Source organism: Lemur catta, chromosome 1 (genome assembly GCF_020740605.2).
Source record: "Lemur catta isolate mLemCat1 chromosome 1, mLemCat1.pri, whole genome shotgun sequence".
NCBI classification, from domain to species: Eukaryota; Metazoa; Chordata; class Mammalia; order Primates; family Lemuridae; genus Lemur; species Lemur catta.
The window spans coordinates 184,486,851-184,631,029 of record NC_059128.1 but is presented as its reverse complement, the minus strand read 5'-3'; the positions used below and the strand labels follow the sequence as shown (position 1 = coordinate 184,631,029).

Here is a 144,179-nt window from a genome sequence, read left to right as displayed (position 1 = left end):
ATTAATTTATAATGTGAATAAAAAAATATTTTTAACAATTAACATGGATAATGCCAAGGTTTTATAAAATGCTTTTTGAAAATTGAAGTCCAGTGGGAATCTTAATTATTTTAACTCCATAAGGGGATTCTAAAATATTTGAGGGAGGGAACTGCCTATTTTTAATAATCTCCCTCACTTTATAAAGTGCTTTGTACTCTATCAACATTTGTTTTGTGATTTTTGAGATTGACTGACAATCTTCAGACTTTTAAATTTTTGCAATATCAAGCAGAGCGAATGGAAAAATTGAAAGAGTTCTCTATAATACATATGAATTTTTTCCTGTTTCTTTCTTTTTATTTTTTTTAATGAGACTATTGAGTCCGATAAAAATCAGTACACTAGATATTGTATCATTTTATTAAGCTAGTCGGAGATATATAAGGGGAACAAGAAAGAAACCTTGAAGTATAAGGGAGACAGATATGAAGACAAGGCCACCAGAAGCTGTAGCAAAAGACCTGAGACTGATAATTGGTAGCATCCAGGACATTTGGGGGCTGTGCAATTTCCAAGGCCATGGAAGACCTCCTTGGAGAGTGAAAGGAGCTAGATTTCTACTATTGGACCTAGAAAGGGGAGGGAAAGGTTATTTGGCTGGCCCCCACCAATAGCATCTCAAAAATAAACTCACCAGCCTTGTCATTGTCACCTGCCTGAGAAGGGAATCCAGAATGACATCTTAAGGTTGTGGAACAAACTGAAATGAATGTACAGAAGATAGTTAGGATCTACAAAATCATTGCTGGCTTTAATTTCGCCAAGTGTCCAGATCCCTTGTCCTATTTCTCCCTTTCAGGAATAGAGACTGCCATGTTCAAAGGGCAGTTTTCCTGGGACCACCTCAGTTCTGATGTGAGACCACAGCAGTGTCTCTGAGTACTCCCATCCACTGTTCTCTTTTCCTGTGCTTGGGCTTCAAGCCTTCATCCAGAGGATGTGAGAATATAAGCAAAGAAAGGTGGAATGATAAAAGAAAGCTTCAATTTGGGTGGGAAAAGACACAGCAGTAGAGATTATTAACAAAGATGGCAGAGCCTCTCCAGATAAACCTGAAGACTTTAATATGGATTGAATTCTTTCCCTTATCTGTGAAGACATCTCTGCTTTTAATGTGTTTTTTTGCTGCTTTCAGTTTATCATCAGCATCAGCATCACCATTATCTTATAATGGCACATAATTGATAAAATGCTTTCATCTGTATTACTCCATTTAATCCTTATGAGAACCCTATGTAAAAGTTACTATTATCTTTTTACAGAGGATAAAAAAAAACAGAAATTACATGATTTTCTCAGCTGGTGGCTGAAAAGCAAATCAATTCATATATTCTGACTGTTGTTCATCTATTTGGTCTTAGAATTGACATGCACTATCATGCCATTTGTTCTAAATGACAAAACCTTGAGACACTTTATTCACATTAAAGCATATCCCAAATTATCTGAACCTTCCTTTTGGCACATTGGCAGTCTACTTCTCAACACTTATAAAACTCAGAAGTCTAAGTAGAATAGAAAGAATTCTGACAGTTGTTGTTTGGGTTAAGGATACGATTTCAATTTATTTGCACTTTCCTAAAGTGGCAGACTTGGCAATATTCTACTCTGAAGTCTTTCTTGATATATTTTCCACAAATATGAAGTTTCCCCAATGCTTCAGCTTTAGTAGCAAAAGAGAAAAAATGTTATTTTAGGTGCAGAAGAAAAGATTATGAAGGTTATGGGCAAAAAATGTATTGTCATGGTTCTCCAAAGCTTATATAGGTCCAGTAAACATTTCCAGTTCCCAGACCCCATGTTGGCTCTCATCAAAGAACTCCAAGCCCTGTTTTTAGTTCAGAAAGACCTCCATTACTCTGATAACACCCTGGGTGTCAGATTCTAAAAACACAGAGTTGTCAAGTGTCAACATTTTGTGAAGAGGGGTCAAATTAGCATTTCCTCCTGAGAATTTGAGCCAGCTTTTCCTTTTACTGGTTCTGGCCATCAAAGACAGCAGGGCCGTTTGTTATTTCTTAGACCTGGATAAGAAAAACTGAGCTCTATTGCTCTCAGGGGATGGTTACTACTTGATAGCAAAAGTGAAAAAGAGAAATGAAACTTTCCAACTTTGGCAAAATTTTTTTCTCCCTCTACATTGGCTCATTCGGTAAAATATAACAAAACTTAGAAGGTTGTTGTCTCAGGCCATTAGGGCTGCTAAAACAACATATCTCACACTGAGTAATTTACGAACAGCATGAATCTTGCTCACAGTTCTTAAGGCTGGGAAGTCCAGGAGCAAGGTGCCAGCAGATTCAGTGTCTCGTGAGGGCTTGCTCTCTGCTTCAAAGATGGTGGCTTGTTGCTGTGTCCTCCCATGGCCAAAGGGGTGAACAAGCTTGCTCAAGCCTCTTTTTCATAAGTTAACTAAGCCTATTCATGAGGGTTGAGCTCTCCTGACCCAATCACCTCCCAAAGTCTTCATTTCTTAATACCACCACATCAGAGTTTAGGCTTTAGCATGTGAAATTTAGGGAGACACAAACATTCAGAGCATAGCAGTTATATAAAAAGGGCTTAGTGAAATTATATCAATGTGAGACTCACTGAAACATATTTTACAGTATTTCATGCTTTTGATTCAAATATTTATTGAGGACCTATTCTACATAAGGCACTGTGGGAGGTAAAATGATGACTTTTCAATCACATTGCTCTGGTAAGCCTTTCCTACCTCAAGACCATGTAAGGTGATCATTCTACATGCTTCAGTGGTAGCCAGCATTTACCTTAATCACAGCAGTCACTGAAAAAATATTTACTGAAGGCCTTCTAAGTGGCAGATGATATGCTAAGTCTTGAGATACAACATCTTCCCTGCTGAGCTGTGAACAACCTGAAGACTGAGATTTAAACAGAAATGCATGAATTGAAATAACATTGGTTAGGTCTCCTGAACGAAAGGGCAACATATAGGCTTAGAGAAAGATGGGAACTAGGAGTCCAGGTGGCATTAAATGGTGCACAGTTTTTTTCATCTTAAAATTAAATACCTCTAAAGGTTTAAGGTCTTTGCATCTTCACTCAAGATTCAAAGTCCTTCAAGGGAAAATACAATTAGCCTAGCCTGAGTCATGGGCCCACCACTTGGTTAGAAGCACCCAGATGGACGACCTCACGAAGCTTGTACACATACCAGTGGAGTGGAAATTCACTTACTGGGATGAGCATGTGACCAAATCAAAGAAGAGCAGATACAGATGACTAAAATCCAACAAATATGCATTACGCATGGCAACACTACATAAAAACCTGTGATATCTAAGTTCTGGAATTTAAAAGGGAAATCCATACTTTATGTTTTCTCCAGAAATATTAACTTCCTTCTGGTACCTGACTCCTCTCATTTGCCTCTGGCCTTCCTTCACAAGGAATCTGGAGGTAAGTGCCCACAAATCTACTGCTGGTATATTGTACGAAACAAGGTAGACTAAGAATGGGTAAGTCACAGAATTCTTAAAACAACTATTAACACTTGTGGCTTTGTAGTTATCTAAAGGCTCATTGGCATTTTATCTGGGCAATATTAGGTATTTTTTCCACCTATAAACTTTTTATTTGTCCTTGTAATTTAGAAAAGTGAATTCCTTCACCTGAGAGTTCTCATATCTTCAGGCACTATGAGAGCCACTTTACCTAACATCTTTAAACCTCAATTTTTCCACCTATAAAACAGGAGCTAGGTGCAATCATTGTTAGTGCTCTTTCTTGGTCTAAATATTTATGATATTCAGGCATAGACAGCTTTGCTTTTCATTCAGAAACTTTAACTTTCACTCATCTTGGCCCAGGGAAAAAAATTGAAAACAGGTCAAGTCTGACTCTGGTGCTTGCTTTTTCCTCCTCTGTTGGGTTTTTCTCTTGTTTCTTTATGCCCATTTTCACATTTCCCTGAACTAAATAGTGTAAAAAGGGAAATAGAAGACTTTCAAGGATGGTAACTCCTAAGAATAAAGACATTGTGTCCTGACTCCCACCTTTATGGAAGTTGCTCAACTCACCATAAATGTACCACATTTTCCAGGGTGTGGGGTGGGCTCTGGCTTTCAATTCTGAGACATAGCCTCCCGAATATGGGCCAGTGAATCTGATGATGTCAAGATCTGTGGAGCCTGCTCCTTCTCAGTTCTGAGGATTCAGTCATTGATTCCTCAGCAAGGAGGGGGATTCTAGAACTGTTCACATCATGTAGTGCAAACCACATTTGATTATGTGATGCATCAGGAATTCATTTGAACCCATAGAAAAATCAAGATTCCACACATGGGGGGCAGAGGGAGAACTAAAAACAAATTAAGAAAGAAAAAGATTACACACAGTATAACACTCATTTTTTTATGATTCATGGAATTTTTTCCTTGTAAATTTAAATATAAGTGATTTGTAAAAATTCCTAAATGAGTCTGGTTGCTCCTAAATATTTTCTATTCCTTGTGTTTCTATCTTGAGAAAAACTGGGAAACCCCAGCTCCTTTATCCTTAGAATGCCCTCTCAGGTCCTATTTCTCACTTACTCTCCCCTTACATGAGCAACTGATTTGGTTTCTCCACCTAATATCAAAAGCCTCATATCTAGAGTAAGAATTATTTTTCCAAATGAGCTCTGGAAGTCTCTGGAAATAGAATTTCTACAGACTGGTATTTTATATTTATGATAGTTGATAACATATTATGAATGTGACAGAATCTCTAGCTTCAGAGAATTTTTAAAAATTGCTTGTTTAGGAGCAGTGTGAAGAAGAGGAAGCGAGAACGATCCCCGGACCGACCAAAGCCCACGCGCTGCTGCATCCCCGTGTCCAGCGCCTACGTCCCACCGTGGCCACCATGCCCAAGAGAAAGGCTGAAGGGGATGCTAAAGGAGATAAAGCCAAGGCAAAGGACGAACCACAGAGAAGATCCGCGAGGTTGTCTGCTAAACCTGCTCCCTGCAAAGAAGGGAGAGAAGGTACCCAAAGGGAAAAAGGGAAAAGCTGACGCTGGCAAGGAGGGGAATAACCCTGCAGAAAACGGAGATGCCAAAACAGACCAGGCACAGAAAGCTGAAGGTGCTGGAGATGCCAAGTGAAGTGTGTGCATTTTTGATAACTGTGTACTTCTGGTGACTGTACAGTTTGAAATACTATTTTTTATCAAGTTTTATAAAAATGCAGAATTTTGTTTTACTTTTTTTTTTTTTTAAGCTATGTTGTTAGCACACAGAACACTTCATTGTTGCTTTTGGGGGGAAGGGGGCATATGTCACTAATAGAATGTCTCCAAAGCTAGATCCATATGGGGAAAACACCTTTCCCTTCTAGTTTTGAGAGACTCCCTCTTGGCTCTCAGGAGGAGGGATTCCCTGACGTTGACACACAGCCACCTTGGCACAAATGCCTTGTGGTATGGAAAAACTAATTTGTTTTTATCTCCTATTCTCCCTCTCTGCCTTCAGCATAGTCTTAACTTCCTTAAACCCAGACACCTCTTGGGGCCTGACCTCCAATAATTGCTTACCAGTATGTTGGGTAATCTGGACTTTCCAGTGGCACCACTGAGCTGGTGCCCCTCAAAAGAGCAGCAGTTCCATTTGTAGATTGTGGATCTTCAGATAAATTCTGTCATTTTCATTTCATTTCCGGAAAGTCAGGGTCGGCTTGTGAAAAGTTGTTAAACAACATGCTAAATGTGAAATGTCAACCCTCACTCTAAACTTTCCCTGTTCAGAGCATCAAATGAAGACTTCATTGGATTTTATAGTGGCTTTCTGATTTTGGTAGACCATTGAAGAAGGAAGTTTGAAAGTTGTTGTATACTGTTAGCGATTGTCTGCCCATGTCCTGCCTGAAATACCATGATTGTTTATGAAAAGTATCTTTAATAAAGCTGGATACAGTTTGAAAAAAAAAATTGCTTGTTTAAATACCCTGGCCCCAACATGTGTATTAAACTGCCTTTGGAAATGGTGTCAAATTCTAACTCATTTAGGAAGAACAAAACAATCCCATCTTCATAATCATAAATATTGATGAGCCAGACTTGGGAGAAATAATAATAATAATGATAATTATTGAGAACCTATGTCTTGTCTTTACTTAATTTTTTAGAGTAATTTTAGGTTCACAGCAAAATTAAAGGGAAGGCACAGAGATTCCCCATGCCCCATTCCCAATACACATACATAGCTTCCTCTATTATCAATATCTGCCACTGGAGTAGTACATTTGCTGCACTTGATGAACCTACACTGACACATCATAATCACTCAATGGTTTACTTTGGGGTTTGCTTTTGTTGCACATTCTATGAGTTTAGGCAAATGTATGATGGCATGTGCCCACCAGTATGGTACCATATGCAATATTTTCACTGCCCTAAAAAAAATCCTCTATGTTCTGCATATTTATCCCTCCCTCCCTGCATCCCCTGGTAACCACTGATCTTTTACAGTCTCCATAGTTCTGTCTTTTGGAGAAGGTCATGTTGGAATCATGTAGCATGTAGATTTTTCAGATTGGCATCTTTCACTTAATATGCATTTGTTTCCTCCATATCTTTTCATGGCTTGATAGCTCATTTCTTTTTAGCACTGAATAATATTCCAATGTCTGATTGTGCCACAGTTTATTTATCCATTCACCTACTAAAGAACATTTTTGTTGCTTCCAACTTTTGGTAATTATAAATAAAGCTGCTATAAACATCCATGTGCAGATTTTTTTGTAGACATAACTTTTCAGCTCCTTTTGGGTAAATGCCATGGAATGCAATCACTAGATCATATGGTAAGAACATGTTCCGTTTCATAGAAACTGCCAAAACCTCTTCCACAGTGGCTGTACCATTTTGTATTCCTACCAGCAATGAATGTCTTTTGCTTGGAATCTTTGCCAGAATTTGGTGTTGTCAGTATTCCAGATTTTGGCATTCTAATATGTGTGGAATGGTATCTCATTATTATCACTTGACATATGATGCAGAACATTTTTTCATATGTTTATTTGCTATCTATATATCTTCTTGGTGAGGTGTCTGTTCAAGTCTTTGGGCCAGTTTTTAACCAGGTTATGTGTTTTCTTATTGTTGAGTTACAAGAGTTCTTTGTATATTTTGGGTAACAGTTCTTTATCAGATGTGTCTTTTTAAAATATTTTCTCCCAGTTTGTGTCTCCTGGCATTGTCTTTCACAGAGCAAGAGTTTTTAATTTTAATAAAGTTCAGCTTATCAATTATTTCTTTCATGGATGATGCTTTTGCTGTTGTATCTAAAAAGTCATTGCTATATCTAAGGCGATCCAGGTTTTCTTCTGTGTTATCTCCTAGCAGTTTTATGGTTTTGCATTTTACATTTAAGTCTATGATTTAATTTTTAGTTAATTTTTGTGAAGCATATAAGATCTGTGTCTACATCCATTGTTTTGTATGTGGATGTCCAGTTCTTGTAACACTATTTGTTGAAAAGACAATCTTTCCTCCATTGAATTGCCTTTGCATCTTTGTCAAAGAGCAGTTGACTATATTTGTGTGAGTCTATTTCTGGGTCTCTATCTGTTCTATTTATCTATTTTTCTATTCTTTCACCAATATTATGCTGTCTTAACTACTGTAGCTTTATAGTAAGACTTGAAGTCAGGCAGTGTCAGTCATTTTTTTTTTTTTTTTGAGACAGAGTCTCGCTGTGTTGCCTGGGCTAGAATGAGTGCTGTAGCGTTAGCCTAGCTCACAGCAACCTCAAACTCCTGGGCTTAAGCGATCCTACTGCCTCAGCCTCCTGAGTAGCTGGGACTACAGGCATGCGCCACCATGCCCGGCTAATTTTTTTTATATATATATTTTAGTTGGCCAGATAATTTCTTTCTATTTTTAGTAGAGACGGAGTCTCACTCTTGCTGAGGCTGGTCTCGAACTCCTGACCTCGAGCAATCCACCAGCCTCGGCCTCCCAGAGTGCTAGGATTACAGGTGTGAGCCACTGCGCCTGGCCCTGTGTCAGTCATTTTAACTTTGTTCTTTTCCTTCAATATTATGTTGGCTATTCTGGGTCCTTTGCCTGTCCCCATAAACTTTATAATCAGTTTGCCAATATATACAAAGTAACTTGCTTGGATTTTTATTGTGATTTCGTTGAATCTATAGGTCAAGCTGGAAAGAACTGACATCGTGACACTATTGAGATTTCCTAACCATGAACATGAAATATATCTCCATTTATTTAGGTCTTATTTGATAGCTTTCATTAGAATTTTGTAGTTTCTTTCATATAAATCTTATATATATCTTATAAGATTTATATTTAAATAATCTTTTGTGGGGTGCTAATGTAAATTTTACTGTGTTTTTAATTTCAAATTCCCCTTGTTCATTGCTGGTATATGGAAAAACCATTGACTTTTGTATATTATGTTTGTATTATGAAAGCTTGTTATAATTGCTTATTAATTCTAGAGTGTTTTTAATCAATCCTTTGGGATGATCATGTTATCTTCAAACAAATACAGTTTTATTTCTTCCTTCCCAACCTGCATACTTTTTTTTCCCTTTTTCGGTCTTATTGCACTACCTAGTACTTCCAGCATGAGGCTGAAAAGTGATGAGGGGGGACATATGTGCCTTGTTCCTAAACTTATTGGGAAAGCTTCAAGTTTATCACTATTAAGTATCATGTTAGCTGTAGGATTTTTGTGTATATTTTCTCTCTGCTTGAGGAAGTTCCTCCCCATTCCTAGTTCACTAAGATTATTTTTAAATTATAAATTGGTGTTGGAATTTGTCAAATTTTTTTCTGCATTTATTGATATAATCATGTGACTTTTCTGGTTTAGCTTGCTGATGTGACAGATTGCATGAATTGATTTTCAAATGTTGAACCAGCCTTGTGTACTTGGGATAAATCCTGCTAAGTGGCAGTGTATAATTCCTTTTATACATTGTTGCATACAGTTTGCTAACATTTATTGAAAATTTTTGCATCTATGTTCATGAAAGATATTGGTCTGTAGTTTTCATTTCTTGTAATGTCTTTGTCTGGTTTTAGTAACAAGATAATACTGGCCTCATAGAATAAATTAGGAAGTATTCCTTGTGCTTCTATCCTCTAAAAGAAATTGTAGAGACTTGGCACAATTCCTTCCTAAGTGTTTGGTAGAATTCACCAGGAAAACCTATTTGGGCCTGATGCTTTCTGTTTTGGAAACTTATAAATTATTGATTGGATTTTCTTAATATAGGCCTATTGAGATTGTATATTTCTTCTTGTATGAAGTTTGACAAATTGTAACTTTAAAATAATTGATCCATTTCATCTAAGTTATTAAATTTTTGTGTGTAGCATTGCTCATATTATTCCTTTATTATTCTTTTAATGTCGATAGGATCTATAGTGATGTCCCCTCTTTCTTTTCTGATATTAGCAGTTTGTGTTTTCTCTCTTTTTTCTTAGTTTTCCTGGCTAGGGGCTTATTGATTTTATTGATCTTTTCAAAGAACCAGCTTTTGATTTTTTTGATTTTTTATATTGATGTGCTGTTTTCAATTTCATTGATTTCTGCTCTAATTCTTTTTAGTTTATTTTTCCTCCTGCTTACTTTGGATTTAGTTTGTTTTTCTTCTTTTTTAGTTTTCTAAGGTAGACACTAGATCATTCATTTTAAATCTTTTTTCATTCTAATACATGCATTTTAATACTATAAATTTCCCTGCAAGCTCTGCTTTCACTGCATCCCACAAATTTTGATAAATTGTGCTTTTATTTTCATGTAGTGCAAAATATTTTAAAATTTTTTTGAGATTTTTTTTTTCTTTGACTCACACGTTATTTAGAATCATGTTGGTTGATCTCCAGGCATTGTAATATTTTCCAGTTATCTTTCTGTTATTGATTTCTAGTTTAATTATATTCTGGTCTGAGAGCAAACATTGTATGATTTATATTCTTTTAAATTTGTTAAGATGTGTTTTATGGCCTAGAATGTGCTCTATATATGAATGTTTCATATGAGCTTGAGAAGAATTTGTAATCAGCTGTTGCTGGATGATTTAATCCATAGATGCCAATTATATCCAGTTAGTTGATGGCGGTGCTGAATTCAACTATGTCCTTACTGATTTTCTGCCTGCTAATAGGTCCATTTCTTTTTTGTTGTTGTTATACTCATGGTTATGGTTTATTATAATAAGAGAATATAGAATATTAATAAAATCAGCAAACAGAAAAGATGCATGGACAAAGTCAGGAAGAAAACAGAAGCAATTTTCCATATGACACAGCCCAGTAGATTCACAGGGGATACATTTATTCCCCCAGCAATGATGGTGACAAGATGTGTGAAGTGTTGCCAATCCAGGAAGCTCACCTGAACCTTGGTGTCCAAGTTTTTGTTGATGTAGATGTATAGCTAATAGGTCCATTTCTGATGGAGAGGTGTTGAACTCTCCAGCTATAATGGATTCATCTATTTTTCCTTTGCACTCTGTTTTTAGGTGCATATACATTAATGACTGTTATGTCTTTTTAGAATTGATTCCTTGATAATTATATGATGCCTTCCTTTATCCCTGATGACTTTCCTTACTTTGAAATTTTCTTTGTCTAAAATTAATATAGCTACTTCATTTTCTTTTAACTAGTGTTAACATGGCATATTTTTCTATTTATTTACTTCTAATCTATATGTGCCTTTATGTTTAAAGCAGGGTTCTTGTAGACAATTTATAGTTGGTGTTGTTTTTTGGTCCACTCAGAGAATCTCTGTCTTTTAATTGATGCATTTAAATAATTGATGTTCAAAATGATTATTGATGGTTAGATTAGCATCTACTATATTTGTTACTATATTTTCTTTGTTGTCCCTGTCCTTTTTTTCTATTTTTGACTTCCACTCTTCTCCTGCTTTTTCTGGTTTTATATGAGTATTTTATAGATCTATTTTCTTTCCCTTCTTAGCATATTTGTTATTTTTATTTTTGACTTTTTAAAAATTATTTCCCTAGAGTTTGCAATAAACATTTACAACTGATTCAAGTCCACTTTTAAATAACACAAATACCACTTCCCAGGTAGTGTAACTTACAATAACAAAATAAATCTAATGCCCTCTTCCCATCCCTTTATCATTGCTGTCATTCATTTCACTCATATATATACATGCATAAGCATATTTAATCAAAAACATTGTTGCCATTGTTATTTTCAACAAATTGTTATCTGTTAGATCAATTACATATAAGAAAAGTAAAAGCTGTTTGTTTTTCTTTTACTTTCACTTATCCTCTCTTTGTTGTTCTTATTTCCTTCATATAGATCCATGTCTGACCTTCTCTCTGATGAAGTCATTTTCTTCTTTCTAATGAACTTCTTTTAAAACTCTTACAAGGCAATTATACCAGCACAAACTCTCTCAGTTTTTGTTTGCCCAAGAAAGTCTTTATTCCTCCTTCATCTTTGAAGGATAATTTCACAGGGAACAAAATTCTAGATTAGTGGGGTTTTTTTCCGCAACACTTGGCCTTGTTAAGAAGAAGTGCTCTGGTGTGTTTCAAACTGGTTCCTTTTCCTTTCCCCTGTGGGAAGGATGAGAAGAGTTTCCCCCATTATTTACTGTGGGAACCTGATCGATTTCCTGGACGTAAATCTCCCAGTATTGTGAGGGCCTCCCTCTGACTGGGTTCTCCTAGAGTTTTTTACTCTCAGAGTTATCCACAATAAACCTCCAGCAATTTGTCAATTACAGTCATGTTTTCCAGCTGACACGTGTTCCCAAAAGGCTTTCAGAGAGTGTGTGTGTGTGTGTGTGTGCGTGCGCGCGCTCTGGTAACCGTGCGTCTCTATGCACTCATCTCTCCAATCTTGAGGTGAGTCCTTCCCTCTATTTCAGATCCAAGGAAAGTTGCTGATTTTTCAGTCTGTTCAGTTTTTTACTTGTTAAGACAGAGCCACCACTTCCAAGAGCCTTACATGTGGAATCAGAAACCAGAAGTCAGACTATACTCTTTTTGAAAAACTTTTTATATGAAAATAATTCAAAACTTTAAAAAGTGGAAAAAATAAAAACAGTAAAAGGAATACTAGTGTATCCTTTTACCCAGATTTTCCTGTTGTTACCATTTTACCCCGTTTGCTTTGTTATTTATCATTTGCTTTCTCACCATATAATTACTCTTTATCCAGGTTCCTTACCTGCTTGCTGTTTCTAATCTTCACTCCAACTTTACTCAAATTTTATCCATAGTTTAGATATAAAGGAGCTAAAGCTTTAAGAGAGGAAGTGGATATCTGTTATTTTTTGCCTCTTGTTCTCCTTGTGTTTTCTAATTTCGTTTGAAGAACCCTTACTCTCCACGCATGTAGTTCAGATGGATGGAGCCTCTGCTGGCTCTAGGGGTGGACTCATGACCCAAATAAAGGCAATGCATCCTCTTTGTTATAGTGATTGGTTCAGAGATGGGCACATGACCCAACTGAGATGAATCAGAACCAATCAGCATAGCCTCAGGACATTCTTATGGAAAATTGGAAATGCAGTCCTCTTTCTCTTGGATTTCTTAAACTGTGGAATACAAGTTTGGAGTTGTTAGAACTCTTTGTTTTTGGTACCACAAAGAAACATATCATGAGATTGGGAATAAAACTAATAGCTAGAAAAAGAGGGCTGAAAGAGTCATAGATTCTAGAATCACTATTTGCAAGATAATGACTCAGTCATGAGAGTCCCAAATTTCCCTTTTTGCTCAAACCAGGTTGATTTGGGATTCTGTCATTTGCCATTGAAAATATTCTGACTAATCAAGAAGCTATGCCCTGCTCCAAGTTTCCAAGGCTGTTAAGTGTCAGGGGCTGGGATCTGAAGTTCTCTCTTAGGCCAAATTCTGCCCTCTTCCAAGTATAGAACATGCCTCTTAATTGTACTGAGTGCTGGAAAGCAAAAAAGATAGAATTGCACACATGCAACTTTTTAAGAAGCATATTTCAGTAAACCAGTTAGATTTTTAACATTTCTGTCCTACATATTTTTCAGAACACCATATTCAGTACTGTGTCAAATACAGAAGGAAGTAGAAATCAGAATAACTCCCTGTGTAATGCTTATGAATTAATAGAAGATTCATTTAATAAAAAACAGAAAAAAGCCACATTGAGAAGTTTGATCACTTTGAATTAAATAAATGGATGAACATTTCAGTCTGAAATAAAAAGTAAAGGACCACATTAGACTAAAATCATTACCCATTGCTGGTGTTTCCAACGTTCTCCATATAGTCACTGGCCTCAGATCCTGTAGGTATATAAAACACTACAGTCATCTTCAGTTCTCTCTTTCTTTCTCCCAACAGAAAGTCTCAAAACAAGCCCTGATTATTCTGATTTTAGAACATTATTTTGTTTTTTATACTGTCATGGACCTGGGCATTTTTATGTTGAGCCAGGACTGCTGCAACAATATATTCACTACATTTCTTATTTCAGGCAGAAGGACTTTGTTGCCAAAGCATGTACTAAACCAGTGTTTTTCAAACTACAGTCCTTAGTAGGTCATGGCCATTCTTTCTTTTTAAATGGAGTAGAGTGGCATGGTAGAATGAAAAGAATAGAATAGAGCAGGATAGAATAGAACAGGAGTGCCTTTTATGTTGTAAGAGTAGTTATTGCAGGACAACAATTTCCTTTTATATAGATAAAAATATGGGTATTTATATAAGAATAGGTATAGATACTGATATAAATCTAGGTATATGATATGAATGTGTGTGAGTGTGTGCCTATATGTACTGGGTTACCATCTAAAGTATATTTCATATTGTGGGTTATGAAAAAAAAAGTTCAAAACTAATGAACTAGACAGAGCAGTAATCAGCAATCAAAGAGAATATATTAGCAAAGTATCTAGCTTGTGCAAACATTCCTGTAGAAATCATCATTATAAAATACAAATTTGACCTTGCACTATCCTTGCCGTGAAAATTACAGTGAATACAACCTTCTGTAAGTTCTAAGCTCTTTCCAATGTGCTTCAAAGTTGGCCACCCAATGATGCTTCCCATGAAATAGTTTTTAACTATCGTTGCTCTCTGAGCATTGCTCCCTCATCTTATCTCTGCCAAGTGACAGCACTACCTCCCTTAAGAATTTTGTTCAAAACATACCTCCTTCACAAAACCCTGAGAAAATTTGTCCCAGTGGACAGCTAGATTATACATTATTTGATTAAAATACTTTCAACTTCTTACTTAAATAGCACATGCTTATTATAGAAAGTTTGACAAATACAGAGAAAAGAAAGAAGAATGAAGAAAGAAAGAAAAGGAAAATAATTTGTACTAATCTATTGTAGAAGTCGCCATTGTTACTAACATTTTGAGTAGGGAGAAATCACCTCTAGAAGGCCACAGAAAACTTTTATTTGAGATGCTTAAGACGAATCACAATAATTACCCCCAATTTTTCCTGGTGAAGACTTAAATTAAATATAATCAATATGGGGCATAAAACTTTGATAATTAGAAAATTAATAATTATCACTCCTGAATTTTAAATATGAGACAGGGATTTATCCAAAAGATTACTTGTGATTAAAAGATATTTATAAGAGCTGATGTCATTTACTAGTTTCATTAATAGTCTGTGCCAGTTTCCCCTTGATTCCAAAAGCCAGTTTTCAGAGTGTCACAATAATGTTTTGGGTTGATGAAAATATGATATACACAGTGGTGAAACCTAATGAGGAAAGATTGAAAAATCTGTGGAAACAAAACATGTGGGAAGTGTTAAACTAAGTCCTTGGGAGAAAAACAGGAATGGATCTGTAACCCTAGTTCAAGTTTCTACAGTCTTTTTCCTTGTATCTCTGCCAAGCATCTTTCTAAATAAATTAATAATAAAGCTTGTAATAATAACAAATGTTTTGCTGAAATACTGATATATTTTTATTCCTCTAGTCGAACACCATTGAAAATAAATCGGAGTTTATGCATATTAAATTTCATGGTTTATGATCTCATCCCTATGTCTTGTCCCCTCATTTCTAGGCCAGACTTGGATTTCCCATTAACATCAAATGGAGTTTTGCCCTGAGGCAGGGAACTGAAGGGTTGTAGTAAAAGAATGAGGTTTTGCCCCACTGGGAACCACTAAAGGAAAAGGAAGTTAGCTTTCCTTAAAGAAAGCAAAAAAGTCTGTCTAGAAGTTGGAATGAAAAATAGAACTTTTCCAAATGTCTTTGCTGTTTGAGGTAGAAACCAAGGCTATGTTGAAGCTAGCAGTTTAACTTTATTCACTTGCCTTTCAGAACACAGTATCATCTGTAAGCAGTAGCATCCTGTGGTCTCTGTGGTCTTTTCTGAAATGTCTTTTCTTATCATGGGTCATAAAAACTTGTGATAGGAATTTAACAAAACACTCAGTGTTTAAGAAATTAAGATTCCATCTTGCGCTTTCCTAAGGGGAAAAAGAGAAAAAAAGTTACTGTGAATTTCAACAACTATGATCCTAAGAGAACTATAAAATGACCAAAGAAATGGAAAGAAAACAAATTTATATCCCCCTAAGAAAGTTCTGCAAAAGATAAGGCAGAGCCAGCTTTTGGTTGAATTTCTACCAAAATTAATGAAAGCCTGTAATAAAGGCAAAAAAGAATCAATCATCTTAGATGGCCACAAAGGTTAATAGCTTGTACTCAGGTGCCCACCTTGTTTTCTATGGGCTTTGCATGAGATACACTCCATTTCTTCTCAGGCAAGTCAATCTCCCTGGAAGTCCCTGCCCAGCCAGTCACTTCCCAGGGAAAAGATGGAAGTCAGCATCTGTTGAACCCTTACTATTAAATTGAGCCATTTGAAATTGCTGGTAATAAGTACTAGGCACATTAAATATGTGATTGCTTTAATCTCTGCAATTCTGCTTTGAAGTAGGCACTGCTATCCACGTAAAGCTGATGAGAAAGGCCAGGGAGGTAATGTTATTTGCCTAGAATAGGGACACTTGTCTTGTCAGTGTTGGAGTTGGGGTCCCAACAAGATCAGACTCTAAAGCCAATGATGAGTTAGTTTATCAGGAAGCAAAAAGTTACAAAGGCATTCCTGAAATGTTTTCTTGAAGGCCAAAATTAAATGTGATTCACTAGAGGTAATAAGGTAAAGAAGGGGATCTACTTGCCTTGGGAAGAAAAAGGGGAGAAATGGGAAGAAGCTAAATGTAGAAGATCAAAATAAAAATTAGTAACTGGAGTGAAAGACAGAGTTAATTACCTATAAGCCATATACCTGGGACAAAATGAAAGCCACAATTTGCCTCTCAATAAATAGCAAGATGTGGAACTTAAATGTAATGGTAGTTAAAACACACAAGGAAATTTACAAACTCAAGAGATCACAGACAGTTGAGTTTTAAAAGTCTTGGAACTCTTTATTTTAAAAATATAAAACAGAGTTAGAACCCTTTAATAATGTCTAACAAATCAGACCCAAACTATGATTCTAAGACAATATTTTTTTTTGTCAGCTGTACGAAATGAATGCTTGACATGAGTTTTCTGAGTTCATCATCCAGGTCACACTTTTTGCAGCACCAAAGGTTTGTTCTGCTCTCTAAAAGACTTTGAGGAATTCATTTAGTCAGTTGGTTTATTATGGGTAGTTTGTTCACTTGAAATTTAGACCAAATATGCTGAAAAAAGAAGTTTATCTGTCTTGAGTGAGCCTAGTATGTATGTGTAATCAGTGTTGAACTTTTCTAAGAAACACTCACGGAAAGCCAAACTTTCACTATACCTCTGCATAATTGATCTAGGCCACTTAGTTGAGTAAAATGTGTTCAGTTAGTCACTTAAGATGTGATATGTTCTGCTTAGAACAATCTAGAAGTGAGGCTAGCCATGATCCCTGTATCATTCAGTGGGCTCTGAATGTACAGTGACAAACAATTTTTTAAAATCTATTATTTTTTCATTTTTAATGGTTCAATCTTTTTATTTTTAAAAATTGTTTTTTAAAAATCTGTACTAGTGATGTAATATATTCAGCTGGGCTTTAAATGAAATAATGATTATAAAAGTACCTATAAAAATATCAAAAACTAAATATCAACCTCTTAAATGTTGATTAAAATAAGATTAAACAATTCAAAATGCCACAAGTGAAAAATTGCTACGAAAATACAGTTAACACTCAAATATTTTGTACATTGTGGTTTCGTTTTTTTTTTTTGCATCATCTATGTTCATTTTTTAAACTCCTTTTCCATCCATTGTCTGACTTTTTAATCGACTGACAGTTCCCTGAGAAAGGTCCCAGAGGCTTGGTCCAATGAATAGCCTGGCTGGGAAAGAAGCTTTGAAGCTGAAGTCAACCTTAGATAAATTATAGAAATGAACAGAGCTGGCTGGGATTAGTGTCCCTTGCCTCAGAGCAAAATATAAGGGGGCACCAAAAAACTCAGTAATTAAAGTAATATTATAATGCAATATTCTTAAAAATCAAAATTAATGCAAAAAAATTCATGATGAACAAAATAAGAAGAATTTAAATAAGACAGGATGTTGCTTGTTTGCTTGACCATCACCCTGCATTATTGTGCAACAGAAACAGTTGTTTCCAATCAGCCCACAGTTCCCAGCCAGGGCAACGCTCTTGGCCTCTGCCGGGAGGGTCTATGAAGGTTGACAATGGTGTGTAGACAGTGTTTTAATTGCACAGCTTTTATTAATTTTTCCACTTGGTTCAAAATATGAGAGAATATTTTGTTAAATGTATATAGATTCACACATTTTTTTTTTTCCTTTTGCCTCAGGCTCCAGCATGATTTCACCCAGCACTGATGATGGAGTTCAATAAGTGGGTCCCAAGCAGCTGATTATTCAGAATTCATCAGCATTTGCTTTTGGGTTTCAAGATGAGTGTGTTTCATATTCTGGGAATTTGCTTCGCACAAAGCTAGAAGTTATTTCATGGGGATCTAAAGGAATTAAAACATGTTCTAATTTTCCTATCAACATTTTGGAATGCCAAGGTCAATCTGAGCACGCTGCTAAGCAAAAAGATGCATGTCTAATTGCTATTGTAAAACCTGAAGGCAGATTAATTGCCCGATACATGTTAGCTCTCTGATCTCTCAAATTCTCACAGGTGGGGGAAAAAAAAAACCTTGTGGTTTTAGTCGTTAAATAGAAAGTAACAGTAATGAAGAATAGTAATAACTCAAATTTACAAAAAACATTTTAAAGGCCTTAATTTATTATCCTCGTTAACCTCAAAAATTATTATTTTTTCTAGTTTTCTATATTTCCTTTCAAAACTATAAAGATTTTGCTCCCATCTCTCAAAGCCAAAATTAAGTATAGTTGAGAATCCATTTCCCAGCCTCTTTCCCCTACAAACAAAAACTAAAAGCTGTAGTATCTAGATTTCTTCGAGATTCTGCCTTATCTTGATGTGTGGAACTCCTTGAAGGCAGGTTCAGTGTCTTGAACATCATATATATATATATTTTATATATTATTTATTTCTGGGGGTACAAAAGTTCAGGTTATATATATTGCCCATGTCCCGCCCATCCCCCCGAGTCAGAGCTTCAAGCGTGTCTATTTCCCAGACAGTGCGCATCGCACTCATCAGGCAGGTATACCCCCATCCCCTCCCCATATATTTTTAATAAATGCATATTGAATTAAGTGTTATGAATTTGAATTGTAGCAACAGCCTGACTACCAATTTTTATTTCAGTTTCATCCAAGTATTAAGGGATGGTGGCTTTCATATGTTTGGCTAATTTCAGGCTGGAGCAACACAATGCGTCACGTGGGGATGATCACAAGTACCTAGAGAGAGCCAAATCCCCGGCAAACTCAGCCTGCACCTTGCTGTGTGGGATCCAAGGAAAAGTTCAAAAGGTAACCTTGTTGTCTGCTTAGATGGGTTCAGAGTAGCCTGATTCCCTCTCCTACATCTTGTACAGATCTTTTTTCTGCAATTTAAGGTCAAAATTAGAGAAAAATGGAAACTTGCATATTACAGAGAAACTCAAAAATGGAAGGTAACAACAACTTGTAATGTAGTTTCTATGAGAGGAAGTTTAGAGAGCAATATTCTGTTCAGGTGGCTTGAAGATCTCCTGTAAGTGAATTCGAGTTTTTAGTGTTTCCCCCTTTTCCCTCAGTTTGTCAAATTTGCCTATCTATTAAAAAAAAAAAACATGATCTAAGAAAATTATAAAAATGGTGGAAATTTTAGATCTCATATCAGGCTGGTAGACAGGGGAGATTTCTGGTATTCAAGGCATACTAGACGAGCAACAATTTCAAGTGTGTGTAGCCTTAGAAACAAGTCAAGGAAATAATATGTGGATCAGGTAATATAGAATGTTTTCATACAATGCATCCACCTTTTGGTTTTACAGGCAGCCTAAAGAAAGGTGACTAAAGGAAATTGTTGAGAATACACAATGATTATTATTTTTACACAAACTCCCGAAGTATGCAGCTACCCTCTGGGGAAACAAAAGCCGGCTGGCTATATGTTGCTGCTTAAAAATGGAATGTTATGTGCATAGTAAATGTTCAGTACTTTTGAAGTTCGATTTTGATATTGACTGTACTTATATGCAAATCTCTTAAACACCATGTTATGTGGTTTTGAGCTTTGCTCAGTAGGGAAGTGTGTATGCATTTTTCCAGATCAAAATAAATTACTTCTTTTCTTTTTATTATATGGTCATTAAGAATCCAACAGATTTAAAATGTATTAATTAATTTATTAGGTATAAAATAAATAATAAATTTCTTACTGTTGTTTCCTAAGGGACTCAAATCCTGAAATGAAATACTATTCTGTCCGCTCACCAAATAAATAAATAAATAAATAAATAAATAAAATAACTGCAAACCTTATAAAACAGTGTTAGTTATACAGAACAAATGTTTGGTCATGTATTATTGATTGTACAGAGGTAATCTTGAAATATATAGCTATCTTAGAGTGTCCTAAAACATAAAGTTATTAAAGGAAATATTTTTGATGCCTTCAGCACAGAACAATTTGACCTGGATTTTGAAAGCCATGGAGCCTAGTTTAAAAGTGATATATGGTGATGTAGCTGATATTACTGCTGCTGTAAAGGGGAAAAGAATTTCAGTAGCATTTTTTACTTGAAACATAATGGTTGAAATGGAGGGAGGGTCTGTGCAAGCAACTATAATGGCTAAGGATCATTCACATTTTCTTTCAGTCTAGAGCTGTCTGGCACAATAATAAGGCAAAAATTGTAATGCAAAGCATTGGAAAATAAAACCTTCCAGAACTTTCAGATCCTTTCAGTTTATCCATAATAGAGATGTCCACATTGTTAATCCAGTAGAAGAGATATGATAGAGCTTCCCCAGGCCAGTGCATATAACGGCAGGCTTTCCCATGTCATTAAAGTACACTATCTGGGTGATGGACACACTTACAATTTTGACTCAAGCAGTACAAAAGCAATCCATGTAACCAAGAAACTTGTACCCCCATAATATTCTGATATAAAAAAATAAAATAAAAAAATAAAGCCTACCACCACCCTAAAAGAATAAAATAAAAAATAAACACACACACTAAAATGAGTCTCTGTGAAAAAACTGACATTTAGCTTGGTATTCAGCCAGATGTTGAGAAGTTGTCAATTCCCCAGATTAATTTGAGTCATGTTAAAAATACTTTGGTATGTGTGGTTGGTTAACTGCAGGTGTTTGGCTCCGAAAGTTGAGAACGCACAAACATGCAGTTAGAACATTATGGTTATGTGACTAGTTCACAATGATTTGAATGGAAGCTAAGAGAAAACATGGTTTATTACCAATTAATTTATTTCCTTTTTGGAAGTGTCTCTCTGATGTCAAACATCTGGGTGAAAAATACAAAGCGTTAGAGAATCCTTTGCAAAATGTTTCTCTTTGTCCATCTAATCATTCATATATTCAATAAATGTTTATTGAGTGCTTATAATATTAATATAATAGATATGGCCTTACCACCAAGGAGCTTAGGGCTTGCAAGGGAAGAAAGTTATGCACATACTACTATTATAGAAGTTAGAAGGAATTAGAGAGCGCCACAAAAGGGGTGTAAATAAACTCTCATGCCTAAGCAGATTACCTACATATAGTTGGGAGATACAGGGATGCCTTCTAGATAAGATGGCATTCAGTTAAGCTTTAAAGTGAATGTTTTCATTCTAGCTGGAGTTTAGGCTATGCAACAGAGATGCTTTGGCTTGCAAAATGCAGAAAACAATTAAAACTTAAATGAGGATACTGGGGAGAGAGGAGGGCACACTCCATTAGAGCATGACGGTTCACATTCAAATCATATGATTGGAATATGGCATTAATAGGAACAGATTTGGTAAGATTGGGAAGGGAAGAAGAGTGGGATGCTTGACCCAGAATGGGAGAAGAGATTGCCTCATAAAGCTGGTATCCATTAAACGATAGTCTGAGATATAAGGCTGTAAAGGTAGATGGAGCTATAAATGTAAATGAGGGATTAATAGTAAACAGGAAAAAAATGAGGCAGAAAGAAGGAAGTTATTGTAGTAGTAAAGGCAAGGGATGGTAATAATGGCTTGGCTTATGATCGTGAGAATGAAGTTGGAGGAGGGGGTATGTATTTTAGATCTGCCAATTGTAGAATCAGTGCCATTTGGCATTCCATTTGAATGTGAGTATTGATGATTTTCATGGTGCCATAAACAAAATTAGCATGCACATGTGAAAGAGCATGTGTTTGAGGGATGAGAATATATTTGATTTGCTGCATATTGAGCTTGAAGTGTACATAGGCTATCCAAGTGGAAACGTGGAGCACGTTTTGGGGTATTAGTGCAGGGGAGATGTGAGGATGGAGCCATAGATCTGGGAGTTCTATTGTCAAGAGAATATATATTGAGAGAGAAGAGAAGGAAGAGATGGTCAAAATGTTTGATGATTTAGGCACCAGGACATTTGGAAAAAATATGGATATTTTATGCTTTTAAACTACCTGAAAAACTATTTGAAATTTTTGCTTTTCATCTACATGGTTTAGTAGCATGGAGACATTTATATTTAACTTTTTGTGATTTTTAATTTGTTATTATGTGTGAGAAGTTGTGGCTTATTTCTAACATATGAGCTTGGTGTCAGGGCCTAGATACCATTATCACATCCCCTCTCAATCTTTTTTTTTTCAGTCTGAAAAGTCTGAACAATCAAACAGGATTTTTCTAAATGGCCTCCTCAATTATGGACATAAGTCATTCAGTTGTCTGTGTTTTGGTCATATCCAAGCATATTTTGATATTTTGTATCTTGGTTTTCAGGCATACTCATTAAAACCCTACCTGACTTCTTTATTGCAAATTTTTGCAAGCTGCTCTGAAAATTCCTTTTTGATGAACATTAATTAATATTCATTATAGTAAATATTTGAGAAAGTATTTTTGTATCACTTGTATTGGTTAGCACTTAGAATAAAGGATATTTTCAAATCCAAAGTCAGAAAAATGTTCGAACTCATGCAAATTTTCACATAAGCCTATACTTTCCTTTGTTGTGCTTTAATGTCATTCATAAAGTTGTAGTAAATAGTCTTATTATGTAATCTCATTCGTGACTATATATTTTTATGTGCTTAAAAGCAGAAAGCAGGGTGCCACATATATAATGGGAATTTAATAAATGCTAGTTCAAGTTAAGTCTAAAGTGGGCTAAAAAGGAGGTTGGCACCATTTACACCTTAAAGATGTTAAGTCTTGTCTAGCTCTGCAAATGGCGTAGCAGACCTCCACTGAGGAATGGGCTGATGGAATCACTAATAATTCCCATGGTTAGAAACAGTATTTTTAAATGATAGCTCCTTTATATGTGGAAATATGTCTATGCAAGTGAGAAAAAATCCACTTAAAACAATAAATGATTTCACAGTTGTGTTGAAAGGCCTGGAAAAAATACTAAAGAGATTCACTTAAAGACTTTTTAAGATAGTTTAATAATGAACACATTTTATAGATGGCAAGAAAAAAGGAAATATAATGTACCTGAGTGTATTTTATTTCCTAGAATGTGTAATTAAAAAAAGCTACAAGAGTTGTGTTTTGGGGAGAGTATCTCTGAGTGGCTAAGAAAGTCATTCAGTCTGGGAACTGGGAGGTAGACTAAAGTTTGTGTGCAGTGAATCCTTCTAGTCCTGGGGACCCCTGAAGTTTATTTGGGAAAATCTAGACCCTTTCATGACAAAAATGATCAAAAGGTAAAGCTACTTTATTTATGCAGAGTAGAGCTAAAGTTGGCCTTTTGAGAATTCACTACCCTTTCAGTTTAATATGTTTCTTTAACAAGACAACTGTAATTTTGTACTTGTCATCAGTGGCTTGAAAAAAATGTAAAAAGACCTCAATGCTACAGTGTTTGTTTTCTGAATTACCTGTCCCCAGATTAATCTCCCAATATGAAGGCATTTTCACAAAACACAAAGGAGTGTAAGCATTTCAGAGGCTTACTTAGTTAACAATATATAACAACAAGTAAGTTTCACAGAAATTTGCACAATATTTTTAAAAAAATTTATAACTCCAATCTCTTTGCCTCCATCTCATGCAGCTCATGGCCTTCTTTTCTGTGTATTTGTCTGAATAATTATTTTAAGGGCAGCTGCTTACATAGTCTCAAGGAATGAATGAACATGTTTTATGAATAAATTGTTCCGTTTCCCTATCGATAAATCCTGAAAACAAATCATAATCTACTTTCAAAAACAACCACTTTTGGGTACATGTTTTAATTTTTTTCTTGAAGCATCTTACTTTTAAAAATTCAGAGAACTAACTCAATGTTTAGGAAATGTTTTCCCTCTAATTTAAAACAAAGAAGCTGAAAGAGTGCTTATTTTAAGGGAAATTTAATTATATATTTTTGGATTACCTAATTCCTTATTCACACACATGTTGTTTTGTAAAACCTCAAAGGAACTCTTTGAGCTTTTTGTCTTAAGAATAGGAAATTCTATGTTGCCAAGTATAATGGAGTGTATGTGCCAAGGGTTTCAAGTTTTACTTACAATTAAATTACAACTCATATTTGAGGAAACTTGGCAAAAATCTGGCAACATGTCATCGTTAGAAAACAAAAGTAGTTTATGAAAGATAGATTCTTGGTACCTAACAAAATGATAAAAAAGATGATAGAGTAACTGCAGATGGAGATCAGGTTTCTTTATGACTGACCACTAAGACATCATGGATCTCTGAAAACAAATTGCAAATTGGAAGAAATTATTTTTTAAATGTAACATTTCATCACAACTATACAATAATAACCATAATAACTTACATTTCTTAAGTGTTTATGGAGTGGCAGGTAATTTGATAGGGGCTTTGCAAACTTTTTGTAATTTAATCCTTGCAGCAGGAGGAGATAAATACCATTGTTATATTTACTTCACTGAAAAGAAACTGAGTAAGAGAGATATTAGGTAACTTCTCCTCTTTATGCCGCTGGAAAGAGGTGAGTCTGGGATTTGAACCCAAGGGTTTAATGTCAGAGCCAGGCTCTCACCCAGTTATTATGATGCATTCCCACTAAAATACAAGTATGTGTTTTCTAAGGCAAAATTGTGAATTTTAATGATCAATTTAACCTCTCTCTTGTGAAAACTCTTTTTGGTATCCCTCTAATTCAGTGTGGAGTGCTTAGTAGACAGATAAGTTATGGACATTTTCTTAATTCTGTTTTAGTATCTTTATAACTGTGATTCTTAGTCTTTTCTGGTACTAGGCTGTTTTGGCAACTAAACAAGAGGAAAACATACTCTTTCTATGAAAAGGCACATACACGTAAAGCGTTATTTAGAATTTCAGGAAATTTGCAGATTCCATGTAACTTAAAGGTTAAATCTTTCCCTTCCACTTCCCCTCCCCTGTAGCATCACCTTCCTAGAAAATTAAATTTTTTTAATTACTTGGATGAAGAATTCTCCATTACCCTATCACATACTTCACCTATTTACTGGATGTGTTAGTTATTTGATAAGTAAAGCTGTAGTGCATAAGCACACTACAGAAAAGTGCATTCTTGCTCTTTTCTAGATATGAAGAAAACTCATTGACATAAGCTGGTGTTCATTGTAGAGGAAAGATGTTTAAATTGAACTCAGTGCTCTCATATACCACCTGAAAAGTTGACCTAAATTTAAATGATATACTAGAAATTTTGCTATATAAATGTCTGAGTCCTAGTAACTATGAGTACTAAAACTCCAGATTGGATTAAAGACATTACTTGAAGGAGTTTAAAGTTACCTTGTGTCATTCATTCCGTGCTTAGTCTACTCCTGTCTCTGTGAGTTTTAGATTCATACTGTCTAGGCTGGGGTGCCAAATCCCAGAATTGATGATCTCTCAACTTGACAAGATATTGGCAATTTTCCTTCCTCCTTAAATGAGATTTAACTCCCAAAGGTTATAGCACTTGGATCATATTAATAGTTATAAGCCTGACTTCTATACAGAGAATCATGACCTTTCTAAATCTCCATCATTGTGTGGTCCTATGCTCCTTTATGGTATCTCAGGAACCCGGCCTTGTTCCTCATTTTTCTCACTATATGCTAGGAAGATTACCTGCACCAAATAGAATGCTCATTTTCTTTGTTCCACACCTTCTACTTTTGGTCCCTCATATTTGGACGATCTCTAGCTGTTACTGAATGCGTTCTCCCTGTGACTTGGTAGTGGTGAACTGCCAGATATTCCCCAATGAGAGTTTTGGGTGGGGGGTGGGCATTACCTTTATCTTCATGTTTCTCTCATTCTTGCATGTCTCTTTCATTCTTTCATGTCACTCTGTGACTCAGTTTCTCCATCTACAAAATTAGGATAATAGTAATACCCCATAGTGTTATTAGTGGGGACTAAATGAGCTAATGCTTGTGCAAAACCAAGAACAGTGTCTGGCACTATGTAAATATTGGTAATAGTTGTTATTAACATTATTGGTAGATTTTTACTGTCCTGGCTTGAGCTCAGGCATTTCAAGAAATGTGCCAGAAATACAGTTATTTGCTGACAACTCCCCACAACCTAACGTTGACAGAATAGCTGTATTCAACAAATAACTGAAAATGTCACAAAGATAAACCCTGAGTTTAGTGTAAAGTGTGCCTAGAAATGTGTCCTTGGTCAGTGGAGTGAATGGCATTTCCTCATCTACCATGGCTGAAGCATGGGTCCCATTGCCAACTGAGCTCCCACCCTTTTAACTGACATTTACTCTTTGTTCTCCTGTTCTCTGCTGAAGGAGAGTACATTCTTTGCACTATTTCATCTTATTTCTTCTCTGAAATTCCCATGGACAACCACAGTGCCCCACTTGTTTGGATTGGTTTAATCATTTTCCGGGGATATTATGGTTATGCTATGCTATTCTTGCCCCATTTATGATGGTTCCTGACATTTCCTATTGGTTCTATGTTGATTCAGCTGAGTAGATTTATTTAGTATTTACACTGTGCCAGGCACTGAGGTTAAAAGATGAATATGATGCTGTACTTGACATTGAGGAGCATTTAGTTCCAGGGAGGAGACAGACCCCAAAGTAGGGCATCTTCCTATGTTATGGTGAGCCTGAGTTCATAGGGATAACGACACCCATCCATCTCACCACTCTCCCTCTGGTCTCCCATGTCTCATTACAGCACACACAAACCATCACACAAAAACTTTGTACTCCTGACTCACAGTCTGTAGGAGTTATACTCTGAGTTTTTTCTGGTACTGGTAATGGGTTGTACTGAATCATTTATTTACACTTTCTTGGCCAGTTCATTTTGGCATAAGACATGTATTTACTGATGGAGAAAAACACATGTGGTTTGTGAGTGAATGTGGTATAACATTTTTCCTTTGGAAAGAGAAGCAAGAGAGACCTCATTTAAGTTTTCCTAGCTAGATAGTTACCTTGATGTTCTTAAATGGGTCCAAAGTAGTATATTCTTCATTATTTCTTGTTTGTGTGTATACATGTGTGCATATGCATGCTGTGAAGGATGGGAAGGATGTGGTAATATCTACACAATATGAAATAGTACTTGCAGCAAAGAAAAACAAGTAGTACATTACTCATTTGGACCCTTTTATATGTTTATTACCACTTCTATATGTTTGGACTAAGCATCTATGCCATCAATAATTCTTAATCTTTGCCTATAAAGTAATTTCTTATCCCATGCATTTTTTGTCAATCTGACCTAGGTTCAGTCAACATTTAATATAGTGTAGTAACTACTTTCACTTTATTGATTTTACATTGTTCGTTGACTTCCAAAATCACTTTTATTTCCTCATAATTATTATGTCTGCAATTCTCGTTATTTCCACAAGGAGAGTTAGGGTTAGGGTTAAGATTAGAGTTGCATCTACCTTCTCTGACCAAGGCCAGTTATACTCTGGTAGAGTGTTGTCCTCTTCAGATGGGAAGGGTGGCACTTCGGGGCAGTGAGGGGTACCTGATTATGACTCTGTGGGATCAGAGATTAGAAATGCCCACATTTGAATAACATAATGTTAACATAAGAGCACATGATGCAATTTCTTACACAATGGTTTAGCCAAAATCTAACTCTGTTAGTTTTCCTCCAACTTCTCTGCTGCTTTTTTTATGGTTTTGTTGTCTTTGATCCCTCTGCTGGCGTCTCCAACATCTCAGTGTTCCCCAAGATTTTGTCCTCAGTCCTCTTTGATTTATCTTTTTCCTATACACATTCCTCTGGTCATCTCATTCACTGCCATGACTTTTTTAAAAAAATTATATTGAGGTACAATATACATATATAATTTACCATCTTTACCATTTTTAAGTGTACAGATCAATGTTAATAAATACATTTATATTTTTTGCCCTTTCTCTACCCACCTGCTTCCTAGTCTCTGGTAACCATCAGTCTACTCTATTTTCATGAGATCTGATTTTTGTAGTTCCCACATATGAGAACATGTGATATTTGTATTTCTGTGCTTGGCTTATTTCATTCAACATAATGGCCTCCAGTTCCATTCATGTTGCTACAAATGACAGGATTTCCATTCTTTTTTATGGCTGGATATTATTCCATTGTGTATACGTACCACATTTTCTTTATCCATTAGTCCATTGATGGGCACTTAGGTTGATTCCATATTTTGGCTATTGTGAATAGTGCTGAAATGAACACTGCAGATACATTTTTGATATATTGATTTCCTCTCTTTTGGATATATATAAAGTAGTGCAATGCTGAATCATATGGAAGTTCTATTTTTAGTTTCATGAGGAACCTCCATACTTTTCTTCATAGTGGCTGTACTAATTTACATTCCCATAAACAGTGAATGAAGTTCCACTTTCTCCACCTCCATGCCTGCATGTTATTGCCTGTCTTTTTGGTACAAGCCATTTTGACTGGAGTAAGATGATATCACATTGTGGTTTTGATTTGCATTTCTTTAACTAGTAGATGTTGAGCATTTTTTTTGTATGTCTTATGGCCATTTGTACATCTTCTTTTGAGAAATTTCTGTGCAGATATTTTGTCCAGTTTTAATCAGATTTTTTTTTATATTGAGTTGTTTGAGCTCCTTAATATTCAGGTTATTAGTCCCTTGTGAGATGTATGGTTTGCAAATATTTTTTCCCATTCTATGGGTTGTCTGTTCATTTTGTTGATTGTTCCCTTTGCTGTGAGGAAGTTTTTTAGTTTGATGTAATCCCAATTGTCTATTTTTTTCCTTCAGTTGCCTATAATTTTAAGGTCTTACATAAGAAATCTTTACCCAGACCAATGTCCTGGGGTGTTTTCCCAATGTTTTCTTCTAGTAGTTTGGTAGTTTCTGGTCTTAGATTCAAGTCTTTAATGCATTTTCACTTGATTTTTGTGTATGGTGAGACATAAGGGTTTCATTCTTCTGCATATAGTTATCCAGTTTTCCCGGCACCATTTATTAAAAAGATTGTCCTTGCCCCATTGTAAATTCTTGGCACCTTTGTCAAACATGAGTTGGTTGTAAACACATAGATTTATATTTGAGTTCTCTATTCTGTTCCATTGGTCAATGTGTCTGTCTTAATGCCAATATCATGCTGTTTTGATTACTATACCTTTGTAATAAATGTTGAAGTCAGATAACATGATGCTTCCAGCTTTGTTCCTTTTGCTCATGATTGCTTTTGCTATTCAGAGTCTTTTGTTGTTCCATAAAAATTTCAGAATTTTTTTCTCCATTTCTGTGAAGAATGTCATTGATATTTTGATAGGGATTGCATTGAATCTATAAATTCAATTGGTTAATATTGTCAAGAATGTTCATTCTTCGAATCCAGGAGCATGGAATATCTTTTTATTTTTTGTGTTCTCTTCTATGTATTTCATCAAAGTTTTATAGCTTTCTTCATATAGATCTTTCACTTCTTTGGTTATATTAATCCCTAGGTATTGTATATATTTTAGTAGCTGTTATAAATGGGATTGCTTAATTCCTTTTTCAGATTATTTACTGTTGGCATATATTTAATATAAATGCTATTATTTTTTCTGTGTTGATTTTATATCCTGAAACTTTACTGAATACATTTATCAGTTTTAACAGTTTTTTTTTAAAGGTTTTTCTAGGTAGAAGATCATGTTATCTGTGAACAGGGCTAATTTGACTTCTTCCTTTCCAATTTGGATGCCCTTTAATTTTTTCTGTTGTGTAATTGCACTGGCCAGGACTTCCAGTATCATGTTTAATAATTATGGTGAAAGTGAGCATTCTTGTCTTGTTCCAGTCTTTAGAGGAATGGCCTTTAGTTTTCCCCATTCACTGTGATGATAACCACTGCTCTGTCATAGATGGCCTTTATTATTTTGAGGTATGTTCCTTCTATACCCATTTTGATGAGGGTTTTTTTATCATAAAGGGATGTTAAATTTTATCAAATGTTTTTCTGGCATCTATTGGAATAATCACATGATTTTTGCTCTTGAGTCTGTCAATGTGGTGTGTTTATCAATTTGCATATGTTGAACTTGATCATGATGAATGATCTTATTAATACATTATTGCATTTAGTTTGCCAGTATTTTGTTGAGGATTTTTGCATCTATGTTCATCAGTGATATTGGCCTACAGTTTTTCTTTTTTGTTGTGTCCTTTTCTGGTGTTGGTATCAGGGTAATGCTGGCCTCATAAAATGAGTGGAAGTATTCCTTCCTCTTCAATTTTTTGCAGAGTTTGAATAGGATTGGCATTCATTCATCTTTAAATGTTTGGTAGAATTCAGCAGTGAAGTCATCATTTCCTGACTTTTTAATACAGCTTCAATCTCATTACTTTTTATTGGTTCAGTGAGATTTTTTTACTTCTTCACAGTTCAATCTTGGTAGTTTGGTTGTATGTGTCCAGGAATTTATCCATTTCTCCTAGATTTTATTCCTTTTTCCAAGTTGTTGGCATAGAGTTCATAATAGTTGCTAATGATTCTTTGTATTTCTGTATTCTCAGTTCTTATGTTCTTTTTTTAATTTCAGATTTTATTTATTTGAATCTTCTTTCTTTTTTTCTCAGTCTAGATAAAGGTTTGTCAATTTTGTTTATCTTTTCAAAAAACCAACCTTTCATTTCATTAATCTGTACATTTTTTGTCTCAATTTCATTTATTTCTGCTCTGATCATTATCAATTTCCTTTTACTAATTTTGGATTTGGTTTGTTCTTGCTTTTCTAGTTCTTTGAGATGTAACATTAGGTTGTCAGTTTGTAGTCTTTTTACTTTTTTGATATAATTTTGCTATAAATTTCCCTCTTCTTACTGCTTTTAATGTTTCCCATAGATTTTGGTATGTTGTATTTCCATTTTCATTTGTTTCAATGAATTTTTTAATTTCCTTCTTAATTTCTTCATTGACCCATTGGTGTTGTTAAGGAACGTGTTAATTTCCCTGTGTCTGTGTATTTTCCAAGGTTCCTCTTATTATTGATTTATAGTTTTATTCCATTGTGGTTGGAGAAGATATTATACTTGATATGATTTCTATTTTTTGAATTTGTATAGATTTGCTTTGTGGCATATGGTCTACTCCAGAAAACGTTCCATGTCCTGAAAAAAGAATGTATATTCTGCAGCAGTGGAGTGCCATGTTCTATAAATGTCATTTAGGCCTATTAGATCTAGTGTGAAGTTTAACTTTGCTATTTATTTGTTAATTTTCTGTCTGGATGATATGTCTGTTACTGAGAGTGGGGTGTTAAAGTCCCCTACTGTTATTGCAGTACAGTCTATCTCTCCCTTTAGGTCTGTTAATGTTTGATTTATACATTTGGAAGCTCCAGATTGGGTACATAGGTATTAATAATTGTTATATCCACTTGCTGAATTGACCCCTTTATCATTACATACTGGCCTTCCTTGTCTTTTTTTATAGTCTTTGATTTGTATCTATTTTATTGTATGTAAGAATAGCTCTTTTTTTGGTTTCCAACTGCATAGATTATATTTTTCTATCCCTTCACTTTCAGTCTATGTATGTGTTTATAGGTGAAGTGGGCTTTTTGAAGGCAGCATATGGTTAGGTCTTGTTTCTTTATCCATTCAGTCACTCTACACCTCCTACTTGGAGAATTGAGACTATTTACATTCAGTGTTATTATAGGTAGGTAAGGACTTACTATTGCCATTCTGTTGCTTGTTTTCTGGTTGTTTTGAGACTCCTCTTTTGTTTCTTCCTTTCTTATTATCTTCCTTTGTAGTTAAGTAAACATCCCTTAACTAAAACCTTCCTGTACCTGGATATTTATATGTTTCTTAAATTTTAATTTGTTGCTTTTTACTTTTAGTGAATTTATTATAGGGTTTTGCACTGTGGTTACCATGAGGCTTACAAAAAACATTTTATAGGTATAACAACTTATTTAACAGAGATGACAATTTACCTTAGAGCACAAATAAAATAATAGAAACAAAGGCAAAAAAACACAAAAAATTTTGCTTTTTAACTTCATCCCTCTAACCTCCATATTTTGACTCTTAGTTGTCTCAATTTACATGTTTTTAAATTACCTATCACTTAGCAGGTTGCTGTAGCTACTATTGTTTTTGATACATTTGTCTATTGGGCTTTATACTACAGTTATGAGTGGATTGCACACCACAAATACAATAATAGAGTATTCTGGATTTGTCCATGGATTTAATTATACCAAGGAATTTTATACCTTGAGAAGTGTTCTATTGCACATTAGTGATTTTTCTTTCAGATGGAAAAAGTCCCTTTAGTATTTTTCGGAAGACAAGTCAGATGATGATGAATTCTCTCAGCTTTTGTTTGTCTGTGAAAGACTGTATCTCTTCTTCAAATTTTAATGATAATTTTGCTGGATTTTGGGTTGTAGTTTTTTTCTTTGAGCACTTTGAAAATGTCATTCCACTTCTTCCTGGCCTATAGGGTTTCCATTGAGAAGCCTGTTGCCAGATAAATTGGTGCTCCTTTATATGTTATTTGCTTCTTATCTCGTGCTGCTCTTAGGATGTTTTCTTTATCCTTGACCTTGAGAGTGTGAATATGAAAGGCCTTGGTGTAGTCTTATTTGGGTTGAATCTGTTTGTTGTTCTAAGACCTTCCTCTACCTGGATATTTATATCTTTCTCAAGTTTTGCAAAGTTTTCTGTTGTTATTATTTTTTAAAATTTTTTTATTTTTTGGAGACAGGGTCTCACTCTGTTGCTAGGTCTAGAGTGCTGTGGTGACACCATAGTTCACTGCAAACTTAAACTTGTGGGCTCAAAGTATCCTCCTGTCTCAGAATCCCAAGTAACTGGGACTACAGGCATGTGCTACCATGGCTGGCTAATTTTTCTATTTTTCGTAAAGACAGGGATCTTTCTATGTTGCTCAGGCTGGTCTCAAACTCCTGGCTTAAACTGATCCTCCCACCCTAGCCTCACAAAGTGCTAGGATTACAGGCATGAGCCACCATACTTGGCCTCTTATTATTTATTTGAATAAGCTTTCTATCCCTTGCTGTTGCTTAGGTCCCTCTTGCACACCAATAATTCTTAGATTTGGTCTTTTGAGGTAATTTTCTACATCTTGTAGGCAGTCTTCATTCCTTTTCATTGTTTTCTTTTTTTTTCCCACTAACTGTGTATTTTTAAACAGCTGGTCTTCAATCTCACTGATTCTTTCCTTTGCTTGTTTCATTCTGCTGTTGAGAGCCCCTACAGAGTTTTTCAGTTCATTAAATATATTTCTCTGTTCTAAGATATATGTGTTTTTTTTTTATTATTGCAATCTCTTTGTCCAATTTATCTGATAAATGTCTGAATTTCTTTTCTGTGTTATCTTAGAGATCACCAAGTTTCCTTAAAACTGCTATTTTGAACTCCTGATCAGAGAGTTCACAAATCTTTATTTCATTAGGGTCAGTCATGGGATTTTTGCTTTGTCCTTTTGGAGACATCATGGTTCCCTATTTGCTGATGTCTCTTGTGACTATATGTCTATGTCTTTGCATTGAAGCACCAGTTATTTACTGCAGTTTTCTCTGTCCAGCTCGTTTTAGTAATTATTGAAAATATTTGCTTAGTGAATCTTCACTGCTAGGTTGTTCTATGTGGTGCCTTGGGCCAAAGTTCACCTCAGCTCTAGTAAATGGTCAAAGCACTGTCTGCCCCAAATGGGGGAGGTCTCAAAGGGATTATTCTGGCAGTGTGGCAAGGCTGGCTAGGGGTTCATGCCCAGGGGACCTGGGGAATGTACCTCTTATAGCTACTCTTATTTGGTGTCTCCATTGGCCAAGTTTCAGATCAGAGTTTCTGGGCTGGGGCAGTAGTCCTGCCTCCCCCATTTATTGCTGCCTGTCCCATGGGAAATTTCTCCTTTCAGGCAATCATGCTATCTATGTGTTAAGGTAAGGACAAGTCTTCTGCCAGGGAACCCGAGAAGTTGGGGAATTTGGTTCACCACCTCAGTTTCACTCTTCCCAGTGTAGAAACTGTGAGTTTGGGGGGATATTTTCCCCACAGCTGGTGCCTGGAAAAATGGGGGCAAGGGGCATGATGGATGTGGAAGTCTAGATCTTCTACCATCTGCTTGGAGTTTTTCTACTTCTCTGTGGCACTGGGAACTCTCTCATCCTCATACTTGAGTTCTGGATTATTGCTGGTAAAAATTTCATTTGTTTTTAGTTTTTGGTGGAAGGGAGAGAAGCCAGCTGCTTCTACGCCAGCATTTTGAAACTATAACTTTCATAAGGTTCTCTAAGCTTTGTTTGTCTCTATCCGCTTTATCTGTCCTGACTTTTAAGTAACACGTATAAGACATTGGAACCTTATTTGTATCTCCAGTCTGAATCTTTTTGACTTTATCAAAAATCACCAGTATTTCCCATTGGTGCCACAATCCTTACCTATTTTAACAGAAACCCATCACTTGTTCCTCCTCCTTACTTCTTTCGTGATGCAACATCATTTCTCTAGAGAGAAACTAAAGTCATACTTGATGCTCTCTCCCTTTTGCCATCCACATGGAGTCCTATCATTCAAGTTCTCAACAAAACCCCACTCATAACTCTACTACCCTGACGCTACCTTTATTGAAGCCCTTATCATTTCTCACCTGCAGAATTGAAAGGCCCTCTCAACTGTCCTCATCTTTAATCACTTTCTTCTACAGTCCAACATCCATATTACCACCAGTGCCATCCCTCAAAAACACACATCCTTCACTATAACCCACTCCCACTGCCCAGGGGATAAAGTTCAAATTCTTCAGCAGGACCTACAGAGTCTTCCACAATCTGGCCCAGCAAGCAGCCTGATCTCCTGGCTTAGGTCCCCTCACAATGCTCCTAACAGGTCCTTTGTCTCAGGCTCTTCCCCTGACTTCTTCTTGTGCTTGCCTTTTCACTCTTTTGCATTTTGCTCATGCTGTTTATTCTGTGTGGAATGTCCTTCCTCCTCCCACTTCTCTCCCTAGAAAACTCCTCTTCATCTTTCAAGGCCCATGCCAGATCTTTCCTGCTTGAGATGCCTTCTCCATCTTTCCCATGCAATGTGGCTGCTTCCTGTACTCTACTTTCACTACACTTTTTACTTAAACCTTGGATAAGTAAAACGTTCATCACTCAGTGCCATAGTAATTTATTTCTGCATGTATTTTTAACTCACAAAACTTTGAGCTCCTTTTGGATAGGAAACTCCAAGTTGTCCAGCATTCTCCTATTACTCAAAACAGTGCCTGGCATATACAAGGTTCTTTTAACTGTGACCAAATGAATAAACTTTATAGGAATATATAAAGAAATATCAAGAAGAATACTATGTGGATCTTTTCTCATACCCATATTCAACTGTATCAATCACCGATTAATCAATCTTCGGACTCCCCATGCTACTTTAATACTGATCTTTGTCTTTCTTTCATGCATTGGTTTTTACCATTGCAAAGCATTCGAACCTGATGTGTTTATAGGTTTTTGGTGGTTTGTTATCTTAATATTTTAAGCACTTCTGAGTTTAATAGGCTTTCTTTCTCTAAACCAGACTCATCAGTGAGACAGTGTTGAGTGTTTTCTCAGTGCTCTCACCTCTGAAGTACATTACCTGTTAAATTGTTACCCAACCCATTTTAGAGGCAGAAGTTACTCTAACTTTCTTAACTAAGGAATAACTTTGAATCAAATTTACCGGACTTAGGGATTGCCACACCTTCATTTTTTGTGTTCAACATGCATAAACAAAGATCAGGACACCTAATCTTTCTCAAACCCTCCTAAGCAGTTATGATCCTCTTTTTACAGCCATAATAAGATTTTCCTTGCAATTTTTGTTTGTCCATCTACTAATTACTCTCTGTGATGGAAGCTTCATGTATAGTGAAGGGGCTTCATATATTCAGTTCTGTTACTATTTTTTAAGCTAGACTTCATCAGATACCTGTTTTCTGTTCACAAAGCATTGCCATTTTCTCCGGAACTTAATGTGAGGGGAAAATCCTTTCCAAACAAAAATGTAAAGCAACTTTGTTTTTTACATATACCGATAAAGAATGTAGTCCCAAAAGATACTTCCTTTTGTGATAAATCAATCTCTAATTCATGAATTTTAAGAATTATTCCTTCTCGCTGTGGACATGGGTTGGTAAAGGAGGGAGTTGGTGGGTATGAGAGGGTGTACACTAATTACAGCAGAGAGGGTACTAGAAGGTATATAGCAAAAATCCTTTTAATAATAATTTATATTTCAATGTCTTTCTCCTCTTTCCCATCCTATTTTCTTATTATTGTAATAGTTTCTACTGTTACTGCTAATGCATTAATGTGCCTTTGACAAATCATCTTTTACAAGGGAAAGTAAAAGCTGTGACATACAAACAACTTCAAGTTAATAATAATAAGCTAATATTTATTGAACACATTCCAGCATCAGGCCTTCTATTAAGCACTTCACATGGATTATCTCATTTTGTTCATGATTTATAATCAAAATAGAAACACTAAATGAAATACTTAAAGTAGAAGTACTATATCTATAAAACAGAAACACTGAATAACTTCCTTTGTCTTTATATAAGCACAACCCTCAGTCTGCATTTAATCTTCCATTATCACAAATTAATCTCTCTTTTCTTGCTTTCATTTTATTCAAAGAACATTAAAAATATTTAGTATTTCCAGGATATCATCCATAACCAGGCATTTTTAATGTATGAGGGTGCCATATACACTTAAGAGAATTGTAAAAAGTTGTGGAAAAATAGACTCGGAGAAACAAGGTCTAAATTATCCCTTCTACTTCACCATTTTAAACTTGTAAAACAGACAGTATTCAAGTTGTACTTTGCTGTTTTCAGTCAGCTAATGATTATTAATTTTTTAGTAGTAAACTATAGCAATGAAGAAACAGAAAGATGAAAAAAGGTCTTCTCTGAAAAAAATTGAGAATTTGAAGTGAGTTTACATTCTGAGGCAAAGTGATCTGTTACCCCTAGAGATTCAATACCCTACAGGAAGTCATAAAACTACTGTGCACAACAAGTGAGACTGGACCTTGTGTCTTCTGTCTTCTGTACAACTCTCTCTTGACCACAGAGAATAACCTTTTCTAGAATGTCTCCCTTTTACTTTGACTTCCTTTTGTCATTGGTTTTATTTTTCTTGGTAAGAACATATCTTTTATTATTTTTTTCTTCTATTTTAAATTTGTTTTGCTGTTTTTTCTATACCTTCTTGCATTTTGCCTTCTTTTCTTGGTTTACAAATGGTTTTATTCCCCCTGAAGAATTTCTTGACTCTCATTATTTAGATTTTTTAAAATCATCTCTTATTTTTTCTATTTTCACTCAGAGAGTCTGAAAAGGGTTTAGAAATGTTAAGATGCTGAATGTCAATTGTCCAAATCAAATCAGCTAAAATAACAACAACCAGAAGCCAACAATGAAGAAAAATTGCTGTTTAGCCAAGTATGCTCATCTTCGGTTTGAATTTGCTGTTTTTTTTAGTGTTACAGCTGCTGCAGCTGAATCCTGTATGTTGAAACTTGGATGGTTTTCATTTTGGAAGATAGTTGTACATCTGACGGTAAAATAATTATTCCAACAGAAATGCCTTTTAAAAGTATGTATTTATAAAAGAAAGTGAATATGATTCTATTGGTCTTTTATTGCTTTTAATTAACAATTTAGCCAGTGAATTACCATACAGTCTTATAGTTATTCTCTGGCTCTTCTATGTTGGTTTTCTTTTTTCCAACTAGAGCATAATAGGGCACTATGACGCTCAGTTTATATGCTAATTTCAATTTTTAAATGCACTAATATTGCATATACACTTTTTTGGGGGGGAGGGGAAGGACATGCATCTACTCAGATATATTCTATGTCATCTGAATCACTTGGCAGGATCAAGTTCAAGTAAGAAGGCATAGAATGACCCGAATGCCCTTTTCAGTAAAGAGGTATAAAGTATTTTCATACACAAGAGCTGAGCAATGACAAGCTTCCCTTTATCTTTTTCTTATATCCTCATGGTGATCTCCTTGGACTTACACCTGTGACCTATATACATGAGGCCTGAGACTGCAACACGGAAAGTCAAACACAGGGGAAGGATAAAGCAGGACTTGGGAGAGGCCTTTGAGGAAAGAGGCACTTTAATGTCTTAGAATCCACCACTACCACTATTCATTTGCAGTGGTTTGTTCAAACTATCTTAGGAAAAAAAAAACTAAAAAAATTGAGGCATTTAAAATCATTTCAGCTGTGTATGCATGTGCATTTGGTCCTGTTTTTTGGTCCAAAGAGGATTAAAGAAACCAAGAAAATGTTCACTTATCCTATCCAAATTTTCCATTTTGTAACAAAGTGTCATTTCTGATCACTATCTAGTTAAATATGTGCACAGATCACATAATTGTTTTCTGTGTTGGTCTGAACAGCAATTCCCCAAGTTGCTGGAAGGAATTATGACCAGAACACAACATCCATGATAAATTAGCCCTGGACCCCAACAGGCTCAGTGTTGGAAAAAGTCCAGGCAGTGGGTTTAGTGAAAATGAGGAAATAGCTTTAAAAGAAATGTCATGTATTCACCTTTTCATTGTAGTCCTTTTAATGGTGATTTTTATGAGGATTTTATGTGTTCTCCTATCCACCTGCCTTTAATAATGCCTTCTCCCCTCTTTTTTTTTTTTTTTTTTTTTTTGAGACAGAGTCTCACTCTGTTGCCCAGGCTAGAGTGCCGTGGCATCAGCCTACCTCACAGCAACCTCAACCTCCTGGGCTCAAGCAATCCTCCTCCCTCAGCCTCCCGAGTAGCTGGGACTATAGGCATGCACCATCATGCCCGGCTAATATTTTCTATATATTTTCAGTTGTCCAGCTAATTTCTTTCTATTTTTAGTAGAGACGGAGGTCTCACTCTTGCTCAGGCTGGTCTCAACTCCTGAGCTCAAACAGTCCACCCGCCTTGGCCTCCCAGAGTTTTAGGATTACAACGTGAGCCACAGCCTTCTTGCCTCTTAATTGTGCATTCAAATCCCCAGTACAACTGAGTCAAAGAATGAGTATTGAAGCATCTAAAGAACTTCTCTTAGAAAATAAAATTTTAAAAGATAAAGTAAATAGAGAATAATACATAGCAATTCAAGGAAACTTTCCCAACTACGCCAGTGCACATAGCTTCACCCTTCTCTGTTCTCTGTGACATTTTAATCTTCCTCATCTATATTAGTCCTGATTGTCTGTGCTATCGTATTTGTTCCAGTTCAAAACAGAATAGCATATAATTAAATAAGGGAATGTTCATGGCTATGCTTTGTGTGGTGTATTTAAAATTTATTTCATATTTTACTACTGGTTCTCAATTTATGTTATAATTACTTTAAAATTTCTTTCTCTTATCTAACACTGTGCTAAACAAGAGGAAGATCTGTGTTATTGACTCAATAATCAATCATTAATTATAATTTTTGAAAATTATAATGCATTGCAGAACATATTGTACTCAAGGCTAATATTCATCAAAGATGAATTCATTAAAGCTGGATACAGGTTCCAAGGGAAGCATTCAATTTTAAAGGCAAGAATTCAGTTTCCCTTATCCCTCAATTCAAGTTCCCCCCCACTTTGAATAAATTAGTTAGATTTTTTCATTTAAAAATGATGGTTACTTCCGTATTGTTGCACACATTCTAGAGGTCATGAAAGACCTTAATGAAAATAAAGCAATTTAAAAAATTGAATCTAGTGACTATCAATAATCCCTGAACACTAATCTTCTAAAAGACAGAGATACTCATATTATCTTTGAATTGCTCTCAACACCTAGCATAACTATCTTATAAGATATATTGAATAAAAGAATAAAGGTCTGATAGTGCATTTATGGCCAGCAGACCTTGGCTGTAAGTATTGCTACCAATGAAGAACTAACAGCATGAAAGATACCTAGTCATCACATGAGAAACAGCATGAGAATGCTTTTAAATTTAGAAGTCAGACTTGTGGGCTAATCACTGAGCATAAATTTGTCCATAATAAAAGAACACTTCCTGTGAAAATGACTTTTTAGCATTCATTCCATGATGGAGGTTTTATATTACACAATACTTGAGGTTTATTCTGATAGGTATATCTAATTGGGAATTTCACCTTATGGACATGTTATCTTAATAATGGAAGTGTGCCTAAATGGACTGGGGAAGATAAAGCACATACAAAGTGGAGCATGAAGAAACATCAGTGACAGCAGGAAAGACCTATAATTCAAATAAAGGATTTCTTGATATCAAACTAAAAAAAACTATTATGCAACAGTCCATCAGCTTCCTTTCTATCTCCTTTGCTGAATCGTTCTCCTCTTCCCCCCTCTGTAACTGCCTCCCAGGATTTTCTACTGCTTCCTCAGTTTGCTCTGTTTATCCCATTTCTCACTGGAATTTGAGTGTAAGCCCATATTTGCAGCTATATGCAGGACATTTCTATTTTAACATCTTATCTTCACCTTCAACTGAAGAACAAAAAAATCTGAACCTATTCACCTTAAAAACAAAACAAAACAAAACAAAACAAACTCTTGTACCTAAGTTCCTTATTTTCCTCTTTATTTAGCTATTGTTATTCCTAGTTGGGTACATGGTCTCATTCTTCTTCATTTGCTATAACCAACCATTTCTTCTTTCAAACACTTGTGTAAAATTTATAGACATATAGTCACGTTTACAAGATTTCCCCTCCCTGATAGCAGTAAAGCTAACCAAAACAACCAAAAATTAGAGTGACCTAAACTGTCTATGCTGAACTTCAGAAAGGTCTTAACCTCATACTGCAAATCCAATGATCATCGTCAAGACACGAGTTCAATCTAATTTATATAGCACACCAGTTCAACACAGTGCAATTATCATTAGTAAGTTTCATTGTAGAAAAAAACAAACAAATATGAAGGTCATCAATAATATCCACCAGCTAGAGAGTCATGGACTACAGGCATGTGTGAATTGTGAGAATGAATGGAAACATTCTGTCTTGAGCCAGTTCCCCAACTGCAGCTCAGCCAGACTGGAAGAGACAGCTCTAAGCTAAGAAGCTCCTATCTTGGGAGAGGTAAGATCTGGAAGCAGGGCTACTATGAAACAAACTTTGAACAAGAGGTGAACAGTCAGAGATCCAAAAACAGAAGCATAGTATGTCAGTCTGGTTGACTTTTCATCTGACAGCTAACACACTGAAGCTGCAGAACAAACGGATTTCCAACAACATTGTACATGCTGTTGTGTTACCACTTGGGCCCTCAACTGGGTTTGCTGACTGTGGAGGCAGAACTTCCAACAAATTTTGAGAGAAATAACAGGAGAAATCTCTTCAACCACACTACTTAAATCTCTTCCTCTCTTCTTTTGGTATTATGGGAAATGAATGAAAACATATGCTAACAACATTCAAAATTCCCCTTATTTGTGAAGAAGTAGTTCTGAATAGAGTAAAAGAGATGTCATACATTAATTTAGAGAAAATAGCAGAACATAGGGCAAGGATCATGTTGACTTGCTCTTCATTCTATGGTCAATACCTCTGGCAGTGCCTAGCACAAAAGGAGCTCAGAAAATATCTGACAAACAAGTTACTATTGTGGAAGGTGAGAGTATGGACTTTGAAGTCAGAGCAACTTGGTCAAGTCAAGTATTCAGCACATGGCTCTGCTGGTTATTCTCCATGTGTCCCCCAGCTTGGTTCTCCAGTAACACTCTTTCCTTCCTTTACCTCCTTCTGCCTATGGAGTGGTAAAAGCCCCCACTGGTGCTGATCTCTGGGTCCCTCAACATTCTCTATTGGTTTCCTTAATCCTGACCACAACTTTGTAACTACTTCTTACATTAAAGTTTCTTGAACCTTCTGAGTTGGATTTTGTTTCTTGACAGGATCTTGAGAGGTAGAGGGCCTGGAAATGAGTAATAATAAAAAAGGATTAATTTTTGGTGTTGTTGATAGGAGGAGTCTTCATAGCAGTGGTAGTCTGAGTAGCAACAGCAATAAGAATGATGGCAACTGCTATTGTTGCTGTTATGAGCAGAAACACCCAAAATATAAAAGAAAAATTGTTACAGCAAGAAAAGTACCTAAAATAAATATAGTATTCCACAAGATGGGACATAATTTTAGGTTATATCAGTACTGCATTAACAAGAAAATTAGAGAAAATATGGATTTTTAAAAAAAATTAATTTAATTTATTTTATTGCAGCATATTATAGGTGTACAAATGTTTAGGTTACATACACTACTTTTGCCCCACCTGAGTCAGAGCTTCAAGCACGTCCATCCCCCAGACAATGCGCACCGCACCCATTAGGTGTGATTACACCCATGCCCTCCTCCGCTTGTCCCATCTGCCCGACACCTGATGAATGTTACTACTAAATGTGATGTTGACTTCATAAAACATGTTGGGGAGGTTTAATACAAAAAAATAAAAAGGTTGGATACAAAATGATTAGCTGAGGAATCAAGCAAAAATAGTACTAAGAAAAAGAATAATGGAGAAAATTAATATTATTATAAAATATAAGTATATTTTAAACCAAGACATGTGCTGACAATCTAGGACACTGAATTAGCAACAGACTTGGGGATTTAACTTTAAAAATACCATGGAAAACTTTTTAAAAAGAAGAATTGTAAAATAGACCTTGAAATCCAACATATGGATAGTTGATGATCTGAAAAACAGAACAGAAAAAATTATTCAAAGAAATATTAGAGTAAAAATATTTTAATGAAATGAAATGGTTCTATAATTCAGAAAGTCCACTGCTCATGATTGGGGGTGGAGAGAGAGAGATCATACTGGTGAATCTTTAGGGTTTTCTAGATACAGGATCATACATATCATCACCAAACAGGGATAGTTTGATGTGCTCTCTTTCAATTTAGATGCTCTCTCTTTCTTTCTCTTGACTGATTGCTTTGGCTAGGACTTCTAGCACTACGTTGAATAGAAATGATGAAAGTCGGATCCTTGTCTTGTTCCAGTTCTTAGGGGAAATGCTCTCATCTTTTCCCAATCAGTGTGGTGTTATGGGTTTGTCATATATAGCTTTTTAAAAAAAATTTTTATTGATACCTAATAATTGTACATATTCATGGAGTACATGTTACATCTTGATCATATGTAGCTTTTATTATTTTGAGATATGTTCCTTCTATGCCTAGTTTGTCAAGGTTTCTTTTTTTATCATGAAGGAGTGCTGTATTTTATCAAATGCTTTTTCTGAATTTATTGAGGTGATCATATGATTTTTTAAAGTTCTGTTTATGTGGTGAATCATGTTTATTGATTTGTGTATATTAAACCATTCTTGCATCCTTGGGATGAAAGCCATTTGATTATAGTGAATTATCTTTTTGATGTACCATACAATTTGGTTTTCTAGTATTTTGTTGAGGATTTATGGATATTGTTCTGTATTTTTCTTTTCTTTGTTTTATCTTTACCTGGGTTGGTGTCAGGGTGATATTGGCTTCATAGAATGAGTTAGGGAGGATTCCCCCCTTGTCAATGTTATGGAATAGTTTTAATAGGATGTTTAATTTTATTCAATGGAAAACTAAAAAATCTGAGACTAGGTTTCTCAGCACATCTATTAATATGCTCAGGAAGTATTTTCTCTCATTATTAATTTTAAAATTCTATACTGGAAAAGTTCCATTAAAGTTAAGAGCATCATTGTCATGCTCTGTAACTAGATAAGAGAAAAAAACATAATGTCTCAATATTAAACAAAAAGGGGCAAAATTATCATTTTTGTAGAAAATATAATCCTCCATGTAGAATTTTTAAGAAAATTTATTTAAAACTATGAAATAATAAGAGTTTATAAAGGGGGCCAATAACAAAATTAACATATAAAAATGTAGCTTTTCTTTAAAAACAATAATTAATTAGAATACGTGATAAAAGCAAATATATAATTTTTAATATTAAAATATAAAGTTATCTAGAAAATGATAAACTTAAAAAGAAATATGTAGAACTAGTCTGAGGAAAACTCTAAAATTAGTGAGTGTCATAAAAGAAGACTTAAAAATATAGTTCTTAACCTTAAACACTAAATATTCTCACGGTGTCATTTCCCCCTAAAATAATTTATTGATGTATTAAATCTAATCAAATCACCAATAGGATTTTTTTCTAAATTTGATGAAAATGATTCTAAATATCAATTGAAAGTATAAATGTGAAGAATTCTGATGAAAAGGAGAAGAGATACATGCTTTCAGACAGTAAAATATATTATGAAACAACAGTGATAAAAATAACTGTATGGTGCAGGAATAGACTGACATTACCATATGTTGGGAAGCATATTCATCTAATAGATTTAATTTTTACCCTGAACTGTGAATTTGGAGTGATTTTTATTTCTTCTTTGCATTATTTCCTTTTTTTATTTTTTCACAATGGCTATGTATTGCTTTTATAATTAGTAAAATAGTGAAGTAATTAAATTTAGGGAAAATGAGGTATGGCTATATAATTTCATTTTTAAGTGGAGCAAACAGAAAATGAGGGAAAAGGTTTTTCTATTTAGAAATTTGGAGGCCGCCAGGGATTTCTAAATTAGTTTCAGTAGAATGGTGAGAGATGAAACCAGATTTTAGGATATTAAGAAAAGAATTAGCATAGAGGAGGTAAAAGAGAGAAATTTAGAAATTGTTATACTTCATTTTCTTTCTATTCTATTTCTTACTTTGCATTGCTCTGGTTTTCTCATTTCTTCTTTGGATTTCAAAATTAGTGACCTCTCCTTCCTTAGAGATGGCATCTTGTATATAATATTCAGCTTTCTATTTCCTTGCTTACATCTCACTATACAATCTATACCACTTCCTCACAAAGAGGCATAGGAAATGTCTCTTATGTGGGTTAAAATGCACAAGCAAGGTCTTGGATAGAAATACAGTGCATTGGAGTGTGAAATATACTCTTTAAGGGCTACTTTGCTGCTCTTTTTCAAAACCGAGTCCTAGTTTTTTAATATTGTGTGTTTTCCCTCCTATTTCTTTTTGTCAAATTCCCTCAGTCCTTTGCTGATTTTTCTTTGACCTGTATGTCGTCCTTCGTCTGTCTTTTACACTTTGTCTGGCTGTTTTCATTGTTTCTTTTCATCACTGTTTCTTCTTTTCTGTGTTGATAACAACATAAATATGGAGATCTAGAGTTTTTCTTCTGAATACAAAGGGCATGAGGTTGAATACAGTAATTAATTCTAATGTGTAGTAAACACAGCATATCAAAAGAATAACAGCAAAGAGTGAACAAGAAGAAACGAGACTACGCAATAGAAAACCACCTGCTAAACGTGACATGCACTGCAAACCTAGCCAAGTAACAAATGGGCTATATTTATACTTTTATCCTTTTTGAAAACAATATTCATGTAAGAATTACCATTTTGGGGGGAGGGGAGTGCATTTATATTATATAGTAGTGATTAGTTCTTATTTATAAATTCTAGTGCGCTGCTTCCTCTCTCATTTCATCCAAGTCCTATTGATTCTCCAAGTGATTATTTGAATTAGTTAACTTCATTCTGTTTCCACAAAAACCATTCACTGAATCTACAACAGAAGCATCCTGAGACTTTTCCCATCTTTCATCAAGATTCCCTCTAAAATCCATTCTATACATAGCAGCCAGAGTTATCTCTAACAATATCAGTATAATCATAGCAATTCTCTGCTTAAAATACTTAAATGACTTCCAATAGTACTTTCTAAAAATTTATTTAAAATTTTTAAATTGTTAACATGGGCTACGAGGTTCTGCATGACCTGGACTTAGTCAGCTTCCATGGCTTCCTCCCAATACTGTAGCCCTTCCTCACTGACCTCCAGACTTCCTGGTGTGTTTTTATAAGTGCTAAATGGGCCTAGTACTTCTCATCTCAGGTCCTGTACATATGCTGATCTCTCTGCTTGTGATTCTTCTCTTCCCACTCTTCACCTGTACCTGGCGGAACACTCCTCTCTCATGTGTAAGCTATTCCCTTGAAAGGTCTTCCCTTACACCTGGGAAAGATACTGTGGGTTCTCTTGTTCAGCACTTCTTCCAACCTCCTTTGGTGTGGCCTCCCAAACTGAGGGACAGAAAAGCTCAAAATTGCATTTCTCATAAATCCTGTGATTTATGTTTACCACATAAAGGCTCTCATAAGTTATTTGAATTCAGAACTGAGTTAACTGGAGAGAAAAGCAGGATACAAATCATTGATTTTTATGGTGTAGATCTTCATGGAGTGGATGTGATTCTCAGGTCAGCAGCAAGAGTATCACCTGTCTGATCCTGGCAGGAATAGTAGCTCCCCTCATGATTTCATTTTGTAGTGTGGCTTTGAGGAACATTCACAGCAAGTCATTTTAGGGTCTCTGGCTTCACTGCTCATTCTGAAAGCCATTCAATATTCGTCAAGAATTCCTTTAACTTTAGCTGGTACATGGCCCCTCTTCAATCTAAATCAGGTCTCTCTGTTCCAGTCTGTTAATACACTGGACATTTCTTTCAGAGCACTTGTCCTAATTTGTAATCACATGTTTACTCATGTCATTCCATGTATCTGTCACTAGAGCCTCAGGTTTATGAGAATCTAGTAGATAGATACTTAATACATATTTGTTAAAGAAATGAACAAAAAACCAAAGCATATTAAAATTCCTCTACATTTATTACCTGATTACCTGTTTTCCTTAGGTTCCAGAACTGTTGGGTACAATGGCTGTTTGTATGTAGCTACTATTAGTTAGTGAACTTTCTTATTATGCATTTTGTATCCATCGAAAGTAATCTTGTACCATTTCACCTTAGAATTATAGAATCTACTAGAAGTTCTTTCCTGAATATGATTCATTACAATGATTAAGGTTAAACTAAGTTTCCCCAGCATACACTCTTGGATAGAAAAGAATGCATATTAAAGAGAAAGTGTGTAAATAGTTGAGTTTACAAAGTCAGGTATGAGGTTTGGACAAATCAGTGTGTCCAGTTGTGAAAGTCTGTTTTGAGTTTTCTGATATTTAACAAGAGGAAAGAAAAGAAATGGTTAGTAAAAGGAATGAATAGAATTATCATTGAAGCATGTGTTTTCTTTTTTTCAATTGTATCATATGCCTTTTATATTGGACAAATCCAGACAGATGTTTTTTAGTAAAGGATAAAGCATATCTAGATTTAGAAAATTATCCAGTATGTTCTATCCCATATGAAGAAGATCAATAAGAAGACACCACAAAATAAGATGAAACAGGGAAAAATAAGGCAGCTAAATTATGGGAAGAATGAGCTACTCAGGCTCAGAAGGTTTACCTTTGCTGGCTGGTGTTTACAAGTGTTCCCCTATGCAGATCTAACTTATCTTTTCTTGCTGTTTGAAAACTGTAAACTTCTTTCTCTTCCTGGGATACCCTGTAATGAAATTATCCGCCCAGGAACATGGATATCAGCCTTGATTATTTCCTCCTTCTCATGGATTTATATTATATTCCTCCATCCAATTTGATCAACAATCAGTTCTTAAAATTTTCCCCTTTTTTTAATCTGTTTTTTGGCCACTACTTTGGTCAGTATTATTAAAATAGTCTCATAATTGGTTTTCCATCTTGTCTTCCAACACTTCAAGCTAGAATAATCTTAAAATTCAAATGTTATCATTTTACTTCCCTACTTAAATTCTCTTAGTGGCCTCCCCTACCAGTCAGACAGAATACTATATGATCCCTTCTCCTGCTGTACCACTCCCCCACCCACCCTCTGCTCTGGCTCCACTGAGATACTTTACATTCCCAGAATGTGCTGGGCCATCTCCCTGCTTCCCACCCTCCAGGTTTCCAATAGCCCCTTTCCATACTCTCTTAGCTTGGCTAACTCCAGCCAACTCGTTTTAAAAGGTTCAGTTTAGATAGCACCTCTTCTAAGAAACCTTTCCCAAACCCTACAGCCTGGGTTACCTTTGCACCTCAAAGCCCCCTAAAAATTCTATCCCTACACTAATTTATCACACTCTTGAATTTGCCTGTTTGCTTGTCTGTATCTATTAGGACTAGGTTTGGCTTAATATTAAAAAATAATAACAGTGGCTTAAACATGTTGAAGGCTTATTTTTACCTTATGTAAAGGAAATTCAGAGGTGATTCTTCTGGAAAGGAAGAAAGGAGGAGGAATATCAAGCAGACAACCAGCAATAACTGCTAGAAAGTCTCTTCAAGGTCAGGACTTTACCTTTGTATCAGTCTCAGGTATGAGCACCACACCTTCCACTGAGTAGATATTTAGTAAATATTTGCTGAGCTAAATACATAAATGGTTTAAAGATAAGAAGTGTAATATTGGGAATGCTAATAAACTATATTGTGGTTTTTCATATGTGAAATAGGGAGTTTCCAAAGTTTGTTTTTGAAGCTATGTAATTCTTTTTTATTTTCCAAATAAAATCTTATCTTGAACTGAATGTGAACCAATAGAAGTGGAATGTTCTCTTGTGGGAGCAGAACAGCCTGAATTCTGACTTGGCCTCTTCTTACAGATGCCCTGAGAGGCACCCTGAAATATCTCTTTGGAACGCCAGGGCTTTAGGAATCATAATTTGAAAACAGCTGGACTTGTGATGCCACTAACACAGAAGTCTCTGGATAAGATCAAGGTGTTATGTCATCAGGAAATAATCAACACAACAAGTTATCAATAAAAATTAAACTGACTTCTTTTGTGTTTGAAAACAACATCATGCATTCTTGGAAGAATGAAATACTGTGTCAAAATGTTAAAGTAATGGAGAATATCATTATAACAGCAAATGGACATCAAAACTTGGTAGTCTATGTGGAATATCAAAAAGCAAACATGCAGCCCTCTTCACTTTCAGTTGTGCCTGCCCGTTAAAGTATAGCTCATGCCTTAATTCATCCGGAAAGTCTTCACTAATTAGTGACTGCCAATTCTAAATTAGGTGTAGGGATTGGGTGACACTAGCCTGCTAACTACAGATCATGAAGCCAGGAGGAGGTATAATATATAGCACTGAGGGTGAAGCTGGGATGAAAAAATCAAGCAGAAAATGGAACCCAGTTATTCTTCAAATGAGCAGAGCAGTAAAAATTATGTACAAAGCAAAAAGGTAAACTGAACACATTAGCATGGAGTCAATAAGTTTAGAAGAAAGAGTAAGAGACAGAACCCAAAGTAGCTTAAATATACATATTTTTTTGAAAACAAAATATTTTTTATTTTGTAATTTACCTTAAATACATTTTAATAAAAACATTCTAATTATACTTTGCATTTACCTTTAATTTTTATTCCTTTTACAAATGGAGGTCATAGGTCACAAATATACATGTTTTTAATGAGGCACTTGTGACCTCCATTGCAATAGCTACACTTTATTGTCACTCTAACATGTGCCAGTACTTTGATAAGAACTTTACATACTCTATTCTTAATCCTCATAGCAACTTTGAAAGAATGCTACTATTTTCCTCTTTGTGTCAATACAGAAACTATGGGTTAATAAAGATAAATAAATTCCCCACATCATTGATGAGAAAGAAGGAAGGAATATACAATTGCAGTCCAGAATGTTTTACTCCTAAGTGCTTCACAACACTAAGATGATGCTGTGATTGTTGAATTATAGTGGTCTCAGATAGGATGCTCCTCTTTGGTCAATTTGGCTAACAACTCCTCAGAGAGGTGCTTAAGACTGCTTCTGTAAATATAGCCTTCAGAGAGAGGACTGGAAAGCTTGGTATTTAATTGTAATTATTTCTGTTTATTCTCAATCTGTGAACTCAGAAGTCTGCAGAAACATTGGCTCATAAGGTGTGAGGAGATGTGTGCTAAACCATATTGGCATTTATTATTGCTCCTTCCTTGATCATCTCCAAATTATAGCATCACATTTCTATTGGAAGAATTCCTTTCATTGCTCAGAAAGGGCCCTGTCTCTGTGGACAGAAACATTTTGCTGGGACCCACCTTTGGGGAAATTAGGACTTTAGATAGGAGTTAGTTAAGGAAAAAAGATGCTAGAGATTCCCTTTCTCCCCGTTTCCATGCAATTACTTCTTCCTCATCTAAAGTTCTTCCCTGTTTCCTCAGTGCCTACACCGCCCCCCCCATACACCATGGGAAACCTGGCTGAATCCAGCAGTGACTAAGTCTCTAAACCATCTCCACTCCAATGAATTCATTGGTTGCTGATTGACTGAAAGGCCAAGCACTCCCTTTTATACTAAAGACATATTATCTCTGTAAAGTTCACCAGCGCATCATGCATCAAACAAATGTCCATTGAGACTGCTTAACAAGGAGACAAACGTTACTATAGCAGAAGGAATTGTGCCTTTTCCTGGAAAGGTTGGTAGTCAGTTGCTCACAGGAAGGCTCGAGTTTATCAGGTCACCTTAAATAGTCCTCTGGTTTGACCTCCTTCCAAGAGGAGGAACGCTTTCTGTTCCTTCCCTTCAGCATGGTTTTCCATCTTCCCAGCTGAGCACCTCTCCCAGCCATTCTGGGCTTGAAGGCCTCTAAGAGCCAGATGGCATGTGGAATAAGAAGCAACTGTCTCAAGATTGTGTAATTAAAATATTAGGTAAATTATTCATATAATTTAAGATCAATAACTTACTTTCGTCTGAATTATCCAAATGTTTTAAGATCAGTTTTTTTTGTAACTTCAATAATTTAACTCATTGACTCAAGTTATTCTGGGTGAGTAGAGATTGCTAAATGTTTAAATATAATAGGTCCAACATGTATGATTTGATTTTGAAATCTTATACCAAGTGAATTTCAAGACTCCCTCTGGAATAATTGGCATGAGGAAAAAAAAGAACTGACTATGATTTTGAATAGTTCAGCCAGTCCTCAATGATTATATTAGCAATTCTTTTTGCATATGATTGGCATATTCTTCTGTGTCTATAATGATTTATGTTTTTAAAAATGATTATTTATAAGGTAATCTTTACACTCCTAACACTGTAGTGGGCAGATCCATTGTTCTCAGTAAAAATGTGCCTAGAGATTGATTTATAAAAAATATTCTTTATTTATATGCTAGTGGGTAGATTAAATAAATACTATTTTCTCTTACTACCAGTAATAATAGTATAATATATTCTCATGGAATACTAACAGTAGGACTTTGTTTTGTGATGAACTTTCTCAATTTATAAGCAAATAAGAAACTATTTTAAAAGCCTCAAGCACTCACCTTAAATATATCTTAGTTCCTTAATTGACCTGAAAATCCCTCTCGGTCTGGATATTGCAAGAGGAATTTCCCTAAAAATAATCAAGAATTCAAAATTGGCCAAAAATAAGCCATTGAGAACATTGTCATCTTGCAATGTTCTTACAGTAAATGGGAAGTGCTGTGCCCCCACCCTCTGACTTCCCCAGCTGATGGCTTTTCTTGGGAATACATTTTCCTAGAGAAATCCTAAAAACATTTGTTTCCTTGAAGGGATGTGTGCTTTTGCTAGTGAATGTTGATTTAGGAAGAAGATTAAAGAAATCTGAAGGACTAGAAAGGTCCTGGGTTTGGTGCAGGGGAAGGGAGTCAGGAGGAGCTTGTGTTTGTCAAGTCCTTCTTTTGGCTAAGTGCTAAGCATTGAACGTAAATCTTACTTTCTTAGCTGATGTTCGTGCCCATTTTATAGACAAGAAATAACAGATAAAGCTAATTAAATTGCCTTTTACATTTTTTAGCAAAATGAAGAACTTTAAGTTAGATTGAAACAGCATAGTAAGTCTGTCGAGAATGACAACAGGTAAACAGATCTCCTAGGGTTGGATTTTACTAAGGCAGGCATAAGCCCAGCACGCTGGCTTCCTCTCCCTTGATGGAAATCTAACTCACAGAGGACTACACTATTAGTGCTACAATCAGAGAGGAAGCTTCACGTGCAAATAACATGCAACTGTTAATAGTTATTATGTTACTACATTTATTGTGCATATGTCAAGCACTTTACATATAATTCTTATTTGATCCACACAAATCTTAAAAAATATTATTGTTTCTATTTTAAATATGAAGCAAGTGTGACTTAAAGAGGGTAAATAATTATCGCATAGTAAATGGAAGGGTCAGTATTTTAAATCAAGTATCTACTCTTAACTCTAGTAGTAACCACGTACCAGTGTCACATGTGAAGTCAAAAATAATTATCTGAACATTTATTTAGTTTTTTGGCCACCATTTTCAAAGGATTAGTGTTTTTTTTTTGTTTTTGGTAACCTTACCCTTGTTACCCCACTCTTAGCCCATGTGCTTTTCAGTGGTTTATTCCATTTTCAGATACAGAAATAACCTTTGATTAGTCAAAACCAATGAGCATGCCCCATCCTCTTGGCCAGAGTTATAGGTTCAAGACAGGCATGTATACAAATGAGAAAAATGGGAATCAATTAGACATGAGATAATGTTTGCTGGGGCTTCTAGGAAAGAGAAATTTTCCCAGGATTTGACAGTATAGTATGGGAGTCAGAGGTCTAGAGCTACAGTTATTTTGTAATCATCAGAATGAGTCTCAAGCTGCCAGTGACCACCACCTGGAGTATGGGAACAAAGACTGAAGTTAGCCCTCAGGACCCAGAGTTGAGAGATTAATCCTGGTGGTCGATTGTCCCTGAATCAAGCTGTACCTGATCCCAGCATTACCCAAAGACACTTCAGTTAAATGAGAAAATGATTTCTTTTTGTTGTTGTTGTTTATGGCAATTTGAACTTTCTAGTGATTGCAGGTGAACAAATTCTGATGTTTCAATTTCACTCAGAAAGCACTAACCTCAAAAAAAATTGATAAATAAGTCTGCACTAAAGTAAGGACTTCTGTATGTGGAAAGTCATGTTATATTAGGAAAAAAGGTCTCAAACAGCACAAAAATTTGTAATACATGGAATTGAAGGATAGGTATCCAGAATGTATAAAAAATTCTTACAAATCAAAAAATAATGACCAAAAAATAAATTTTTAATAATAGAATTGGTATCTACACACACATTTTTTTAGATTTTTTTATTAATTGACAAATAGGAATTGCATATATTTATGGGGTACATGTGATGTTTTGATATATGCATATGATGTAGAGAGACTAAATCAAGTTAATTAACATATCCATCACTTCACTGACTTATTTTTTTTTTCTGGTGAGAACATTTAAAATCCACTCTTTTAGCAATTTTGAAATATGTGATATATTCCTATTAATTATGGTCACCATGCTGTGCAATAGATTTCTAAAACTTATTTCCCCTGTCTAATAGAACTGTGGACCCTTTGACCATCATGTCTCCTTTCCCCACCCTCATCCTCTGGTTACTGCCATTTTCCTCTCTGCTTCTGAGTTCAACTCTTTTAGATTCTACATATAAGTGAATATTTGTCTTTCTGTGCCTGGCTTATTTCATTTAGCACAGTGTTCTCCGGGTTCATCCATGTTGTCGGAAAAGACAGAATTTTGTTCTTTTTCAAGGCTATATAGTATTCAATTGTGTGTATATATCACATTTTCTTTATCCATTCATTCATTAATAGGCACTAAAGTTGTTTCCATATTTTGGCTACTATGAATAATGCAGAAATGAACATGGACATGCAAATATCTCTTTGACATATTTATTCCAATTCCTTTGTGTATATACCCAGAAGTGGAATTGCTAGATCATATAGTAATTCTATTTTTAGTTTTCTGAGAAACTGCCAAACTGTTTTCCATAATGACGATATTAATTTATGTTTCCACCAACAGTGCACAAATGTTTCCTTTTCTCCACATCCTTATCAACACTTCTTATCTTTTGTCTTTTTGACAATAGCTATTCTAACAAGTGTGAGGCTATATGTCATTGTGGTTTTAATTTACATTTCCCTAGTCATTAGTGATGTTGAGCATTTTTTCATATACCTTTGGCCATTTGTATGTCTTATGTGAGAGATGTCTATTCAGGACCTCTGCTCGTTTTTTAATAGGGTTATTTGTTTTCTAGTTATTGGGTTGTTTTAGTTCCTTATGTATTTTTTATATTAGTCACTTATCAGATGTATGGTTTGCAAATAACCATTCTATTCTATAGGTTGTCTCCCATTTTTTAAGTTGTCTCCCATTCTATATGTTGGCGCTTCACTCTGTTGATGGTTTCTTTGGTTGTACAGGTCTTTAGTTTGATGTGATCCCATTTGTCTATTTTTGCATTCATTGCTTGTGCTTTGAGAGTCATATCCAAAAAAAAATCACTGCCCAGACCAATGGCATGGAGCTTTTCCCGTATATTTTCATAGCAGTTGTATGTAAGTCTTTAATTTATTTTGAGTTAATTATTGCATATGGGGTGAGATAAGGGTCTGATTTCATTCTTCTACAAGCAGATATCCAGTTTTCCCAACATCATTTATCGAAGAGACTTTTCCCATCGTGTCCTCTTGGCACCTTTGAAAATTAATTGGATATCAATGCATTGGTTTATTTCTAGGTTTTCTATCCTGCTCCATTGGTTGATATGTCTATTTTTATGCCAGTATTATATTGTTCTGATTATAAGAACTTTATAATATATTTTGAAATCAGGAAGTGTAACACCTCCAGCTTTGTTGTTTTTGCTCAAGATTGTTTTGGTTATTTAGGGTCATTTATAGTTCCATACAAATTTTACAATTGTTTTTCTCTTTATTTCCATGAAGAAATATTGGAATTTTGATAGAAAATGCACTGAATCTATAGATTGCCTTGGGTAGTATGAAAAATTTAACAATATTAATTTTTCCAATCCATGAACATGTGATATCTTTCCATTTATTTGTGTCATCTTTGATTTCTTTCATCAATGTTTTGTAGTTTTCAGTGTACAGAAAACACACAAAAAATGAGAGGAGTTAAATGAGAAGTGAAAGACTTCTGTTAACATCCCACCTGCAGTCTTTTTCCTCAAAGATATACATTTTAAAACTTTTCTCTTTTGATTACTCTGGTGGTTATACTAGAATATATACTGAAATATAGTTTATATTATTAAAACCGTATCATGTTATGGGTATGCGAATGAGACAGGACCATCCAGCTAGCTATTTCATGCACAGTGCCTAGCCTGTAGCTTATTTCCCTCTAAACCTGTCTACTCAGAGATTGTGGGCTTTCTGATCAATGCTGGGGAGACCTGCTTTTTCCTCAGCTGTAGCACTCCTGAGTGCCCTGAGAGTCACCTCTACTTTTCTCAATTCAATCTTTAGTCTTTCAGCATGATCTTCAGAACTTTGTTAAAATGATCAGTGCACTAATTTCACCCCTTCTCATTTTCAGTGTTGTTATGGATTCAATCTTAGTGCTGTACCTTTATTTTTATTTCCATGGAATCTAGGGAAGAGAGGTAAACATGTGTCCCTATGGCCGGGCGCGGTGGCTCACGCCTGTAATCCTAGCACTCTGGGAGGCCGAGGCGGGTGGATTGCTTGAGCTCAGGAGTTCGAGACCAGCCTGAGCAAGAGCGAGACCCCGTCTCTACTAAAAATAGAAAGAAATCATCTGGCCAACTAAAAAATATATATAGAAAAAAAAAATTAGCCGGGCGTGGTGGCGCATGCCTGTAGTCCCAGCTACTCAGGAGGCTGAGGCAGTAGGATCGCTTAAGCCCAGGAGTTTGAGGTTGCTGTGAGTTAGGCTGACGCCACGGCACTCACTCTAGCTGGGCAACAAAGCGAGACTCTGTCTCAAAAAGAAAAAAAAAAAAAACCATGTGTCCCTAGTCTTTTATGTGAAATCTGTGGGAAGCAGAATGGCCCCTCAAATTGCTGGCCCTATGTATACACATCATCTCCCAGTAATTCAGTCAAACCTTAATCACAATGTTGTTGAAGGGATTTTGCAGATGTAAAGTCCCAAATTAGCTGACTTTAAGATAGGTGGGATCTGATATATCACATAAGTTTTTTAAACTTGTGTTTAACGGTCAGAAATGGAGGACACCAGAGATTTGAGCATGAGAAGGATTTTACATGCTGCTGCTGGCTTGAAGATGGAGGGGCCACATGGCAAGGCATGTAGGTGATCTCTAGGAGCTGAGAGTGGACACCAGCTGACAGTCAGAAAGGAAATGGGGACATCAATCCTACAATTGAAAGGAACTGAATTATTCAAACAACCTGAATGAACTTGGAATCAGATTCTTCCTCAGAGTACCCAAATGGGAGGTCAGCCCAGATGATCTTAATTTCCATTTTTAAGCCATGAGCAGAAAACCAGCCACACCATGCCTGGACTTCTGATCTATGGAACTGTAAACTAATAAATGGATGTTGTTTTAAATCATTACGTTTTTGACAATTTGTTATGCAGCAATAAAACTAAGTAATCTCAACTCCAAATACCAATCCCAGGACTTCCGTACTTTGAAAAAGTTTCACAAATAATTCTGATGTTCTTCCAAGGTTTAAGAGCCAGACAATGTACTCTACTCTCTTTTGTTTATGCTTTTGTTCTTGAAAGCAAGTCCCTGTGGTAAATTTGTTAATGAGGAAGCACCATGGGACTGGATTTTCAGAGTCATGGTCTTTTCTCACAAGGGAAAATTTAACAATAACCTTGGAGACCTTTAAGGTTGAGAAAAGCTGAAAGTACTGCCTGGATGATTAATGTTATAGCAGGTTAAGTTTTAGACATTCATTCATTCATTCAAGAAGCATCTGTGGGCACTAGCAACACTCCAAGTACAATCATTTAATATTAGAGCACAATGCAGTAATGCTATAATACCTTGCCCATCAAAGTGTGATGCACTTAGGAATATCTTATAAGTGCTGAATCTCAGACCTCACACTACACCTACTGAACCAGACCTATTGAATCAGAATCTGCATTTGAACAAGACACCCAGTGATTTGTAAGCACATTTAAGTTTAAGATGCAATTCTATAATACTCTAATGCTCAGGTGACAGTAAGGATGACTAACTCCATCCAGAAGGTCTAACAGGTATGCAAAGAGGCAAAGGGGCAGAAGATTTTCTGCCTAAATGTGTTTTGAATACTCACAGAGAATGGGAATTTGGGGCAAGAAAATTTTAAAGCCTATACTGTTATGAGAAATAGTAGAATTAAAATTATTATAGAAGACAAAACAAGGCAAACGTCTCAAGTATTTACTAAAATAACCCAAAAATGCATTAAGGCAAAAAAGATTAAGGTCAGCTTCAATCTTATTATAAGGATAATATTAAACATAGCTTAAGGAAGAGATGCTATCTATACCTTAGGAATTAGAGCTATGTTATTAACTACTAATAGCATAATAACCATTAACGTTTGATAATAGGTTAATTCTAAATTTTTTCCACAGTAAAAAAAATGTTTCTTATGATATCTCTGTTGTTCTGACCAGCTTGTGACATATTTCATTTATTACATTATTCATATACATTCATCTTCATACTGAGAAATTACTTTGATTCATTATAAATAAAAGAATTCAGAGGAATTTATGGGGATGATGAGATAGAAGAAGATAGGATGCAGGTGGGCAATAATGGGATAGACCATCAGAAAATAAAATCCAGTAAGACTAAACTTAGGGCATTATTGAAATATTATAGATGGATCATTATGAGTAGTTTACACATCACTTCTGTACATAAATTGTTTGGAAATTATTGAGATGAAAATCAAGGGGGATAAATACCTGTTGAATAAACCACTAAATTAAGGCTGCCCATTGTACTGAACTTGGGCTTCCCAGATGTACTACTCAGTTAAATCAAACATAACTGTAGACACATGGCAATATAACTAACTTAAAATACCACTAATCTGAAAGATAACTTTTTTGCATCTGCAATGGTCATAAAGTTTAGGGGGATAGATGGTAATATTTCTTTTGTATTTTAAATTACTATGTACTACATGAAAGAAATATTTCTAATAAATGCTTGTGGATTAATGAGTAAATAACAGAACTAATATGGAAAAGATTTGGGGATGATAGTTTTAGCCTCTTAATAGGTGCTTTGACCCTAAGTCTTTACATCCTAACTTGGCCTTGACTCAGGCATCTGCCAATCCATAAAATTAAGCACTGGCTTTCCAACGGTTTGTGGTAATTATCTGAAACTCAACTTGTTCCCCAATCATGCCCACATGGATGAAGCTCATTCTCAGAGGCTTTAGAATTGTGTTACTGGCTCTATAATTGGTTTTGACCAGAATATTCTATGTTAAGTGATCCCCAGAAATGAAACCTTTTGTCCTGATTTGCCCATTGATAAATCCATTTAGTCTGCTATTTTATGTCGGGGAAGGAGGATTGTTTGACTTTGATAAACTCCTTCTTAGTATGTTAGCCCTAATTTGCCTATTGATGTTGATTTTAAAGGAGCATTATTAATCATTAAAAGCTCACAATGGTGGGAGGAAAAAGTGATGAGTAAAATCCCTCCTCCTTTCCCCTTCTACATTCCTTAAGATACAGGGATATTGTTAGACAGAAGCTAGAAAAAACTGCCTTTTTTTAGCCTCATTATGTCTTGTTTTCATTGCCTGTGGAATTTAAAACTGATAGACCTGATTCATTCTCCCACCTTTTCTTAGTAGCTGAAATATCAATCTCTATACTCTCTCTGTTTTATTTTGTTTTGTGGAAAGGTAATATAGTAGAAACATGACAACCAAAGGTTTCTTTTGAGTAGATGGGAATGATTTCTACAAGCATATAGACATTCAATCTGCTATGGTGGTTTTTTGCCATATGTAACTCCATAGTCTTTGCACCTCCTTGAATTTGGTTTGGGTCAATGGTTGGATTAGAAATGTAGTTACACTGAGTTAAACTATCTCTAAGAAAGAGTATTGCGTTATTTGTACCTGTGAATTAACTGTTGCTCAGACCAGTAGAGCACGTAATCATATAGCAGTTCTTTTAGAGTATTGTATTAATTCTTCTCCATTCCTGCCACCAAGTTTTAATATGCTGTCCACTTACCTTTGAGTTTCATATTAATGAATTATAAATGTTATATTAAAAATACCTAGTGCAATTAAAAAGTGATATTGTATTTCATTGCAATAAGACCAAAATCCTTCAGTATTATAAATTTGACTTAATCTTATACTAATATTGGCTGAGTTTTTGTGTCTTCTGTTTTATGTATTGGTCTCCCCTCATTCTATTGTGAAATAATACTGAAAACAACATTATGCCTTTGTAACTTCCTAGGAGAAACATTAGTGCTTGTTGTAATAAAAATTGGATTTTTATGCAACTTAATTAACTATTTTCTTTGTTCTTTTCATGTAGTAAAATTAATTGTATTTTTTTCCTTAAATGATAGAATTACAATGTTTGTAATAGAAAAGTTTTGGATTTCTCTGTAATAAATATAAAACAGCATACTGATTTCTTATCCTTCATCAATATTTAAAAATTATTTATTAGGAACACTTTATAAAGTTATCCAGAAAGATATATTTGATTAAGAAATAAAGATAAATTGATATCAGGAGAAAAAGTATGTCTTTTAAGTATATAATTTGATAGTTTACAAAAAATATGGACTATCTGTTTTTTTCCTAAAAACTGATATCCCAGCCTACATTATCCTCACCTCATATTACAACTTTTTTGTCAATTTGCTGAATTTATAAAAGAGATATAAATATATTTAAAAGGATTTTTGACACATTTTAGTTCAAGCCAAAAAAGCAACTCAAAAAGCATTTTCTTATTCTGTGGTAATATTAATGATTAAAACTTGTTTTAATAAAGAATTCATTTCTCAAATCTCACTACTATTAGTTTAATCAAAACACAAATAAATTCATTAAAACATTTTACATTTTAAATAATGTTTAAACATCACATAATTTTGTAATACTAATGAATATAATAAGGCAGAGAAGTTAAATAACCAATATAAATATTTTAAAAAGAGAGATGGAATTATCTTACTTTGCAAATGACATGATTATATAACTATAAATCTGAAGTACTTTAGTAAAAATAACTTATAGAATGGTTGTATCCTAATTTATTACATTCAAAGATTGATAGTTTTTTTCTACACTAGTAATGAACACTTAGAAACTGAAATAAAAAATATTACACTCAAGACAAAAAAAATCATAAATAAATTCCTAAAGAAAAGCAGTAATATCTTATTGAAATACCTTAAACAAACCCTGAACAAAAGAAATGGCATGTCATAATGTTACCTGGGAACATTTAATTCCTTTATAATATCTATTCCTCAAAAATTAATATAAACTTTTAATGTACTCTATTAGATTCTTACTAGATCAATAAAATGTCAACATAGAATTAGACAAGTATGTCAATGGAACAGAACAGAGAATTCAGAACTCAGTTTACATGAGAATGTAATATATGCTAAAGTGCTCTTTCAATTCAGTGGGGAATGGAAGGTTTGTTTTTAAAACGAAGCTGACGCGGTTAGTCACCTATCTAGATAAATATGAAGTTGGACTCCTCCTCTCTTACATATTATTTGAAAACAAATCCCAGATCAAATAGAGACTTAAATGTAGAGCACAAGATAAGAAAAATCTGGCAAGGAACTCTGCAAATACATGTATAACCCAAGAATGAAGGAAACCATTTTAACCAAGATCAGAAAAATAAAAAGCTTTAAAGGAAAAGATAGACATATTTTCATATTAAAAATGTAAATTTGGGGCAGATATTATCTTTAAAAAGCCCAAAGGAAAACAATTGTTATAAAAATAAATATATTATATGTGAAAGATGAAGGATTAATACCTAATGTATATGAAGTACTCTCATATAGGAAAATGTTATGATACATAGAAATATAAAGGATGTGAATGAACAATTCATGGAAGAACAAATACGAATAACAACAGACACATAAAAAGATGCTCAGATTCACTACTGGTGAGGAAGCTGCAAATTTAATTGAAAGTAAATGGTCACTTTGAGTATCAAAGAGAATTAGAAAGAGTCAAATGCTGGTGTTTAGCCAGATACCCTAGTGTTGTTAATATACTGAAAAATCTCAGCATTTATTGGTAAAAATCTGCTATCTCAAGTACATCACCTTCCTGTCTGCTTTTCTGACCTTTCTAGCCCTGATCTTGTGTGGTTGTGGTATGGTCATTTTCCAAGCATTATTAGCTCCAAATATGGTGGGCACATCCACGACTAAAAGAGAGGCCTAGAGGGATGGGCAGAGCCTCTCGCCAGAGACCAGGGAGTACCCAGGGTGCAAGGCGTTGCTTTCTTTGTTTCTATGGATTATCATCCCCACTTCATGAAACAAGTTTAATACCTGCCAAACACCCACCACCTGCAAAATTGATTGATTTTAATCTATAAAAGTAAGAGTTAATGCTGTGCATAATGCTTGCTCAGTGCTAAGCACCATTCTAAATATATTTTAATCAGTTTGAAGACCATCATGATCTACATTGTCATTTTACAGATGACAAAACCAAAGATCCACTTTTTAAAACTTAAGCAGAGGGTTTCTGCCAGATTATTTTGATCAAACCTCCTGCTAAAGATAACTAGAAGAGTTGAACTAACTATAAAAGGAAAAAAACAAAACAAAAAAATAAACCCTCTGCTTGAAGGAAGTTGAATGCTCTCAAGATCATAGAGAAATTCCACCCCAAGATCTGGGTGAAGAAAGAAATCCTGAAAGATGAGCCAAGCATTTAAAGGCACTTTCATTCGTAGGGTTTCTGAAAACACAGATGAGATAGTTGGAGGCTGAGTAGTATTTATGATAGCATAAAGGGCCTATGGTGACAAAAGTCGGAGGATTTTTTTAAAAAATTTAAAGCAAGAGATGGCCCTGATAAGTTTTCATGCCTGGGGGAGCTCCAGGAACTGCAGAGTAGAAATGAGAGAGGAGAGGCAGAAGCAGCCAAGATCTAATTTAACTGAGTGTGCTAGAAAAATCTCAGACTCTGAAATTGGATTCAGGTGGTTCTGGATTGCCAGTGCAACCAGCTGCCTGGAAATCTATAACATCATCCCAGGCCTCAAATTGTGTCTAAAAGATATTTGTTTCAAATATTATTTTGGGATACAGTATACCTGGCATACAAGAATTCAAGAAATGAAAAATCAGAAAAAAAGACATTAGAAATTATAGTTCAGATATTGGAAGATTAGACAAGAAATTTTAAATAATTATGCTTACTGTTTATAAATAGATAAATGACAATATTCCACGTTGGCAGAGAATTGAAACCCACTTAAAAAACAGCATAGCCAGGCACAGTGGCTAGCACCTGTAAACCTAGCAACTTGAGAGGATGAGGCAGGAGGATTGCTTGGATGCCAGCCCGGGCAACATAGCTAGCCCCTGTCTTTACAAAAAAAAGAAAAAAATATTAGCCAGGCATGGGAGCCTGTAATCCCACAGACTCAGAAGGCTGAGACAGGAGGATTGATTGAGCTCAGGAGTTCTAGGCTGCAGTAAGCTATGATCACACCGCTGCACTCCAGCCTGAGCAACAGAGTTAGACTCTGTCTCTAAAAAAACAAAACAAAAAACCAAAAAAGTCATAGAAGGTTTGAAAGAACATTAATAGAAATTCCCAAACTAAATAGTATAACAACTGAAAATAAGAACTCAATGCTTAGGTTTGATAGGTGATTAAATGATTAAATACACCAAAAGAGAGAATTAATGACATAGAAGATATATTGAAAAAAAATATTCAAAATGTAGTCATAACCTGAGCTTTTGTACCCCCATGATGAGCTGAAATAAAAAAAAAATGATAAAAAAAAATGTAATCCAGGAAGACACTAATATGGAAAATGCAGAAGAACGGATAAGAGATATTAAAAAATATAGTTATAAGGTCAAATATATATACAGCTTGAATACCAGAAGGATTCTAAGCCTTTATTTTCTGATATAAGCACTTATAGCTATAATATAAATATTTCTCTAAGTGCTTCTTTAGCAACATCCCACACTTTTTGATATGTCCTAGATTCTTTTTCAGTAAATGTCAAGTGTTTTCTGTTTTCCCTCGTGATTTCTTTATTGGCTGCTATATTATTTACAAGAATGTTGATTTCCAAATATCTGGAGATATTTCAGAAATATCCATTATTGATTTCTAATTTATTCCTGAGATGATGAGAAAACATACTTTAAATAAGTTGATCTTTTTAAATTTTAAAATACTTAAAACATATTTTAAATAACTTGATCTTTTTAAATTTAAATTTTTAAATCTTTTTAAATTTTTAAATTTATTTTGACTTATGGCCAAGCATATGCATCTATCTTGCTAAATGTTCTGTGAACACAGAATCATTAATCCACCCCTGTCTCTATATATTTGCCTATTCTGGACATTTTATATAAATTGAATCACATAATATGCAGCTTTTTATGTTTGGTTTTTTTTTACTTAGTATGATGTTTCCAAGGTTTATCAACATAGTAGCATATATCAAGTTCAATCTTTTTGACTAGGATTCCATTGTATGAATGATCCTATAGATAACTTGTTTATCCATTCTATTTTGATGGACACCTAGGTAGTTCCTAGTTTTCATTCCTTTTTATGGCTAAGATTTCATTGTATAGATATACCACATTATAGACATTTAGGTTGTTTTTACCTTTGGGATATTAAAAATAATGGTGCTATGAACATATGTATACAAGTTTCTTTGTGAATATATGATCTCAGTTCTCTTGGGTATATATTTATGAGTGGAACTTCTGAGTCATATGGTAATCTCTATGTTTAACCTTGTAAGGAACTGACAAACTACTTTCTACAGTGGCTGTACTGTTTTACATCCCTACCAGCAATGAATGAGGGCTCAAATTTCTTTAATCCTCACTAACACTTGTTTTCCATTTTTAAAATTATAGCCATCCTACTGATGGGAGTGAAGTGATATTACATGGGTTTTATATATATATATATATATATATATATATATATATATATATATATACATATATATATATATATATATATATATACATATATATATGTTTATTTCAGCATACTATGGGGGTACAAAAGTTTAGGTTACGTGTATTGCCCTTGCCCCCTCTTCCCCCCACCAATCAAAGCTTCAAGTGTGTCCATCCCCTAGACAGTGCGCATCGCACTCATTATGTATGTACACACCCATCCCCTCCTGCCCCCTACATCTGCCCCACACCCAATTAATGTTATTCCTAAATGTGCTCTTAGGTGATGATCAGTGAAAACAATTTGATGGTGAGTACATGTGGTGCTTATTTTTCCATTCTTGGGATACTTCACTTAGTAGAATGGGCTCCAGCTCTATCCAGGAAAACACAAGAGGTGCTATATCAAAACCACAATGAGGTATCACTTAACTCCAGTGAGAATGGCCTTTATCAAAAAGTCCCCAAACAATAAATGTTGGCATGGATTTGGAGAGACAGGAACACTCCAACACTGCTGGTGGGACTGCAAACTAGTGCAACCTCTGTGGAAGACAATATGGAGATATCTTAAACAGATACAAGTAGACCTACCATTTGATCCAGCAATCCCATTATTGGGCATCTACCCAAAAGAACAAAAGACATTCTATAATAAAGACATCTGCACTTGAATGTTTATAGCAGTACAATGCACAATTGCAAAGATGTGGAAACAACCGAAGTGCCCATCAATACATGAGTGGATTAATAAAATGTGGTATATGTATACCACGGAGTACTACTCAGCTATGAAAATATTCTTTAAGGCAATCTTGCCCTTACATTAGCATGTAACTCATTACCAAAAAAAGATAAACTTTTACAGTTGATCTCTTATTTTTTTTTCCAAGTTAGAGAATTTTTGTGCTTCTATGCACTAAATATTAGTTATTCCTTGAAACACCCTGATTGAAAGAATATTTTCCCTGATTGCAATATATTTTTATAAGAAATCCACTGAGACATTTTTGAAAGGGGCAAATAAAGTAAAAACAGACCCACATATATACCTCCTCTCTGGGAAAGAAAAAAAGGTTCAAGGAAAATTAGATTAGCCAGTTCTATTATTATGACTACATGGGTAGAAAAGTTTCAAAATAGTATATATTTTCTAACTTAATGCTTTTTGTTGTCAACTCTTCTTACAAATATGCAATGCAAATTGTAAAAGTATAGAATGATATTGATAATTTGAAGTTGTTTTTTGTTCACAAATGTGTAACATCAAAGATTAAGAGACATTCTACAGAGAAAAATGTTAGAGGAAGTGTAAATTATTATAGGCTCCCTAGATCATTGCAAATTATTCATGATGCTATTTAACTCCACAGCATATTATAGGCACTCTCTGTATCAAGCCTGGAAGAAGGAGTAGGAAAGTCATTCAGTATTTATCATTTAATCTACTTACAGTCTTAGGTGAACAACTGGCATTTCACAAAGTGAACTGTGTTTTGACAGATTAAGATTCTTTCTACAGATGATGAAAAAGAGAAGTAATCTTTAAATGTGAATTTAATCAATATAAGCAATACATGATGCATGACAGTTTAGAGGAGAAAATGTTTATTGTGAAGTGGAGAGTATGTTTTTTTCCATCCTCCATAGTGATTGGTGATTTATTTTGTGAGTGTGTGTGTTTTACCTGTGGTGTAGCAGCACTGAACATGAAATCAGAATACATAATTTTAAGTCTTGGATCTATAATTAACTAGTGGAATAATCTATTTTTTTTTTTAACATTCTACATTCCTACCAGCAATGCATAAGGGCTCCAATTTCTCTATATCCTTGACCAACATTTGTTTTTCCCTATTATATTTTTTTTTTGTTTTTTTGTTTTTTGTTTTTTCTTTTTAACTAGTGGAATAATCTTGAGTAACTCATTTAAAATTTTCTAAACCTGAGATAACTCACATCTAAAAAAGGGACACAGTTATGACCATCTACCACGTGAGATAAACAAGGAATCAAAAATAAGGTAATGTTTGTAAAAGAGCAGTTTGTAAACTATAAAGTTTCATACAAATGTATCATTATCACCTCAATCATCATTGCACCATTCTCTACCCATGCACTTAAAAAAAATTTACCTTTTCCTCCATGTGAGGGTTTCTATATTATGCATGAATGAAGAAAGCCATATTGCAATCCACTTTTATAAAAATTAAATATGAAAAAAAAATGAAAGAATATCTGTTTCACATTTTTAACATGTAATCTAATCAATGGACAAGGAATTTTGGGTTTTCTGTGAAGAGGACAAAAAAGACTCAAGAATTCACCAATTCTGTTACCATCTTCTACCTCAGACCCTTGTTCTTCTCCTTCAGCAATGACTAATAGCCTTATCTGATCATCCCACTTCTAGTCTTTATATCTCCTAGTCTTTTCACTCTGCTGCCAGATGTATCCTCTTAAATGTGATTAGATTATTCCCATCTCTATAAATGTCCATTAATTTCCATTTGCATATAAGATAAAATCCAAACTCTTTAGTTTGCTAAAGAAAGCTTGTCCTCACTTGTCTATCCAGCTTCTAATCCCTCCTGGATGAGAATTACCCAAAGCCAAAATATTCAGGATTAATGCAAAATGTCATATGAAAATTTACTTTTATTTGTAATAGTCTGAAAATTTTAAGACTATTATAAACAATTTTTTAATATCTGCCACTTTTTGAACACTTATTGCTGCCAACTGTGTATTTCATGTTTTTCATACCAATGCCATTTGAATTAGTTAATATTTTATTATTTCTAAGTGAGGAAACTAAAGCATAAAGGGATCAAATCACAGAGCCTAAAACATGTATTTAGCAAATAGTATCTAGAAGTGCTAGATTCCTGAACTCTGCTATAGTCCTTCCCTTGTATTTACTTTTTAATGATTATAATCTTGGACTTTTTTTCTAAATATAAAAGTCATATGATTTATTAGCAAACATACAAATAATTAAATCCCTTCACAAAATGATAAACGTTTGGTTGCATTTCTATCCAGTTATTGATAATTGTAGATTTTTAAAAATTTGCTTATTGTCATGTATATACTTTTTATAGCATTTTATTTTATTTGTTATTATGCCATGAATATTTCCCATGCCATTAACTATACTTCAAAATATGCAATTTAATAATACTATCATATGGATAGTATGTAAGACATATTCCTAAATTATTCTCACTTACTGTTTCATCAGTCACCCTTTCACAGAAGTAAAAGATGTCAGTTTCTTAATGGAGGCCTTGTGCAAACTGTGTATTTTGTATTTATTGCTATCACATTATCTCAATTGATTTTAATACTTTATGTGAACTATTGTAAAAGATTCATAATTATCTTCCCTTTCTACACTTACTACCAATAAATTCTCCAAACAGTAATTAAAACTTTTTAAACTGCAAGGATGATTTTTAGATCAGCGAAACTATTCTTCATAATACAATAATGGTGGATATATGTCACTATACATTTGTCCAACAAGAATCTATTAATACAACACTAAGAGTGAACACTAATGTAAACTATGGACTTGGGTGATAATGATGTGTCCACATAGGTTCATTAAGTGTAACAAAGGTACCACTCTGGTGGGGGATGTTGACAGTGGGGGAGTCTGTGCATGTGTGGGGGCCAGGGGTATATAGTGTATCTCTGTACCTTCCTCTCAATTTTGCTGCTCTGAAAAATAAAGACTATTAATTTTTGAAAAATCAATTATAGGAAATAAAAAAAATTAAAACTATTAAATATTTTTAGAATATTTTTAATTTAGATATAATTTATGTATCATAAAATTTGCCATTTTAAAGTATATGATTCAGTGCCTTTTAGTATATTCACAAGCTTTTGCAGCCATCACCACTATCTAATTTAAGAACATTTTAATCAAAAGTGACCTATACTCGTTAGCAGCTACTCCCCGTCCCTTTTTCTCCCCTCCATGGCAATGACTAATCTACTTTCTGTCTCTATGGTTTTGCCTATTCAGGACATTTCATATATATGGAATCATATAGTATGTGGCTATGCAGGAAAGGGTTGGTTCATCAGGCTTAGGTTACGCAAACTATGCACATTTCCAAGAAAATTTTGTTTGTAGGACTGGTCTTCACTTACTTTTTGCTCGGGGGTTCCAGAGTCTGAGTAGCTGACCCCCAGTGGAAACCCAAAACATCAAAGCTTGTATCAGCTTCCCAATCAGCAGCATTTCTCATATATTGTTATATATTGTTCCTATGAAAATTAAAAATATCCTATATGACTTCACTAAGAGAGTACACTGGAAGTTTGCACTTCACACCTAGTTTCCCCCAGTCTTTGACCTATGCACCTTTTCCTTCTGCTAAATTTAATCTGTATCTTTTTGCTATGATAAACAATAACCATGCACATTAGCAACTTCTGGTTTACGTGAGTTCTTCTTGTGAATTATCAAGCGTGAGGGTAGTCTTGGGAACCACTGACACTAGTGTTTTTTGTTTGACTTCTTTCATTTAGCAGAATGTTTTAAGGTTCATTCATGCTGTAGTCTGTATCAATACTTCATTCCTTTTGTACTGCTAAATAATATTCCATTGTATATACTACATTTTGTGTATTCATTTTATCAGTTGATGGGCATTTGAGTTTTCACTTTTTGACTATTGTAAATAATGCAATAATAAACATTTACATATGGGTTTTTGTGTGAGCATATATTTTCAATTTTCTTGTGGATATACCTAGGATTGAAATTTCAAATCACACTAGCAACACTATATTTAGCTTTTTGAGGAACTGACAGATATTTTCCACAGTGGTACATCATTTTTACACCTCCTTCAACAATGTGTGGGGGTCCCAATTTTTCCAGTCCTCATCAACACTTGTTTTCCTCTTTTTGTTTTTCATTATAGCTGTCCTTGTGGAAATAAAGGGGTATCTCATTGTGGTTTTGGTTTGCATTTACCTAATTGCTAATGATGTTGAGAATCTTATCATGTGTTTATTGGCCATTTGTATATCTATTGTCTTTGGAGAAATGTCTATTACAATCCTTTGTCCATCTTTAAATTGGGTTCTTTGTCTTTTTATTATTGAGATGTAAAAGTTCTTTCTATATTCTGGATACTAGAACATTTTCAAATATGTGATTTACAAATATTTTCTCCCCTTGTGTGGGTTGCCTTGTCACTTTCTTGATAGTGTCTTTTTGAGATAGGGAACTGGCAGACACCAGTTAACACAGAGTCAAAAAGACCCTAACCACCTTAATCAAACAAGGATGTGGTGACAGAACAAGTTAAGACCAGTTAGAACTAAAACGGTAAAGAAATTGGCTACTCTTGATCTTGCAGCTTGTTATACCATAGTTATAACATATTAGCATGCTAAAAGAAACTCCAACAACATATAACAGTTCTGTGAGGGACCTTATAAAGCAAAGAAATGGAAGGGTTTCCAGTTCTAGGAAAGTATCACTCCTTTCTCAAAATAAACATGCATATTCTTCCTCTACTTAGCCTGTGATTAAGCTATTACTTAAATAAAGAAATCAAGAAGGCCGGGCGCAGTGGCTCACTCCTGTAATCCTAGCACTCTGGGAGGCCGAGGCGGGTGGATTGTTTGAGCTCAGGAGTTAGAGACTGGCCAGAGCAAGAACAAGACCCCGTCTCCACTAAAAACAGAAAGAAATTATATGGGCAACTAAAAATATATATAGAAAAAATTAGCCAGGCATGATGGTGCATGCCTGTAGTCCCAGCTACTCGGGAGGCTGAGGCAGGAGGATTGCTTGAGCCCAGGAATTTGAGGTTGCTGTGAGCTAGGCTGACGTCACGGCACTCTAGCCTGGGCAACAGAGTGAGACTCTGTCTCTAAATAAATAAATAAATAAATAATAAAATAATAAAAGAAATCAAGAAAACCACAGGGGCTGCTATCCTCAGCAGGGAGAACTACCCTTTACTCTGTCTGTGGAGTAGATCTTCTGTTATTTCCTGCATAAAACTTGCTTTTGCTTTACACTGTTGGCTCACTCCTGGATTCTTTCTCAAAGCCAAGGACCCACTTGGACCTCAAGTGATTCCTAGCATTGGAAATTACTTTCCTGTACCATTTTGAAACGTGAAAATTTTTAATTTTGATGGAGTCAAAATTATCTATTTTTTTCTTTGATTGCTTATACTTTTGGTGTCACATGTTAAACATTTAAGCATTTCAAAAAATACAAAAAATAATATGGCATACAACTATGTACACACAGCAAATATTTAACATATTTAACTATTTTGCAGTATTCTTTTTTAAAGAAAGTAATCTGTAGTTTTGGGACCTATCTTTTTTGCCTTCCTTTTCATCTTCTGAGTACCACCTTTATTGGTGGTACTCAGTACACACCAATCACAAATTTGGTATGTGTCATTTTCACATGTCTTAAATAATTTTACTTTATTGGTAAAAATGCTCAATTTAGAGCAATGTTTCACTGTTTAAAGCATTTACATAAATGGCATAATGTACCTTATTTTTTCCAGTGCTGTTTTTCTCAATAATAATGGTTTTTACATTTATTCATGTTGGCATATATAGATCTAGTTATTTTGACCTTGATGTAGTGTTAAATTATGTAAATAAATCACTTTATATCTTCATTTTCTTGCAGATGTAAAATTAGGCTGCTTTTAAATTTTTTATTTTTTGCTATTATAAATAATGTTTCAGTGTATATTCTTGTACATGTCTCTTAGTGCTCAAAGAGAAACTTTTTTAATGCTATCTACATAGAAGTAAAATTGTTAGATGTAATAGTACACTTATTAAGACTTTACTATGCATTGCCGAATTGCTTTGTTGTATTGATATCCAACCAGCAAAATATGAATCAAGACATTTCTACATATTCATCAACATTTTGTCAGAATTGTTAATTTTTGCCAACAAGATAATAATGGTATCTCAATAATATTATAATTTTAATTTCTCTGTTTATTAGTAAGATCGATTTTCATATTCATTGGCTATTATATTTCCTTTTCTCTAAAATTTCTGTTGATATCACTTGATCATTCTTTTATATTTTTTCTCTTGATGGCTTCTTATAGACTTAGAATTTTAAATATATTGTAAATACTAATGCATTACCAGTTACATGCACTGCTCATACCTGCATTTTGATATGGTATCTTTTTCTAAGAGAAGTTTTAAATTTTAATGTACTTTCACTTAGTCCTTTCCTTTATATTTTATGCTTTTGGTGTCATATTTTGAAATCATTCTCTAGCCCAATTTCATAAAAATATTATATTATATTTTTCTAAAACTGTGAAAGATTTAATTTTATGTTCAGGTTATTAATCCATCTTGATTTGATTTTTACATACAGTGTAAGTCAGGTATTCAATTTAATTTTTTCATAGAGATAGTTAAGTGTCCCGATACCATTAATTATGTTATCATTATATATCTCTGGTGATATATAATATCATTTCATTTTTATAACAAATTCTCACATGTAAGTCATATGTTTCTCCATTAAGTTCTTGGTTCTTACGCAGGTGCTTTGTTGTGTGAATAGTTGTTGTGAATCTGGTGTTCCTATGAAGGGATAATTCCTGGGAGATTCTATTCAGCCATTGTGCTCCACCTTCCCTCTCCATTAAGTTCTTGAATATCTTATACTAGGTCTATCACTGGATTCCTTATCCATTTTGTTGCTCTTGTGAATGACTTCTTATTTCTATTTTGTTTTTTAGTAGGTTTTCCTCTTTATATTTTTGTGCTGATTTTGCATTTAGAAAGTTACTGAGTAATCCAAGTTCCTTTTGCCTCCCTAGGGCAGTACTACTCAAAGTGGGTCTACAAATTGTTATCTGCCTGTAACAAAATGGAGCTTGTGGCAGAATATAAATCAACTGCATTGCTAATCACACTGCTCAGTTAGGTTGATGTATTATTCATAGCAAGGCTTTCGCAATGAAGGAAGCAGCCCCTGCCCTAGGACCTTAGGGTCCTCTCCTGTTTTCTCATTAATGGGTGGGGAACCTGCGGCCTTAAGGTCACCTGTGGCCTTCTAGGTCCTTAAGAGCGGCCTTTTGACTGAATCCAAATTTTACAGAATGGATCCTTTTATTAAAAGGGGTGCAGCGGAGAAAGATGAAGCTTTTCTCTGACAACAAAAGTAAATAACAATACTAGCTATGTTCACCCTGTCTTGGAGATTTTTTTTCCACTTCCGATCATATGTCGGATCATATGTTGATCATATGTTGCTGTTGGTACATATATAAACATAAAATAGGATGCTTGGCCAGTATTATTTTCTCAAAGTCTTCAACTTGTCAGAGGCTTCTGAATAGCACACATGACATTTTAAACCTTCAATCTCACCCCGATTTGTATCTTTTGTCTTACTCTATATAAAATAATATAGTTGTAGATTTTTTTTTAAAGTTGAGTTAAAAATAAGATTTCTTAAATTTTTCCCATAGGGCTGACATTTTTCTGTAAGATAATATTTCTTTCATTCAGATACATGGTTTAATCTTTTCCCTTTTAATGACCCAGCATGAGTCTTGAAAAGCAACTTGAAGTAATACATTTTAAAATTCATGATTCTTAAAGAGCACTTCAAGTATCTCCAAACATATAAACAAACCCATATTTGCCAAATCTCTGTGGTATCTTAGCTTAAAGTCAGGAATATAAACAAAAAAATTAGCCTGCTCTAAAGTTCAGAGGAAGTGAATTTATTGCAATCAGCCTAGCAAAGGTGAGCAATTTATTTTATTTCTTAGCTCAGTTTAAGCAATTATAATAACTTACAATTTATTTTACATTTTGAAAAATAATTGTAATCATTTGTCTAACCTACTTTGCTGCAATATGATGTATTTTAAATTGGTTTTCTGTTTGAGTTGCTTTGCCAATAATACAAATTTCTGATTTGTGGCAGAATGCACGTGGTGGTGGCAAAACCCAAACTTGGCTTCTGGAAGATGAAGTGAACATCATATAATTACATTTTTGGAAAACTATAAGAAAGACAAAGTAATTATTCCATAGTAGCTGAAAGGCTCATACCTGGGTACTCTATACTACACATTTTCAAAGGTGTGGATGGATCATTTATATTAATTTTTTTATAAAAAATCTGATCAGAATATCTATATTTGGGTGCCAATCACTGGTTATTTTCTGTCCTTACTTATTAATCCTAACATCACAAATAATCAGGTTTTTCAATGTTGCAGGCACTTGGTACTATTTCAAAATTACTACAAACACTTGGTTTTCATTGGATTATCATTGTGTCTCTCTTGTATGACCAATGTATGTTTTCCTACCTTTTTTTTTTATCATCCACGTCTTTCATTTTTTATATGTAACAATGATAGATTACCCAGTGTCATGAAACTTGAGTTTATTTTCTTCAAGCAGGAACTTTTCAAACCTTTTAGCCCTCTTCTTGGAAAATCAACATTTTCTTCCTTATACATAATGGTCCTTGGTAGCCATGCCTTTGTCATGTTCATCTCAGAAACCTGATTAAAAGGCAATTCCTGAGAATCTGTTTGGTCAAATTTCTGAATTCCCAGGAGATGATCAGAAATTAGTTCTATACTCCTACGGTATAGACCATGATGGTAACATACCAGTATATGTATACAGCAGGTTTAATCTCAGAAATATTTTTGTATTTTATGTTTGGTATTAGCACATGGACAAGTATTTTCTTCTTTTCTCACCTTTATTTGTATATTTTCATAAAACTGTTTGAAAAAGAGTTGAGAAAAATCTGCAAGGCAATGATAATACTAAAATATGGAGCATTGCGCTATTTTGTCATTGTTGGTTATTCATTTATATTTACAGCAGAAGTTGGTTAGCTACTTCAAATGAGATGTCTTATTTTCCCCTTTCATTTTATCCTATAGCAGCTAGCATAGCATCATTATATCACAGACATACAATATGCTTCTAAACTCACTTGTGGGTGAAAAATAGCCTTGTATTAGGTAGCATTCAGAAAGACCTAATGGATTCTTTGAGAACTGATGATAGAATTTTCTTTTTTTTTTTGGACATCTTTTTTAAAAATTTATTTTATTTTTTTATTTAAACATATTACAGAGGTACAAATGTTTAGGTTACATATATTCCCTTTGCCCCGCACGAGTCAGAGCTTCAAGCATGTCCCTCCCCCAGACAGTGCAAACCTACAGAATGGGAGAAAATATTCTCTTGCTACACATCTGATAAAGGGCTGATAACTAGAATTTATATAGAACTCAGGAAAATCATCAAGAAAAAAAATCAAACAACCCTATCAAAAAGTGAGCAAAGGACATGGAAAATAGAATTTTCATGCTCATAAAGAATGCTTAGCAATGTTATTTACTAGATAGCCTCAAGTGTTCTGGGGAGAAGGGGGAAGTCGGTACATCTCAGTGACATAGTGAGCACAGGACATAATAAAAAGGATGTTGAATCACCACGGCTGAAGGGCAATGCTGGGCTCTGTCTCATCCCCCTGAGCCTGGAGCTCAATTATGACCTGGGGAGGCAGGATCAGATGGTCACTGAGAGCATTCTTTACCTCTACGATCATTTGGTTTATGATAGACACCAAAAATGTGTCATTTCTGAAGCTGGATGTTTCTCAAACCAGTTCTAAATTATGCCAAATGCTCTAAATTAAAATATTAAAATAACAAAGAAAAATTACTGGGTGGTTCAAGTATTCATTATTACATATCTGATCCATACTATATAATCACTGAGTGTTCTCTGGTGAAAGGACTCAGCCTTTCTAAACCACTGAATGCACACATAAAGTTTGATGGTATTTCCCTTCCTTGTATAGGCAGTTGATATCTTTGGTCTTTTGATTTTCTATTCTAATTTTGCTGCATCCTAGCATTCCTGGGATCTTGTTGAACACCCTGTATTTCTATCCCCTTAAGAATCTACACTGAATATTGGATGCTTTTTTCCTGGGGCTGTGGTTTACTCTTTTATTGAGGCTAATGCTTAGGAGACGTAAGTACATACATACATGCATACGTACATAAATCCCCTCAGATCTGTCTCTTTAATTTTCATTCCTTCTTTATCTCATCACTGGCCCCATATGTTGAGTCTTGAAACTTTTTTCTAACCCAATTTTTCTAACTTTCAGAAACATACAGTCATGCAGTCATTTGCTAAGATGCCTATCCTATTCTGAAAAATTACTCTGAAATACTTGTCAGTTCATGCCAAAAAGGGGAACTTAATTCCTTGCACTGAAAGTTACTGTCTCCTTTTTTTCCCCTCACTCTCTTACCCTGCCTGGATACCTCTACCCTTTTTGCATCCCAACCACCTGAGAATCTGCCTCTCGAACTTCCCCAAACCTCCCCTCCATTTAGTATTTCAGGTGCCAACATGGCAAAGAGCTCTCATCTGTTAGCTGACAATTGCAATTAATTGATAGTGAAGTGTACGGAGAATGATGAAAAAGTTGCATCCAGGATCGTCAGGAAGGAGGTGTAAAGTCTGCAGTGGAAGTTTGCCAAGGGTATGGGCTGATTGCATGAAGAGAAAGGTGAACATTCATAGCCTACATGCCCTGCCCTGCCCAAAAGACACTCTCTTTGGTACAGTCCAGTCCCAGTGCCTTACAAACAATAACGTGTTATGTGACATAATGTATTATTTTCATTATTCATCATCCTTTGTAATACAGAAGTCCTAGTTCTTGTTAAATGAGAAGATTTTAGTGATGGTATGTCCTGGCATAGGTACTGTAGTTGTCATCTTGTTTTCACTTGTATAAACAACATAGCTAGCAATTTGAGTATAATCTGGCCACTTGTGTAGGAGGATGCATCTGACAGATTAGTCGGTGCCATTTATACCTAAGATATTTCCTAACATTGAGATACTATGACTCATGGACAAATTTGGAGACATATTTCTATTTATGTTATTATTCAAAAGACAGTGGTTATCTGAAGACAGGAGTTGACAAAGACTTTTATATAAAGGGCAAAATAGTAAATATTTTTGGCTTTGTGGTCACATATGAGATTTTGGTCACATATTATTCCTTGTTTTCTTATTTTTAAGAGATCTTTAAAAATGAAAAACCATTCTTAGCACATGGGTCATACAAAGTGTGCTGACTTCTGCTTCAGATCATGAACTCCAGGAAAGCTTTCATACACAGACCATTATAAGCTTGCTTCCCTAGACAGTAATATTCTCACTAGAATAGAGTAAACTTCAAAATTTCAACTATAAAATTAAAATTGATCCCAAGATAATGTTAGAAAAATTACAATTATAGTTAATAAAGCTTTTATTTTTGTTCTCATCATAAATAGTATAAGAAGAATATATGAAAAAAATTTTAAAAATATGTTTAAGCATATTCCTTTCTGGATAAGTTCCAGAATACCAGAAGTTTTAAATCACAATGTAAAAATTATAATCTTCAATCTAACTCAATTTACTCTTTACTTGAAACTCATTGTTACATTCATACCTACATCTTCTTACTGTAAACATCCATTTGCAACAAAAAGCAATTTCTTTTTTTTTTTTTTTTTGAGACAGAGTCTCACTCTGTTGCCCAGGCTAGAGTGCGGTGGCGTCAGTTTAGCTCACAGCAACCTCAAACTCCTGGGCTCAAGCGATCCTACTGCCTCAGCCTGCTGAGTAGCTGGGATTACAGGCATGCGCCACCATGCCTGGCTAATGTTTTCTATATATTTTTAGTTGTCTGACTAATTTCTTTCTATTTTTAGTAGAGACAGGGTCTCGCTCTTGCTCAGGCTGGTCTCGTACTCCTGACCTCGAGTAATCCTCCCACCTTGGCCTCCCAGAGTGCTAGGATGACAGGTGGGAGCTACCACGCCGGGCCTCAGAAAGCAATTTCTTAAAATGCCATCCTGAGCATGACGAATATCTAGTGTGTATCAAATCAACATTAAAAATACCGATGGATGGTGATGAGAATCAGACACCATAAAGAAGTATTCCCCTTGTAGTTGTCAGAGGAAGTCTATTTCAGTAGGCAAGGGAAAACAACATATGCTTTCAGAAACACCATGATTAGTTGGTAGAGCCCAGACATTGATATGACCTAAACAAATAGAAAGCTTGAATTGGGCTGATATTGACATTATATTCAATTATTCATAATTCTGAATAAAAAGGATACATTTTTTGTAAATCATACATAAACTAACTGAACATAGGTGATCAATTTGTATATGACCTTGTCTAAGTTTCTAACCTTACCTTTTCTGAAATTCTACCTCCTCTTGTGTGGTACTTACATATTCACAAATAATTTAGTGCTTCCAACCCCTCTCCCCCCCAAAAAAAAATGATTGGCTTATATGTTCTCAATTCTAAGTAATAAAATCCCTTTTTTCCTTTTTTACACTAGCAGAATGTTCATAGTAGGAGAGAACTATATTTTTCTGTGTAGGATGAATAAGGCTAAGAGACATTTATCACTGAATCTCTCAAATCGTTTGGTGTTGGAGAACCTCATCAATCATTTGTGTACATAGTTTATTATTTTTATTTTACTACTTTCTTCCACTATAACAAAAACAAACAATTTATAAGCAACCTGAGGGTAGAGTCAATATGAGTCACACATACACATCCCAAAGCAGGAACTGCACAATACGATTTTACAAACTCCTGAACAGAACATTTCTATTACCTTTTTGTGCTTCTATGGAAACCCAATGTACTCATAGCTAAAAAGCCTTTTGGTGCAGACTTGTGTTTTTATCAAGTGGAGAAAAATCAATTGCATATTATCTTTTCTAAGGGAGATTTTTACCTAGTGTTCTCGAAATTATTAATTTTCTGTCCACCTGTGAAAAATTACCTTAGATCAAACACTAAAGCAGGCATTTAATATGGAAAGGTAAGCAGATTTCAGTCCCATTATTTTCTGCTTTTCTTTTACTTGGTAAAGTGTATTTTCATTTAACAAATTTTAATTACCAACTAGCCCTCTGTTGTACCACGTATATTGTGGGATACCATAATGGATCAGGGATGGTCTCTGTTCTGAAAATGCTTAGCTCTAGTAAGAATCACAATCATGACATCCAAAAGACAACTATAATAAAATAAACCTGTCATTGAAATGTTATAAACAAAACTGTTTCTATCCTGGTTATATACTGGGTCTCTTGGTCTTGTTGTACAGTGATTAAGCAACTGTTGTCTATATGTGTCATTCATAGTTTTCTTGTTACATATGTAAAGAGAAGAAAACTTAGTTTTAAAATTAGATGCTTAAATTTGAAGGGGAGATAGGCACACAGATATACAGAGAGCAAGAAAGTCATAAACTATAAATAGGCAAGCAACTCTGCAGCCAATTAAATGGAAAATTAATAGTAGTACTGCGCAAACGTCAAATTTCTAGGGTAAAACATTCAATCTCTTTAAAGATTTGCTAATGCTCTGTGATTTTATACAAGTTATATAAATAAATAAGACATTTGTGAGAGTATTTCATGTTTCTCTTACTTAGAAATGATTTTCTAAGCTGTGGAATATGTAAGGCATGATTATACATTTTGGGGGCAATTAAAGCTCTGCTTCATCCTTACAGTGAGTGCTTTCAGACAGAATCATAAACAAACTATCTAGTGCTCTGTGGGAGACAAGGCTATACATGTTTGATTAATGGTTGGCATAGACGACACTTGGAATCCAAACAGTTGGAATCAAACCTCAGGAAATGCTTCAAGGACACGAGGAAGGACCACCTGAGGCAACACAGATGCTGATAACAGCGAAATAATCACATCCGGAATGAACCCTGTGAATAAAGGAAGTAGCTGAATTTAAATAGAAACCAGAGGGCAGAATGCAGAGCAGGAAAGGGGCTAAAGGAGAACAAAAACAGTGGGTCTAGCAGCCAGCACCTGCTCTCATGAGCCAGCTGTAGGTCTGCTCTCTCTCCTCCTCAAGAGTCTCCTGCTGTCTGGCTCCTTTTCAGCACCCCCCACCACTCCAAATGGAAGTGCCCTCTCCTTCCACTCTGCTCTTGCTTATTTAACTGAAGCATCTCCATGGCTTGCTCATTTAGGCTTTCTTGCTTGCTTGCTGGTTTTTTTCCCCCCTGGAGGAGGAGATCCATATTTCTAAAATAAAAATAACTAAAAAATTTATAGGTACATTTTTAAAAATCTGGATATTTATCTCTGGATAGTGGTATTTATACTGATAACATCAGTCATGACCAGTTTATCAGTATCAGTGGAGACTAATTTATAAAGAGGGTCAATTACTGTCAGCCCCATGTGGCCGTGATGGTCATGGCAGGATTTCCAAGGAAATAGAGGTTATGGTTACTCATCAAGTCTTGTGTTCTTGATGCACAATTTATTTGTATCTAAAGTGGAGCTGATACTATATTTATGAAGGTGAAAATTTATCTCACTGAGAGCTGAGATTCTGAAATAACTACTTATGAAGAAATTGCTTTATATGTATGTTTTTTATTCTTTCAATATGTTTTCAAAATTACACTCTGATATAGTTTGGACTTGTATTTTCCAGTCCTCAAAGAAGATTTATATCAAAAGGAAGAGAAGCATATAACCTTGCTCATGATGGTTATTGAGGAAACAGAAAACTACAAAGTTATTTTAGGCCGGGCGCGGTGGCTCAAGCCTGTAATCCTAGCACTTGGGAGGCCGAGGCAGGCGGATTGTGTGAGCTCAGGAGTTCGAGACCAGCCTGAGCAAGAACGAGACCCCGTCTCTACTAAAAAATAGAAAGAAACTATATGGACAGCTAAAAATATATATATAGAAAAAAAATTAGCCGGGCATGGTGGCACATGCCTGTAGTCCCAGCAACTCGGGAGGCTGAGGCAGTAGGATCGCTTAAGCCCAGGAGTTTGAGGTTGCTGTGAGCTAGGCTGACGCCACGGCACTCACTCTAGCCCGGGCAACAGAGTGACACTCTGTCTCAAAAAAAAAAAAAAAAAAAAAAAAAAATACAAAGTTATTTTATATGACTCTCAGCTAAGCTGTTGATTTAAAGACAGAAGAAACAAAGCAGTTTTCTTCAAAAAGTAAAGACAAAGAGGTGTCCAAAGGGAGGTAAATTGTAGTTTTGCTAAAAGACACACAATCACTAATATTCATATTGTTAGTGCGCAGATACAAAACATAGCCAAGATCTATTGTCACGTTCCTGCATTAAAAAAGGGGACTCCTCTTTGCAATAAAGTTGAGGAGAGTCTAGACAGCAATGTTAATAAAGCTTGTTAAGTGAGAAAGTCTTTTTCAGTGAAAGTCTCTTTGGTTAGGGGAGTTAAAGCTCATAGTAAATGAAGAGTTCTGGAATCAATGAGGTGGGTGAGCTTTAGAAAAACATAATGATTTAGTTCTACCCAACAATTGGATCATTCTATGCTATTTTATTGATAATAGGAAAGGATTTATGATTTTACAACTGCTTTTTAGAAATTTCTGTTATATATTTTCATATATAAATCATCAAGTTTAGGTCATAATTTATTTTCTTAGTCATCAGAGGTCATACTCACTCAGGGAATTATTATCCACTTGGTAATAACAACTGTAGTTACTGTACTAAGGGAAAAAAAATTACTATCTGCCTTCCCAAGCATTGGCTGGGCAAAACCCAATTTATTTGTTCAGTCTGTTCTTAACAAACATTTATTTGAGCTTATGCCATTATGCCATAGACATTGGGAATGCAATAATAAACAACAACAATAACAGTGTCTTCCCTTGTAGACAGGGGGACAGAAAATGAAGTTATAAATGATTCTAAGAGGGGAATTCACAAAGAAATCCTAATTAATTCTGCTCTGAAGGGTCAGCACCCAAAGTGGTGTTTCACCAATGGGTTGTAATAAGATACAAATAAAATCTTTTAAGCCAGGGAGTGGGGTGGTCAGATTTTCAATTTAGAAAGAGCTTGTTGGTTGCAGTGTGGATAATACAGTAGAATAGAGGATGACAAGAAGGGAATCAGGGATATCTTTTGTACTTTTTCAGATCATTTCTGGTAATTAGGGTATTGATCATAGATAAGGAAAATCATGAAGAGAGAATAGTGAGGAACAAATCAAGAAGTTTTGGTAACTTATGAGATGTTAGAGGTAAGGGAAAGAGAGGGCACAAAAACAATATTCAGATCTGAGGCACTTGAGTAGATAGATGGTCAAGCAGTAAGTGGTTGCATCCGTAATCTGAGACCAAAAATGCGAACAATGGAGTAGCCGTCATAGAAATAGCACTGTGTAGTTCTGTCTGTAACAGGAATTCATAGCCTAGAAAGCAGCACAAGTGCCTTTGGTGATTGCTAGTACGAAGAAGAGGGCAAATAAACAGAAATTTCCCAGGCATCATTTTTTTTGGTTTCTAAGAAAATTCTTCATAGAAGAATTCATTTATTTATATGAATTTATTTAAGTATAAGTTATTTTAAAATAATTTAAAAATTATGAAAACTATTTAACCTGATTGTGTGTGTACTGTAAATAGGAAGATAAATCAGATTTAGAAAACCCATGTTTAAATTCCTTTTGCCCATTCTTTATTTAACCATAACATTTTAAAACAATGCATACTGTTAATCTTAGATGACTCAATTATAACTGGCATCCAACAAGGAGGTCAAGTATTCATTCAAAAACCACTAATGATCTTTACTAATTTAAGCCCAATGGTGTTCCATAATAACTACACAAAGCAGTTCATAGAATAATGACTTTGAGAGATGAAGACAAGGGCTGATATAGTTATTTTAACTTGCCCTGATCGAAAACTTTCCTGGGCCAAGGTTGAGCAAATTAGTACATAAGCTTTCAAGTAGGTGACAATCAGCCACAGTGATTACTACGTCTCTGCCCAGGGGATTGGAAAAGTTTGAGAAGTCCCTTTCTAGAGTGTGCAATCTGAGAATTTGTGGCTATACTATGTGTTTGAACCCCAGTCTTTCACACTCACAGTTAATTTTAAGCATTTGTTCCAGAAAGTGCTTCTCCATTGTTGACTAATTCCAAGTATACTTGGCTGTCTTTGTGATGCTGTTGCTTTTTAATTTTTTCTGCTTGTTTTGTCAGGCTGCTTTGGGTTGCTGAGAAATTTTTCTGACACTCCATCCTTGCTTTTGGTACAGGATACTCAAAGTCTTGTGAAATCTGAAACTGTTTGGTATCTAGTCTTGAGGAAACTTATAGCAGGGATTAAGTTGGCATATAAATGGGACAGTTCCAAACGTGAATTTTGAGGTCAATCCTAATGATATAATGAGAAATTTGGTTTTCTTTTCTGAAACTTTTTTTTCAGCTTTGTATTTTAATTTTACTTTCTTTACTTAAAGCAAATTAGTTATATGGTGATGTCTTCCCAGGAAGGAAACTCCTGTAGACTGTGTACGCCAGCAACAATAATGAGGCATGTGAAACCACAGAGGCCAGGGACACTGTTAATAAGCTGGGTGTGAGGTCTGGCTTTAAAAAGCCAACAAAGTCATCCACTTTCACATATGCTTTCATATATCAACATAAACCAAGAGCCAGGAGGATTTGGGTTCCTATTTTCAGTGTGTAATTCATATCCTTGAGGTGATACTGAAGCATTTATATATTAAACATCCAGACATTAAATCAGTACAACTTTTTGTGTGGTGGTGGTTGTTGTTGCTGTGTAGTTAATGCTGGGAGAGAAAAGTTGTACCATAGAATTTTCAAAAATGTAATTCTATGTCAGCAACCAAGTAACAACATCAAACAATATCCTCTGACCTCATATTTTTATCATTGTGTTATGTCAGGATATAGCCTGATGGTGATTTCTAGGGACCCATTTGGATGGTGTTTCACTAGCCAATTTGCAGGAGAGACCAGAGGTCATCTGAAGGAAAGCTAATTCCTTAATCAAAGTTAGAGAGAGTGTGGCAATTTTGTGTACAGTGGAGTATGTCTCTAGTTTTTCATGGGGTGGAATGGGTGGGATGTAGGAAAGAAAGGATGAAGGCAGTTAGTGAAAATGACTGCCAAACTTACAATAAAAAGTAACTTTTAAGAAGTTTATCTCCTTTTCTGTACTAAAATAAATCACCTGGGTATTGATTTGGAAGAGACAAAGGAGTGTCCTTTACCTAATTATGGTCCCTGAGAATAGCTGACATCATGAACAAAGCAGAGCATGGACCAGCCTTAGGGGCTGAGCAGACCACAGGGCCATGTGCCTCTTGAGCAGAGGAACTCAGCACGCAGGCAAAACCTCAGTAACTAGGGCAGAAACAGTTGACATTTGCTCCCATACCCATATGTAGTGTCTGGTGCATAGTAGAAAAAGTCAACCCATAGGCTGGGTGAGGTGGCTCATGCTTGTAATCATAGCACTGTGGGAGGCCAAAGCGGGAGGATCACTTGAGGTCAGGCGTTCAAGACCAGCCTGAGTAAGAGTGAGACCCCCCCCTCTCTACTAAAAATAGAAAAAATTAGCTAGGTATCATGATACATGCCTATAGTCCCAGCTACTCGGGGACACTGAGGCAGGAGGATCACTTGAGCCCAGGATTTTGAGGTTGCAGTAGCTATGATGATGCCACTGCTCTCTAGCTGGAGCGACAGAGCAAGACTCTGTCTCGGGGAAAAAAAAAAAGAAAGAAAGAAAAAGTCAAGCCAGAAAATCATTGTTTGTTTCTGCTGTTCTGTTTCTATTTTTATTCCCAAGACCTGGGAAATGTAGATTGCATAAGAATTGAAACACTCTCTTGAGAAAAAGCAAACATACTCTTCAACTTCCTCTTGGCCCATATTCCTTCCTAACTTTCCATCTTCTTAGATAATGTTTCTTATACCTGAATCAACTCTCTCCTTCTCTGCTCTCTGTTTATTCACATTAATCAAGGCATAGTTGTCATTCAAAATGAAATTCTAAGTCATATCCTCTATCACAATATTGACAGTTTGAATTCATTCCTTCACCTGCTAATATTGATTTCTACTTCTTCTCCCAGTTAATTACATTCCTCTGCCAGGTAGCCTAACATAAGAACCTATTGTCATTTCCATCTCCTCTTCTGCTTCACTCTTTGCATCTCACATGTTAGACATTTCCTTTGCCGTCTTGCTGGGAAGCAGTCCACTCTCACATCCTCACCACCACCCAGATGCAGTTCTGCTGTAGACTGCTAATACACCTTCCTGCCTGCAGCCACTCTTCCTTCCAGTCTGTCCTGTAGGAGCCACCAGAATTATGTTTGCAGAGTGCAAATCAGATGTGTCATTTCTTTTTTTTTCTGTTTTTTTTTTATTATTCAACATATTATGGGGGTACATAAGTTTAGGTTACGTATATTGCCCTTGCCCTCCCACCTCCCTGAGTCAGAGCTTCAAGTGTGTTCATCCCCCAGACGGTGCGCATCCACTCATTATGTATGTATAAACCCATCCCCTCCCTGACCCACATCTACCCAACACCTGATTAATGTTATTCCTAAATGTGATCTTAGGTGATGATCAGTGAAACCAATTTGATGGTGAGTACATGTGGTGCTTATTTGTCCATTCTTGGGATACTTCACTTAGTAGAATGGGTTCCAACTCTATCCAGGAGAACATAAGAGATTCTATATCCCCATTATTTCTTATAGTTGAGTAATACTCCATGGTATACATATACCACAGTTTATTAATCCATTCATGTATTGATGGGCACTTGAGTTGTTTCCACATCTTTGCAATTGTGAATTGTGCTGCTATAAACATTCAGGTGCAGATGTCTTTTTTATAGAATGTCTTTTGTTCTTTTGGGTATATGCCCAGTCATGGGATTGCTGGATCAAATGGTAGGTCTACTTGTATCTGTTTAAGGTGTCTCCATATTGCTTTCCACAGAGATTGCACTAGTTTGCAGTCCCACCAGCAGTGTATGAGTGTTCCTGTCTCTCCACATCCACGCCAACATTTATTGTTATGGGACTTTTTGATAAAGGCTATTCTCACTGGAGTTAAGTGATAGAATAAGAAAGGACATTTATGTCCTGAAATTCCCAAAGTCTGAGAATCCCTCTGCTTGGACTGATTTAGGTCACTTGCCCACCCATAAGCCAACCTCTGTAGCTGAGGTTACATCTTCAGTGTTAGGCATCTCCTGAACCACTTGCACCCCAAAGAAATATCGGACTGTAGTGAAGGGTAAATATTTTAAATATTTAACAACCAAGATGACATAAGCAACACCAACCTGAGCGTATACCAGCTCGATCACGATAGACACCTTCTGTAAACAACCCGTGTTCTTGGGCTAGTGTTGCTAGCCATGTCTTGCCTGGGGGAAGGATGAAAATGAGAATGGTTTGCTGAGGAGGATCCACTCAGGGGTCCACCGTCCATGCCTACTCAAGAATGAGCTAATCCTCATCATTGCTCATCATCCTCTGTAGCTAGAAAATCAGGATTCAGCTTGTGCTACCTGCTAATGAGCTTTACTTTGAAAACAAGGTATATACAAAGAGAGAAGAAAAGGCGCTGTTAGATTTCCTGTTCTCTATAAAGGAATAAGTCATAGGAGAGAAAAAATACACATGTTTTTTGACTCTGAAAATGATTCTTACAAAATTCTACTTTAAAACTTTGGGTCAGTAATTTATACCACTCAAACACAGAGAAACACTTAGAAATGCATTACTTGATCTTAAATTATTTCAAAACATTTTCAAAAGCTTAGCAATTTTTATCTGAAATGATTTTTCAGAGTCAATTTTTATTCCATAGTAGGTTGATTAATTAACAAACACTGTTTGCCATTCTTTAGTTTCGTTTCATATTTAAATTATTCACAAATCACTTCTCAAACCCAACCCAAGAATCCAAACTGTATCACAAAACAAAGCTTCACATTTTTCCCCCTGAGAAACATAACTGGGTGACTTTGTTTCTTTTTTGCCTCCCAGTTCTGTTTTCTTCAGCTATGGGTCTGGAAGCTTTCCAGACGCCAACAGGGTGGGGGAGTTGTAACGCGGAGTTGGCATGTGAACCTCACCCCAAATTCTTTAGAGATAAGTCAAAGTAATAATATGAGTGGGCTGGAATGTAGGGGGAGGGGAGAGTGGCAGCTGTTCTTTAATCTTATGTAGTATTAAAAAAAATTAAAAAGAGAATGTACATCCAGATTAGTTGGTTTGGAAATCCTGGGTTAATTTGAAATTAAGAAAGGGCATTAACTTCTTCCAGAGGTGTGGAGTACGTCTATTACTGCTCTACTGGTATCCAAAGGATACAGTTTCCCAGGAAGAGTTAGATGAGAAGAATAACCTACTTTAAAATATCACATGAAATACATTAGGGACACAAATCAATTGTCTCATTTCACTCATTCATTCCATTCACGAAATATTTATTAAATACCTTAGGTGTCAGGCAGTGTTCTAACTCCTAATGATATAGAATATAGAGAGAGTATAACCAAATACTAAAGTCTTTTCTCTCTTGAAGTTTGTATTCCAGGGTGAGATAGATTTAAAAGAAAAACCAAATTAAAAATCTCAAACAGGCATACAATGAGAATTAAGCAAAACAAAGAAACACAGAATATTTCAGGTGGTGATAAGTGAGATGAAAAAACATCGTCAGAGTTACAGAAGAGAGAGAGTGATATGTGTAGGATGTTAGGAAAGACCTAAAATTGGAGTAGAATCCTGAATGGAATGAGAGAAGGATCCCTGAGATATCTGAGCCAGAGTGGCAGGACCACAGGAACAGATGGCATGCTCAATCCTCACAGACAAGCCTCCAAGCAACCCTGTGATTGAGGTAAAACAGATAATTTAATCTCCAGGTGAAAGGTGAGGAAAATGGGCCCCAGAGAACTGTGTATCCATGCCTTCTGTCTCCTAGTCCTTTGTTCTATAAAGAACAAGTGATAGACAAGTGCTTTTCAAACTTGCTTTTTAATTGAGATGCTTTTTTCAAATGAAATTTTATATGGATTCTCAATTTGTGAAATTAATAAAAATAGAACCACTCTGGTGGAAGTAGGCTGAAAGAGTGTTTTGCAGGCTCAGCCCATGCCTCACTCCCAGGCCTTGCCCACCCCAGGGCTCTGCCCTGAGGAACTTCTGCAGATCCCAAAGCTTCCAAAGCTTGCTTGTGCTACTCCATACATACCTCTCCATGCCTGTCAAAAGGAAAGAATGAAGTCAGTGGGTAATGAAGTGTATATAAGGAGAAGCGATGAAACAAGGAAGATTATGATGAGATCAATCATCTCTACTTGCTATAAACCTGAAAAACCAGCTTTTTATTTTTTTCAAGTTCCAGTTCAAGATTTCCTCATTTTTGAGGGGAGGGAGCCTTAGATATCTATTGCTCCACAACAAATTACCCCCAAAACTTAGTGATTTGGAACAACAAATATTTATTATCTCATAGCTTCCATGGGGCAGGAATATGGGTACAGTTAGCTGTATCCTCTGGTTTAAGGCCTCTTATGAGGGTGCAATCAATGTGTCATCCATGTCATTTGGGACTGCAGTCAGCTTAGGGCTCTGCTGGGGGAGGATCTGCTTCCCAGCTCACTCATGTTGATATTGCCAAGATTCAACTTTTTATCATGTTATACGGAGGGCCTCAGTTTCTTGCTGGCTGTTGGCTGGGGACTCCCTCAGTTCCTTACTACATGGGTCTCTCCATAGGGAGCTGACAGCATAGCAGCTGGCTTTGCTGAGAAAAAGAGAGCAGAGAGAGGATGCTTGATGAAGTAGAGCCTTGTGAAACCTAATCTTGGAAGTGACATCCTGTCAATTTGCTTCTTCTATTTAATAGTTGAAAGAGAATCATTGGGTCCAGACCACACTACCACAAGAAGAGGTATGAGTAGCACTCTCAAGGGTGTGAGGACCAGAAGACAGGGAGGAAAACAGAAAAGTAGGAGTTACATAAATTCACTTAATCCTCAGTATGCTCAATCTATGCAATATACTTTTAGTCTTTTTAGTGTCTTTTCTTCACAACTTAAAAATACACATGCTGATGTTTCTTTCATCAATTGCTTTTAATATGGAGCCTTTTTTTGTAGCCTATGTATTTTTATTCTAATGTTAATGTAAGCCTTCCATCATCTTAAAGATTGTCCATTATCAATGCTAATTAATTTTTTAAGTTGTGATTTCTTTTGGAGTAAAAAAAAAATTACCAAACTTCAAAAAAAAGAAATAAAATATCTTTTATAACAGGATTCTGTTCAAGATTTTCTTTCTTACATGATTAACTGTAATTCTATGTAAATACCAATCAAAAGAGCAGGATTATTAAAATCCTTCACACCTTTTCCGATATTACATATAAGTCATCAATAAGATGCCTTCAGAAGTATTCACTTAGCTTAGTTTAGTGTCCAAGAAGAAAATAATGTGCTGCCCATTCCTATGTTTAATAATCTACATCAATGAGTTTTTCTGATATTATCTATAAAATGATGAGATTGCTGTATTGAAGGAGTTTTTTCACTTGTCTGCATCTTCACTAAGCTATAAGCTCCTTGAGGACCACGCTGTACTCACAGGGTAGGATCTGGCACACACCTGTGCTCTGCAAGTATTAGTTGAATGAGAGATGTGGCAGCGGCTCCCAGGAAACCAAAGAAAACCTTGCCACCATAGCTATGTTTTAACTATTTTTTTAAAAAAACTTATTAGAGTCTTTATGTGATAACATACTTCAAGGAAGAATTTGAGGATTTATATACTTGTTAACATTTCCAAAGTTTTCTTCTGGACATTAGATATCAGTTCCTTCAGTTGGTCCAAAAGTAGAGATAAGAGCTCAGTGAATATAGTCTAGAAGTTACTCTAATGAGTGACATGTATTCTGTGACTCAGCGCTTGGAATAAAATGTGAGAGAGAGTAGAGAACCTTCCATCCCATTGTAGTAGAAACATTTTTAAATATTTTTGCTTAGTTTACTACTCATGCTATGAGGATTGCGTGGGCTTGGTGGAGTTTCAAGATTAGGTTTGAGCTAGGCAGCAGAGTTTTTGAAATGCTAGAAGTGGGCAAGAGAGGAAGCCACAGGGAAGGAAATTTAAGGAACTGAAAGAGGCGCTGGAGCAAACATGTCAGTGCAATCAGTACTGAATATCCTGCTCTCTCTTGAATCACTGGAGAGGGGTGGGCAAGGGGAACGTACCTGGTCTCCCAAGTCTAAGATCCTACATCGTCCTGCCATGCTATCAGCTTCTCTCAGTCTCTTTTCAGATATTTTCTCTTTCTTTATTTTAAATTAAAAGACTGTGAAGGGATGGGTTATTGAGCTGGCAGGGACCGTCAGTGACCAAGCTTGGCTTTGCCCTTCAATCCCCTGACCCCTGTGCCTCTGCCACAACCACCCACTAGGCACAGGGTTTATCCAAGGCACTCTTGTAGCTAACTACATTAGAGCTACTTTCTTTTTTTTTTTAACAATAATTGTTTATAATTTTTTTAAGTAATCAGCTGCAATACATTGTAATGACACCTATTCTACAAAGCTTTCCCTAACCAACCTCAGCTGACATAAATGACCTCCCCTTCCTGCCCTGGATGCCTCTATGACAGCACTTTGCACCCTGCACTGTCCTCATTGACTTACTTGTTCCTCACCCCAGTAGGCTGTGGGTCCTTAGGATTCTGGCATAGCAGACATGATCAGTGCTAATGCTGAGATCCAGGACACCCCACCCCAAAATATGTCTGCAGGAGACTAGAATATGCCACCCCAAAATATGCTGCTTTGGCATAGGGTTATTTTGAGCTGGTTATTTTGAGAAACCAGAGACACAAGAGAAGCTCAGAAAAGTTACCATTTTGTAAAAGAAATTTACATCTACAAAGCAACTCTTCATTCTTAAGGGCGTCTCCCTCTCTGTACCAGAAAGAGAAAATGACTAAATGACTGGAGCTCTTAATCAATGGAGCTGGTATAACACATCTTATACTTGTTTCACAGTGCTTTCCTTGGCCATTTCATCTTAACTGTCTTAACCAGGCCTTTCTCTATGCCTTTCTTTCTTTGTTTTAAAGAATGATGGTATTTAAGCCTGAAGTCAAAGCCATTTCTTTCATATACACTCTAGAGATTTACTCATTTCTTTAGGTTATGTCCCATGTACACAGGATGTATACATATCATTAAACTTCTGTTTGATTTTCTCTTGTTAATTTGTCTTTTGTTACAGAGTCACAGCTAAGATCTCACGACAGGTGGAGGAGAAAATTATTTTTCTTCCCCTACACCACTGAGCACTTAATATTATTTGATTAAAACAATAAATAAATGAATGGAAAAAATGAGGATTTAATGAGGATAGGAGTATTGTTCTTTTTTTATTCTAAATTTGCTTATACACTAAATTGAGTGTGAAAGAAGTAGATAATTTCTGGATGGTCTTTTGCTTTATCAAAATGTTAGGAAAAAACTTCTTCTAACCCCAGCAACACCATTGCCAAGAAGGTTCCTTAGGGATGTCAAAAGGTTAGAGCTTGTCATTTTGGAAGCTGTGGATTCCATACATGTGATGAGCTTTGATGAGCTATTAATTGGTTAGAGGTTGAATGGAAACTGACCTCCTCTAGCTAGTGTGCATGTGACTGTTTATTATTTGCTGTTAAGGATTGTATAATATTTGCAGGCAGAAGACCTAGGTGCAAGACCTGCTTTTCCACTTGAAATCATGTCATCTTGGTCAGACCACTTAACTGTGTCTGAGTTTCCCCATTGGTATAATGACGATAATAACAATAATGATAATATGAAGAAGAAGGAAAAGAAGAAGAAATAACATCAACAAATACAACACTCTTGCTTTTCCCTTGTGATGCAGTTGTTGTGAGGATCAAGGTGATGAAGATTGTGCAACTACTTCCAAAACCATGATGTTCTGTGGCTACATTTCCTGCCAAGAGCCCCTTTGGGGAGCAAATACAGGAAGCAAGGATGGAGTGTCTGACCAGAGTGAGTTTGAGATGTTAACACTCTGTGTTTAAAGAGAGGTATTTTCCAAAATCATAATGCCTTTATGAATCAGAAAAATGCTTAGTTTTAAATCCTCTTTTCACATGTGTATATGTTTTATCTTTATTTAATATCTTAAGAGGTTGATGGAGAACATATTCTGAGTAAACACACCAAGTAGCCTCATATCTCTGGGGCCATTAATGAGTTTTAGCTTCCCAGTATCTCTTAAAATCTTTCAAAAACTAAAAGCTATTGATTTAATGATTTTAAATAAATAATCCAAGATTACTTCCAGCATTCTTTAAAAAGACATTACATATTTCTACATCACTAGATGTGTCTGCTTCAATTACACTATGTGCTAAACTTTCACTGCATAACTTCACAGCTTGGCAGAGCCTCATTTTACTGAGTCACATATATCCTCCTTTGCTGAGGTACACACTTCACCCTCAAGGGGCCAACTATCTCTTAGAAAGGACTCAGAAACTCTGTGTTCTTTTTTGAATCTTTATTTTATTGATTTCTCATAGACTGATGGCAGGAAACTTCTCTGGAAAAAAAAGTAGAAGTAGGCTTTCCAAGAGGAGAGAGCCTTATAGCTCAGGAGAGGCGGTTTATACTTTAAGAAGTATATCTTGAGCATTTTAGGCAATTTAAGCACTACCTTTCATTGCCTTCTTTTCTCTCTAATATGGAAAATATTCAGAAATGATGTTTACTCGTGAATATTGTTAAAAAGAAAGCACAATTAACTCCAAATCATCTTTAGGGTATCGCCATCACTGACCAGGCTCCCCATCTGTCCAGATCAAACTTTATATGTTCTTGTATCAAATCTCTCTTCTTTATAACACTTAGCATAGTGGTGATTTTACAGTTGTTTATGTGATTGTTTAATGTAGGAGCACAGGCTGTAGAACTAAACTACATGGGTTAAAATTCTGACTCCACCACTTACTACCTGGGTGACAAAGCAACTTAATAGCTCTTTACTGCAGTTTCCTCATCTGTAAAATGGGACCAATAGTAGTCCCTACCTCATAGAGCTGTGAGGATTAAATGTGTAGAGAAGATGACATGTAGCACCCTTATAAAAATGGCTTCCATATAGTAAGTCCTCAATAAATGTAAACTTTTGCTTTGATTTGTTTTAGCTCTGATAGCTTCAAGTTTTATGAGGGCAGGGTTATCGCTAACCTCCAGCATAGTGTCATGCCAAAGAACCCATTCAGTAAATGTTTATTGAGTAAATGAATAAACAATTTGATCTGTAAGATTTTATTCATTTATTTATGTATAATGTAGTAATTCCAAAAAATAAAATAGAAAGCAAAACCATGTGGAATATTGTGGTAGAAGCTGATTCTGAAACACTTGACATTTGGCCTCAGTTACCTCTTAGATTAATATGAAGTGAAATACATAAAACATTAAACACTATAGACTAAGGACAATATTTTAAAGAAGTTGTACGTATTTGTTGAATTTTGTGTTGTAACTAAATAAACAATTGTTTTGGGTAGAAAACAGTAGAATACATATTTTTAATATTGATAGACAATATGCCCAGGGGATAGTGCTAAAAATTTATGAAGAATTAAATGTTATAATAGCACATTTTTCAGATTGGCCTTGCCCAAAGTAGGCTTTGATGACTACCCCAGCAAAATGGCCATATTTGTTATCATTAAGTAAAAATTTATGAGGTAATTTTTAAAAATCCTTGGTCATGGCATCATCTTGAAAAGAAATAATTCTCAGATGTAAAGGCTGAGAGAAAATAAGTGGATACACTAAGACCATTGTGCACAATTCAAAATGAATGACTTTTAAAAAAGCGAGCTCTCAAAGAACCTACCAAAGGATTATATTATTTTTAAAGCTTTCCCTGAAAGTGTGTCCTTTACATTACCCCCTTTCTGTGAGCAAGGAGCAACTGTATAAACACCATTATGCTATAGTGGAGAACAGCAGCAGGCAGTTGGGAGATCTGGCTTTCCTGTAGTATAATACCGAGGGCTCTGGAAAAGCTTCTTTAAAAGCGGTTTTCTCTTTTTTCTTACTCCTTAATGATCCTGAACATTCCTTTAAGAAGACAAAGACTTTTAATTCAATGATTGAAATGAAGAGTTAAAATACAAATACACTTGTTGACTTCCAGTTAAAATAAAATGCACATGACTAATGTGGCCATTTTATAAATAGATTTTGATAGGAGACAGAAGAATGGCAAAGCATTTAAGTTCCACAAATAGATTAAATATTAGAAAAGGGAGGTTGTTGACCTCTAAGACAGCTGTCAACATCATGATTTTGGCCAGTGCAACCTCTGATTAAAATTGAAGATGAAGCCATAAATGTTCTCTAAAAACAAACTCTTTGTTGGAAAAGACTTCCTTTGCTTGGGGTTTCCTAAGGTTTCTTTCCACTCTATTATTTTTAATTTACATTATGGGAAATAAAACACAATTTTTTTTATGGCTCTTCAAAGAAAGTTTAACTATTTGGCTTCTACCGCTTTTGGAAGAGATGTGAGATATTTATTAATGACAAATATTTTCATTGAATTATTGAAATCAATATGCAGAAATGACATTATAAATGTTTATTTAATAGGTTAATGAATAAAAGAGTGAATGCATAAATAAAAGAATGATGAAGGAAGAAGCAGATATATGATTTTAGAATGGGCACAGGTTTTCAAATACAGAGTCACAGAGAAAGAAGGGCACTAATTTGCAGAGATTTGGCACACAAAAGATTAAAGGTAAACATTATTTGTTTTATAGTTTTTCTTTGGACCAGTGGTGGTTTTTACTGGCAAAAGGGCTTGACTTGTGTTTGTTACATAGACAGCCAGGGATCTCCAGCCCCTCCTGGGGACAAAGGCAGGCAGCTGGAGCAGCTGCTACATCTGGGGGAGGAGGAAACTCCCTATGAATCTCCCAGTCGGAACTTAGAGTGCCAACTGCAAAAGAATGCAGAGGAATCTTTAGCCCCTGGGCCAAGGAGCACAGGTCCAATGGGGTCTGGAAGGTGACCTAGAACAACCTAAGGCTAATTATCATGTCATTAGCTTAAATCTATATCGTGGTTCACCCCCCCACCCCAAATGGGCTTTCAGAGAGGCTCATGGGAGATCTGCATGCACAGTAAGACTCAGGTTATGTAACCCCTAACTGTCCACCAAAGTGGTTCGAGGGTGACATCTGAACCATGAAGAGGTCCCAATCCAGACGCTATAAAACAAAACTCCAGACCATGACTGAGCCTTTTTTGTTATGAAAAAGGATCCATTTGTAGTCTGTGGCGAACGTATTTTATTCTTGCTCTGTAAACCTATATCTTGCTCTTGCTCTATAATCCTATCTTTCTCTCCTCAATAAACCTTGTTTCCTGCTTATCTTGCTTTTGGTGTGACCTTACATCAATTCTTATAAAAAGGTCAAAGAAGATAAGAATTGAGAAAAGATGAATTAACTTGTCAATCAGGAAATAAGAGGTGGCCTTTGAGAATGTGACTTTAGCAGAGTGTTCAAACTGTGGTATCCCCTTAATCATCCACTATTAGGTCACTGGGTTAAATAGAAAATTATTTATAGACTTAAACTGTAAGCTGGAAAAGAATTAACATGTCCGGTTGCAGTCTGAAATGTCGTTTCCTGTTGTGCTCTTGGCTGAAGAATGACCAGCCATCTGCATGCAGATCTCCCATGGGCCTCTCTGAAAGCCCATTTGGCGGGGGTGAACCGTGATGTAGATTTAAGCTAATGACATGATAGTTAGCCTTAGGTTGTTCTAGGTCACCTTCCAGACTCCATTGGACCTGTGCTCCTTGGCCCAGGGGCTAAAGAATCCTCTGCATTCTTTTGCAGGTGGCACTCTAAGTTCTGACTGGCAGATTCATAGGGAGTTTCCTCCTCCCCCAGATGTAGCAGTCGCTCGGGTGCTCACCTTTGTCCCTAGGAGGAGCTGAAGGTTCCTGGCTGTCTACCTAACATTTCACCACTCTATTCTAGAGGCCCAAATGTTGGGTAGGAGCCTTGACTCATCTAGTTGCTTCCTGCTTAGCAGGGGCAGAGTTTCCTTTTAGGGTGACCTCTTGCAGGTTTTCCAGGGGACTTCAGTATACGTCCTCCAGAGATTGTTGTAGTTGTAGGTGTGAGGAGGAGGTAGGTGCTGGGGCTGGCAGAGAATATAGAACAATTTGTAGCTTGACGGCCTCTAGATGGGATCGAATAAAGTTAGTTAGAATATTTATGAGAATAGGCCGCAGCATAAGAATTCCCAGGATGCAAAGTAATGGGGTGATCCAGGCAATTACCAAGGACATCCACTAGAGCCTAGAAGTCTCACCTCATATCTGGAGATTGAAGGCAGACTCTAGGATGGCATTGATCTTGTCCTGAACCTGTCCTGACTTGTTAACAAAGAGGCAGCACTGTTCTTTCAAGAACAAGCAGGTGCCCCCTTTTGCTTCAGTTAGAAGATCAAGGGCCCGCCTATTTTGTAAGGTGACCACCGCCAGTGAATCCAACTGTTTCTGTAGGAGGGCAAGTGTATGGCTAGTTTTCACAGGGACTCATGCTGCCTCTGTGTCCAAAGACTGCTATAGCCCTAAAGATGTTCTTCCTTTGACTACTCCAGCAGTGGCAAAAAGGAAAATTAACGAAAGTGCTCACATGTGGAGGTGGCCCCAGCCATACAATGGGAAAGGCAAAGTGGATGAATCCTAGGGAATTTGAATATCTGGACATACTAGGCCCAGGGAGCAGTGGCCTCTCCAATAATGTGGTAGCACCCAGTATGCACGGGTGCTGCACACCCAATATATCCTTTGCTTGGGAGGATGTTGGGCAGCAAACTTGATTTTGGCTAATAGGACAGGAGCTGATTTGCTGGTGGTATGGTGTCCTCTTCCCTGCAGTTTAGTGCAATGCTATTCAACTTCCTGGGCTGCAAAAGTGGCTCCAAGTAAGGGATGGATCAAGGGGTGAGCAAATGAGGAATTGAAATTTTCTAGGATTAGAGAGCCCCACTCCTGGCTGAAGTATAATGCTGCTTTGGTTGTACACCAAAGAGTAGGGACAGGATCTTTCCCTATTTGGGCCCATCAGGGAATTAATCTCTTGTTGTGGATGTCCCCCCCAAAAGTAGTTCATAAGGGAAGGAAGGGCAGTCCAAAGCACTGGAGGCTGGGAAAATTTAGGCAAGATGTAATTTTTTGGATCAAAAAAAGCAAAGTCAGGGTCCTGACAAGTGACCAGAAGTCTACAAAAGTTGAGGCTCTGGCTAGTGTTTCTCATGGGTGGTTGAGGGATGACAGAATCATGTATGCATTGAGAAGTAGTCAGGGTCCCCATATCTGAGCCCTGTCCATAAGTATGAGTAATAAAAATGGGAAAGGTGCCCCAGGCCACATTACTAAGGTAAGTGTATATGGCCCCAGAAGGTACAGGTTGTGAGGGCTTGGGGAAGAGCTGGATCTGTTGGCTTTTGTAACCATCCGAGTGTCGGTGTGGATGCCCCAAGTATGCGAGGTGGTGGAATGTTGGTCAATAGTAAGAGAGAGAGTTCTCCATGTTTCCTGCATCATTGGTTGGATAAAGCCCTATGACTTAATGGACAGGCATAACCAGCAGGTTTTGTTGAGCCTTAGGGCATGTGTGGTTTGGTTTGCTGGGGCAAAAGATGTCTCACTCATGGGTAAACAGTTTGTACTGCTTATCTGAAGGAGCCACAGCAAGAGGAGTCTGCTTGAACAGGTACCAGAGATCCTCCATGGGAGTGCACAAGTGTTTGCCTCTGGTGTTGGAGTTCTTGTCTACAGGGGCTGGATGAGTTTCATTTTGGTCTTTCCATGGCTTCTTTTGAGAATGGTGGATCCAAGTAGGTATCCCTGGAAGCTTAATAGCAGTTAGGATAGAAAATAAGACCAGATAAAAACCTTTCTATAGTGGAATTAGCTGGGATGTCAGGGACCCATCCTTCCACTGTTTCATGAGCACTAAGTCCCCTGGCTGACAGAGAGGACCAGGAGAAGAAGGGTCTCTAGGCAGAAGCTTGTGTTCTTTTAATGTCTGCAAGAACTGAGCTACTTGATGGGTGTGTTGGTGTCCAGCTGTTTCCTGAAAGTCAAAATCTGAAGTGATCAGAGAAAAAGTTCAGCCATACAGCATTTCAAAATCACTCAAAGAAAAGGGGGCTTTAGCTGCAATGCAGAAACACAAAAGAGCAACTTCAGAGTGTCTGGATCAAACTCGTCCCACTTTGAGAGAATGCACCCCAAAGGGGTAATAGGAGAGATTTTTGATTCCAGTGCACCCATCTAGAAAGTAAGGAGGGAAGAAAGAGGAGGGGGGGAAGGAGAGACTTTGCCAGCTGGGGTCTGTTAGAGCTGGGTGTCTCCAGGTAATGACCCTGGCTATTCAGCCAAAGTGCTGATCTGGATGTCTCCTTTCCAATTGGTAGGAAGAGGGCTGTGCACAATCCCTCAAACTTAAGAGCGCCTCATTTTTTTAAGTTCCAGGACAATGATATCTGTTGGTATAATGACCTGGTTGTTTGTATAAGTACTATTAATAACACCAGTGACTGGGTGGCCTGCCATGCTAAGAAAGGCACTTCCTGGGATGGAATGAAAGAAGCAGCTTGAAGGTGAAGGAGAAAGACCTCCCCCAAAACAGGAGTGTATAAGTATTTGATTGTGCCCCACGTAGGAGAGACATGGCAGGGATAGACACAGGAATGATGCCTCAAGGTAACCCAGATCTGTTCATGTACAGGCATGTCCATGGGCCATATAAATCCTCTGGTCCTGAAAGGACCCTACAAAGTAGGCACTGACTGAGTCCCACTTTCCTTATTACCAGGCATACAAGTTCACCTTGAGCAAATGAGCCAGACACTAGATAGCTTAGTGCAGTCAAAACCAGGGGAGCAAAAATTTTTTAGCCTTAACACAGGAAGGGGTCATAAGCACCCTATCAGATCAGAAGAAAAAGTACATTGTTAAAACCAACATGAAGCCCAGAAGCACAAGAGTTGTAAAAAAGAGCCCTCTTTGCTAAAGTGAAACAAAATGAAAGACTTCTCCCCTACCACCCCAACTCCTTATTACACACCCGGGTTCAGACGTCACCATGGAACCACTTTGATGGACGCTTAGGAGTTACATGACCTGAGTCTTACTGCACATGCAGATCTCCCATGAGCCTCTCTGAAAGCCCACTGGGGGGTGAACTGTAATGTAGATTTAAGCTAATGACATGATAATTAGTCTTAGGTTGTCCTAGGTCACCTTCTAGACCCCATTGTACTTGTGTTCCTTGGCCGAGGGCCAGAGAATCCTCTGCATTCTTTTGCAGTTGGCATGCTATGTTCTGATTGGCAGATTCATAGGGTGTTCCCTCCTCCCTCAGATGTAGCAATTGCTTGTGTCACCCAGCTTTGTCTCCAGGATGGGCCAGAGGTCTCTAGCTATCTACCTAACATTGATATTCTTGACTACCCCATTATTAAAGACAATCTCCGGTGCTGTCTGTATCACTTCCCTCTCCTGATCCTGTTACTTTGATGGCTTCTCTCTCTAGGCTGCCCCCAGTGATACATATGGCTGTAGTTTCAATCCTCCATCCTGTTCTCTTCAGTTCTTTGAAGTTCCCATTGGCTTCAACCCTTTCCGTAAATTCCTCTAGACTAAAGATTGTATTTTGTGGCCTTAGTCTGTCTTCTGAACTTCTATCCCACATTTTCAACAGTGGGATAAACATTTCTGACTGGAAACTGCATTAGCAATTCACATTTAATAAAGAAATTCATTAATCTTCATGAATTGGCTGCTCCAATTTGCTTCCTTTGTATTGTGAATGCATCTTCCAAAAGCTATGCTTGTGAGTAGTAGAATGAACTGCACCAGGAATCACTAGAAAGTGGAAACTAAACTGGTGCCTGGAGAGGTTATTCCAAAAACAAGTAGAGACAAGATTTCTGCCCAAACCAAATCCTAGATTCTTGTGATATTGAAAGTTCTAGAAGATGGTCCTATATTTATAGTTGTTTTGTTTTACTTTGTTTTTGCATTTCTTTGGTCCTTGGAAGGTTATCAATCCAGGATATAGGGAGTATTATAAGGATTCTACCATAGGATAAACTAAAATAAACCAGAATCTAAGTCAAAGAAAGTGATTTAACCTCCCTGAATACCACACTTCATGGATTTAAAAAAAGTGAGGCAATACATAAGTTGATATTTTTTTGTAGGGATTAGAGGTAATATACATACACATGTAAAGAGCTTGGAAGTCTCCACTCCTTCCTAACAAGTAAAAAGCTAAACAAACTGAAAAATAACCAACTCTTGTTGGATTCATCAGACAGATGAAGGCACAGGGCAAACCACTGGCCTGAATATTAGAGAGACAGACAGGCGAATACAGGGAATCATGCCTTACAAGAACAGAAACTAACAAGCAGAAACTGCCATACGAACTAATGCCAGAGTACAAAAACCTGAACTGTAATTGATGAAATGCTGGAAGCTCAGTGTGGACAAGTCTGAGAGTTAAAAATAACTTCAGGGTGACCCAGTCATAGAGGGCCTTTCACACTTTTGTGAGTTTTTATGTCCAGGAACTCAACGAGTTTCTCATAGTTAATATTGGTGAAAAATCCCCTTTTACATATGACAGGGGGAGGTGAAAAGGAACCCATTTCATATCATTCTTATTAAGGCCTATCCTCAGGAGAACTATTTAACCAGAGCTAACCTGTTTTGGTTTTATAAGAGCCTAACTGACTTGGGGGATAGTAATTTCCCAATTCTTGCCAGCTCTAACTTTCCATGTGGGAGAAGGGAAAAACTGAACTTCAGCCCACTGAAGCCGTCTGTCCCCCCTAAGGGTTTGGAGGAAATAAGAAGTACTTTTGAAGTCCACTGTCCAGAGTCATAGGCTCACTAAAAGACTGAGCCCTAATCACAGGACTATAAACATCTCCCCTCCCCCCATACCATCCCATCACATTATTAAGGGCTACTTATACCATTTCATTTTACCTGGTACTTCATCTCCATCTATCAAGAAAAAATTCTGAGGCATACTAAAAGGCAAGAAACACAATTTGAAGAGACAGATCCAGTATCAGAACCAGATATGGTAGAGACATTGGAATTGTTAGACCAGAAATTTAAAACAACAATTATTAAAATTCTAAGAGCTGTAATGGATAAGTAGACAACATAGAACAATAGATAGGTAATGTAGGCAGAGAAGTGGAAATCCTAAGAAAGAATCAAAAATAAATGCTAGAGATTAAAAAAAAACTGTAACAGAAACAAAGAGTGCCTTTGATGAGCTTACTACTATACTGGAGACAGCTGAGGAAAGAATATGTGCACCTGAGACTATATCAATAGAAATCTCTAAAACTTAAAAGCAAAAAGAACAAATACTGAAAGAAATAAAACAGAATACAAGGACTGTGGGGCAATGACAAAAGGTGAAACATACGTATAATGGGAATACCAGAAAAGAAGAAAAAGAAACAGAAGAAATATAGATATGTATCACTTAACAACTAGGATACCTTCTGATAAATGCATTATTAGACAATTTTGTCATTGTAAAAACATCATACAGTGCACTTAAACAGACCTAGATGGTTTAGCCTACTGTACACCTAGGTTATATTGCATAGCCTATTGCTCCTAGGTTACAACTATGAACAGCATGTTTCTATACTGAATACCATAGGCAATTGTAATACAGTAGCAAGTATTTGTACATCTAAACATATCTAAACATAAACAATACAGTAAAAACTCTCTAGGCTCAATCAGGAGGAAATAGAATTCCTGAAGAGACCAATATTAAGTACCAAAATTGAAGCAGCAATAAAAAAATCTTCCTAAAATAAAAGTCCCAGACCAGATGGTTTCACACTCAGATTTTACCAGACCTACAAAGAAAAACTGGTGCCTATACTGTAGAAATTATTCCACAATATTGAGAAGGAAGGAATCCTCCCCAATATGTTTTATGAAACCAACATTACCCTAATATCAAAACCAGGAAAAAACACAACAAAAAAAGAAAACTACAGACCAATATCCTTTATGAATATATATGCAAAAATTCTCAACAAAATTCTAGCAAATCAAATTCAAGGGCTTATCAAAAAAATTAATCCATCAAGACCAGGTGGTCCTCATACCAGAGATGCAGGGCCAGTTTGACACACACAAATCTATAAATGTAATTCACCATGTAAATAGAAGTAAAAACAAAGACCATATGATCTTCTCAATAGATACAGAAAAAGCATTCAACAAAATTCAGCATCCTTTTTTGATAAGAATGCTTACCAAAATAGGCATAGATGGGATGTACCTAAAAATAATAAAAGCCATATATGACAAACCCACAGCCAACATCATACTGAATAGAGAAAAATTAAAAGCATTCCCGCTTGGAATTAGAACCAAACAAGGCTGCCCTCTATCACCACTTCTACTCAACATATTGCTGGAAGTCTTAGCCAGAGCAATCAGACAAGGGAAGGAAATTAAGGGCATCCAAATGGGGGCAGAAGAGGTCAAACTATCACTCTTTGCTGACAGTATGATCATATATCTAGAAAACTCCAAAGATTCTGCCATGAGATTACTGGAATTGATAAACAAATTCAGCAAAGTCTCAGTTTACAGAATCAATGTACACACATTAGTAGCATTCATATATGCCAACAACAGTCAACTGAGAACCAAATCAAACACTCAATACTCTTTACAATAGCAACAAAGAAAATAAAATACCTATGAATATATTTAACTAAGGAGGTAAAAGATCACTACTGAGAGAACTATGAAACACTGAGGAAGGAAATAGCAGAGGACATAAACAGATGGAAAACCATACCATGCTCATGGGGTGACAGAATCAACAGTGTTAAAATATCTATACCATCCAAAGTGATTACAGATTCAATGCAATCCCTAATAAAATACCAGCATCAGTTTTCACACATCTAGAAAAAATAATTCTATGCATCGTATGGAATAAGAGAAGATGCCATATAGCAAAAGCAATCTTAAGCAAAAAGAACAAATTGGGAGATATCAATTTACTAGACTTCAAGCTATACTACAAGGCTATAGTAATTAAAACAGCATGGTACTAGCACAAGAACAGAGACCTAGATGAGTGAAACAGAACTGAGAACCCAGATATAAAACCATCCTCATATAGCCATCTAATTTTTGACAAAGCAGACAAAAACGTACACTAAGAAACAGAATCCCTTTCATTAAACAGTGCTGGGAAAATTGGATAGCCACATGTAGAAGACTGAAACAGGATCTGCACCTTTCACCTTTCATAAAAATCAACTCATGGCCGATGAACCTAAGGCATGGAACTATAAGAATTATAGAAGAAAATGTTGGAAAAACTCTTATAGACATCGGCCTAGGGAAGGAATTTATGAAGAAGACTTCAAAGGCAATCACAACAACAACAAAAATAAATAAATGGGACCTGATCAAATTAAAAAGCTTTGCCAAGAAAACTATTACAAGAGCAAACAGACAACCAATAGAATGGGAGAAAATATTCACATGCTACACATCCGATAAAGGGGTCATAACTAGAATCTTTATAGAACTCAGGAAAATCAGCAAGAATAATGGTATGGTATAGTATGGTTTTCCATGTTTTGTATCCTCTGATATTTCCTTCCTCAGTGTTTCATAGTTCTCCCTGTAGAGGTCTCCCCATTAAAAAGCGGGCAAAGAACATGAACAGAAACTTTTCAAAAGAAGACAGACTAATGGCCCAACAAACATAAGAAAAAATGCTCCACATCTCTAATCATCAGGGAAATGCAAATCAAAACCACAATGAGCTACCACTTAACTCCAGCAAGAATGGCTTTTATCTAAAAGTCCCTACACAACAAATGTTGGTGTGGATGCAGAGAGATGGGGACACTCATATACTGCTGGTATGACTGCAAAGTAGTCCAACCTCTATGGAAAGTAATATGGAGATACCTCAAATAGCTAAAAGTAGAACTACCATTTGATCCAGCAATCCCCCTACTGGGCATCTACCCAAATGAAAAAACCACATTCTGTAATAAAGACATCTGCACTCAAATGTTTATAGCAGCACAATTCACAATTGCAAAGATGTGGAAACAACCCAAGTGCCCATCAATATGTGAGTGGATTAATAAAATGTGGTATCTGTATACCATGGAGTTCTACTCAGCCATAAAAAGCAATGGTGAACTAGCATCTCTTGTATTACCCTGGATGGAGCTGGATCCCATTCTTCTGAGCGAAGTATCACAACAATGGAAAAACATGCACCACATATACTCACCATCAAATTGGTATTAATTGATCATCACTTATTTACACATATAGTAGCAACATTGATCAAGTGTCAGGCAGGTAGGAGGGGGGAGAAGAGGATGGGTATAATCACATCTAATGGGTGTGGTGCACAGTGTCTGGGGGTGGACAGGCTTGGAGCTCTGATTTAGGTGGAGCAAAGGGAATATATGTAACCTAAACATTTGTACTCCTATAATATGCTGAAATTAAAAAATAATAAAATAAAATAAAATAAAAATAAATAAAATAAAATAGAAAAAAAACCTTATAGGTATCACTGTGCATAATGGTGAGAAACTCAAAGTTTTCCAATTAAAGTTTAGGAACAAGGTAAGGATGTCTCCTCTCATGACTCCTTTTCAACATTGTACTTGAAGTACTAGATAATGCAATAAGGCAGAAAAAGGAAAGAAAATGTATACACATTGGAAAGGAAGAAATGAAATTGTATTTGTTCACAGATGACATGATTGTCTATGTATTAATAGAACATCTCAAAGAATCCAAAAAACACTCCTGGAAGTAATAAGCAATTATAGTATGTTTGCACGATACAACTTTTGTTAATACACAAAAGTCAAAGGATTTTCTATATACCAGCAGTGAACAAGTGGAATTTGAAATTAAAAACACAATACCATTTACATTAGTGCCCCCCATAAAATGACATACTTAGGTATAAATCTAACACAATATGCATAGGAACTTTATGAGGAAAATTATAAAACTCTGATGAAAGATCAAAGAAGAACTAAAATAAATGAAGAGATATTTCAGGCATATGGATAGAAAGAATCGATAATAACCTCACCAAAGAATATATAGTGATGATAAGTAAGTATATGAAAAGATGTTCCACATCATATGTCACCAGTGAAATGTAAATTAAAATAATGTGATACCTCCATATCCCTATTAGAATGATCAAAATCTAGAACACTGAGAACATCCAATGCTGGCAAGGATGTTGAGCAACAGGAGCTCTCACTCACTGCTGGTGGGAATACATAGTAGGACAGCCACTTTGGAAGAAAGTTTGGCAAATTTTTACAAAACCAAACATATTCTTTCCATGCCATTCAGCAATCACATTCCGTGGTATTTAACCAAAGGTGTTAAAAAGTTGTGGCCACACAAAAACCTACACACAAATGCTTATAGCAGCTTTATTCATAATTGTCAAAGCTTGAAAGCAACCAAGATATTTTTCAGTAGTTGAATGGTTACATAAACTGTGGTACATTCAGAGAATGGAATACTATCTAGCACTAAAAAGAAATGAGCTATCAGGCCATGCAAAGACATGGATGAAACTTAAATGCATATTACTAAGTGAAAGAAACTAATCTGAAAATGCTAAATGCTATACCATTCTAACTATTTCACATTCTGGAAAAGTCAAAGCAATGGAGACAGGAAATCAATCGGTGGTTGCCCGGGGTTAAGAAATGGAGAAGGATGAATAGATAAAGCACAGAGGATTTCTAGGACAGTGAAAATACTCAGTATAATACTATAATGGGTGAAAAAATATCATTATACAATTGTGAAAACCCATGGAACGTACAATACCAAGAATGAACCCTAATGTAAATTATGGACTTTGGGTGATTATGATGTGTCAATGTAGGTTCATCAATTTTAACAAATGTACCACTCTGGTGGAGGAAGTTGATAATAGGCAATGTGTGAGGACAGGGGATATATGGGAAACATCTGTACCTTCCTCACTTTTGCTATGAACCTAAAACTGCCCTTAAAAAATAATGTCTTAAAAATAAATTTAAAAATATATCAAGCATCTGACATGTAGTAGTACTCAATGCATAGTAGTTATTTTTAACATTACCACTGTTACTTGACAATTATAGTTTAAAAGTGAGTTGCTTTTATTCTTTAACCTATAGTCCATGTCTAATCAGACACTAACTCTGTTAGTTCTACTACAGTCTTTTTTACACATTTTCACCTATTCCAGTTTAGGACAGATCCTGAAATACTTCAGCAAGAACCTTCTGGTGGTATCCCTACTCAAAGATTTTCTTTCAGTAACACAACTTATATTATAATGATCCCCTACCCAAATGCATTAGTATGGCTTACTCCTGCCTTCCAGATACACTCTATGATTCTCAGTATGGCATTCCGAGCCACACAAACTGTGGTCACAACCTAATTTTCCTGTCTAGCATAATTTGTCAAATTTGTGACAAATTTTATGGACTCTTTTTAACCTCTTCTGTCTCTGTCACTTTGATCATAATTTCTCCCTTTTCCCAATACTTTTTTTTTCTTCTTTAGCACTCAAGTATGTAGGGACATACCTTTTAAGGCTTAGCCTAAGTTCCTCCTGCAAAAACCTTTACCAAATCTCTCCAGTTCACCAGACAGGCTCTGTTCCTGAATTCATAGTACTTACCATCTAAAGCAGTTAGCTAGCTATTACGCATGTACAAAGCCTTTTCCGATTGTGTCCCATATTACTAATGAATGTTATCATCATCATTTGTGTCTGTCATGACAGCTATTTTAAGTCACTGACATTGTTGACTTTATTTGATTTAGGGATGAATAATGAGCATAAATACTTGATATGTTCTTGGTGTCAATACTAAACTTTTGCATTTGTTATTCATTCGATATATGTCTATTAACAACTTAATAGGTACTAGGCATATTGTTGGCTAGGGGAGATAAAATAAGTAAGTTAGATATAGGCTCAAGATCTCACAGTATAATGAGAAATACAGATGAGCAAATAACTAATTAAAGTGTAACAGAAATCTATAAAACACATATACACAAAACCTATAGTATCATAGAGAGAGGATACTTAATTCTGCATAAGCAGAAGATAAGGCCAGAGAGATCTGAGTAACTGCTACTTGAGTTTCAGTGAAATGGTGCCTATGGATTCTCCATATTGGGAGGCTGACAGGAAGAGCTATACAGAAATAGAGCATAAAAACCAGGCAAAGACATGGATTCCTAAGAATAGTTTTGTATGTAAGATATAGAGCAGTGGGGTCAAGATATAAAACTGAAGAGAAGGATCCTAAAATTAAATCATGAAGATACCACATGCTGAGAGGTTTGGTCATTATCTTGAAGGCAATGATTCAGAGGAAAAAATCAATGATGTATCTTAAATAGTGAAGGGAAATAATTTGTGTTTTGGGAAGATCATTTGGAGAAAGGAAAGTGTGAATGAGCCTGGTGACAAGAAGATCTGAAATGAATTCAGCAGTCCAAACAAGAGACCAAGGCATGGGCAGTGCAGAGAAGACATCAGATTCAAGAGATATTTTTGAGACAGGTTTAATTTGGGGATAATTTGGGGCTAGGTAAAGGTAGTGGGACAACTCAGAACGATCCAGATTTTCTAACCTGCAACTAAATGATGATGCCATTAGCCAAGAAAGAGAAGAAAGTACTCATAGTTCAGTGTTTTTTTCTTTTTTAATGTGGCTCTATTTACTTTCTTTTAGAAGGTTATACGTAAAGAGAGAAGTCAAAGCCATCTGGGTGAAAGAGTGATAATTTATGTTCTATTCACATTAATTCTTGGAAACACCAGGAAGCAATTATCAGTTGGAGAGAATGTATTAAGCATAAAAGTTTTATAAGAGTAACTTAGTATACACAGTAATTTATGATAACATTATGTTCTGGCAGTTCCAATTTTCAGTTCTTCATTTTTAATTGAGACCAGAGGATTTTATGGGAATAGAAAGTAAAACGTCCAAGAAAACTTCATGAATTGCTTTAATATCATTACATCACACAATGGCATATTCTCACACTATTATTTTGAAGTTCATCCAATTATATGTAGGGAGAAACCATATAGGGAATAGCCTGTGATTAAGGAAGTATCTATCCATGAATAATATATATATATTTTTTCAGACAGAATCTCACTCTGTCGCCCTGGGTAGAGTGTAGAGTGCAGTGGCATCATGGTAGTTCACTGCAGCCTTGAACTCCTGGGCTCAAGCGATGCTCCTGCCTTGGCCTCCCAGAGTGCTAGGATAACAGGCGTGAGCCGCCCGCCACTCCCCACCCATGAGTAATTCTTTACGCTGAGTAAGAAAAATGTATCAGCCTAATATTTCAAATGCTATGGAATTTCAGAAAGCTTTAGTTTAGTTTTAAGCTTAGTATTCGAACTACATAATTAACAATTTGATATCTAGAAAGGGGCTAAGAAGTTTTCTAGTTCTGCCCTTTAATAAATTTAACAGATGAGAAACTAGGAATTACAGGTGTTCAGTGACATAAAAAGGGGCAAAATGGGATTTAAAACCACTGTTTAGTCCAATGAAACTTTTTAAAGTGTTAATATGGTATTATTGAAAGGAAAACTGTTTCAAATAAAAAGAAGTGTGTTTCAATCTCAGCTCTGAAACTGTGTAGTTGAATAAAAACCATTTAATCATTATGATACCCAATTTCTGTATCTGTAAGACATAGTTAATATTTTTTATTTCATAGCATAGTCATGGGGAACAAATGCAATGATGTATGTATGTGAAAGCTCTTTGTGTAAACTATAAAACACTAAAAATATAAAAGATTGTATTTGTAGAATAAATATTCAGTTATAATTTAATAAAACAAATTATCATTGATTAGGCAGCTGCTCTACGCCAGGATTTTTTTTAGGGGGGGTATTCTATTTCATTTCATCCTTATATAATCCCTTAAAGTAGATGTGATTTTTCAGTTGTAATGATGAAAAGAAGCTCAGGGAGTCTAGATAACACAGCAAGCTTTCTAGGTAACACAGCAAGCAGGGATTCAAAACTGTATTTCCCGCTAATGACTTTACCAATGGACTTTCCACTACTACATAATGCTTCTGGTGGTCATGAAAAAGAAAACCATTCTCAACATTTGTGATAGCTTGGATGAGGAAGAATGAAGGCTGGGAGACAGAAAGAGCGTAATGGACTGGAATGCTGACATGACTTCTACTCTAGGCAATGAGGCATTCCAAATGAGGCAGGATTATATGGCAAAGGCTTTGCAATCTATTATCAAAAGCAAAGCTAGATGAAGACTTTAGGGCACTCAGGAAGGAAGTATTGGTCAAGTCAGGTGGATTCATAGTTGGTGCCCATTCAAACATTTATTCTTTAAGTATCTGTCAACAATTTTAGAGTCCTGCAGCTGAGAGCTGTTTGGAGAAGGGAGAAAGAAGATTCTAGGTGGTGGGGATTAATTTCTCCTCTCTTGTCCAGAAAAATTGAGAGTTTGCCCCAAATTTGGGACCTTGTTTTAGCAAAATAAAGGTATTGAAGTTAGCCAGAGCAATTTAGTTTGAGCTTGTTCAAGGGGTGTGTATGTGTGTGTAGTGTGTACCTCATTTTAAAGTACTCTCCAGGACAGCAGTTTGAATAGATTTTATTTTAGTATCCCATTGGTAAAATACCAGCTCTTATTAATTAGTGCTCCAACAATTCCTTTTTTTATCCTTAATCCAGCTCTTGTAAGGAAATTAAAGCTTGATCCGATCAGGATAATGGAGAGATTGTGAAGGTTTGAGAGCAGAGCTGGGTGGAAGACGCATGCAACGCTGGGCAGAGTGGAATAGAGAGGAAATGGAAGCCAAGAGACCACTGACATGGAGCCAAAAGGTTGATCAGGGCCAATGATTAGTAGGATTTAAACTGAAAAATACAAAACAAAACAATCAGCTCCCGTAAATTTTAGATCTGGTTCTTCCTCTTACAAGCAACGTGATTTTAGGCAAAACCCTTAACTCAGTTTCACCACCTAAAACCTTTTATTTAGTGTTTTTTCCACAAATACATACTCATATATGTACATATGGTATGTATCATGTAGCAATGTAGCAAGAACTAGGTACTTTACAACTATTGCCTCATTTATTCTTCCAAATAACCCTATGAGGTAGTTTCATTTTGCAGATGAGGAAACTGAGGTACAGAAAGTTGGGTCATATAGCTAATAAGTGGCAGGGCTGAAATTGGAACCCTGGCAGTCTGTGTCCAGAGTCTGTATTAATCATTGGTCATAACCAATCTATTTAGCCAGGCTATAGAATTGTTGCAAAGATTAAGTGAAACAATTTACCTTTTCAGAAGACGATTTACTTTAACAAACTTTTGTATCACTTTCAACATATTTAGTTTCATGAAACTCTTTGAAAATCTGGTAAAATCGTGAACACTATATGCCAGCAAAATTCACAGATACATGTAACGTTAAAATTTACATGCCATCTCTAAGATTTCATAGACTTCCAGAAGTTCATTCATAGGCATCAAGTTACAAAAAGCCTGACTGTAACTTGGTTGCGTCTCTTTAACCTCAGTCTCTTCCTACCAGAAATATGACAGTGAAAATACAGTGATCAGCTTCCCAGCTTCCAGTTCTAAGGGCTGAGAGGCCTGCATATAATTTGCGGCTAAATTCCATACCACTTCAGATTACTTAACTATGGGTTATTCAGAAGTTCTATTTTCAATTTACTTTATAAGTATAAATTCACGGCTAAAAATGGAGTGGGGGTGAGTGGCAAACAGTGTGGCTAAAGTCTTTGGTCTTTGTGGAATCCAAAGTATTTGAAAAGTAATCTGGAGGGGTTGGTGGCATTTAGCCATTCTTAACGCCAAGAATCACATCTTGTTAGCTTTTGCTGATTCACTTTTGACCTTAATTACCACTGTGTCCCTTCTTCATTAGAGCACACAGGGAGAGTTAGAGGATAGCGCCATTCAGGACCACATTTGGGAAAACCCTTTCTACACATTATACATTTCACCATCTTTTTTCTTTCTTCCACTTAATAATCTGGACAAGGGTTTATCAAGCTGTTTGAAACCCCATTGTGATTCAAATCAACAAGTTCAGTAGAGAAAACCTACTGAAGAATTTACTGTGACTTGCAATAGCTGTTCATATTCTTCACAGCAGATGCAACAAAACTGCATTGTTTACTACTGATTACTAAGAACAGAATGGACAAGAAAGAAAAGGCATTACCAGCTTTGTTCTTGTTTCCAACTGGTTCATTCTTTGAAAGAGAAACAATTGTCTTTTAAATCAAATCTTAACCCTTTTTTCTACTTAGTTATTAATAGGTCCAATTATAATTAATGAGCAACTAGTGAACAATTATGTAACAAACAGCAATATTTTTAAATCCTCTCTAGTTAATTCAATAACAGCTGTACAGATAGTGATTCAAGATTATTTTATAAATTTTTTGGTACATGAATCTGGATGGAGTTTAAAGACAATAATTATTTTGTGATTTTAAAAACACATTTAAGGTGAAAAGTTATGGTAGATACAAAAAATGCCAAAAATCTTTTTGTTTAGTAACCTAAAAATACTACCAAGGAAGGATATAATCTGAATTTTTAAGAAGTTGATGTAAATCATTGAGTTCAGCAAGGAGAATCCGTGTAGGAATGTGTGTATGTGTGTATGTGTGTGTGTATGAGTGTGTATGTTTAAACTGGTCAGTAAATTAACAAAGCCCAGTTTTTCACTGTCAGAGACAATTTTACCAATTAAAACTCCATTCACCTGGTCACACATGTTCTATCAATTTTAATCTTGATTCTAAATTAGGTGTTTACTCAACTTGAAAGGAGATTCGTAAGGAATTTACAAATGCTATATTTATGTATCAGAGAAAGTGTAGAGAGATGAATTAGCTCAATTAGTAAAACTTAGTAGGCTTTGTTCCAACTAAAAGTTCTCAAGGGAACACTGTAAACTTAGTAAATTCCATGTCATACCTCCCAATTAGCCAGAGCTATTAGCAAATGATGGTCAATGAGATGATATATAGAAATATTTTTGTCCTTTGAGATAAAAGTCAGTATGCAATTCTGACTGAACTGGTGAGATGATTATGATATTTATTAAAAAATAACCTATTTTTCATGTATACCAAAATGATAGAAGCAAGTGTTACAAAAGAGTAAATTTGCTTGGCTCAAAGTATATCTCAGTCTCTCCAAAGTTAATAGTCTGCAGCAAACTCATGGGAGCAACTCAATCTGTTCATTCATTCATTCATTCATCCATTTATTTATTTTCTCAACACATATTTACTAATTATAATGCTTTAATGTAGAAGTCTGCAAACTTTTTCCTTAAAGGAACAGATGGTAAATATTTTAGCCTTTGCAGAGTATAAGATCTCCATCACAAATACTCACTTCTACAGTTGTAGTGTGAAAGCAGCCACAGACAATACTTGCATGATTGGGCATGGCTGTGTTTCAATAAAACTTTACAAAAACAATGGCCTATTGCTTATAGGCCATAGTTTGTAACGCCTGGTTTAAATAAGCAGAAGCTTGGGTTCTGCATATGATGAAAAATTGTTTAAAACATTTAACTTCTGGTCAACAAATTCACAATCTCTTTGGAAGAAACAGAGGACTCAGTTCAGTTTTTCCAATTCTGTAAAATGATGGCTGCCTTGACTTCAATGTTTCTATTTTCATTTTTACACCCCCTGAAAATTAGGCATTTCAAAGTAACACAGGACTGTTGATATTTTCTGTACTAGTCAATTTAACCAAAATCTCACTCTGTACTCTGAAATTCCACTTAGTAGATTGTTCAAACTTAACAATGATGGGCTTCTATTTTAAAGAAAATGAAAGTAAGATAAATTTAAAGAACAATGAAAGACTACAAATGTCAACACTATTAGGCAAAATTTAAATAACACCCCATAACATGTTTATTCCATTGTCAAATTTAGAGTATCAAAGATCCTCTTGGGAACAGAGGTTACAGTACTTTGAGAAAAACTTTCAATTGATAAAGTAAATTACTTGACAGCTACAATTTATTAGCCAAAAAAGAATATTTTGAAAAGGGTTTTTGTAATACATGAACTACAAAATGCTCATCTTGTTTTCTACATTTGTACCAAAATTTTATGTAAAACCAGCTCCCTCTAGTGATGACAATCATATTTTTCACCAAAAAACCAAGAGGCTTTCTAGACTATTCACATAAAACCCTTCGAAATTGAATCTCAAAATACAGCGTTGGAGGAGATCAACTTTTATTACAAAGAGAATAAAAATTCTAATAACCTCCCGAGGCATTCTTTAACAGTCTGTCTTAGCTTTAACCCTCTTTCAAAACACAGCAGTATGGGGAGTGACCTTGGTGTCCTCTGGGTCAGCTTGTTCTCTTTGCTCACTGGGAACGGCAGGCCAGACAAATGAATTGACTTTTATATGTTCAATAAATACCAGCTTCCAGTTTTAAAAAATCCAATTAAGAAGCCTATGATTCAATAGAAAGAAATGAATTTTTCAAATGTTAATTTCTACACACAGACATAAATATCATCATTTTAATCACCATTTTTAATATCCAATTGCTTTCTTTGGTATAACTAGGGACGAAACTGAAATGTGTAACTTTAGTAATGCAAAACTCAGATGGGTATTGAAAAATGGACTCCTCACTGGAACTCCTGAAGTTCAGCTATGGTTGGTATGATGTAGACCAGCAGTTGGTAACTTTTTCTGGAAAAGACTAGATAGCAAATGTGTTAGGTTTTATAGGCCATATGGTCTCTGTTGCAGCAATTCAACTCTGCTATTGTAGCTTGAAAGCAGACACAGACAATACATAGATAAATAAGAATGGTTGTGTTCTGTTAAAAGATAATTTTCAGAAAAAGTTAAGCTCATGACTCATATAGATATAAAAAACACATGTTTATTTTATGCATAGGAGGGAACATGCAAATGCTACAAATGATTCAAAGGAAAAGCCAATAAGCACCAATTTATATAGTGTAAAGGAATTGAATTATAAATGAAAGTGAAACTTTTTTTTTCATAAGGGGATGGGCTGTTAACAAAACTACAGCGGACAAGCAAGTACATAGGAAATAAGTAAGGATACAGAAAAGTTGAGCAATTGTATCGAATAACTTGACTTAGCTGATACTTATAAAATAGTCTAACCCAACAGAACAGAATAGATTCTTTGCAGGTACACATGGAACATTTACCAAAATAAACCATATACTGAATCGTAACACAAAATATTACAAAAATGTTTGTGAAACTATACAGAGTATGTCCTCTGATCATAAGGTAACTAAATTAGAAATCAATAAAAAAATGTTTACAATCTTCAAATAGTGATCATATGCTTCTAAATAACATATGGGAAGTCACAAGGGAAATTGAAGAAGGTTTTGGTGATGAAAATTTCATGCGGTGGTAGTTATATAGGTGTATACGTATGTTAAAACAATGAATTATACACAATTTTTATATCTAAAATTATAGAGTTGATTTTTAAAAATGTTAATGGAGGAAGACAGACAAATTTTTATAAAGCTGTCATTTATGTAAAAGGATTTCAAGTAGGTATATAAGAAGAAAATTTCATATATTTAAAATATATTTTGTAATACATACTTTTTGTATATTTGTATAATTTTTATAAAAAGGCTACTATAAAAAGAGGAAACTGGGCAGAAATATAAAAAGAAAATTCACACAAATAATAATAATGTCTCTTAAGCACAGGTTCCACAATGTCCCTAACAGACTGCCTTTACATGTTATTGGTGAGGGTTGTATCACTCATCCATTCCAAAACCACTCAATTCCAAGTGGAAAACATTATCATGACTGGCTTAGATCTATCAACATTGATGTCTAAGGCTACGGTATTCAGCATGAAACCCATGGCTTCCTAATACCTCCAGTCTATTAGCAAAAAAGAAATGGGAAGATAGGTAGGGCTGGATAGATCTCTTTGAAGACCTCTTAACTTATTTTTAAAGTATAATAGTCCAATATTGTGTTTATCCTGCATCAACTCTCAGTAAGCCTAATATGGTTTTATTTTGTCTTTTTTTAGCATTGAAACAGGTCATTTATGCACCAGATGAAATAGTTGTCCTCCAATTAAAGGGTAGATGATACATGTAATAATTGACTTTTTTTGATTTCTGGTTTTGTTGAGGGAGGGATGAAGACTGCCTATTGGCTTGCATGCTTTGCTAATGACGAAGTGTTTAATTTATTTAAGTTAAACACTGCATGATTCTATTCTGCCCTACTCTATTTTAGTAGATTGTGAACTTGTCTTGAATTAGTACACACAGGGTGTTGTAGAGGACAGTCTTGGATGAGAGAGAGAAGCAGAAAAGTCTTGCAGAGGAGGTGACATCTAAAGTGAAAGCTGAAAAATGAGTTAAAGTCAGGAGGCTTGGGTAGTCCGTAGCTGTAGAGAGATGAGACTAAGTATGGAATCTTAGGAGGTAATGGGCCTGAGTGCCAGTGGTTGGAGAGCTCATCTAGGCCACAACAGGGATTTAAACTTGTTGTTTTTTATTTTTGCAGGAGTGAGAAATCATTGTTATGTTTAATGTAGGGGAGGATTGTGGTCAAATTTGTGCTTTAGAAGAAGTACTCTGGCTTTAGTGGGGGAAATGAAATGAAGGATGTCTTAGTAATCTCAAATTGCTATAACAAAATACCACAGACTGGATGGCTTAAACAATAGACATTTATTATTTTTCACAGTTCTGGAGGCTGGGAAGTTCAAGATCAAGGTGTGTACTGACTCAGTTCCTGGTGAGGGCTCTCATCCTGGATTCCACATGGTGGCTTCTCACTGTGTCCTCACATGGTGGATAAGAAAGAGTGCTCATCTCTCTTCCTCTTCTTATAAAGGCACTAATCCCATGACCTCACCTAAACCTAATTACCTCTGGAATGCCCCACCTCCAAATATCATCTCTTTGGTGATTAGGGCTTCAACATATAAATTTGGTAGAGCGGACACAATTTAGTCCACAGCAGGGGGCAAGACCAGAAGACATAAAATCTGTATAGAAGCTACGTATTCAGGTGAAAATCGTAGCAGTCCCAGCCCAGCATGCCACAGAGAGTCTTCACCAGCAAGAAGGCTCTCAGCAGATGCACTCCTCAACTTTGAACTTCCCAGCCTCTATAACTGTAAGAAATAAATTCATTTTCTTTATAAATTACCCAGTTTCAGGTATTCTGTTAAAAGGAATAGAAAACAGACTAAGACGCCTAGCAACGGATAAGATATCAGGGTGAAATGCAGTGAAGAGTGCTTTTCAAAGATTGAAGAACTTCGAGCATTTTAATTGCTGATGGAAAGGATCTAATTGGAAAGAGAAGTTGAAGGTAAAAGAGATATATATATAGAGGCTGGCTTATACAGAGAGGTCACTGAAAGGTTGTGACTGTGTAGATCCACTTAATTGTTATTGGTTAATTTATCTCAAGGTTTTTTTTTTTTTTTTTGAACAATAGTTTCCTCTCCATCTTTTTGTAACTTTATAAGGTATTTGTCAAAGAAATACAGGCATTTGTATTATAAAGTGTCTCACAGCCTCAGTTTTGCTGATTATATCATCATGATGAAGTTTGATATGTTCCTTGGGCCTCTATATTTTCTATAAATTGGTAGTTGAATACAGAAACTAAAATATCTTCATAAAATCTGAAAAATCCTGAATTTTGAAATCCATCTGGCTCCAAAGAGTTCAAACTAAAGATTGTGAGCCTATACTTGTATACACTGGCAAATTATTTCTGCTACAAACCCCTGGAAAACCTACCTGTTTCTAAAGAGTTAATGGCTATGCCAGCAGGGGGCCTCCAGGTTCCAGCTCAGGTCTGAGGCCAGCTTCTGTTCTGATAAGCAGTGCCTGCAATACCAGGTGTCAAATTCTCAATATTACCACTAAAAATCCTTTTTAGAAGTATGTTCTTTCTCCACTTCTTTTTTTTAGAAAAATCTTTATTGAGATATATTTCACATACCATAAAATTCACCCACTTAAAGTGTGAAATTCAGTGGTTTTTTAGTATATTCACAGAGTGGTACAACAATCAGCACAATCTAACTTCAAAACATTTTTAATACCCTCCAAAAAACCCATTAGGAGTCACTACCCATTCCTGTCTCTACAAGACCTAAGCAACCACTGATCTACTATACTACCAGTATTGATTTGCCTAATCTGGATGTTACCTATAAATAAAATAATACATGTTGTCTTTGTGGCTGGCTTCTTTAATTTAGCATGAAGTTTTCAAGGTTCATCCATGCAATAGTGTGTACTAGTACTTAATTATTTTTTATTGCCAAATAATATTCCATTGTGTAACTACACCATACTTTATTATTCATTCATCAGTTGATGTTCTTTTGAGTTGTTTTCACTTATTGGATATTACAATTAATGCTATGAACAATTATATACAAGTTTAGTTGTTAACATATGTTTTCATTTCTTTTGAGTATACTTAAGAATAGATTTATCTAGACTAATGGTGAATGTATGTTTAACATTTTGAGAAACTGCCAAACTATTTTCCAAAGTGGCTATATCATTTCACAATCGCACCAGCAACGTATGAGTGTTACAATTTCTCCATATATTCATCAACACTTGTTATCTTCTGTCTTTTCAATTTTAGCCATCCTAGTGGGTGTTAAATGGTATCCCATTGAGGTTTTGATTTACATTTCTCTAGTGAAAAAAGATATTGAGCACTTTCTCATGTGTCTATTGGCCATTTGTATGTCTTTTTTGGAAAAATGTCTATTTAAACCCAATTTAAAAAATTGGATTATTTTTCTTTATACCGTTGAGTTGTAAGAGTTCTTTATATATAATCTGAATACAGGCCTCTTATTAGATATATGATTTGCAAATATTTTCTCTCATTGTATTGATGGTCTTTTCATATTCTTGATAGTGTCCTTTGAAACACAAAAGTTTTTAATTTTGATAAAGTCCAATTTATCCGTTTTTGTCACTTGTATTTTAGGTGTCACACCTAAGAAGCAAGTTCTTAATCCAAGGTAACAAAGATTTACTGCTATGTTTTCTCCTAAGATTGTTACATTTAGGTCTATGATCCACATTATGTTAATTTTTGCATATGGTATGAGTGAAGCAGGAGGTCCCACTTCATTCTTTTGCATGTGATGAGTCAGTTGTCTCAGAACCATTTTCTAAAAAGCCTATTTTTCCCCATTCTTGGCACCCTTGTAAAAAATCAACTGACCATAGAAGGAGGTGGAGCAAGATGACCGAATAGAACTCTCCAGTGATCATTTCCCCACAGAAACACCAAATTGAACAACTATCCATGTAAGAAAGTACCTTTATAAGAATAAAAAATCAGATAAGTGATCACATCAAAGAAAGAAGCACAGAAGAAGAGAGTAGGAAAGATATTCTTGCACTGCCAAGCCCATCCCTCCCCCATCCCCCAGCAGTCCTGGGCCAGCTCTGGGTGGAGAGAGAGTCTATGTGCTTGGGGGAAGGAGAACAAAGTGATCATAGGGCTTTGCATTGAAACTCAGTGCCGCCCTGCCACAGCAGAACACAAGACAGGGCAGAATTCTGCCTATGACCAAGAAGGGAGAATTTAGACCAGTCCTGGCCAGAGGAGAATCTTCTACCCCAGAAGTAAGAAACTGAGTTACAGCTGGCTCCAGCACTGGCTGACCACAGTGGCATGGTGTCTGGAATAAATCTGAAAGACAGTCAAGCCACAAAGACTGAAGTCCCTGGGCGGTCCTGGTGCTGTGGTTGGCTCAGAGCCAGCAGACTGGAGGTTCACATGATCCAGTGAGACATCAGCTGTGACAGCCAAGGGAGTGTCTGTATCACACCTTCCCCAACTCCAGGTGGTGCAGCTTGGAGAGACACTCCTTCTGCTTGGGGAAAGGAAAGGGAAAAGGGCAGAGGATTTGTCTTGCAACCTGGGTACCAGCTAAGCCACAGTAAAATAAAGTAATAAGCAGATTACTGAAACTCCCAATTACAGGCCTTGGCTCCTAGATAGTATTTCTAGACCCACCCTGGGCCAGAAAGGAGCCAGCTACCCTGACGGGAAGGACCCAGTCCTAGCAAAATTCATCACCTGCTAACTAAAGAGCCTTTGGACCTTGAATAAATATCAGTGGTAGCCAGGCAGCAGGTAACATAGGTTTTGGGTGAGACGTGGCAGGCTTCAGGTGTGAGGGCCACAGGGAAGTGGTGGCCACAGAGGAGTATTCACATTACCCTTCTTCAAACTCTAGCTGGTGCAGCATGGAAAGTGAGACTACTTCTATCTGAGGGAAAGTGAGGAAAGAGAGTTTGCCTGGTAATACAAGGGATCCTCCGATATTTTACCCAAGCCCACGAAAACACTACCACCAGGAGTCTGCAAGAGTCCCAGTGTTACTGGGCTTTGGGTGCCCCCTAGTGCTAATACAGCTGCAGTGAACAAAGACATCCACCACAACACTGAATTCCCTATGAATACCTGGAAAGCCTCCTCAAAAATAGGTACAAACAGGCCCAGACTATGAAGGTTAGAATAAATACCTACATCTTAAATATGCAGACATTGATAAACATCCACGAGCATCAAGAATGCCCAGGAAAACATAATGATACCAAATGAACTAAATAAGGCCAGTGACCAATCCCAGAATGACAGAGATATGTGACCTTTTAGAGAGAGAATTCAAAATAGTAGTTTTGAGGAAGCCCAATGAACTTCGAGACAACACAGAAAATAAATTCAGAATTCTATCAGAGAAATTTAACAGAGAGTGAAATAATGAAAAAAATCAAGAAGAAATTCCAAAGCTGAAAAATTTAACTGACAAACTAAAAAAAGCATCAGCGTCTCTCAATAGCAGAATTGACCAAGCAGAACAAATAATTAGGAAGCTTGAAGATAAGCTATATGAAAATACGCAATCTAAAGAGAAAAAAGAATAAAGAAGAATGAAGCACATCTGCAAGATCTAGAAAATAACCTCAAAAGGAAGAATATAAGCATTAGTGGCCTTAAAGAGGAGGTAGAGAGAGAGCAATTGGGGTTGAAAGTTTATTCAGAGAAATAATAACAAAGAATTTCCCAAACTTAGACAAAGATATCAGTATTCAGGTACAAGGAGGTCAAGGAACACCAAATAGATTTAACCTATACACCACCTAAAGGCATTTAATAATTGAATTGCCAAAAGTCACATATAAAGAACAGATCCTTAAAGCGATAAGAAAACAGAATAAATAATATAAAAAGGAGCTCGTATATGTGTGGCAGCAGACTTGCCAGTGGAAACCTTACAGGCCAGGAGAGAGTGGCATGAGATATGCAAAGTGCTGAAAGAAAAAAACTAATCCTAGACTATTATATCCTACAAAAATATTCTTCAAACATGAAGGAGAAATGAAGATTTTGCCAGACAAACAAAAGCTGAAGGATTCTGTCAACACCAGACCTGTCATACAGGAAATGCTGAAGGAGATTCTTCAATTTGAAAGAAAAGGCTATTAATAAATAAGAAATCTTCTGAAGGTATAAAACTCACTGGTAACAGTAAGTACACAGATGGATACAGAACACTCTATCACTGTAACTGTGGTGTGTAAAACACTCATATCTTCAGCAGGAAGACTAAACGACAAACCTATCAAAAATAATAACTACAACTTATTAAGAGATAGTATAAAAATATATAAATGGAAACAACAAAAAGTCAAAAAACAAGGGAGTAGAGTAAAAGTGTAGGGTTTTTTCTTTTAGCTTTCTCTTTGTTTGTGTGTTTTTCATAATCAGAGTTAAGTTATCATCAGCTTAAAGTAATTGGTATAAGATGCTACTTGCAAGTGTGAGTTCTCCAATTTTGTTATTTCTAGATCATTTTGGCTATTCTGACTCTCTTGCTTTTTGATACAAATTTTAAAATAAGCTTCTTTATTTTTGGAAATAGGCAGGTGTAATTTTGATAGGGATTATGTTAAATCTGCAGATCAATTGAGGAATATCAGCAAGAGTAAGGTATTCTGATCCATGGGATACATTTCTAATCATTTAGGTATTTAATTTCATTCAACAACATTTTGTCATTTTTAGTATAGAAGCTGTGCACTCCTTTCCTTAAGTTTATTCCTGAGAACTTAATTTTTTAACATGATCACAAATGGCACTATTTCTTCTGCCCTTTTCCCTCTCCTTTGTTACTCCCATTAAGAGTAACATGAGTTGGTGCACTCAGTGGGGCCTCAAGTTTATCTGAGGTTCTCTTCTCACATTTCTTCATTTGTTTTTTTCTTTTGTTTTTCAGATTGCCTAATCTATTTAATCTATCTTCAAGATGGTTCTTTCTTCAGCCTCATCAAATCTACTCTTCAGCCTCTCTAGAGAATATTTTACTTTCGTTATTGTACTTTTCAACTCTGTAATGGCTGATTTCAAGCTACTGACATATCAAAAACTGGCTTGCACAATTCCAAAAATTTAACAACTGACTCTTTGGAGCCAGTACAAGCCAGTTCTGGTATACCACTTATTTTCACCCTGTTGGAGGAAAGATGAAGCTGAGTAAGAAATTTTGCCCAAAAATGTGGGAATGTGGGAAAGTTTTCCTTCCTTCCTTTTCCTTCCTTCCCTCCTTCCTTCCTTCCTTCCTTCCCTCCTTCCTTCCTTCTTCCTTCCTTCTTTCCTTCCTTCCTTCCTTCCTTCCTTCTCTCTCTCTCTCTCTCTCTCTCTCTCTCTCTCTCTCTCTCTCTTTCTCTTTCTTTCTTTCTCAGGATATTATGGGGCTACAAACATTCTGGTTATATGTTGTGACTTTGCCACACCCAAACCATGATTTGAGGCATGCCTTTTCCCCTCTACAATGCTCACCACATCCATTAGTTGTGCATTTACCCACTCCCAACCCCCCAATTTCTGAAGAATGTTACTACTGTGTGAGCACCATAGTGTTGATCAGTTAATGCCAATTTGATGGCGAGTACATGTGGTGCTTATTTTTCCATTCTTGTGATACCTCACTTCGGAGGATGGGCTCAAGTTCTATCCAGGAAAATATAAGAGGTGCTAGATCACCATCATTTCTTTTAATTGAGTAATATTCCATTGTATACATATGCCAAATTTTATTAATCCACTAATGAATTGACAGGAAATTTTTTCTTGTAAGCTTATTGTTCTGTTTGATTTTATGCCCCTTCCTACAAGTTTCTATTTTCTGTTCAGTAATATAAAGGTCTATAGGTGTCGGTAGGAAGAAAACCAAGGCTTTGAGTTGTAACAATTTTTGTCCTTGTGTTGGATGAAGGCATGATAGTAAGGGCCTGCTTCTGTTTGGTTGATTCAGCTTTTGCATGCAGGGAGCAGCCTTGCCCTTCCTCACCTCCTTCTGGGTGGTGATGACTGCCATATCAGAAAAAAGTCCCCATAGATGAGTGATGAGATACTTGAGAAAATATTTACCTCCCCTGGGGTTCTTATTTGCTGTATATAGCCCTCTCCCTGGAGAATAGCCTCTCCCATCTATCACTTAGCCGGCACTTACCTCTATCCCTTATCGCTCAAATTAGGAAAAATTACAGATTTTCAGTGAGGATCCCCTTGCTGGCTCCCAGGACACATACTGTTTTCTTAACCTTAATTATTTGGTCTCTTCTGTCTTATACATACCAAACATTCCTTAAAGTTTGTGTTCTATGGGTGGCATAAAGCCCTGAGCTTCTATTAATTATATCAACTTTCTTCTATTTGTATTTTTCCTTGTCATTTCAGTCAAGTCTTAGAGAGAAAAAGGGCTTTATTGTTTTTTTTGTTTTCAGGATTTTATTCATGGTTTTTGTTATTCCTATTAACAGTAAATACTGTGGTAAAGAATCCAAAATGTTATAAATTGAAAATAATTTAAGATCATTTCTTACAAGCTCTCATTTTATGATGAAGAAACTGAATCCACGGCAAGGAAAGTGACTGGACTTATGACGCACTTGTGTCTTTCGTCAACTGGTTCAGTGCTTATTTCAACACCTACGGTGTCTATTCATGTCCTGCTGCTGTGGTGGGCTTTTCCTACTGAATTGAATACAGTTTTTTTTTTTCTCTCCAACTTGTATGAAAAAAGATCAATTTTTTTAAGGTTTCTTACAGATAGTCCTTTCCTCAACATGAATTAGCTTACCATATTTCAAGTCTAAACACATTTTTATTATTGCAGTATTTAACTTCTTGGAAAAAGATGATTATATCATAAACATGTTCATACAACTTCAATTTTACAAAAAGTGTATTGAGGCACTAATTATTTTGGATAGCTACTCTAATTAGTTTCATTTTATAAATTACACAGAGATAAAAATGATTAAATGTATGATTTTTAAAAAGGTGTGAGAAAGTCCAAATCCTTTTGTCAAGGTAACCTCATTTTCTCATTAAACTTTTCTGAGAAAAGCTATTATCTTTTATCACCCTTTTCTTCACTTGATTGTGCTACCATATACTCTTTATCACTCATTTAATGATAAAGCCATTTAATTAAATATAATTTGAATTGATTATTTTAACTTTAGCATAGAAAAATCTAGTTTTAAATACTACACCCTAGGCATATAATAACATATAAAACATATTATAGTAAACTATAATGTACTATAATATATTCAGGGAAATTATACTTAAGAGAGGTTCAAAAGAATCTCTGTAAAAAGCTGAATAAAAATCTTTTTGGTTGCATTGAATAAAAAATAATTGATAAAATTAAATTATGTGTTACAACTTTTGGTATTACAATCTACTAAAACATAATAATCTGTTGCTATAAAACTCTAAGTCTCAAAACATTTATATTCAGTTAAACCCTCCAAAATATCATGGGCCTAGATTGGTTATAATTGGAAATTCTCCTACCAACATAATTTACTTCCATTGATTACATTATTAAGTAGCATTTTATTGTGTTCCTAAAATGGATTAAACTTTATCCACTGGAAATAAAGGAAACTTTGAAAAATATTCTCCTTTACATTTTTTTTAAAAAAGTGAAGCAGGTAGGCAGAAAGGAGGCAAAGAACTGAAGAGAAAGGAAAAGGAGAGAGAATAAATAAATACTAACTAAATAAATTACCAGGTTTTTAAAATAATTACATTATTTAGTCAGTGTATACCTTCATAATGAATTTACATTTATATGATATGTTAAAGACCAGAGACACTGAAAGATAACTTCTATTGAATAGGAAGTCCCATATTAAAAACATGCTTTTCCACTAAAATGAGCTAAAGCCAACTCTCATTTATGCTGGTAGCATATGGTAAGCTTCTGCTAAAATTACATTCAACTAAAATTATTAAGGCAAGTGCGGCTGTTTTGATTTTATTTTTTGTGTGTTTTTTTGTTTTGTTTTGTTTTACCTTAGTTATTAGTTTCAAAGTCCTCCACAACAAATATTCTTCCAGGAGTGTTAAAATTGCAGATTAGCCTAATTGATATTTGCGTTCATACTTTCCTACTTTCTCATCAACTTATAATGATATTCATGATGGGTGATATGGAGGAGGTGAACAGAGAAGAACAAGAGTAATAGAATTTGCTAATGAGGTCTTAAATAACAGAAGCTTGATTGCACTCAAAAACTGATGTAATGATGCAGAAATAGGAAAGCTGAGTTTTTAAGAATGTTGAATTGGAAAATATAAAGAGAGATATTTTGTCTGGCAGTTCTTAAATGGATTCTTATTTTTAGCTTTAATTTTTTCCTAAAAACATGACTATTTCTGATGATATTTTTAAAAGTTTAGTATATGTAATACACACTGGAGTATATAAATATATTGCCCTTTAGAGAACTTGGTCAGCCTATTATGGACTGAATAATCTATGATTTGCTTTCTTTCTTCTAGTCAAAAGGGAGAATTGTTTTATGGCATCTCAAGCCTTTTTACAATTAATTCCAAATTGATGGAAATACTTTATTTTGAGCAATCAATAAAGTCAGCTTGATTACTGACAAAAGATGCTGAAAGAGAAAATGTTAAATCAGAACTCATTCCAGAGGGTAAATAAGAAATAGGAAACTACTCAGAAAAAAGAATAGCTTTATATTAGAATATAAACCACCCATTCAATTTTTATATCTGGTTTAGGGAGTTTTTCTTTTTTTCTGTCTTTCACTCTTCATCTCTCCCTCCCTTCCTCCCTCCCTTCCTCCCTCCCTTCCTCCTCTTTCTCTTTTCTCTCCATTTTGGATGAAAACATAGTCTTTGCACAGGTTTTTAAAGATTATTTTTTAATAAATTATGAAAACTTAAATTGCTATCTCATACCATTTAATTTTCAAAATAGTAAACCCATCCATAGTCTGGAAGGGGTTTTACAAAGCGTTAGAAAGTTCTCGGGCAAATAGTGCTGAATTTCCCGTTTTAGTATAGCAACAAAAATAAGACTGCTTTTTAAAAAATTAAAAATTAATGGCAATGTGAAAGCTCAGAGTAGTTTCTTAGAAAGTTATTTGTAGGTGTCATTCTCCACATGTTCCAGAAATAATTCTGTACTGCCACTCAGTCATCTGCTGTGAGACCAAAATTAAAGAGGGAAAAGTGAACAGAAGGAAAATTTTAGAAAAAGAGCATTGGTAAACCTATGTGAGAGAAAAGTCTGGAAATACAAAGTTCAATGAACTCTTCCAGACTCTAGGAAAGGTGTGGATTAATCTCTACAGAACTCATTGAGAAAGAAAAATGAAATTTCCCAAAATGTTTTTGCTTATCATCTAAAATTCAACACACAAAAATATTAATCCATTGTCTTTCTCCTAGTATAAGTTAATGACAAGAGCAAGCAACCTGTTAACTGAGCAAGAAATGTTGGAGGCATTCCAGACTAATCCCTTCCCCTCATTCCTTCCATTTGTAACTGTTCTATGGGTCCCCTTTACATTTTTCTTCCTTAGCATCATAATATCTGCCTCAGCCTCTTCATTCCCATTGTTTTGCTGAAGGTTCTTATTTTCATCTGCCTGGATTATTACAATTTGCCTCTAAAGGGTTTGCCTAACTTTAGTCTCTGTACGTCACAATCTATCTGTCTTATGGTCAACAGAGTAATCTTTCTGAAAACCAGAAATAAGATTATATTACTGTCTTAATTAAAACACTTAACTAGACTCTTTGTGTAGTATATAAGGTCCTCCAATATTTGGCCCTGCTTTCTCACTCAGATTTCATCCTCCATTGCTTCCCACTCCTCTCCCATCCTATGCTTTCATATTAAACTATTTACAGTACCTCCCCAAAATGTTCTTTCATGTTTTCATGTATTTGCACATACTGTTCCCTGTACTTGGAATCCTCTTTTCCCAAACCCTTCTAGTAAACCCCTACCTACTCTTGCAGACCAACTCAAGTAATTTCTCCCTTTCTGAACCCTGCCCTCACATGCCCTACTCCCTTGTCTCACCATGGTACCTTAAGCACAGATAGTATACTTCCATCACAAGGAATTGAAATGACTTGTTTATGTATCTGTCTCTCTTTCCAGACTATGGGTTTCTAGGAACTATGGTTTTTCATTTTTATGTATGGCACCTTATGGTTACTCACTAATGTTCCATGCATGAATGAATGTATAAATAAATAGATGTTCTAATGATGCTAGACAGAGAGGCATTTAGAGATTTGTACAAATACACTCCATGAATCAGGTCCAGGAATAGATTTTGGTGCCTCCCACTCCTTTCTATTCCTCAGACTCCCATACCATGATTCACTGTTTCATTAACAAGAGAAGATGAAAATATTTTAATTTTTCTTACATAAAATTACCCACCATAGAAAACTATCCACTGTACTCCATTGTCTGGATTTTAGGCATAAAAATGGGTCTTGATGTTCTAGTTGCATTTTGAGGGGAGGGCGATGTTCTTTTGTCTGCAGCACAATATATCCAGAATAGACTCCAGCAGCATTGGTATTTGAATTAGGAAACTAAACTAAAAATGTCATATGTAACTCAAAAGAGAATTGATGTTATCAATTAATGCCTTTCTTTCTTCTTATTCTTCTGGAGTGGATTATGCACTTCCTAATTCTTTCTTGTCATGAATTAAAGATTAGTCTAGATATTTTAACTAAGATATCCCTTAAGCTTTCAAGGCCACAAAAAAAAAAAAGACCCCATAAACATGCTTCTTTAAAAGGGGTAGGTGGACATCTCCTTGAGTCATTAAATATGTTTTTAAAATTTGCATTACATAATTTGATTTCTAAAGTAATTTTGACTTTGAGAAATTTTTTTTGTTTGTTTTGTTTTGAGGAAGTGTCTCACTCTGTTGCCTGGGCTAGAATGCCATGGTGTCAGCGTAGCTCACAGAAACCTCAAGCTCCTGGGCTCAAGCAATCCTTCTGCCTCAGCCTCCCGACTACCTGGGACTACAGGCATGCACCATCATGCCTGGCTAATTTTTTCTATATATTTTTAGTTGTCTGGCTAATTTATTTCTATTTTTTAGTAGAGATGAGGGTCTCACTCTTGTTCAGGCTGATCTCGAACTCCTGAGCTCAAATGATCCTCCTGCCTCGGCCTCCCAGAGTGCTAGCATTACAAGGCATGAACCACCAAGCCTGGTCAACTTTGAGAAATTTTTTTTTTTTTTTTTTTGTGAGACAAAGTCTCACTCTGTTGCCCAGGCTAGAGTGCTGTGGCATCAGCCTAGCTCACAGCAACCTCAAACTCCTGGGCTTAGGCGATCCTCCTGCCTCAGCCTCCCAAGTAGCTGGGACTACAGGTATACGCCCATGCCTAGCTAATTTTTTCTATATGTTTCAAGTTGTCCAGCTAATTTCTTCCTATTTTTTTTTTCAGTAGAGACAGGGTCTCGCTCTTCATTCTTATAAGGACCTAAATAAAAAAAAATGCATGCATTTTTTCTTTTTAGCATTCCCATTTGTACCTAATGAAGAAACAAGAGGTATAGAATAATTTGATGGTTAAATGTGTATGTTTTATTTGATATTTTTAAAAACATTGATAGAATTTTGAGGCAGACATTAACCTAAGGCCACTTTTTTCCTTTGGCTCATATTTCTTTCTTTTTTTTTGCTTTTATTATTATTTGTAATTGACTCATAATAATTGTACATATTTATGGGGTACAGTATTATATTTTGATACATGTATATAAGGTGTAATGGTAAATGAGGGTAATTACGATATCCATCACCTCAAACGTTTATTATTTCTTTGTGTGGGGAGCATTCAAAACCTGCTCTTTTACCTATTTGAAAATATACAATAAATTGCTTTTAATTATAGTCACCCTATAGTGCTGTAGAACACTAGAATTTATTCCTTCTTTCTAGGTGTACTTGCATAAAACTGCATTTTTTTTCAATACAAAATCTAAATAAGAAAACAGATTTCAGAAGCATGGACGAAATTAGGCCCAGTTTCCACTCATTGAGTATTTATGTAATGCCTGAGAATATTTATCAATTTTTTTAAATCTAAAGCTGCATATTTTAACACTCTGGAAACTTTGGCAGAATAATGAATCATCATTTTCTGTATCCTTCAATTCTGTTAGGTCATTTAAAAATATATCATATTATTATAGGCCATTCACAAGTATAGTGGATATCTTTAACATATATAAGCAATTCTATAGCTACTTTACTGTGATACATACTAATATTCATTTAAAATATTTTGATTAGGGGAGGGGGCCAAGATGGTGGACTAGAAGCAGCCTGTACAACCCCACTTTCATGGAGAGGATCAAGGTGGTGAATAGATATCCACCTTTGGATCTATCATCTGAGTGAGGAGAGCACTGGGAATCCATGGAGAGAAAGCAGGAGTGAAGTGAAGAAGACAGAAGTGGGATGAGCTACTCAGCAGGACAGGAGGTAATTAAGGAAGGACTCCACATGGGGGAAAGGGACCAAGGAGAGAATCCCAGGCTCCATCCTTCCCCTGAGGATACTGCAACTGGAGTAGCAGGAGGAGGGCCCCTTCATGGCAGCAGGACTCTGGACTGATACAGAGACTCGAATGGAGGCTGTGCTGTTGGGTTGCTCAGGAGAGAAGGGACAGATGGCTCGGGAGCCCTGGGTACTGCAGCTGGCACAACTGTAACATCCCAACCCTGGGATGTTACTTTTGCCCAGGGGTCAGATCTATGACTTCTGCCTCACCCTTGTATCTGATAAGTGGGGAGAGAGCAGGGAATCCTGGTGCTCAAGTGTGCCCTATGGGCAGGTGACATGCACCCCTATCACTGCTGCTGCTTGGGGCCCTGGGCAGAGCAAACCACAGGCCCAGTGCCCACTGCTGTGGCCTGAGCAGTTCAGCTCAATCTCACTTCCCATAGGAACTGGACCTAGCAGGCACACATAGCCCTTGGTACCTACTGACCACCCGAGGCAGCTAGACCACTACCATCACTGCTGCCAACTAAGAGATCCCAAGAAGGATGAAACCCATTACAGCTCCTGCCTTTGGATCCGGGCAGATTGCACATCATGGACCCATGCTGTTCTACACAGGTGCCCTGGGCACCACACCTTGTGCATGCCCTGCCCCATGGCTGCCCTGGCCTACACATGTGAACACTACACCCTGAAGACCTGTTCCATCCTGCACAGGTAACCTGACCCACAGGTTTGCTCTTTCCCAAGGTCCTGCTCTGCCTCATGTATGAGCTGTACCTGCTGGCCCACTCAACACTGGGTGCCAACTCCAGCTTATACCCTGTGGGCCTGCTCCACCCACAGGCCTGCTATGTCCTATGTACCTGCTACATTCTCTATGCATCTGGTCCCACCCATGAAACTGGCACTTTGGCTGCCCAGGCCTGCATGCTTACATGCCACACCAGTGGACCACCTCCATCGCATGTACATGCCTTTTCCTGCCAGCCAGCCCCACCTCATGTACACACCTGGCACCAGAGGCTGGCCCTGCAACAGTGGCCCAGTGACAACCACAGGAGAACAAGGGAGACACAGCAGAACAGCAGTGTTAAAGGCTTATAGTGCATCCACCCTCTTCTGCCTGGTCAAGGTTTTGAAGTAGGAACCAAGCAGGGCATCCAGGGACCTGTTCCTATCTCCACTGAGCAACAGAGGTCCCAGGAGAGGAGAACAGGTGTACTGTACATGCTGTCTGTTTTAAGCTAAGACAAGAGGCCCCAGATGAGAAGGAAACAACCATAAAAACTGTGGTAACATGAAAAAACAGGCTCTCTCAGCACTCCCAAAGGAATACAATAGCACTCAAGCAATGAACTTTGACCAAAAGAAAATTACTGAAATGGCAGATATGGAATTCAGATTATGAATGGCAAGTAGATGAATGGAATTGAGGAGATGGTAGAAAACCATCTCAAAGAAACAAATAAAAAATCAGGACATGAAGAAAAAATTCACAAAAGACAGATAACATTAGAAAAGAAATAACAGAACTTAAAGAAATGAAAAGGTCACTTAGGTCATTTGAAAATACAGCAGAAAGCTTTAATAACAGGCTAGATCAAGCAGAAGAAAAATTTCTAGAGCTTAAAGAAAAGGATTTTGAAGTTACCTAGTCCGTAAAAAAATGTAGGAAAAAAGAACAAAGAAAACTGAACAATCACTGAGAGAAATATCAGATTATGCAAAACAAACTAATATAAGAACTGTAGGTATCCCTGAGGTAGAAGAAGAAAAAGCAATAAGCATGAAAAACCTACTTGAGAGAATAACAGAGGAAAACTTCCCGGGTATCTATAGAGGTTTAGAAATCCAGATACAAGCTGGCCATTGAACATCTGGAAGATTCATAGAAAATAGGACATCACCAAGACATATAGTCATCAGCCTGACCAAAGCCAAAGTGAAGGAGAAAATCGTGTGATACAAGGTGCAAGATTAAAGTAATGACTTATTTACAAAGGAAAACCCACCAGACTAACAGCAGACCTCTCAGCAGAAACCTTTCAAGACAAAAGGGATTGGGGTACCATTTTTAGTCTTTAACAAAATAACTGCCAGCCAAAAATTTTGTATCCTACAAAACTAAATTTCTTTCCCAAACAAACACTAAGGGAATTTGTTACCAATAGACCTGCCCTACAGGAAATGCTTAAAAAGTACTCCACACATGGAACAAAGCAATCAGTACCCACCAGTGTAAAAACACCCAAAAGTTGAAGCTCGCAACTCTTAAAAAACAGTAACACAAGGAAGAAAACAAAGCAACAAGGTATATTCAACATGATGAACAGAACAGCATTTTCCACGTCAAACTAACATTGAATGTAAATGGTCTTAATGCACCATTTAAAAGATATAGACTGGCTAAATGGATGAAAAAAACACCCTAAATATATTCTGTCTCCAAGAAACTCAGCTAACTTGGATAAAGGGGTGGGAAAAAACATTCCATGCAAATGAAAACCAAAAGCAAGTAGGAGTAGCTATTCTCCTATCAGATAAAATAGACTTTAAATCAACAAAGGTAAAAAAGAAAAACACAAAGACAGTCATTATATAATAATAAAGGGAGCAATTCAGCAAGTAGATATAACAAATCTAAACAAATATGCATCTAACACAGAAGCTTCCAGATTCATAAATCCAGTATTACTAGATCTAAGCAAAGAAATAAATAGCAACATTGTAATTGCTGGGAACTTCAATATTCCATGGGCAGAACTGGACAGAGCATCGAGGCAGAAGATCAGCAAAGAAACACTGAACTTAAATGAGACTCTAGAACAAATGGACATAACAGACAATTACAGAACATATTACACACAAACTGCAGAATATACATTCTTCTCATCAGCACATGGGACATTTTCCAAGATAGATCATATGTTAGCCTACAAAACAAGTCTCAGCAAATTGAGATAATTCAAAATCATTCCATGTATCCTCAGATCAAAGTGGAATAAAATTGGAAGTCAACTCCAAAAGGAAGTCTCAAATCTACACAAAGTTATGGAAATTAAAAACATGCTGCTGAACAATCCTTGGGTCAAATATGAAATTAAGATGGAAATCAAAAGATTTTTTGAACTGCATAACAATTATGACACAAGCGTCCAAAATCTATGGGATACAGAGTAGCAGTGTTAAGAGGGAAGGAAGCTCATGGCCTTCAGTGCTTATATCAAAAAGACATAAAGATCACAAATTAAAAACCTAATGTCACACCTCAAGGAACTAAAAGAAAATAATAAAGCAAACCCAAAGCTAGCAAAAGAAAAGAAATAATAAAGCACAGAGCACAACTCAATGAAATGGAAGTCAAATGAATAATACAAAGAATCAACAAACCAAAAGTAACAGGATTGAAACAGTAATAAAAATCCTCCCAACAGATAAAAGCCCTGGGCCAGATGGGTCACAGCCAAATTCTACCAGACCTACAAAGAAGAATTGGCAGCCATTCTACTGAAACTGTTGCATAACATCAAGATGGAGAGAATCCTTCCTAACTCATTCTATGAAGCCAGTGTCACCCTGATACCATATCCAGGAAAGGAAACAACAAAAATAGAAAACTACAGACCAATATCCCTTATGAACATAAATACAAAAATCCTCAACAAAATACTAGCAAACAAAATTCAACAGTACATCAAATAATCCACCATGATCAAGTGGGGTTCATCCCAGGGATGCAAGGATTGTTCGATATACATAAATTTTAAAATGTGATTTATCACATAAACAGAATTAAAATCAAAGACCACATGATCATCCCAACAGAACATAAAAAGCATTCAATAAAATTCAGCACCCTGCATGATAAAAATCCCCAACATTATAGGTATAGAAGGAAGCTACATAAAAATAATAAAAGCCATATATGACAACCCCACAGGCAACATTATACTGAATGGGGAAGAGCTAAAGCATTTTCCCCAAGAACTAGAACAAGACAAGGGTGCCCATTGTCACCACTTCTATTCAACATAATACTGGAAGTCATAGCCAGAGCAATCAGGCAAGAGAAAGAAACAAATGGTCTCCAAATTGAGAAAGAGGAGATCAAACTATAACTGTTTGCTCATGAGATGATCTTATACTTAGAAAACCCTAAAAACTCTACCAAAAGACTTCTAGAATTATAAATAAATTCAGGAAAATTTCAGGTCACAAAATCAATGTGCACAAATCAACAGCATTTTTATATACTAATAACGGTCAAGTTAAAAGTCAAATCAAAAACTTACTATCATTTACAGTAGATACAAAGAAAATAAAATACCTAGGAATATACCTAACCAAGGAGGTGAAAGATCTTTACAAAGATTAGTACAAAACACTGATGAAGGAAATCAGAGATGATACAAACAAAACATCTCATGCTCGTATATTAGAAGAATCAACATTGTTAAAATGTCCATACTGCCCAAAGTGATTTACAGGTTCAACACAATTCTCATCAAAATTCCAATGTCATTTCTTACAAATCTAGGAAAAATAATTCTAACCTTCATATGGAACCCAAAAAGACTCTGACTAGTCAAATCAATCTTAAAGAAAAATAACAAATCTGGAAGCATCATATTACCTGACTTCAAATTATACCACAAGGCTATAGTAATCCGAACAGCATGATATTGGTATAACAGTAAACACGTAGATCAATGGACCAGAATAAAGAACCCTGAAATAAAACCACATAGCTATAATCAACTGATTTATAACAAACCATACAAAAACATACACTGGGGAAAGGTTGCTCTATTCAAAAATGGCAGTGGGAAAACTGGATAACCACATACAGAAGAATGAAACTGGATCCCTATCTCTCACTATATATATATAAAAATTAACTCAAGATGGATTAAAGACTTACATATAAGCCCTGAAACCACAAAAATTTAGAAGAAATTGTTGGAAATACTCTTCTAGATATTTGGCCAAGGTTAAGAATTTATGAGTAAGACCCTAAATGCAAATACAGCAACAACAAAAGCAAATAAATAGAACTTAATTAAACCAAAAGTTTCTGCACAGGAAAGACAAGAATCAACAGAGTAAATAGGTAACCTACAGAGTGAGAGAAAATATTTACAAATTATATATCTGACAAAGGGCAAATAGAATCTACAAAAAACTCAAATAAACCAGCAAGAAAAATACAACCTCATAAAAGAGTGTACAATTTACATGAATAGACACTTTTCAAAAAAAGATAGACAAATGGCCAACAAATGTATGAAAAAAATCACTAATTATAAGGGAAATGCAAATTAAAACCACAATGAGATACTACCTTACCCCTGTCAGAATCTCCATTATTAAAAAGTAAAAAAAAAAACAAAAAAACAAAAAAACAGTGATGTTGGTGAAGTTGTGGCGAAAAGAGAATGCTTATACAATGTTGGTGGGAATGTAAACATGTACAACTGCTGTGGAAAACAGTATGGAGACTCCTCAAGGAACTAAAAGTAGACCCACCATTCACTGTAGCAATCCCTGGGTATCTACTGGGTATCTACTAAAAGGAAAAGAAATCACTTTATAAAAAAAGAAACGTGTACCTGAATGTTTATTGCAGCACAATGCACAACTGCAAAGATATGGAATCAACCTAAGTGCCCATCGATTCATGAGTGGATAAAGAAAATGTGGTATGTATATACCATGGAGTACTACTCAGCCATAAAAAGTAATGAAATAATGTCTTTTGCAGCAACTTGGATGGAACTGGAGATCATTATCCTAAGTGAAGAATCTCAGGAATAGAAAAGCAGATACCATATGTTCTCACTTTTAAGTGGGAGCTAAATGAAGTGTATATATGGTCATAAAGAGCAGTAATGGACATTGGAAACCAAGAACTGGAGAGGGTGGAAGGGTGGTGAGGTATTAAAAGCTACCTATTGGGTACAATGTACACTGTTTTGGTGATGGGTACACTGAAAGCCCTGACTTCAGCATTACACAATTTATCCGCATAAGAATAAAACACTTGTACCCCCTAAAGTTTTTTAAATAAAAACTATATTCCTATGAATAAATGCAAGAGGCAATGAAAGTATGCTAAAACAAAGGGACTTATTTGGTTTTTCTTTTTTGTTTTAGAGAATTCATTAAATTAATCTCACTTGGAAAAAATAAAATATTTTGATTAAAAGTCTTAGAAGAATTTCATTCATTTATCCCAATATTCCCCATGGACTCTTGGGCTTAATGACCAACAATGCAGTAATTAAGTATTACTCAAGTGTCACATGAAAGCGAAATATTTTGCTTTCAACTAGAAAGCAATTTATAACTCAGTCAGATGTGGGTGTACATGCCTATGCAAGCTTCTGTAAAGAGAAGAGAGACAGATTGTAGAGAATTTAGATTCCTTTGCCAAATTAATGTCATTAAGTCCACTTATAAGAAGAAAATATGAAGTGCCTGGAGGTGTTATGCTCAGCTGGTCACAGGAGAGTGCTAGAAGACCATTAAATTACCTGCCCTAAAATAGCTGAATGAAATCATGTGCTGGAGAATGACTTAATGTGCTTGGGAGAGCTTTTCCTTGCAGAGTTGATTGAAAGAAGTAACAGCACATGCTGGTAGAAATTATAGTAGAATACCAAATCTACTTCATAATATCTCCAGATGTTAAGAACAGAATGATAAAGTGTGCTATAATTATTTTAATCTTGGCAGTGCTATTATAAAAGATTTCAATTTTGTCATATTACCCTCTGCATTTTAAAATTCTCTTTCAGCTTACCGTTTCTACCAATTGTTCTACATTCTTTGCAGGTAGCATCCTTTTGGGCCAGTGAGAATGCAGTATGTGGCCAAGACTGCATTTAATGACCTTGTTCTTCCTTGAAATAAAAGTGAAACATCAGAGGTGTGACTCTGGGTCCTTGGTAATACTTGGCTGTCATATGTTTATTTTATAGAATTTCAATAACTGTATACATCACAATTCATTTTTATAACTTAGATGAATGATATATGATTTCTATTTTCTAGCCAAAAGCACTAAATCACCTCAGAATCCAAAGGAATTCATGTTAGCGACTGTAAGAACTGCAAGCCAGATTTTCAGACTTCTAGATTCTGCTGGTGAAAATAATACTCCATCCAATTTAATCATCAGTTTCATAAGGATCATTGTCTGATAACAAATTCACACTTGAGAGTGCTGAGTAACATTATCATTCATGATAGTTTACTAAGCACAGGGAACCATTGGAAAGATGCTGACAATTATATTAATATAAGGCTCTTATGGAAATTTTGAGATATTAAGGGAAGCTATACATACATTCCCCAGAGAAACACAAATAAATACAGCACTTTACATACAATTTCAAGAGGGTAGGTTACAGGCCTCAGAGCAAGATCTTCAGCTAGAAGAATGCTTAGTGCCCCTATGACACATGGATTGGGGTGGTCTGGTGCAGTTTTACAGAATTCTGGGTTCACAACAAGGCTGAGCCATGGCTTCCTTTCTCCAATGCCTATGAGAGATCATCTCAACATATTAATAATATCACTCCTATTAGACTTTATGTATTTGCAGTGAAAAATACTAAACATACTCTAATATTTAAGAGACTTATAATCAAATGTAAGAGTAACTAAATTTGTGAGCATGCCCATCGAGAAAGATTTTCAGTAAATTCAGCGATAAACTAAAAAACTTGTTAAGTGAATTTGTTCTCCTAATCATCTGTGTTGTACTGTATAAAAGAGCCTGAAGTAAGATTATGAATACTACATAGTCGTTAATATTTACCTGGCAGTACTCCTCAAAGACTCAACACCTAGAAACATTTTTATCAGTGGGAAAGAAGTATTTATTGAACTATTAACTTTTATGCTCTAAGCATAGCTGAGAAGCACTGGAATATGAGACATGAAGGACACATGCAAGCTGGTACAAACAGTATCTTGGTGATAAATCGTGTGGAAAATACATCAGTGCCTGGTAGGGCCTTGCAAATGTTTTGTTCCTGCATGGGAGTCTTGGGACTACATAGCCCAAAACTGACTTTTCATCAACCCAGGGAGATAAGGGCTCAGAATTACATTTGTAGATTTGAAAAAAGAATTATTTTTTTCCCCATGCACACCTGAATTTCTGTCAAGGCAGGTTTAACTTTTCTTATTACTCTGTGTACCTCTATGTTTGACTAACCTGACTAACCTGTGCCATCATCCACACAAGGTGCAAGTAGCTTATAGGGCTCTAGAAGAGGAATAATCCTATTTTTTACTGTTTCAGCATCCAAAAATAGCATCCAAAGATTACTTCTTGCAAAATACTCCACTGTTCTATTCATTTCATAAGGGAGTAATGTCAGAGTAACAGGAAACTCTAGTAAGAGATACTGCAAATCAAGAAATAGATCAGGAGATAAGGATATGAGGATGGATCTTCTAATCCTGTTGTGAAGGAAAGGGTAAGAAACTCCCCTTCTCAGGCTGGGCACACCTTCATCTGCTTCTCTTCAAGGGGCAGTGGCACTAAATTCTCACTTGAGAGGGTGCAGACCAGATATAGAACAGCATGATGCTTAAACTGGCTCTTGCACTCTCTCCCAGACCTAGTACCTCATGGGGCCCACTGCAGCCCTCAGCTCTTGCTACTGAGGACCCCAACCTACTCTGACTGCTCCTGAAATGGCCAAAACTCTGAAATTATTTTTTACTCACCCCTAATCATCCCCTAACTCGGCACCCCACCTATCACCAAAATTCGAATTTCCTCAGGGAATCTTATCTAGGTTAAGAAAGAAAGATAAAGAAACCAATCTATGGTTTGAGAATGGCTCCCAAGGGTATCTGGTGAACAAAAGGCATCTTTTATTACTTTTATTTCAGGAAATGAAGGATACTCTGGAGGGACGGAGTGTGAAAATAGGTTGTTATAGGTTAACTATCCAAGACTTTACCTTTGGACATTAACATAAATCTGTTCTACAAAATCTCCTACAACTTACCTTCTCCACTTAGCTCAGAGAAGACATTGGCAAGCCGTGGTTTTTTCCCCTCTTTTCCTTCCCAGGAAGGCCTTACCTCAGTGGAACATCCTAAGAGGCACAGCTTAAAGAAAAAAAAAATTTTTGGAAAGGTCATTCAGGAATCTTCTGACACACTTCAAAGTAGCCTCTTTTTTATTTGGTTCTCTTCATTTCTGCAAGATTAGGTGAATAAATTGTTTTTGCAAAGTAAAAGACTTTTAGTCATTTCAATCAGATGTTTGCCATTGATTTCAAATTACTATAGAACAAAATATAATTATATATTTTAAACATATAAAACAAATATGAAAAAATGAACTTTAAGTTTCTTTGGTTGCAATACTGTGATTTCTTTACATAATCATGTCTCCATTTGCTTACATTGAATGGGTTCCCAATCATAGCCTCAAAAATTTAAAGCAGCCACAGATTGCGATTCCAAGGCCATCTTTAAGTTAACTATTTGGAACTCAGCAGACATCTTCCTGCGGAAATGGCGTTTAAGTGGAGAGAACTCCCTACGTGCTCTGAATCACTTCACAGTGAGTGTTCAGGGCTTAAGGGGAGGATTAAGGACATGGGCCAGGTGACTGGTAGGAAATACAAGAGGTCTAAGGAATACAGGACGCAACTTCAGATTTGGCCCTTAGGGATTACTTAGCATAATAAAAGCCCAAAGTATGTAGGATAGGACAAGCTTGAGTTCACAGTGAATGGGGTACATGGGTTTGGTAAGACCCTAGAATTCTGTAGACACATGGTATAGCAGAGTGTAAAAACCCCATGTGCTTGTGAACAGAGAACATACTTGCAATCTGGTTTTTGTAAACTAGAGGCCAGGATAGTATCAGTTTTGGGGGTCAGGCTGAACCCAGATCCTTGAACAAAGAGTCTGAACAAAGCATTGCTGATAAAATGTGAAACGGATGGGGCCCAGGATTTTTTCATAACAAACTCAACACCCAAATGTAATGTGGAAGGTACATTACAGCTGGGTACAGTGCCATATTTCTAGTAGATGAAATGGACTTATTGACAACACACAGAAACAATCACTTACACCTGTGAGCGAAGCCTCTGCAAAGGCTTATATTGATTGGTACATTCATCTTGTTGTCTAGTTTTTGCTGAAACACAAATTTGTTAAAAACTAATTCACAGACTAAATTACATATATCATAACTGACTACAAACTTTTAAAATAAAAATAAGTGTACTTTAAGTTGGTTTAGTTTTACAAGAGGAAGTAAATGAACATTTATTATAGCAAAGGTATATTTGGACTCTTCAAAAGTTACTCTTACCTGAGTAATGGAACAATAACTCTTCACAATGATTTTGTAGTGTAATGAGTTCTAAAAGAGATTTTACTTTAATGGTTTTTCATTTTCTGTAACATATTGCATGTTTTGAGGTATCAGTCACTTAATGCTGAATATAGCTTTTAAGAGATCAGAATTCCATTAAAATCCTAATTAACTTCATGCAGACTTAACAGAATTGTTTCCTTCCTTTGGAAAATAAGCCTTTGTTATTGATTGAGGACCTACTTGCTCTCTGTTTCTCTTATTGGACAAGAATACTTTATTTTTGATAGCCTAATGAAATGTCTATTGTTGTTTTTCTAGTTTTTATGTGTTGCACTGTGTCCCCCTAAAAAGGGTTGTGGAAGTCCTAACCCCAAGTACCTCAGAATGTGATCTTGTTTGAAAATAGGGTCTTTGCAGGTGTGATCAAGATGAGGTCATTAGGATGGGCCCTCTTCTGGTATGACTAGTGTCCTTATTTTAAAAAAGGGGGTGCAGGGCGAATTAGGACAGAAACATAAACATGTCCAGAGGGAAAAAGAATGTGAAGATACACAGAGAGAACCTCACATGAAGACAGAGGATGGGAGTGATACATCTACCAGTCAAGGGACCCCAAAGATAGCTGGCGAACCACCAGGAGCCAGGAAGAGATGATAACGATTCCCCCATGGGTTTCAGAGGGAGAACAATCTTGGCAACACCTTGATTTTGGACATCTACCCTCCAGACAATAGATTAGATTTGAGTTATTTTAAGGCACCCAGTTTGTGGTACTTTGTTAGGGCATTCCTAGGAAACTAATGCACTATTCAAGCTGAGATGTTTTTGTCAACTGAAAGAATGTCTTTGTATACTTTTTTTAGCGAAGGCATCACCTCCAAAAATGCATTTACTTCTAGAGAGGAATCCAGACACAACATTCAGCTGTGAGCTGTTACCTCCTCTCCCTCTGCCTTTCTGACATTTTCCCAACAGAGCTGCATACAAGCAAATTACCAGGAAGGATCACAAAACAAACAAAACTAGGTTACCTATGGCAAACTTAAAATAATCTTGAAGGATAAACATTTAATTCTTCAGAAGTCCTTAAGAAACACTTTGTGTAAGGTACCAAATGGATAATACTCTATAATAATTGTGAAGAGGAAATATACTTAACCTCAAAAAAGTAAGTTTATAGTTTTAAAAGTAAATAGGATAGGGATGATCAAACGGTATTTTAGCCTTATCTATAATGTTTTGTTTTTCCACATAGAAATATATTCATGTTTTATTGTATAATTTAAAAATATTTAGAAATATTGACTGGGACCTTCAGCTTTGTTGATAATTATAATTTGTCACATTTATATAAAGATTAATCCAAGAGAACATTCTGTTAGCAGATTGGTTATATAAACTTATCTGTTAATTGACGAAGGAAGAAGGAAGCAAAATGTTCTCCAAGTTATCTTTATGTATTTAAGAGAATATCAAAGCTATGTGAATTATCTTCTTGCCAACTAAGTATGTCAATTTTGAGCTTTCCAGTCCTTGTCTCCTTATTTGAGAGATAGGTGGACTTCGTCAGTGTTCGCCACCAACTTCCATGTTGCTTTTCCTCCACGCTGGGCCTGAATAACATTGGAAGACATGTAAATAGATTGGGATGGAAAGGACCTGTTCCCCATGAAGCAGGACCAGGATTATGTTTAGAAGACAGCTTCCTGGTATGTTTCCATAAATTTCCCGACACCCACAGCCCTCACTATACCATAGATTAGGGACCAGGGCTTCCTGTCAAGTCTGATAAGTATGGTGACCAGGCTTACAAAAGCTCCTGCACAGCCCCACAGTTCCCTGTGATTCCTGAACCATATTTCTGTGCCGTTAGGTTCAGTTGGGGGCACTGTCGCTGCAGGCCTGGGGCTGTGGGGTGGGATTAAGAAGAGTGAGGTATATGCTTAAGTGTATTAAAACCACATATCTGTCTGTCTCTCTTTCCTTTCCCTTTGCTTTTTTCTTCTTTCTGCCTGTAGAATAAAGCCTGAAGTCTCCATACAGCAAACCAGGGAAGGTAAAAAGGGTAAAGGAATAAGGATCAGGACTGGATCAGATCCTTGATCACTGGAACAGGTCAGGAAGGGGATGAAGACTGCACTGGGTGCAAAGTTTACCACTGGTGGAGACCCTGGGGCATCAGGGCATGAGGAAGTGAGAGCATAGACACACTAAGCACAATGCAAGAAAGCAGTTGGCACCTAGTAGGGGGTAAAGGGTCCTAGCAGATGGGTAGAACCCAGGGTTAAGTAAGCTCAGGGCAGGAGCTGCTGGTCATTGCCCAGGTGTCTATTCACAGGGAATTAGGTTCCAGGCACCAAATATGGTTTAGGGACACAGTTTCATGCTGTGGGAAGGAGCACTGCAGTACAAGGAAGAGAGAATGACAGGAACCTGGGAGCAGGAATCAGATAAGAAGCTCACTTCTGAGAATAAGTCTTAAGGTACAGGAAGCGTTGTAATTCAGGGAACAACACAAGTAATCCTCGGGGAGGTATTTCACTCTGAATCTGAATCTTGTCCGCAGCAGAGAGTCTGGGAGCCATCAGCCTTGAAACTCACATGCCACTGGGTCAAGGACTGCAGTGAGTGCTACACCTCCCCAGACTGGAGATGAAAAGACTGAGGTGGCAAGAATACCTCACCCATGACTGGCTCACCACAGAAATCAGGATGAGGTGGAGCTTACAGAGAGATGGCACTAATTGAAGAGTTAGGAAAATAGGAACATAGGCAACAGTGTTAGTTTAGAGAGTGATACTACATTTAGAAGATTTTTCCAGAGTATGGTTTAAAAAAAAAACTATTGAATAAAGTTTTAATTCTTAAAGTTTTCTCGTATTATGGCATTCATAAAACTTCTGTCCAATATGCACCATCTTATGCATTATAAAGTATAATGTTGGGACTTTGCCACATCCATCCTTCCCAGTTTATAATTCTTGGTTTGTAGTATACTACCACCTAAATTTCCACATTTCACTATCTTAGATAATGCTTTTAAAATTCTGATGTTTGGTAGTATATTTGGCCTTTCATCTGAGCTTTCTACAGGAATATTAAAATGGCTATTTCCAATATCAGTATCATCACCATTCTAGACTCAGTCTCTACATTACTCTGAAAGTTGCAACTTTTTTAAACAAGGAAGGGCTTTTTTGTTATCATTCTTTTAAAAAGGATTTTGGCCTAATAAAATATTGGTTAAAATGATAATCTAAACAACATCTGCTTTGCTTGAATTATTTCTACACCAAAAAATTTTATCAGTCAACACTTTTTTCTCAAATACTCACGTAACTTTCCTAGACAAAAATGACAGACTATGCCCATGAAAAACTTTGTGTCTCTATGGTGTTGGAAACCAGTTATCTATGACTGCATCTCTTCTTCCCAACCAAGTTCAGTTGGTCCCCAAGAAAGCTCTACAATTTTTCCTTCTATTTACACGAATAGTGCCTAAGTCGGCTCTTCGCCTGAACTTGTCACTCCTGACTAGATTCCCTGTTTCCAGGTTCTTACACTTTCAGTCCATACATATGCTCTGATTACCTTTCCAAAATATGTGTATGCCAATGTTTATTTCCTGTTTTAAATATTTGATGGCTTCTGATTGCCTGTAAGAGCAAAAACATACCCTTAGGGTGTTACAAAAAACACCTTACAGCCTAGCCCTGACCAACTCATTTGTCCTGATGCTCCTTGATGTTACCTCTTCTAATCACATCAAAATATCTGCTGTACCTAAAACTTGGTATGCCATGACTTTGTACGATTCATTTTTCCCCCGAGTACCCTTTACCATTCTTTTTTCCTTGTTACAAATTCATCAGTGTTCAGATGAAGTGCCACCTCCTCTGGAAATCCTGCCATGTCCTGCCCGTGCTCTCTTCCCTTCCTCCCACAAATCAATTCATTCTTTGTGCTCCTATGGCTCCTTATGCAGATCTCTTATAGCATTTATCATGTCATATCTGTTACATTTCATACATCCTTTTCCTCCACTAGGCGAGTTTCTGAAGATTATGTAAAGTGCCATATTAATGTTTGAAGATTTAGTACTTAGAAAGTGCTTATCACCTGCTGGGTAATAAACATTAATTCAATGAATAAATTAATTAACATTAAACTTATTGCCATGATTATTACAGAACTGACCTTCCATTTTGTCCTCATTCAAGTTTCAATGGAATTGAGGGGGATTTTTATAATCTCAGACTTCAGTAGTTTTCATGAGTTTCCATCAAGATCAGCAATCTTCACAGCATTCCAGGAGCTTCCCTCATATAGACATACATATAAACATACATACAGTTATTCTGGAGAAGGTCAAAACAAAGTCAAATAGATTATAATAGGACTTCACCAAAGGGTGGCAATTTTTTCTGGAATCATTTATAATATATTTTTCATTGCATTGTGTCAATTTTTCATATTGTTTACTCTTAAATAACCTTGAATTGATATAGCAATGGTAACTAGTACTGTGTACAAGGTCGAAGAAAATGCTACTGATTCCTTCCTTAAATTTCAAGAAGCACTTCTCTGTGTTGCTAAGTGCCTAAATTACTAGACTTTCCTCCTTTGAAAGTCTCTTATAAAGCAGACTTTCGAATGTGGAAATTATTTCTCATAAAACAGCAAAAATTACAGAGCCAAGATTTCACATTTGCACTACAAACTGAAATCACTTACAAGTTTCAATGTCATATTTGTTTAAAAATACCTTTCTCTGGCCTGGTGTGGTGGTTCACGCCTGTAATCCGAGCATTGTGGGAGGCCAAGGTGGGAGGATCTTATGAGCTCAGGAGTTTGAGACCAGCCTGAGCAAGAGTGAGACCCCGTCTCTATTAAAAAAAAAAAAAAAAAAGAAATTAGCTGGAGAACTAAAACTATATAGCAAAAAATTTAGCTGGGCATGGTGGTACATGCCTGTAGTCCCAGCTACTCGGGAGGCTGAGGCAGGAAGATTGCTTGAGCCCAGGAGTTTGAGGTTGCTGTGAGCTAGGCTGATGCCACGGCACTCTAGCCCGGGCAACAGAGTGAGACTCGGTCTCAAAAAAAACAAAACAAAAAAACCTCTCTCTGATTTTCAATAGTTTTAGTCAAATTATCCCATTTAACTGAGGAATCACATAGAAGCAAAAGATGAAGAGTCCTTGATTTAAAAAAGGGGGATGGAGGTTCTTTTCACAGCCTATTATATCACCTTACGAGCCAGATTAACAAAGGCTACAAGAAGGAAGGTGTGTGTGTGTGTGTGTGTGTGTGTGTTTGTATACATGAACACACACACACACACACCAGTGTCTCACCATTTACCACAAGAGCATATGATTTCAAGTATACTAGCCAATACTTAAGCAAATAAACTCTGTATCACAGGATTATTTGGTCAAACTAAAGCAATGTGAATTACGAGTCTGTTTATTATAAAGAAAAATGGAAATTAAATATTTGGAAATCTTGGCCTACCTGAAACAAAACAGCCTAATGTAATTTCTCAATACAAATGGGCCTAC

At 35.9% G+C, this 144,179-nt stretch overlaps 1 pseudogene across 1 annotated transcript; it reads left to right on the top strand.

Annotated features, from left to right (window-relative positions):
• The first annotated feature begins 4,818 nt into the window (after positions 1–4,818).
• On the top strand, positions 4,819–5,252 carry LOC123641467 (annotated as a pseudogene). The gene has a single exon (XR_006736302.1). The product of XR_006736302.1 is annotated as a non-histone chromosomal protein HMG-17-like (transcript).
• The last annotated feature ends 138,927 nt before the right edge of the window (positions 5,253–144,179 follow it).